This window comes from Phaethon aethereus (assembly GCF_964289735.1).
Source record: "Phaethon aethereus genome assembly, chromosome: 13".
Taxonomy (NCBI): Eukaryota; Metazoa; Chordata; class Aves; order Phaethontiformes; family Phaethontidae; genus Phaethon; species Phaethon aethereus.
The window spans coordinates 8,262,408-8,406,586 of record NC_138589.1 but is presented as its reverse complement, the minus strand read 5'-3'; the positions used below and the strand labels follow the sequence as shown (position 1 = coordinate 8,406,586).

The 144,179-nt window shown below is 37.7% G+C and overlaps 2 protein-coding genes across 2 annotated transcripts; one reads left to right on the top strand and one right to left on the bottom strand.

The window, feature by feature from the left end:
- Positions 1–35,604: 35,604 nt before the first annotated feature.
- Positions 35,605–80,442, top strand: LONP2 (lon peptidase 2, peroxisomal; the record flags this gene model as incomplete). Its single annotated transcript, XM_082005883.1, has 15 exons — positions 35,605–35,837; positions 36,816–37,050; positions 37,852–37,983; positions 39,035–39,157; positions 40,065–40,228; positions 40,954–41,048; positions 43,012–43,270; positions 51,907–52,048; positions 57,980–58,130; positions 58,667–58,793; positions 59,839–59,972; positions 69,224–69,366; positions 76,713–76,920; positions 78,226–78,416; positions 80,221–80,442. The coding sequence occupies 15 exons, from the start codon at positions 35,605–35,607 to the stop codon at positions 80,440–80,442; spliced, it is 2,559 nt and encodes an 852-aa protein (XP_081862009.1).
- Positions 80,443–85,671: 5,229 nt separating this feature from the next.
- SIAH1 (siah E3 ubiquitin protein ligase 1) lies at positions 85,672–86,522 on the bottom strand (the record flags this gene model as incomplete). Its single annotated transcript, XM_082005601.1, has 1 exon — positions 85,672–86,522. The coding sequence occupies exon 1, from the start codon at positions 86,518–86,520 to the stop codon at positions 85,672–85,674; it is 849 nt and encodes a 282-aa protein (XP_081861727.1). The 5' UTR covers positions 86,521–86,522.
- Positions 86,523–144,179: the final 57,657 nt, after the last annotated feature.

Genomic DNA, 144,179 nt, shown 5'->3' with positions numbered 1-144,179 from the left:
CTTACCCCTTTTAAAATATTTTGCACCCTCAGAAACCTATAAGTAGTCCCAATATTTCCTGAGCAGAGTGACAGCAATTTTACCTAGGTTTGGCATAGTACTAGAAAGTTAGGACAGCCTTCTGGCTTGCAGTTTCAAGAAATAACCGCTTTAGGAGTCTAGCTTAAGATACGTTTAAAAGCCTGTTTGAGGGAGTAGCCTTCAGGTTATCTGAGGTCACTAGTCAGTGGAAAACTCTGGCCATACTTGCTATTTCTGTGCCTACTTTCTCATCAGGTCCTCCCTGAAGGGTTCAGCATAGAAAAATGTTACTAATACATTTTTGGTATTCAGAATCTCGTGTCATCTTTCAGTACTTATAATGCATTAGTAACAAAATAATGCAAGATCCTCACCCTTGCAAATCTCTCTTACGTTATTTTGTGTCCTTTCATTAGTGATGTATTATGAATATTGAAGTATGACAACACATACAAGAAAAACAATGAAAATGCTGTAACTGATATTGTCAGAAGAGGGGAGAAGCTTGAAGAATAGCAACATGTCTCATCATGCATATGCCCTTAAAAAAAATCCAAACCGGTTTCTTTTGAGTGCGGTTGAATGTGAGAAAGTATCTTTGAATTTGCTAAGTTCTTATATTGCTGGATGCTCTCTCGTGTGCTACAGCAGTGAATTTTCAGCCACTTCACTTTGCCACTCCTACTAACCTGACCTATTTATGGATCTTTGTTGCTAGCTGTAGGGCTCTGGGTGAACTCTGGGCAGTACTGGCTGACACATACCTCTGGAATCGCACCCTGCACAGATGAAGAGACTTGGCTACATTTGGAAAAATGGTTTAGCCAAAGCATGAATGCAGCCCTTCATACAAAAAGTAGAAAATAATTGACAGCTTGCCATGCTGGATGTGCTTGCTATTTAAGATACTTGGTTCTACAGTTCTCAGCTTCTGATAAGCCTTTTACAAAAGAATCTAGAGAATTGAAGTTTAAGAATAAAATACAAAAGCATAGACTGTAGATTTCCGTAGGTCAAACAAAAAGGATAATTCAAATCACTTAAAATATCTTGAAGGAATAGCACATCAACTAACTTAAAAAGAAAAACCCCAAAATAATAGCTATGATAGCAACTGCAATTAGCAGAAAAGGAAAAACAAGAGCTATTTTGACTAGAATAAGGAAGACTTGAAACTGCTGCAAAAAATTATCAGCATGAAATGGAAGGCTCACACACAATTCATCCATGTTATTAGAGAAAAAGGTTCATTAGCCTGCCAGTGGGAGTTGTATCAAAGAAACTCATTGGATTCTGTGAGATCTGTGGCTAAAGGGAAAGAGCAGAATCAGATGGCAGTCTGATTCCACTCAGCTCTGTGACTTGTACACGAATAACAGTAACTTAAAGCAGATTAGAGGTGCTGTTACAGATTTAGGTTACACAGAATGATATTTTTTACTGAGAGACCTTATCAGAGGGTTTTAGACATTGTAGGAAGATTAATTGATTAAGAGATTTTTATAGGTAATTTTTTGGTAATATGTTTTTATTTTAATTTAATTTTTTGTTACACAGTAGAAAACCTGATGCAAAAGACTGAGATTCATATAATCTGCCTCAGGTACCTATAATGTAGGTGCCTGTTATCCAGGCATCCAGGCCTGTTACCTAAGCTGTCTTTACAGTCAATGGAAATAAGTACATACTTCTAGAGGACTGTTCATCTGACGTGATTCAGGCATTTTTCAGGATGAGGTGAATGTCACTTAGGTTGCTGGTTTTTTCCTTCAACTGTTAAGGAAGTCTAGATAAATATTAAATAGGTATTCTCTACTAACTGTAAACAAGAAGGTAGTTTCTTTACCTTATGAAATAAATTACCATGTAACATAGAAGGAGCCTTTAATGTTGCCTTTGTAAAAAATAAACCCTTTTAATGATGCCTAATATGATCATGGTCACCATGCTGATTCCATAGACTAATAGATAAAAGTATGTTCTAGGGTTATTTGAGATACTTTCCAGCACAACAGTTTTTATTTTGTTATCCAAAATGTTGTAGTTTTCCTTTAAAAAAAAAAAAAACAAACAGAACCATGATCTAAATCTTCACTGATCTTCACTGATACAATGATAGGTACGAGCAGACAAAGATAGCACAGCTGAAATAGAAGGCACCTCTTCGACACTGCTTTTCTCTGTCTCTTTTTTTTTTTTTTTTTTTAATTGGAAAATGGGTCTAAGGAAGACTGATGTTGTATAAAGCAGTTTTAGGACATCTCATGTGTAGTAAATCCTTCTTCTACTTTATGTAGAAAAATCCTTGGATCTATAGGCTTTATACAAGGTGCTCTTGTATTGCACAGATGCCACCATTTTATGAAAAATTTGTAATAATTTTACTGATGCATTAGTTCAGTACTCTGTAAGTTTTTACAGTATTTAGTTTCACCATCTAAAAACTGCATTTTGACCCAAATCATACTCTCTTCGTCTAATACCTCACTTTCCATTTGATATAACTGTTAACTTTCCTTTTTTTACGCTTGCAGAGTTTTGTTTTAGATTTATGAATAGCTTGGAAATACGTAGCATTTTCTACACTAAATGGAGTGAAGTTTTTTTGCAGGCAGTATGGATGATTCTTTTGAGTTTTTAAAGACACGTCTGAGCTCCATCTTACTGTAACCAGATTCAGATGTCTGTGATGTATTTCTTGGTACTATGCATCTTTGTCATGGTTCAGCCCCAGCCAGCAGCTAAGCACCACGCAGCCGCTCGCTCACTCCCCCGCGGTGGGATGGGGGAGAGAATCAGAAGAGTAAAAGTGAGGAAATTCATGGTTTGAGATAAAGACAGTTTAAGTAAAGCAAAAGCCGCACACGCAAGCAAAGAAAAACAAAGAATTCATTCGCCTCTCCCCATGGGCAGGCAGGTGTTCAGCCATCTCCAGGAAAGCAGGGCTCCATCACGCATAATGGTTTCTTGGGAAGACAGACACCATCACTCCGAACGTCCCTCTACCCTTTCCTTCTTCTTCGTCCCAGCTTTATATACGGAGCATGACGTCACATGGTATGGAATATCTTTTTGGCCAGCCTGGAGCAGCTGTCCTGGCTGTGCCCCCTCCCAGCTCTCCCGTGCACCCCCCAGCCTTCTTGCTAGCAGGCCAGCACGAGAAGCTGGACTGTCCTTGACTACTTAGCAACAACTCAAAACATCAGCACCTTATCAACATTTTCTCATCCCACATCCAAAACACAGCCTCCCACTAGCTTCTGTGAAGAAAACTAACTCTACCCTGGCTGAAACCATCTTCCCCTAGAAATAACATATTTAAAGTTCCATGCACCCCCTGTGCATCTGTCAAGTTACATAGAATCACAGAATGGTCTGGGTTGGTAAGGGACCTTTAAAGGTCATCTAGTCCAACACCACCCACCACTCCCAGTGAGCAGGGGCACCTTCAACTAGATCAGGTTGCTCAGAGCCCCGTCCAGCCTGACCTTGAATGTTTCCAGGGATGGGGCATCTACCACCTCTCTGGGCAACCTGTGCCAGGGAGGTTTTCACCCTCACTGTGAAAAGTTTCTTCCTTAGATCTAGTCTAAACCTACCCTCTGTTAGTTTAAAAGAGTTATCCCTGGTCCCATCACAATAGGCCCTGCTAAAAAGTCTGTCCCCATCTTTCTTATAAGCCCCCTTTAAGTACTGGAAGGCTGCAGTGAGGTCTCCCCAGAGCCTTTTCTTCTCCAGGCTGAACAAACCCAACTCTCTCAGCCTGTCCTCACAGGAGAGGGCCTCCATTCTTCTGAGCATTTTTGTGCCTTCCCCTGGCCCTGCTCCAACAGGTCCATGTCTCTCCTGTGCCGAGGGCTCCAGAGCTGGATGCAGTGCTCCGGGGGGCTCTCAGCAGAGCAGAGTAGAGGGGCAGAATCACCTCCCTCGACCTGCTGGCCACGCTGCTTTGGATGCAGTCCAGCATATGATATAAATACTTAAAGAATTTTGCCTAGCTACAACTGTAGGTGTATACTAAAATCCACACTTGTTCAATGCAAAATATGTACAGTTAAGATAGAATTCCCAATTCCTACTTGGATTCTGTGGGAAAAGGGATGAAAATGTTGCAAAGAGCATGAAATATTTCTTAAAACTAGTGGTTTATAGTTCTAATTTTTTTTATTCAACATAGTGACTGTAGTAACAGTAGTGGTTATTGTGAAATAATTGATATTGTGAAATAATTGATAAAGACAAGAAGAGGGATGTGCAATTACTGAGATGGAGTTAAGACGAATAAAAAATGAATCTGCAGTAGGATTTGAAAAGAGCAACAGGGTTATGTGTCATAATTATTTAATGGTCAATATATTGTAAGTATGCTATATTTGAGCTTTATTGCTGGTATACCTCAGATATATCTATAACTATCCTTCTCAGAATCAGAAATTAAATAGAACATTATTGATATACTTGTGCACATACCTCTGAGTCTTGCTCTACCCAGGAACTCAGCCACCAGTTACTGAAGGCTGAAGGAGCCCACTGCCAGCATACAAAAGGAGTACTATGACACATGAAGTGAAACCTAGAAATGGAACATAAGACCACACTGAGAGAGTAGAATTAATATAGCACATTAAATTTATTTAATGTCCTGGGTGGCTTCTCAGCAAAGACGTTATTACTTAATTCTTACCTGTTTTTCATTCTTTTTATGTACAGAACATTTGTTTACAAAATGGGAAGGGAGAGTAGAATTGTCTTTTGATTAGTGATATTAATGTAAATTCTGCCCAAATAAAATTTGAATAAGAATATAAAAACTTGGTTCATATACAGGGGAATATCTAGCTTGACATTTATCAGAAGCATGTCAAAGGGGCAGATACATATTACACAAAATTATTCCTGTGTTTATATGTCTCATGCATCATCTGTGAGTGACTCTTCATTGAATTAATGACTGAGAGAAGATGCTTTATGTGTTTATATGTGCAGAAAGAATCTGAACCTTTTTGAAAAGAACCAGTATTCAAACAGTCAGCAACACACACTGGGCATAAATCCAACAGGGATTCTGAAAATTCATAGTACACATGCAAAAATTTTCAGTGGGTCTCAGTCCTTTTTTTAGAAAGTGATCAACACAATAAAACTTCATTGATAAAGGTATACAAAGCCCAAAAAATTCTAATAATTCTAGATTGCGATTGCTAGTAAACCTATTCTTTTATTTAAATAGACTGCAAATGTCCCCACCATATCTAAGTTCAGCTGCTGATTTCTTATGACAATGCACTTAAATACCAATATGTTCCAGATTTTGATAAGTCTAAAGTTCTAGTGAGATACAAGTGTTAGCTGGTTTTTTTGTTTCTTTCAATTATTTTCTCTACTACAATATTTCTTTTGAAGAGGAAAAAAAAGAAGCAATCTTCGTTTTTAGTTTGTAAATCTTTTGAAGGTTTATTAAGTTTTATTTTTGAAAAATACATTATTTAATGTAGTGCATTTGTTGCATTTCAACAAAGTTAAAGCAGGGATATTTAGCTGAAATAAAGGATAACTCAGTTTGATACTGTGCACCTTAGGAGTTCTCATCCTTTTGTTCAAAACTATTTCTCCCCTTCTTGAACAAGTTAGTTTATAGGAGCTGCAATACAAGTTCCTTTGTACGACTAGGTATGATCATTTTTATGCTAGCATCAGCCAATATTAAGCATGTTTTAGCACAATAACCAGACAGAAGAACCTTTGTGTTAGTTATTTCATAGGAACTTTTTGTCAAATGTACTTATTCATATGTAGAATCCTTGCTTTTGCTAAATGCTGCTGTATGGCAAATACTTCTTCCAGTTTTGTAGCAGTTATTGAATGACTAACAAATTGTGATAAATTATATGTATTTACTAAGAAAGATCAGTAGCTTTTAGGTCTGCATACAAAACTGTATTGACGTTTCATTTTTCCCTTCTCATCCTTGACAAAACAAAATGTCAATAGAAAGAAATGCAAACCCCAAACTTTGTTCCATGAAAAAGTAGTTATAAATCCATCCCCCCGCCCACTGTTTTTTTTCCTGACTTGAACTAGGAGGGTCATAGATTAAAAAGTGATTTGTCATTTGTGAAATGAACTTTAAAACTACAAAGAAAATTATGATGGGATGATATAATGGAGATCTGCAAAGATGAGAGTAAAATGAAGAGGATGGGTAGGAATTAGTGGTCAGTATTTAATGATAACTGGGATGCCTAAGATGAAGCAAAGTGAGCCAAGGGTGATGGTTCTTCATACCATATGCAGTAAACCTGTAGAACTTACTGTGGATGCTTTACATTGTTTCAAAGGCAGACTGGACAAGTTCATGAGGATTGAGGATTACTAAATATTCAGAAACTACAATTAGCTGAGAAATTAGATAACATGGCATTTAAATAGCTAAACTCAGTCCCACTATGTGTGTCATTAATGGAAGTGTTAAAATAATATTGGTCCCAGCTAAAGACTTCTAGGGGATTTTTGCAGTGGGAGAAGTAAAGTAGAAGTATGGTTCTGCCTGTCCATTCAGGGTGTAGGAATTTCAGAGTGGAGGATTGTGTTGGGGGCAAAGGAGGAATCAGGTCAAGCTAGTATACAAATTCAAAAGAAAACAGCTGTTAGTGAAGATAAAAAGCTTAAGCCTTTGCTTAAACTCTGTTGGAATAATCAGTGGGCAGAACCCACACAGGTGATGCAACTAGTAAATATTTGCTGTCATTTAGAGTCCTTATTTTACCTTGTTGATACAAGGTAATTAGTTAGCTTGCTAAAAAGAAAAGTTCTTTTTTATTTGATGATTAATCTTTCAAAAAAGTTGTGCACTTCAACATTTATACATCAGCTAATTGTTTTTTATGGCCACTCCTTTTATTTTCTGAAAGGCACTTGCTCTTAAACAAACGAAAAACACGTTTCCAGTCCTTGAGGCCACGAAGGAAACTCAAAATCAAAAGAAACAAATGTAAAGCCATGCAGGTTGGTCTTTTTTTGAGATGAGACTGACAGAACTCATAAGCTCTGCTCATCTCAGTAGATATTAGTGTGAAGTGAAAAATTACTTTTCAGTGTCAACATTATCTCGTTACTGATCTTCATAGTGGATTTGCCACAAGAAGTATCTCTCTTCCCTTGAAAATGTAATCACTTTGTATTTACCTATTATTCCCTCTTTTCTACCCCCAATGCACCTACAGTAATCTCAGACATACTGCTCGTTTTCTATTTCTAAAAAGAAAGCAGTGTCCCTCTGATGCCTATTTGCATATGTTGTTTGAAGAATTATTACTGTTTTGAAAAAATATATATACACATTTTATACCACAATATTCATAAGTGAAAGAAAAAAACTATTTACCTCCTGCAGTTGATGCATTACCAACAGCATTGTTTTTTCCCCTTAAGGGCCTCTTTTATGCATTGTTCAAAAATATGCTTTCTAGCATGTGCATTAACTGCTGGTAGGGGATCATCCAAGAAATAAATATCTCTGTTGGCATAAATAACGATCATAGAGATGATCCTTTGTTTCTGACCACCGGAAAGGTAGAAACCTCTTTTGTCTATCTAAGAGGAAGAGAGAACTACATCAATTAGAGGACAGACACTGAGACAAAATGCAGTATTATAGAACATAGCTCTGCATTCATAATTACAATTGATCCCTCATTTACATCGATTATAAAAATGTATTCTTAATCAGATGAGGATTTACTTACCTAAATATAGTTTTAGCCTTCCATGGAGCAAAACTATCAAATTACACACAAATTTTGGGAGGCTTGATTCTGTGACTCTGTCTTTTTTGTGTTAGTGTTGCAGTTACTAGTTTTCACACATTCATTGAAGAGCAGTCACCCATCTCCTGATCTTTGATAATTTTGGTAATATTATGGTTATGAGAATGTATTCCTTCACAGCAATAGGCATAACCTGATAGACACGTCTGTGAACCTTAAGAGAATTTGTAGGAAATTTAGACCTCAATTTCATGTCTTTCGTTACTTCAGCTATCGTGTCTTTTAAGTCCAAGAGTCACTGAAATGAAAACTTTAACAGAGCAAGATATATCTCTTCACTGCAGTGAATTCTGAAAAGAGTGTGGCTGTCTAAAGCTACTAAAGGACTATCTTAACAGCAGAAAAAAAAAGGTAGTATGGAATCTTGTGTACAGTAGTAAATTGCATTTAAAATTACTTCAAAGCATTCTAGAAAATGGCTGGTGCTTGGGCAAATGGCTATGTATTTACTAAAATGCTGCATATTGTTCTTGATCTGTTTCAGCTGAATCAATTAGGTTTTCTTTTAGTTTTCAAAATGGGTAAGTCAATCAGTACTTTTCAGAGTTGATCACCAGGTGGTAAAAGTTAAAGGGGCAGAAACAAATTGGGTAGAAAGGTTCTTCATTATTTCAACTGCCCCCAAATTTACAATTTTTCTGCCTACAGTACAGCATTTGGTCCCAAATCTTTCTGAAGAATTTAAGCCTGTCTTTCACAAATCTGAAGTAAGAATTGCAGTTATCAACTGTTTAACCACAATGTGCACCTGAGGAAGTTCATATATAAGCTTCAATAAGTAGTCAAGAGGAGTATAAATTTATAACGCTTCTGTTTAAATACATCCTTCTGACAGCTACTTGTCTAGTCAAGGAAGAGAAAAAGACCTTTCTCAAAACGGGTCAGGTCAGTGAATAACTGATCTATTATAAGCTGAATTTTGGAAGTGGGTCATTCTCGTTCCAAGATTTTTGAAAGAGGAGGATGAAATCTTAAGGGGAACAAAGTGACTGTGTAACAGGGTGCTCTGATTGCATCACTTTTGTGACTGATCACATTAGCATTTGCTCTGATTATTAGGAACAACTATATAATTTTAAATGCATGCTCCTTGAGTAGTTGAATTAACCTAATCAGTTATAGTGTAATTTTCTACTGTAAAATTTTTCATCTGCATTGTGAATCCCTAAATGCAGATCAGGGATTAGTCACTTTAACAAAAAATTATGACTAACTTGAAAATATTTGAGACTGTTCTTAGATGCATGAATAGAAGAAAAAAAAAAAAAAAGACAACACAATTCAGTAGCTATTTCCAAATGGTGAATTAACTGACTTAAACACTGAGTAACATTCACTTCAGTTAACCCCTGCTGAGACACTGGGCCTTGTTAATGGACTATCAATGACTTGGACAGTAACCCCACTGAAATGGCAGAAGGGAATACCATCATTCGCCTGAGTCTGCTAATGAGAGTTTCTTGTTACAAGACACTCAGTGAACATGTCCACATTTCATTGTTTTACTGTCTTGATTTCTTAATCTGATAGGATGTGATGTAATTTTATTGACAAGAGTATAAGGATGGTAAAACTTACAACTCTTTTCATACAGTATTACCTCCAAAAGGCAAAGATACCGAATAGTTTATTATTTGAACTTCTTAGTGGCAAACCCACCAATATAAGGAAAACGTCACAAAGATGATGTGCGCTTGGGAGGAATACACACACAGACGTAAAAGGCATGTTGAATCCCAAGGCCTACTAATGTGGCAAGGTGTCTGACAAGCTAGCATCAGTTATCCCTGAAACACTTTGGTGCAATTGAACGTGTGCTGCTGTGCAGAATTTTTGAGAAACGTAACTGTATAAAAGAAATTCTGTGATACTGAGTGAGTGACTATGTTTAAAGCATTTTTTTCTGGGTAACAGTTCTTAGGTTTAATTGTATTAATAAACTTGCTATAGTAAGATTGTTCTTATAATACAGTTTTGTGTTTTCTTCACTTAAAAAATTATAAGCATTTTAAAATCTAGTCTGTCGTGTTTATTCTCTCTCCCTTTTTCTTAAATGACAGTATAATTGCTTACATTTTAGTATGACTCGTAATACTTCCTTCAGTCGTATCTCCATGAAGAAGAGTTTCCGTACCTGACTCCAGGCTGCATATATTGACTGTATAATTGTATCTGAAAGTAAAGGTTCAGCATTTCTTACTTTTCATCATCTGAATAAAATCTCATGCTTTTTTGTTAATTGTGGAATCTGTGCTCCAGAACGTGCTTTGAACTGTGCAGATATATGACTAAAATTCAGGCTTTCATTTAGCTCTCATGTTTTCTGTCTGTAAAATTGCAACGGTTTCATGCTGTGAGACCTGTGGTATTCTCTTTAGTTCTTATATGATTTTTTTTTTTTTTTAATGGGAAGAAATAAATTGTTGAACTTTCTAGTTTATGTTTTAGACAAGAAACACCGGATCTATTTGAAATTTTGAGCATTTACAAATGAACAAGTTATGGACTTGACATAAGATTTCATCGAGGATATACAATGCACAGGATTTTGTTCTGTAATAGGCCAGTTTGCCTTAACAGGGTACAAATTTCCCAGGTTGATTATTTGCCTGTTCCATCACATTTTTCACAGACACTGTTACCGTTGCTAGTTACCTTAACCCAATATGGGTATGATAGCCCATTCTACAAATTCCGCTTTATTTTGTTACATGCTCAATTTTTATTCCAAGGTGATTCCCTCTCCACTTCTTTGTCATATACATGTACTTAGAAAGTTTAAAATATGAATATTCTGTTCTCTTTGTGTATATACTTGTTCTGCTTTATGAATGAATAACTTAAAAATCAGAAAAGTGTTAACACCATCCTTTCTGAATATTCCCGTTATATATCTTTCATTACTATTCCGCTGAGTATTTGGCACTACACCCCATTTCAGTGTGAGTGTTCACATTCACAAGTGTATACAAATTAATAGAGACTGATCTTGTGGCCAAAATTTTGAGGCATTGTATTTACTCCTTAAGAACCATATATTCAATACTTGCTATCTTTCTATAATTTACGATAAGTCAATTCCGACAAGACTGAGTTGCTCCTTATCTATCGACACTTCAAAATTGATAGTTATTAGGGAAATGGGAGTGAGTTTAGGAAACTGCATGAAAAGTTATTTGGTGCATAAGGGAATAATTTATGAGAAAAGATCAAGTGAGTTAAGTATGCATGCCCTAGTTAAAGAAACACTTATGTCATTTGTAAAGGTATACACATATTTAACATGATACAAATAGCAAGGAGAGTGTGAGTGGAATTATTAAGGGACTGTCAGTCATCTGACTAGAATAAAGAAATGAAGTGGTTTTTTGCAAGTGTCCTCTAATAATCAGAGCAAAATTAATGATAGAAGAATTCGGTCTTTGGGCCAGCACATGTAATGTTTAGCATGCTCAGAGATTTGGATCATGAAATGAAAGTAAGTGTAAAGAATCATGGTAGTTTGCTATCACATTTCTTTATCTATCATGGTTTTTAAGACAGATTTTTTATTTTAAAATGCTTGGAATTACAAGTGTAATTAAAGTGCTTGGAACATTTGAATTTGATGTGAATCAAGTACTAGATAACATATGTTAGGAAAAAGCATGCATTGGGAAAGCATTAGCATAAATGAGTTTGGCACTTGGTGGGGTGGCAGCGGTGTTTGGTTTTTTTACTGTAGGAATAAAGTTGTAGAAAGCCTCCAGAAACTAAATTCAGAGCAACGGAACTGTGAAGAGAAATCAGTAGTACCCAAGTTTCCACATCTGTTACTATTGGCTTTTCACATTGCAGGAGATTCTGTTCCTCTGGGATGGAGCAAAAAAATACTACTCAACATAACTTCTGATATTTTGTTCTCTTTTCCTCGTATTAGGAGGGAGAAGTCAGAAGAAGAACATATAAAGATCCTTCCAGATAAAATGTTTTAGAAACTACAATAATGCATATTGTTTCTTTAAGGTCCTGATATTGGAAAGAAAACCACAATCACAATTGTTTGCTACTTTGAAATCACAATTTTCTATACCTTAGGTGGTTGTTGCAAAAGCTATTTCCCAATAGTGCATTATAGTCAATTTAATGAATGTTAAAAATCTCCTCCTTCATTTGCATACTTATCAGTTCCTGAAATTGCTGCTTGTTAAAATTCAGTTGTTAATTTAGCCATTGTCATCTGTAATCAAGCTGTAAAAATCTAGTTAAAACATTTCGTTAATACTAAAATATCTGACAAAAAATAAACCTAAGCGGACATAATTGAACATAAGTGTTATAAAGTAGAAAAGTTACAAACCATGTGCCACGCTTTTTTAAAAGTGATTTTTTAAATTTCTTTTTATGTTTATTTTTTCAAGTATATATGTTTCCACGTTCCCTACTGAATATTAATTTATTGCTGTAACTTCTGTTACATTTTATTTCTTATTACGGTATTCTGTTGTTCACTAAGAACATTAGTCAAGGCTCCCTTTTTATACTCATCACTCTATGCTAGCAAATGAACATGGGAAAAAAGCTTTTTTAAAAAAAAAAAGCTTGTTTAAAGAAAGAGCTCCATGTTAACTGCTTGGTTAGGAATATGTATATGATGTATTAGATATGTGGAGATATATATGATGTATTAGAGATACATATGCTTTACAAACATACAGAAAAAGTAGAACTTACGGAAGTATGAAGTGATTCTTTGCACATAAAGTTCTTCTATGTGTTCCAGAAATTTCTTAGCATTTTACCCTGCATATTATTTTTAACTGAAGGGACTGTTTAGATAATTGATGTAACTGGATACAATGACTTTTATGACCCAGGTGACTCTGTTGTCCAGAACCTCATGGACATCATCTTTGTTGTTGCCCTAAGAAGGCCTGACATGGGATAAATTGGTTTGACAGACATGTGGGCATTTAATAAATAGCCTGGCAACTAATCATATTCAAATCATACGATACAGCCTGTCTTTTAATACTGTGCGAAGTTTTGAGTCATGGAATAGGATTACTTTGGTTTAGCTGATGCAGTCATTGGACTGCATCCAAAGCAGCGTGGCCAGCGGGTCGAGGGAGGTGATTCTGCCCCTCTACTCTGCTCTGCTGAGAACCCCCCGGAGCACTGCATCCAGCTCTGGAGCCCTCGGCACAGGAGAGACATGGACCTGTTGGAGCAGGGCCAGGGGAAGGCACAAAAATGCTCAGAAGAATGGAGGCCCTCTCCTGTGAGGACAGGCTGAGAGAGTTGGGTTTGTTCAGCCTGGAGAAGAAAAGGCTCTGGGGAGACCTCACTGCAGCCTTCCAGTACTTAAAGGGGGCTTATAAGAAAGATGGGGACAGACTTTTTAGCAGGGCCTATTGTGATGGGACCAGGGATAACTCTTTTAAACTAACAGAGGGTAGGTTTAGACTAGATCTAAGGAAGAAACTTTTCACAGTGAGGGTGAAAACCTCCCTGGCACAGGTTGCCCAGAGAGGTGGTAGATGCCCCATCCCTGGAAACATTCAAGGTCAGGCTGGACGGGGCTCTGAGCAACCTGATCTAGTTGAAGGTGCCCCTGCTCACTGGGAGTGGTGGGTGGTGTTGGACTAGATGACCTTTAAAGGTCCCTTACCAACCCAGACCATTCTGTGATTCTATGTAACTTGACAGATGCACAGGGGGTGCATGGAACTTTAAATATGTTATTTCTAGGGGAAGATGGTTTCAGCCAGGGTAGAGTTAGTTTTCTTCACAGAAGCTAGTGGGAGGCTGTGTTTTGGATGTGGGATGAGAAAATGTTGATAAGGTGCTGATGTTTTGAGTTGTTGCTAAGTAGTCAAGGACAGTCCAGCTTCTCGTGCTGGCCTGCTAGCAAGAAGGCTGGGGGTGCACGGGAGAGCTGGGAGGAGGCACAGCCAGGACAGCTGCCCCATCCCTGGAAACATTCAAGGTCAGGTTGGACGGGGCTCTGACCAACCTGATCTAGTTGAAGATGTCCCTGCTTATTGTGTGTGGGGACCTTAAATGTCCCTTCCACCCCAAACTATTCTATGATCAAGTGGAAGCTTTAGAAATGGTGCAAAGCACATTTAAATGCTTAGGTAAGCAAAAGAATGTTTGATTAACAAAATGTGTTAGTGCCTCCTTTCTTAGTAAAAAATAAAGGAGAGATATTCATATTGAATAACAGAGAAGTTCCATTCTACTGCAAGAAGCTTTATAAAGTATTAATAAATAAAATGTGTTCTTTAAGTGAAAAAATATAAACATGGGAATATAGATTAATATCTTAATTTTTTTTTTTTTTTCTCCTACAAAGAACTTTTGCAGTGATGCAAAGCTGAAGAATTATTTTCCTCTGACCATTGTACCCAAGTTCTGGCCTGCATCTTTTCTTCAAATTATCCACTCCAAAGTGGATGCGAAGAAGTGGGTGTAAGTGAAAATCTGTTGGTTTACTCCTTACACAATTGTCCCTAGTTGCAGTAGCTGAGTATTAAACATTGTTCACTTTTGTATGAAAAGGCCATTTGTTTCTTGGAAAGACATTTTTATTTAGGTGATGTTGTAGGGAGGAATGAAAGGACTGGGAAGGAGAGCAATCATTGAACTCTGGGAAATGCAGGTACTGAAATTTTTTTTCCTGGTTTTGCAGAGGAGGCATGCCATGGCTTTGCCTTTTCTTGCCATTAATCAATGACACTGGCTGATGGTATCAAGCAACTAAGTCATGTTTGATGCACACATTCTCTTTCCACGGCAACACCAGGTAGGTATCTTTATGAATTATGCCTGTATTTTTATGTGGTGTTTTTACCTGGTGGTAAGCTGGTGCTAAGACAGTCGTTCTTCTAAAACTTATAATGTCCACTCATTAGGAGCAAATTTGCTGTTCTTACTTGGTGAAATAGATGCAGACAAAAGCACTAATTTTCAGGTAGAAATACTGAAGTCAAGTTTAGAGAAGGGTTCCTGTGGCCCCGTAAGCAAATAGTTGAATAGGATTTATTCCCAATTTAATTATTATTACTACGCATGCAGAATGTTTGAGAGTAACTTGAATAAAAATGCTAAATGTCTTCTATAAAAGAATCACATGAAAACTTGCGTAAGTACCATAAATATTAAATAAGTTTTATTTTTCATAAATTCAAGTTTTTAGAAGTCATATTTAGTAGACATATTCTCAGTCTCTTATTTTCCAGCTTTTTTGAGTTATATTTCCTTGAAGTTGAGCACTTTTCAAATCAGTATTAACTCATCAAAGAAATGGAATGTAAACCCTATACTTAGTGGCCTACTGCTACTGATTTCTATACCACATAATGCTTGAGTGCCTTTGAAGAGCTGGACATCAGATACTGTAGCAATATGAGAAGGGCTCAGACCTTTTTTAGAATAAAGAAAAGGTACTGCTAGAGTCTTTGTGAACACTGTACTTTAACAATTACTTTTAGTTCCCACTGTTTGGTCACACATAGAATACAGAGATTCCGGATGACTGGAGCTTTCACTGGTCTTCAATTAGACTATTAAAAACTCATATTCTGTGTTGATATAAATCTTCCTTAGATTTGGGCTAAAACACCAGGCTTTCATTCGTGGCTTCCATATCATAAGATAAAAAAATTACTTTTGTAATTTACGATGAGGTGTCACTTTATGGAAAATGTGGAGAAATATATTTGTTTTGCTCAAGGCAATCCCAGGCTCTGCTCTTTACATACAATAAAGGTGGGGAGAATAGTCTTTAAGCCTTTTTAAATTTTTGAAAAGTTCTTCAATGAGTATAGAGCAAAAGTAATGGGGGGAATTATTTTTTTTTTTAATTCAAAAGTTAACAGTCAATTTCATCATGGTGAAGTTATTCCATTGTAGCAACAAAACCTGCTCTTCTCTTGATCATGGCAGCTTTCAACGGCACCGGTTGTGGGTAAAGAAAAGGACACGCAGGAACAGCATGTCCCTGCTCTTGAAGATCAGATCTGTGTACTAACATATGTGCAAACTATAAGATGCAAATGGGGAATGATGCTGTTGAAAAGGAAGGATAAGGAAGAAAGGTCTGCTGCTGTTATTCTTTGTCATCTTCTCCCCATTACAGAAGCAGAGCGTCAAAACAGGTGATGTAGAGACAAAGCATCTGCTTTGCACCATTCAATGTAGGCTTAAGGAAATATTGAGGTTAAGTGAGTTAGAGATTGAACAGTAGGGCCTTTGCATCAATTTAAATACATTGGGGTTTTTAATATCTATTTAGCTGCGGTGGTATGATGTGGTGTAAAGGAGGCAGGCTGAGAGATGTGCCATTTCTTTGTGGAGCACAAGTATTTTGTGCTCATACAGTTGAGGAAATTGGTGTATACGTAATCTTCTGTAGTCTCTGTTCATGCGTGAGGGGAGGTGGGCATACGGATACGAGAAACTTCTGTAGAGCAAATGGGTTTGTATTTAGTGGTTTGAAGTAATGTTAATTGGTGAGATTCTAAGAGCATGAAAATACAGAAGATGAACTCAATTTTCGTGTGAGGTTCACGGTTTCCTATAACAATTCTGCAAATGCACCTGTAAAAAAATAAAGGCAAATGATTAAAAAATGAACAGACACTGGAGGACATGTTGGGAGAACATTTCCTGTTGTGCTGTTCCTTATTCATTGCAGGTGTGATGTATTAATCTCCTGTGTTGTTAGTCTTGCTGTTGCATAAGCAAACCCTGAATTTTAGCTGAGGATAACATTAATCTATACACACAAAAAAACTGATAGTATATTAATATTTGTTCCTAGATCATATAGTTTACCTTTCCAAAACCAGGCTTTATTTAAAATGTTTAAAGTACTATGTGGTAATAAAATATAATAAGAATATTAGTAGAATCATTCATAAAAGTTAAGTAGAATTTACAGGTATTAAAGTATCAAATATAATGCTAACTAAATGTGCTATGATATCCACCAGAAGTCTTGTTGTTTGGAGTTTCCATGCTACTGTACCCAAGGAAGCCTTTTTCAGGCCCAACACTTGCAAGCTGTACTTTCCAAAAGTGTTGAAATCTGTAAACAAATAAGTAAATTTCCCTGATTTAAAAAGTGCAAAATTTGATGGAATTTTTTCCAATCCCAAAAATTTCTAAGACACTTGTGTAGGAAACTGCTCACGTAGTAAAATTAATCATCTTTCACTTTATTTGAAGACCTCTTTAGAAATAAAATACAAAGCAACAACTTATGAAACAAATCTATTATGCAAAATGACTCCTCTACAAAATTATTAAAATAAAGCATTAATTGACAATTTGTTTCATGAGGACAGAGAGTCTTAATTTTTGAGCTAAATGTAGAGCACAGGGGAATAGGATGAAATCATTGGGGTTTTTCACACCCTGGAGTGAAGTCACAGAGTGCTTATGTTAAATTGAAATTAATGTCAGCTGCTAGCACTAGAGACCCAAGTTTCATGGCGTTGTTGGTACCAAACGTAAAACTCATTAATTTCTTTTCACAAAGCTTTGGACTTGATACTATAAAATTCTGAGCATTCTGACCCCACGCCCTGGTTCTGTGAACATGAATTTAAAGTTTTTCATATTTTTTACAGTTTTCTTAAGTACTCATGCCAATCATGAGCAGGACATTTGGATCAGATTCAATTTACACAAAAACCATTTGCAGCTTCTGCTGGTTTTTGCTTAGGACCACACGCTAATTTGGCTGGAGAGACATGAATTTTGAGAAGAATTTTTACAGCCTTTTTCATTTTATTCATAGAGACTAGATCTTCTTGCATAATGTTGAAGGAGGGATGCAGCAAACCTTTTTTATTTTCGTTTTTGTGTTTGCTTCTCTGTTTTTCTGTATAACTCTTACTTGTCCTTATCTTTTGTATGTTAAATATGTTCCTCCCACTTTATTATTTTCTGAGAACCATGTACTAAGTTAAACAATGGGAACAGCACAAAACTTCTTGTGGCTAAGAGCTATGTCTATATCCTTGCATCATTAAGGGTGAAAGCTAAGACTATGTAGCAGATAGGAACAGCTTCGCATCATCCATTGGATTAACAGCCAACCCAAGGGAAAACAGAAGATATTATTATGTATTCACCAAGTTAATTTTATGGTTGTTGTACTGACGTTACAAATGTTAGCTGTAGAAAATTATGTGTTCTGAGGCATATAAAGATCTTTTGACACTTCTAGACAGATATTACTTTGCATTTTTTAGGAGCATGGAAGACAACCTGAATATACCACTTCTTAATTAATGAGAAGGTCACATTCATGGGCTAAGAACGAAGCCTCTCGTTCCAGTGAATGCTGTCTGCTGTGTTTCTGAGCCAAATGAGATTCCCCTTTTTGAAGAGAAGTGGCATTTGCTACACATAACCAGTATCCTCCTCATACAGGGCAAGCACAGAGTATTGGGGCATATGTTCACGTTACCTTTCAACAATGCTGACACGTCATATTCTCTGAGTTTAACTCAGATTAAATTTGGGCTAAATGTTATCTTGACAGTTAAAAAAACAAAACTAAGAAATACACTATTTCATAATAATGTAGCTAATGAAATTTCAGCTGTCCTGTATGTTTCTGCATTTCATTTTTCAGTTACAAACAGATGTGACTCACTTTGCTTTGATGTGGATAGGAATTGTTTTTAAACTGGGTTCATGTTTCTGAAGAACAAAAGCTTTTATTTACTTGTCTGTCTGCCTCATGTAGTGCTGAATTAGTCATTATGCCCATGCCCAATTTCCAGAGTTTCTTATTCCCTTTAGACTTTTCTTTGGAGCAAAAGTTTGGAAAGCTTATCATTAGTTTCAACAATTGTTAAGTAACTATTTAAACCTGATTGCAAACTCCCTTGGGTTTTCCAGTCATGACAGAATGTTACCATTGGAGATAAACATGGGAAGTGTTCCAACTGAATATATACATGTCTGCATATATATGTTACATCTGTGTATCTTTGTGTGCATTGGGGAATTAGAAATCACAGTAATGGGAACGTTTTTAGAGGGCAAATAGATGGTAAGACCAGCTTCAAAGCAACCTTTTACTAGATTGATATTCAGTAACAATACATATTGCCAGTGGTTAGTTCTTAATCGCTATCAATCATTATCAACACATGTTCAAATTGTTACATCTTAACAGTCGTGTAAACTAGATGAGTGTAAAAGAAACCTATGGACCTGATGACTGTGTGGTTAGCACGGATGGCTGTAGTCCTTGATGGTCTTAGTCACAGAAATCAAGGTGATCAGAGTTGAGAGTTCTTCAGCAAGGAAAGCTGGAACTGAAGAAGGCTGTTTTTCATCCCTGCAGTCTTTCCTCTGTCCTTAGTGTTTTATGCTTTTCACAGCATGCTGTCATAATTCTTCTTATTTTGGGGTCCTTGAATTCTGGCTTTTGCCAGGCATGTTTCTTGCATATTCTGCAGGATTATTCTGGTTTTATAAGACACTTTCTGCTTTTTCTGAAGCATAGTTTTGGTTTCCCTGGACATCTTTCCTGTCTGCTCTGCATGCTTTGTCTTTTGTGTAGATTTTACTGCTTGCAGATGTTTTTCTCTACCCTATTGGTGCAGCTGTACCACAAATTTCTGTATGCCTTTTGCAATACGTATATACATACAATATATATATATATATGCTTAGCTGTGTTCCAAAAATGCTTTTTGCTTGGTTTTGTTATTCATATGGTTAAAATGTTACAAAGTCCTTATGTACTCTCAGTGGTTAGGCTGTTTTAATGTACTTAGGTCTAAGACAAAGAAATACTAATTATATCTTAGTCTAGTTCTGCTCTGGGAATGCATCAGGCCTCTACCTTGGCTACAGAAGTCTCTCCATCATCGCTTTTGTTTTCTCCCTACTTAGAATATGCCATTATGACAGCATCACAGTGGTTAAAAATTAGAATAGCATATAGAGGAGTATAAGGGTGTGCTTACCCTTTGCATTTTGATCTTCAGTACAATTACTTTCTTTTTTTAACTGAGCTGTAATATACTACTTATTACCATCACAGTTTTTCCTTGAAAACTTGCCACTTATGGTGTCCAACTGAGAATAGAGGAGCTTAATTTAAGAACTTTAAGAACTTTCAATTTGAGAGAATTTAATCTGTTTGTGTGGTTGACATTTCCAGTGATGTTGTTGACCTTAGTCCAATGTCTCATTGGTCTGATAAAAAAGAAAAAACTTGTGAAAAGTCTGCCTTTTGTTTCTTCCGTCTTTTGTTAACCTTTATACTTTGTTATTTGATGTTTACATTAAAAAAATGCTACACCCTTTTTTGTCTTAGTGCTCAGTTAGAATGTTCATATTTCTGGTCTGTGTTGTCTTTCTGTGTGTTGCTACACCCACATCATGCCCAAAAGCGTCACCTCTGTGTCTGAATTGTGTAGACTTTAATTGGAATCAATGGGATTTTTTCCCAGTAGTGCTTCAGAATTAAGGCCTCAGTCTTTTCATTTGGGTTACATTATCTCATTTATTTATGCGGATTTCTTTGTGTGATTCTTCTGCTTAAGAGCTTTCAAACTGTGCCTAGAGTCAGCTTGTGCCAAAGCTGTATTTTAAACAGCTAAAGTGTGTATGCGTATAGGTATGTGGGTGTGTACACATGTGTATATGTATGCACACAGGTAGTTTGTATTTTTATAGTATATATCTACATGTACACACACATATATTTGCAAACACTGCACAAGTCCAGCTGTTTCCTGCTTGGTTCGTAATGTTTCTCTGTCACTATAATTCTGTTGTATCAAGTGCCATATCTTTTTCCTCTGCAGAGTTTAAGATCACCTGCATATTTGATCAAGGCACAGTACAGCTCTTTCCATTCTTCATAAATATTAATTATGTTAATTAAATATTAAATCAAATAGTAAATTGTAATTAAAATTAAAATATTAAATATTTATTGAAAGAGGTCTAGTGCTGGTGACTCTGAGAACAGATATCCAGAAATTATCTCCTAGTTAATGTTGGGTATAATGTTGTATAATCGTTATGATAATGGTCCAGCAGCCAATTAATGTATTTCAGACTGGTGTATTCATGTTTGTCCTGGTTTTGGCTGGGGTAGAGTTAATTTTCTTCCTGATGGCTGGTATAGTGCTGTGCTTTGGATTTGTATGAAAATAATGTTGATAACACGCTGATATTTTTAGTTGTTGCTAAGCAGTCAAGGACTGTTCAGCTTCTCACGCTGCCCTGCCAGCGAGAGGGCAGGGGTGCACGGGAAGCTGGGAAGGGGACACAGCCAGGACAGCTGACCCCAACTGGCCGATGGGATATTCCATACCATACGATGTCATGATCAGTATTTAAACTGGGGGAGTTGGCTGGGGAGGGCCACTGCTCAGGAACTGGCTGGGCATTGATCAGTGGGTGGTGAGCAATTGCGTCATGTATCACTTATTTTGTATATTCTATTTTTTTTCCCTTTTTCTGTCCTATTAAACTGTCTTTATCTCAACCCACGGATTTTACTTCCCTCTCCCCCTCCCCGATTCTGTCTCCCATCTCACTGGGGCTGGGGGGAGTGAGTGAGTGAAGAGCTATGTGGTGTTTGGCTGCTTTCTGGGTTAAACCACAACGGTGCTTAAGTCACTTTATTCTTGCTCCTTAAAATAGATTTGTTGAGCTATATTGAAACCACTGATAAAACTTTAACAGTAAATTTCCAGTTTGGAGATGATGATTGTAGTACAAGACCTGAGAAATATGCTGATCAAAGTTGACACTCGCTCCCCAGTTCAAAGGCTGCTGACCTTGTAACTTGGTCTTTGAGTAGTTTAGAACATAGTGAAGGAATGCTATACTTTAAACCTAATCATCACTGGGAGGGGAAAAAAGAAGTATTACATGTCTACAGTTTTTGCTAATTATGCTTTCTACTCTTGGAATTCTCACAAAGGAAAAGCCAATTTGAGCTGGACATTTGTCATTTTATTTGACTACTGCATATTATGTTTTTAGCATATCTGAGCTTACAACTCTTACTCTAACCTGTATTCAGTGTTGTAAGAAGGACTAGTGGTCTCTGTTTTCTGCTGAAAAAATCCTGAGGGCATATCACCTGGTCTTGTATGTTCAATTAAATTGCCAGTATCTTGGCAGTTCTGTTGTCTTATTAAATTATCATTAAAGCTAAACTTGTGGAGTGTATTAACATGAATTTAAAATACAATTTCACCAGTTAAAAAAAAAAAGATATATGCTACAGCTAGGTTCTTTGCATTTGCTGCATGTTTTCTGTAACATTATTTTCTGTATCTTCTCTGCAAAAGGTTGATTACTGGGGGAATTTGAGCTGTAAACGAACTGGAGCAGGAGAAATTCCTCTTTCCAAGTTGTTTCCAACTTCCAGCCTCCCACCGTGTCATAACTGTCAATCTGTTTTTTTTCTGTGGGGATTTCTGATTCATCATTTCAGTAAGGAAAAATAGCTGCTAACCAGGAGAAGAGAGAGCATTCAATACTCCACGGATTTTAATGTTCCTCACTTTGATTTCACACTATAGTAAGGTTGCATTAGGAAGACCAGGCTCCAATAGGAAAAGAGTTGCTGTCAGATCTGAGGGAGGTGAGCCTTCCCCTCTACTTGGCCCTGGCGGGAACACATGGAATTGTGTGTCTTAGTTGTGCGCTCACCAGTACAAGACAGACCTGAATATACTGGACTGAGCCTAGCAAATGGGCACAAAGGTTATTAAAGGTTTGGAGCATCTGAAACACAAGGAGAGGTGCTGACATTGTTCAGCCTGGAGAAGAGACAGTTTGGTGGGGATGTTATAAATATGTATTAATACTTTATGGGAAGATAGAAAGGCAGAGCAAGACTCTTCATGGTGATATCATGTGAAAGCAGGAGAGACAGTGGGCAAAACTGAAGTAACAGAGTTTCTGTTTAAGCAGAAGGAAAAAAAGAAAGAAAGAAAAATAATCACTGAGGTTGACCAAATGCTGGAACGAGTTGCATAGAGAAGTCGCGGAGTCTCTGTCCTTTACAAACCCCAAATGGACGTTGCAACCTCCTCTAGATGACCCTGCTCTGAGCTGGAGGTTTGGACTAGGTGGTATCCAGGAATCCCCTTCTAACCTCAACTGTTCTGTAGTTATATGTTTCATACCACGTATGTCATAGGAGTTGGTATTTTTAGTGCAAAATTTACACTAATTTACTAGATGATAACATGGAAAAAGTCAGGTTATTAATGCCTATACTGTTTACTTTTCCTCTGTTTTTGCTGCTTAATTTGGTTTGAACTGTTTATAATTTTCACATATTTAACTGATTTACAAATATTCAAGAAACCTGTCTTGGATTATTCTCACTAAAATGGCATTTGGAAGAAAAGTGTAAAGAACTCTCATAGTTCCTGGAAGCATTAGGAGCGTAGTGTCTGATACAAAATTCTGCCTCTTATCTTTTTCTTCCAAGTTTGAAGTGATAAAGTGTACCTGAAACCTAGAAACCCAGCGTGTCTGAAACCATATCTTAAAAGAAATTGGGAAAGTCTGCTTTTTTTCTGTGTTAGTTTTCATAGGACATGGTTTCATTAGCTTTTACTTCTGGCCACATTTTTGTTCCCAGATGAAGATTCTATTCCACTTGAAATTGTGGAGGCTGAGATAATAATCATCAGCCTAGCACAGCTACCTATTTGAAATAGCTGATCTAACAAAAAATGAGGCTAAAAAGATTTGGAACATGTACATTTCTGTTAATTTTTAAATGGTGCTTTTGTAATTTATCTGCTGTCACCATATTTTGTCAGTTAATTTCCAATAGCCTAATATTTCCTGAAAAGCTAGCTTGTTGTTTCTTCCCTTCTTTTTTTAATGTAGTAGTTAAGAATTAGAAATAATTACCCCTTTAAATTATGTCAAGGTATTTGCTTTTCAACAATTGTACTGTAAATGATTTTAAAACTACTATGGTATTAAATCAGAAGGGAAGATGAAGTACTCATACTGCAAATAATACATGCGCCACCTACTGTTGATGTTTTGATTGATATTAAAACTACATTACATTGTATAGGTTCAACCTTTATTAATCTAGTATAGGTATTGTTTATAAATATTTATGTTGAAACAGATGGGGCTAAAGGAGAATACTCCCTGCATTTGGAGTAAAGCAGTCAGGCTTTCCATCTGTTTCTACGTGGAAACTAACTTTTAAAAAACTAAAATATAAATTGTACACATTTTGTAAAAAAAATAACAGGTAGGTAGTAAAAAGAGATTCTAATTAGTGTCTAAATTAAAAGATAGATGAGCCCATCATTATACATTTTGTTTAGCAACAGACTTGGCTATCAGTACTCAATTAGTTTGCATACAGCTGCAGACCAAGCAAAGGGCTCAGTGACACTGTTCTCATCACAGGGCTACCACTTAGAGGATTACTCCAGAATGTGCAAGTGCACAGCAATTTAATATTCCCTAGATTTAATTAATGGATAAGGACAGAAACATTGCTGTCATTAATACTTGCATGCCAGAATCAAACCTAATGGGCTTTCTGTAATGCAATTGACAGCAAAATATGGTCCTCCCTTCCTAAATAGCATATAAATAAGCACTGAAAAAGCAGCTTCTTTCTTCTCCTGTTCTACATTTCCATAATCTAGGAGAAAATAGCTTATGTGAAAAGGAACCTATGTTACATGTTTTTACTATGTCAACATTGTTTTCCAGAGACGACTAAATACATCAATAGAGATTGTTTACCTCTGTTAGAAGAGGACATAAAAGTAAGGAATGTGAGGAGAATGAAGTGGGGTAAAGTTTCAAGATTTATGCAGAGGTGGGAAATCAAGCTTGCTTTTGCTTCTATTAATTTGTATTCCATTTTGTCACTGTCTCAGGATTGTGTTTTTTCTTCCTATCCTGAAGAATTAATCCCAAAATGAGTGACTGAATTATAAATAGAAGTAATTTTGATAACATGACTTGCTGTCTGGGATGTTATCAGAGAAGCTGCTAACTAAATGGAATACTCTTTACCCAGCACAGTTCTGGTAAGTGTACTGTACCCTGCATGTTTAATCATGAAGCTGAACAGTGCAATGTATGTCCGATTTAAGCAACTGATGCATATCACAGTGACTTGGTTAATCTCATATTTGTAAATCACAGAAAATTCTATTTAATGTATACTTTATAATGTCTAATGATACTCTCTCTTTTTCTACATGTCCTTATTTACATCAGTTTTTTGCAAGACTCCCAGGAACATTTGAACACTGATAAGCATTTTTAATTTTTATAATAGATACTGAAAAAAAGTTTGTGCACACAGAAGTTTTACAAAGAGGCAATACATAAAAATAAATGTGCCTGTATCTGCCATGTTTTGTATATTCTCTGTCATAATATTCTACCAGAGGGCCAACTGGATAAAAATGTAAAAATGTAGATGCTGTTGTGCTTAGCTAATACAATCATTTCTATGAAAAACAAGGTGGCTTTAATTTATGTACATTAGAGAAATCAGCATGAAGTAGCAGTGTTGTTGCCATATATGTGTGATATATTTCTGCAATGGAGATTTCAGAATTTCAGCCAATGAGGTCAGTGGCTACCTGACTTGAATTTAGACAACCATATTAGAGAGGAAATTGGTTCTAGTATATAATTTCCTGAAACATCCTCAGGGAGTGCACAGTTATGATTACTTAATGGCTTTAAATCAATGCAGCTGGAACAATATTTGTAATATTTGGCAGCTTAAAAATATTTTAAAATATGAAATTATGGATTACATTTTGGCTAACGACTCCATTCAGTTTGCATTGTGATGAAAACCAGTAATGAAGAGCTGCATGTTTATGTATCACAGGTTCTGCCAAATGGCAGTGGGCAGATACAATAACAAAGAACGACCAGTGTGAAAAGGATTATTTCGCTAATTTGGAGATAGGTAACTGCTTCTATTCAACTTTATTTTTTAAGGGTTTTGCCTCTGGAAAATTGAATAATGTAGATAAAATTTGGTTGAATAACTGAAAGCAGCATAGGTCATGCTTCATGTAGGGAATCATTATCCTGCAGATTTGAAAAGAATTAGGTAGGGAAACATTCTTGAGTTGATTGACCTACAGTCTGTAGTTAATACGCTATCAAACTGTTGAAAACAGAGGTGACTAAATCCAGACCAGGCAGTCTATTCAGAGATCTTGTCTGAATGGGTGTGATAGAAAGTACATTATGTTGCAGAATGAAGAGAAGCAAATACAGAGGGAGAAGAAGCAAAAATACAATGTGTGCCCAGGAGAAAAGGGAAGTAAATCATCACGGCAAAACACGAGGAAGAACTGAACAAGTCTTCAATAAGGATTGCTAAACTTCTTCCTTGGAAGTTGTAAGTGTTCAGCAGTACCTCTGCAACCAAATGATTAGGGTAAAAGAAAATCCAGGCAATTAATGTGAATGGAGTAATATTTGAATAAAAATACTGCAAGAGAGGCTTAAGGAGAAATAATAAGTAAAGTTGAAGGAGATTTTTTTACTGAAATAAGGTTGCAAGTCAAGAAAATACTATATTAGCAGTTTATCCCAGTGAATCTCATGTAAACACCAAGTTAAATTACTTTAGTATTGATGCAACCCCTGTGACACCACACTGAATTAGTTAATAAAATGGACGGTGTACAAATAATAGCAATCTAAACTGTTTTTGTTATGTGACTTGAATTTGAAAATGTGATTAGATTGTGAGCTTGGAAGCATCAGTAAAACAAGAACAGGCTAGCAGAACGTATAAAGTTAAGGCTGCCTTACTCTTGTGCTCCTACCATGAAGAGCCAAACCAAGTTGACTGTCAGTAGCACAGAGGTTGTGCATTACTTCCCTGCTTCCTGTGAAATACAAAATGTCCCCTAGCGCATCAATAATCCCAGATTGTTAAAATGGTGCTTTGTGATTATAACTATTAGATAATAATAATGTTACAATTAGGAGAGCTGTAATCTCATTTTTTTCCTCATGTTCTTTAAAAGGATCATGATTCCAAGGTTTACAGGATCTCTAGGAGCCTACCCCACAACCAATGGAGCCTGCTTTAGATTTATCATTAAATGAGACTAGAGAAATGGAGCATTAATGGTTGCTTTTTATTCTAGCATCTAGCTTTAATCACAGTCTTTTTACTCACTTTGTTGGTATCATCAAAATTAGAAGTTGCACATCTCTTTTTTTTTTTTTTTTTGTATTAAAACATTTTAACTGATTTTTAGTGTGAATGTTACATCAGTTAAAAGAGAACATTTCTGTTCTCATTATAACCATGTAAAAAAATAATATTCAGGCTTCAGAATTGCCGAGTACCCCCAGTCTGAGACAGTGGAATAAGCAAGTGCTTAGAAAACAACAACAGAATCTGACAGTCTGTAGGAGGTGCAACACAAGGCGCTTCTGTTTTATATCTGTTCTTTCTCCTGTAATACTGTCTTTTCAACCTTGACTTAATACTCTGTCTTTCTGCTTATTTCTCCTGATGCTCATTTCCCTTATCGCCTGCCACTTACCATTCTTTCTGCTTTTTTGCTGTGGATTATACTGTCCTCTTGCTCTCCAGCAGCTGAGTCAACTGCCACTTCCAAGTTGCAAGGAACTTGCGATGGTGTTCCCTTCTGTCCTGTTAAAGAAGCACTATCCCAATTACTAGAAGCAAAAGCCAGAAAGAGCTTGACTTTTTTATGCTGAAAAAGCAAATTAGCTGCATGACACAGCCAAACACCCTCTTTTGTGGTAGGACACATCAATTTGGGAAGATACAGTTCCTCAATCTATGCAGAACTCCTCCAGTGACAACACATGCAAAAATACAGAAAGACAACTTTGTTAGTAGCGTCCTTTATCAATAGCATGAGATTGATTTCTTGTATCTTATAAGAGAAGGTAGCAAACCTAACCTGAGAGCATGTGTTTTAGCTGTTGTTCTGGTAGCCAGGGAGATGTTTAGGTCTTCTTCCACAGTAGTTGCTAAGAAGCAAAGGCAAAAGTCACATTCATCCCAGAATTGAATTGAAATTTTGTCTACATAATAATTTTGAAGACAGGCCTGAGGACTCTGTCCCACAGACTGTGTGGACTTTATTTAGGGTCAAACCCCAGAACTACTCCAGAATATTAGTATACCATTTTTAGGTTCCAGTCAGCAAATTTCATTTGAACTATGGAAAAGCAAATTTCCTCCTTCTGGCAAGAGGAACATAAAAATGTGATTCTGCAGCTCCTTCAAACAGTTGCTTCGTTAAAACATGGACTACAAATATGATTGAGTTTGACTCAGGAGAGTATTTACTTCAATAAGCTGTGGCAGTAACTCCATTATTTTCCATGTGTTTTTCTTCTTTGGTGGCTATGTTCTTGGTTTCAGGAGAAAATTTACTCCTCTTGGTTACAAGCCAAATTTTTTCCCCTTTATGGGGTTAAAAAAAAAAAGGGCAAACCTTACAAAACCGTACCAAAGATATATGAGCCTCAAACCTGGCCCATTCAGCTCTTGCATTCAGGTGAATGAATTTTTTTACATATTTTTATCTCTTACTAGCAGTTCCCATTAAAAGGCTGATTTGGCAGTATGCAGATTAAAAAGAGGAAAAAAAAAAAATCATATTCCAGGTAGTGTGACATTGTGTGCAGCAAAACTGAGTTTGAGTGAGATTCTCTTTCAATTCCTTACAGCTTTATCCTCATCTGAATGTTAATCAGCACAGCTCTACTGATGGCATTTCTTTACTTTCCCATGGATATTTCCTGTCCTTCGGAAGTTCCTCTGAATCCGTGTTATTTTTGTGGTGTGCATCTGGTGTGAAAATCCTGTCTGGCTAGGCAAGCAAGAACTGAATCTGAACTCTCTCTGCCCCATGCTATTCTAGGTGAAGTTTCAAATTTTAATTTATTTTTCTGTGTACCTCCCCCCCACCCCTTTTCTTGGAGCTTGCTCAGACTTTTGACTATAAATTCAGTTTTCTTGTGAGGTCTGTTAGCAGTTACTCCTAAAATGCATTTTACGATTGCCATGAAAGAATCCTACACACAGCTTTAGAAATTTCTGAAAGGTCTCGCACTCTTTTAGTCAGTAATGTGCTGCCAGCAGTTCTTGGCATGTGTTCCATGTGCTGCACTTGCATAACCAACTGGTAGCTTTTTAATCAAGCTGGATGTGAAAAAACAGAGATTCTTTTGTGTGAAGAAAGAATGATTGAACATATGTAATACAAAGCCTATGGTAAAAAACAGATTTTAAAATTTCTACTGCAACCTCAAAGTGAGTAGAAAAAGTAGGCATTAAAATAAATGAACTTTAAAATGACGTTCAGTTATATTACGATATTCTTTGAATAGCTTTGCATAAACTTTCTTCCTAGTTATGGTATTTTAAAGGTTTTTTTGAGATGTTTGTGCTGCATGCCAAGATGGTAGGAAGCAGCAGAGTACCTTGTGGAAAAGGAAATACTATTGAGGAAAATAATCTAATGAACAGACAATTTATGTAGTCCGTCTTGTGCACAAGGGATTGACCATGCCTCCATATAATCTCTCACCTCAGAAGACTGTAAAGTGTATATTTTTTCATCCGATGTATTTCAAAATATTGACAAGTCAGTCCTTTATATTACACACCAGTCTAGCATATTCTTTGTTGTATGTCTCATGTTAACCGATGTATAGAAGTATACCTTGAATCAATTCAAAGCATCTTTTCATAGCATCTTTAAGCATAAGTGCTTTGTTGGCTTTGGAACCAGATGATGTGTTTGTTAAGAGAGGCTGCTCTTACATTTTCATACAGTAGAGAAAGAATTTGAAAAGAAAATGGGCAAACTTCTTTTTCTCTTTCATTTACAGAGACTGGAGAGAAACAGTTCCTAAAGAACACCATTGCATCAAACGATCTGTAAGTATAAAATAGAACCCATATGAGAAAGGAAAAGTCTGATGCCAGATTGAGTGTCTTGTCTTATAAAATAGCTGCAGAAGGTGGAGTGAGGACTTGAAACAGTGAGAGGGCAGATGAAAAGTGTATGCACATCTTAAGAGAATTGAGTTTAGAGAGGCAGATGAAACATTAATAGGCTAGGAGTTTATATTGCATGGAAGCTTAAGAGAATGTGCTTGGTGTAGAATAGTGTTTTTAATATTCAGAATACTCCACTGTGTAGGCACTATGAAGCTGTACCATTCTACAACTCAGTTTTGCGAACTGGTTCAAATGGGTGCTGGGATTAACCTCTGTAGAACTTTTTATAGATTTGAAACTTGTACTACAATCCCCCAAGAAAGAAGTGTTTCTTCAGTATATGTAGTTTGGCAGTTGCAAAAATTACTTGACCCTCTTTTACAATTTAAAAAAAAAACAACAGGATCACTTCAGTCTGCCCTCAGATCGTGAGCCTCCAGGAAAGGCTAATTCCATGTAAATAAAGCCTTCATTTTTTTTTTATGTAGCCAGAGTCAAAGCATTTGTGTTGGAGGAACTTCAAGGTCATAAAACTATGATCTGGAATAGAAAAACTAAAAAAAATTATTAGTAATAAATGACTTGTAGTAAGTAAAAATAAATCTATCAGATTGGGATTGATGAGAGCTAGTTAAGTATCAACTCTAAAACCTGTAGCACATCAAAGATGCACAGTCTTGGTTAAAGCAATCAAAATGCAAAACAGTTTAAAATTCCTGTGAATCTGTAGGAATAATATTTGCTATAATTGTCTCTTCTGTCTTTGTATTAAATTACTTTCACTTTAAGGTAATGATAATATTATTTCCAAACAATAATAGTGGGTGCAAAATAATAGGAATGTACTGCAAATGAAAATAGGTGCAGCAAGTATATGATCTGTTTCGACTGAAATTTTTCAGTACTTTACAATGCAGATTTCCAAAATTATAAAGTAGATTAATAAGAAGAAAGAAGCTATCAGTTTTTTTTTGAAGGAAAACTAGTTATGTTATCTGTCAGATCTTCACAACTCTCATGTCATAATAAATTTTGAAGCTCTTCTACAACACTTAACAGTGTTGAAGAGGCATTACACTGCTATGAATATAGGCAGGAGCAGTGGTCAGACAGCAGAGGGAGATCCTGTTGACTCTCTTACTGGGAAAAAGTAGGGAGAACTGAGCCCTTATTGGTTCTATTTCACATCAACCAGCTACTGAATTAGCCTGCTTGGCACTGCGGTCAAGCTGCCCTCTCATGTGCTGTTTACTGCTTGGCTGTTTGGTATCAAACAACCTAGATAAGGACTGAGAGAGGAATCCAGGAGTACTTGGTAGGAGGGCATAAGCATCTAGCATTTAGTATGCCTATTAAAACTTAAAGAATGATGGTCCTGGAGAAGAGAAGCTGAATTTTGATACCACTTTTTCAAGTTTGAATTTTCCTTTTGGATTTTCTGCGCACTATATTTATTTCAAAATATTCAGTATTTCAGTTTAAATATGTTTTCATTTACAGTACAAATCATGACTATATGGTGTAAAATGTAAAATATCATGCAAGTTTCAAGTAGTTAACTTAATCTATTAAAATGTTTTTTTCCATTGGCCATAAATCTTGAGGCAAATGCTTTTATATACAGTTGTGCTGTCATTTGTTTCTGTAATTAGTTTAAAGGTTAGGTCGAGTTAGGTTCATTTAGATAATCATTTTATGCCATTCCCAGCTACAGCATTAATGTGAACTAAAATGTCTTCATTTGTATGAAAGTCAGACTAGTGTTTTTAAAAGTTAACAGCAAGAATTGTGAGAGGCTAAAATTTCTATTTATCTATCATCTTGTTCTTCAGTACAAAAATCACTATGGTGTCGATTCCTAAGGCCTACAGTTGGGAACACTATATAGAAAGAGGTGTATATATGATGCAAGGGAAATTATTAGATGTATTTAAAGTAGAGAATTCTGGATGAAGAATCCTGAGCTTTTCTTCATGGTTGTTCTGATACACTGTATGCTTGGGCTATAGTTCTTCAGCAACACATATTAATCTCAGGTCTTCATTGTGAGGTACCTTGGTCTTGTTTTTGGGAGATACTGAATTCTTTCATATTTGTGTAAATGGAAGAAATAGAGCAGAGGTGGGGTGAGAGGAAAAAGTTATGAGAGTTTTAAGAGTATAAAATACACACATCTGTGAACTGCATTTTTTTGAGTAAATCTGTCTTGCAGAAGATCATTATTGCAAAATGATTAGCATGATCTTGTCAACAAGCTCAGGAAGACCATTGCTATCCTTTCAGTCCTTGAAGGACATGAAATGAATGGGACTACTTGTTCGCTTGTGAGGGAGGTGGTTTTGTACCTTGCTGCACTGGGATCTGAAACAGTGCCCATCTGTTTTAGTCAATGAAAATACTATGAGGTCCAGTTGTTGTGTCAGTCCAGCTTCAGAGAGTGGAAGCAGGAGACTCTGCTGGGCACAGATTTACTAGGTGGGAATCATAGGTGCACTATACCATCTGGTATAGTGTTCACTGCCTCTTACCATGCTGCACTGATACCCATCTCAGCATTTGTGCTGTGTCCATACCAAAGTATTAGTATTTCAGCTGTGTGAAGTGGTGCTTGTGGTGGGTTGGCCTTGGCTGGATGGCGGGTGCAACCAAACTGCTCTATCACTCCCCTCCTCAGCAGGATGGCGGGGGAGAGAAAATAAGATGGAAAAAACATGTGGGTCAAGATAAAGGCAGTTCAATAAAAGCAAAAACTGCGCATGGAAGCAAAGGAAAACAAAAGAGTTATTTTCTACTTCCCAGCAGCAGGTGGTGTCCAGCCACTTCCCAACAAGCAGGGCTTCAGTACCTTTAGCAGTTGCTCTGGAAGACAGACGTTGTAGTAACAAATGTCCCCCACACTGCCTCCTTTCTCTCAGCTTTTATTGCTGAGCTGAGCTCATATGGTATGGAATATCCCTTTGGCCAGTTTGGGTGAGCTCTCCTGGCCATGTCCCCTCCCAAGATCTTGCCCACCCGCAACCTACTGGTGAGGGGGGAATGTTGGAGAGACAGCCTTGATGCTGTGCGAGCGCTGCCCAGCCGTAGCCAACGCACTGGTGCGTTACCAACACCCTTCTAGCTACCAGTACACAGCACAGCACTGTGAGGGCTGCTATGGGGAAAATTACCTCCATCTCAGCCAGATCCAATACAGTACCCAGGACTACAAGCTTCAGGCTTGATTTTATAGGAAGGGAATGTTAAATGGAAACACAAACAGGGTATTACCCCCTTTATATGACATTTCCAAGACCAGTACTGCAATAATAGTTATAGGCTACGCACACAGTAGCAGGTAACAGAGAAGCTCAAAGTTAAGCTGTGACTTGATCATGGGGTATTGGTCATGTTCACAGGGGAACAATTTTTATCATAGTAGGCAACTCTGTAACCCATTAGATACAACAGAAGCCAGTCTCTGGGAACTGAGATTACAAGCAAGGTGCAACTTTTAACATGTAATCAAGTATTGAAAAACATACCCATAGAGGCGGTAGATTCTCGGTTACAAGTCAGTCTTTAAATCAAGGCTGAATGCCTTTTAGAGATACAGTGTAACTCAGATATTAGGGACTTGATGGAGTTCCTGGTGAGAGTCAGAGGGTGCCAGACCACGTGGCAATTGTCCCTTCTGATCTTAAATCCTCTGAGTTGGAGGCACGGAATTCTCTTAATACTTAATGCTACATCTTTCTCCATGTATCAAGAAATGTTCAGCTAGTGCAGAAAAAAAGTTCTGAAAGGCTGTTGCTCAAATGTGATCTGGTTGTATTTAAGCAAAAAACAATTTGGGGGATCAAATACTATCTAGACATTGTGATCAGGATGTGAGCCTATTGTATTGCACACTTAGTACAGGCAGTAAAATATAGCCCTGGGTATTATGAGTTGTTCAGTAGAAACTGAAAGGAATTTTAAAGCAATCATTGAGATTTTTTGATACAGCTCCAGAATGAATAAGAAACTATTTGTAATGACCACAGGGACTAGTCATCTCTGAGGGAGGGAAAAAATGGTAGCCTGGAGAATAAACATGATGAGATTGGTAGATTCTTTTTGATGAAAAGACTCAGACTGAGAAAATTCATCAGTAAATGTGATAAGCAAACGTTTAACCTTTAGGTTTGGTTTGTATTCACGTTCCATGCTAATACAGTTAGAGACGCTTAAACATTTGTGAGTGTTGAACACATGTTTACAGAGTAATTATATTTAACATCAAGAAGTTCACAAAACACTTTCCATATTCCTGCATTATGTGCCCTTTTGTATTAATGTTTTCTAAATGTCATGTTGAACAGTATATTAAATTCCAGCTTCTTTCTAAGGTATGTGAGGTAGCTGCTTTAGAAGATATTTTTCTCAGCTGTAATAACTTCTTGCATTTAAATATATTGTTAGGATTTCCATATATCCCGTTACCTTGCATTTTCCAGTAAGCCAACAGATTAAGGTATTAATAAACTGCATGATTAAGCAGGTTTTTCACTGTAGCTATACTTGTGCATTTCAAATTGTTGGTTTGTTGCTGCTGACATTTCCCCTCTGTACAGGATTACCTTTGTTCAAAATGTGTCGTGCAAGTCAGTGATTAACAAGGGATTGGCTAATGTAGTTCATTACATTATGCAATTTTGATATTGCACTTCTTTTGCCAGGTGGGGAGAAAGGAAAGCTTCTACAACCCACTTGTTCATCTGAACTCCTCCTAGGGTCTGCCATTTCACCTGGGCAGGCTTTTGCAGGACCGGGCAAAGGAATGCTACTGGTCCCAGTGATCTGTGACTTGGCTGATACCTCCAGGGCTGCTGAAAGTAACTATATTGCAGTCAGGTTCCTACAGCATGTGCGAGGCCCCAGGGTCCGTCTCCCCAGGTAGATTGCCTGGCTTGGGCCGGGGCAGCAGCAGTGGGTGCTCTGCTTTTCCCTGCTCCCCCGCCCTTGGGGCAGGCTCAGACCTTGGGCCCCCGCCCTGCAGACGAGGCGTTGTATCCCGCGTTTCCTCCCTTCGCTGTAAGGCTGCCCGGAGCGCTTTGAAGAGCACCTGCACCAGCCTGTGCTTGCAGAAACGGGGTCCTGAACCCTTTGGCCATGAGCACAGCTGCAGGAGAGCAGAATTTTGTAAAAACAAACAAAAAATGGGTTTCACTTAGTAACCCTCCCATGTAACAGCCGACAGCGCTGTTAACACGCTCCTTCTCGGGTGTGGGCCTGCAGCCTTTGCTGGGGCGGTGAAGGCCGGCTCCCGGTGCCGGCCTGACCTCTGCTGGTTGAGGCAGCCGTGGCGGCAGTCGGGGGAACCGGGGCCCAGCGCGCGCCTCGGGCCGCGACCCGCAGCGGGCGTTTGTCTTTTAAAAGAGACAAACAAACAAACAAAAAACCCGAAAAACCAAACAGAAGAGTGAAAGATTAAAAGTAGGCTCGCAGTTACTTTTCTGTCCGAGGCTCGGACCCTGAGAGCCACGCAGGCGGAGGCCCCCCGCAAGGCGGGGGCGGGGGCCGGTCACCCTCGGCGAAGGCCAGGCCGGGGCCGCGCGCCCTCGGAGGCCTGTCCCCTCCCGCCCCGCGGCCCGGCAAGAGGCAAGTGCGGGCCGCGACGCGAACTGTCCCTTGCGGGCGCCCGTAGCGGGGCGGAGCCGAGCGCCGGGGCTGCCCGGTCGCGCCGGTGAGTGGGAGGCGCGCGGGGGAGGGGAGCAGACGGCCATGGCGGCGGGCAGCGCTATCCAGATCCCCAGCCGCCTGCCGCTGCTGCTCACCCATGAGGGCGTCCTGCTGCCCGGCTCGACCATGCGGACGAGCGTGGACTCGCCGCGCAACATGCAGCTCGTGCGCAGCCGGCTCCTGAAGGGCACTTCGCTGAGAAGCACCATCATCGGCGTCATCCCCAACACCAGCGACCCCACCTCCGACTGCGACGACCTGCCCTCCCTGCACAGGTGCCGCCTGGTCCGGCTCTCCCGCGCGGCCCTGGCGCGCGGAGCCTGCCCCTGCCTGCCCGGCCGGGAGGGGGCCGCCCCGAGCCCGGCTCGCCATGTTGTCCCCTCCGCGGGCGCGCTGGGCTGGCGGGGGCGGGCCTGCCCGCGGGGCGAGTGGTCTCTGCTCCGCCGCGTGTGGGAAGCGCTTCTCTCTTCGGAGAAACTTTTCTTGCTGCACCAGACGAGCGTGCTTTGGGCGGGGGTGTGTGTCATGGTGTCGGGGGCTGTCCGACCGACATCTGGAAGAAAAGTTTGAAAGAGGAGACCAAGGTGGAAGAGGAAAATACGATCAAAGAATTCAGGCCAGGAGTATTAAGGCTGTCGCAGTTGTTAACGATAACATTTTTCGCCTAATAAGTCGCATGGATAGTGACCTAGTTCACATAAAATGGAAGGGGCTTGTATTTCTGTGGGATAAAGCATGAGTAAAACTACATGCTGTCGCCCTTACTCTCAAAACTTTATCACATCAGTGAACTTAGTAAGATTTGGCCAGAAAAGAACTTCTGTTTTAAACCTGCTTAAACAGGTACATGTGATGTAAAATGTTTGCTCAGAAGGAGGCTGATAATTTCACAGAGGAACTGCAAATTACAAACACTTAATTTTCCAATGTGTATAATGTAAACAGAAATGTCAGTGTTCCTGTCCACAGCAAGGTCCGTTAAATTATTTATGAGAAAATTGCATGTGTTTCTAAGTCGGATGACTGTATTATATTATCTAAGTTTTTCAGTTAGCTTACTCATTTTCAGTTTTTAGGGTTTGATTTTGTAGTCTGTGTTACCAAGGAAATTGTATAATTTGGTTGCCTTTCATGATAAGGAACTATGACCTAGAGGGTTCTTGCAACCTGTAGCTCTATTGCTTCTTGATAAGGGGCCCACAAAACGTTCGGTGGACGGTGGCAAATAATACAAAGATTTGATCTGTTTTTAGGATTGGCACTGCTGCCTTGGCAGTTCAGGTGGTTGGTAGCAACTGGCCCAAGCCACATTATACGCTGCTGGTTACGGGCCTCTGCCGATTCCAGATCCTGCAGCTGCTGAAGGAGAAGCCGTATCCTGTTGCTGAAGTTGAACAGTTAGATCGACTTGAGCAGTTTACTAATCAGCATAAATCTGAGGAGGAACTTGGAGAGTTGTCAGAACAATTCTACAAGTATGCAGTGCAGGTAAATTGTTTTAATCCTATGTATCATTTATCAATGTATTTATGTGTATATCTGGGGGTTTTTTGTTTGTTTCCTATCTGTCCTTCTCTTTCTATAGTTCTGACGTTTTTCAGTGACTAGCAGAGTTTCAGTAGTTCTACTACAAAAAAATACTTTTGTTAAAGCTTAAGGTTTCTGTCGAGTTCTAGGGTGTATACAGCTCATTGCAGGATGAGTCTTGTACGTTAGTGCTATGATAAGTTGGTATGATTTCATACATAATAATATTATAAATACACTCTAGTAAAAGGAATACTTTTGATCTTTTTTTTCCTGGGAAATTATTTATATATATAAAAAAAAATGTATACAATGTATTTTTTTGTGGGGGTGGTTTGGTGTTTTTTTTTATTATTAAAGGGAATAAACCCCTCTAGAGCCTTAATTATAAACAGATGTCCCCAGGTATAATGAATTTGAGCCTAAAGGATGTATTGGAAAAAAAGTCACCATAGTGTCAAGATAACTAGGAAAGTTTTTAATCAGGGTGTGTGGGGGAAATAAGAGATGTAGGCATTGAAAAAAGTGCTGTAAACGATATTTTTGAACTTCTTGAAAGCAGAAAGCTCAAAGTCTTGATTGCCCTGCGCTGAGTTAGTGCCTCTTCTGTGAACTGTTTCTTTCTTTCAGTAGCTGTTTGGCAAAGTATTTAGACACATTTCATGCTAAAAGATGCAATCCTTTTTTGGTCAGATACTCACTTAAATAATTTAAAAAGAAATACAGCAACCATTAATATTGTTTGTTGTGTGTTCCTTACAGTTGGTTGAGATGCTGGATATGTCTGTTCCTGCAGTCGCAAAACTGAGACGTCTTTTGGACAATCTTCCTAGAGAAGCTTTGCCAGATATACTGACTTCTATCATCCGTACATCCAACCAAGAGAAGCTTCAGGTATTACGTTCTTAAACTTTTTTCAGGGGAGTTAGATGTCTGCTGTTTTTTTACAGTTAATCACTTTTAGGTAACTTTGAAATTGCTTACACTTTAACACTGTACAATGATAATGTTGTGCCAGAAGATATTTGAGTTACAACTGAGCATGAATACTTGTAAAAAGTTTTTATGCTATTGTTCAAAGTGTTTATGTATCTATATGTCAGAACTCACCTGATAGGTAAATGCATCTAGTTAGCATTGGAAACCATTCATTTTATTAGACAATAAGAAATACAGCATGGTAAGATGATAAATCATCCTTCAAATCGTGTTGAAATCTTGCTTACTTATCACAGTTGGCAGATCATTATACGTCTCTTAATACTTAAAAGCTTAGAAATCTTTTCTTCTAAATCTTTTTAAAAACACCTTGAAATGTGGGGTTTTTTAAACACTGAGACACAGATTAAATTTGCATCATATGTCAAAATAACTTTATGCAAAATTGGTGCATATAATGTGATGCTTACTAGTCTGATCTCTATATTTGCTTGCTATGTTCAGAAATTTTGTTGTTCCTTTTCTTTTGTCACTGCCAGTACTGTATGTTCAACCTTCAAAAAAAAAAAACCAACCCAATGGATAAGGTGATTTTTTTTCCCTGGGTTAACCAAGGAGATCTTGCTATAACTTTCTTAGAGGTAATTGAAATACAGAATTATATTGAATTGAATTGAAATTGAATTGGTAATTGAAATACAGAATGCTGATAGATGTTTGCCACAGAAAATGTGACTGAAATAATAAGACACTTTAAAACCAGACAGGTTAAAAGACTTTTTTTCTATTTTGGAGTGCTTTGCAGTTTTGGCATCCAGACCCTTGAGGCTAGGTTTTTGTGTGCTGTATTCTCATTGCTTTTGTTGCTACCTTCTTTCCTAAACCATCTATTCTATAACTGTAGTCAAAAGATAGTAACAGTACCCTCCATGTTCCCCTCCCCAGCACTAATAATCCATCAGCGTGAACTTGTAACTTATAACTCTTTATATCTCCTTGCTCTTAGATTTTAGATGCTGTGAGCCTGGAAGAACGGTTCAAGATGACTATACCATTGCTTGTTAGACAGATTGAAGGCCTGAAGCTGCTTCAGAAAACAAGAAAGCCCAAACAGGATGATGATAAAAGGGTATGGACCTTTAAACGTGGGATACTTAGACATCCTAAATAGTATAAAGATGCACTTTTAAACACGCTAATGAACATGCATGATTTTAATCTGTGCGAAGTTTAATCTATAGCCATAACATTTCATGGTCAGTCTGGAGCTGCAGAGAATACCCAGCTGGCAACTTCAGCTGTTTAGATACCTAAAAAAGAAAGTATTCATTTAAAACTGCTAAGCTTTTTTTTTTTTTTTTTTTTTTTTTAAATAATCTGAGCACTTTCAGACATTGAATAAAAGTTCAGGTTCCTTTAAGAGTCATTTGATGCCCGGTTTACTTGCATGGTATGCACACACTGAGTTTTAGCCTGTGCAGTGACAAGGTGTACCTTTCACTAGTAGCATTGAAGGTGGATGATAGCCTTTGAAATACACCTTGTGTGTTGTAAAAAGTAGTTTTCTAAACTAGGGCCGCTTAGACTTTTGCTGCATCTAACTATACTTATGCGGTTTAGTAAACAGGAAGTAACTGAGAAGGTACAAGGAATGAAAAAAGGTAAGAGAGAAGGCTTATCTGTTTTGTAAGCATTAGCCTTATTCTGCTTAATATGGCGGGCTGCGATGCCCAAAAAATCACAAATAACTCTTTTCAGTTTTGTTCTTGTCCTCTGTTGTCTGCTGTTTAAGGGTAGATGATAAACGCACTTAGGAAATACATACAGTAAAATAAGAACCGTAACTTTTTAAAGTAGTACAAGTAATACTTTATGAAGTTATTTATTGGAGTAAAATCTTCTGAATTTTTCTGTGAAGGATACTCTCCCAGCACTTGCATGTTTTTCTCATGGTTTCCATTCAAAGCCAAAGTACACACCTTATTTAAAAAACAAAACTTGGATACTATTCTCTGTCTCTGTTTTTCATTTTGTAGGTTGTAGCTATTCGTCCTAATAGAAGAATGAATCATATTCCAAGCACTACAGAAGATGAAGAGGAAGAAGAAGATCATGATGATGTTGTCATGCTGGAAAAAAAGATTAGAACATCCAGTATGTCAGAACAAGCTCTTAAAGTTTGTCTTAAGGAAATAAAGAGGTAGGAGACTTTCAAGTGGTGTTTTTTTTCTCTCTTATTTTATTTTTTTAAGCAAATCTTGTATTAGCCTTTTCTTACTGATTCTTTTATGTTTCTGTTGGTTGTGTTTTGGAAATGATTTTTAAAAATTTAGTAGAGTGCTGTTTTTTGCTTATAAATTTCATCATTTCATCTTTTTGGAACATCACAAGTTATGACAAAGAAATACGGAGTCTTCTAGATATGGTTTATACAGTAATATAGCATTAAACTATAATCTTTAAGCCTCTATGTTATGAAGATCTCAAAAAAAACCCCAAAACAACAAAACAAAAAAAGCCCCTAACATTGCAGTTGTTAATAATTAATGAATAAACTGACTGAGTTTTGAGTCTTTTTTCCTGTGTTTTTCTTTGGTGAGGGGATAACTGTGCTATCCATGTTGATACGATGGTTAACCTCTTCTTCACTGAGGACACTTACATAGTGGTGCATGCATTGGGAACCAACTCCTTTTTCATTTCTCTTTGTAACCTGTAAATAACTTATTATGCAAAGACAGTCTGCTAATTGATGGAGTAGTGGCTTGCTTTTTCAGTATTATGGTTGTCAGAGAGTAAGAGGGTATGATGATGACCTCAAGTTTGTTAAATATCTCTCTTGTGGTACAGAAGAGTCTTACTTTGCTACTTTGCTTACTTTCTAATTCCTCGTTAGCCTTATGAATTCTGTGCATGTATTTCCAGATTAAAGAAGATGCCTCAGTCAATGCCAGAATATGCTTTGACAAGAAATTACTTGGAACTGATGGTAGAATTGCCATGGAACAAGAGTACAAAAGGTGAACCCTTCTATTATTGATTGTCTCTTGCACAGACATTTTGGGACAAGTAGCCATTGTGTAAACGCTGTGTACTTAGTTCTGTCTTACAAATGTTTGTCTCGTTGTCTGATCACAAAAATGTCATTCATATATTGCTGAAGTCTTACAGTCTGTCTGGCTTAAAGTAGTATCTGTATACTGAATAGCTTGTGTAGCTCAGTTGTACGCCTAAGAATGTGAACTTAAAAAGTGTTAGGAATATCTACACAGAAAAGTGAAGATGTTATTACTTACAATCTGTGCTAGCACGTATCTAAAGTAATGAAGAAAAGAGCAGTTAATTACTTTTATGTGTCAGACAAAAAAGCATTTGTATATTTCTGTAGCATTAATCTTCCTGAAAAAGGTTCTGGTATATCTTAAGTTAATCAAGTTTGGTAAGGAAAAAAAAAAGATAAAAAATTCTAATAATTACAACTTCAGGTACAATAGAAAAGCTGAGTATCATGTCAGCTTTGTACCACAGTTTTCAAAGTTGCGAGCAGAGAGTGATACTGTTAATATTGGAACAGGATACAAAAATAGAGAGCAAGGAAAGAGTAGAAAATCAAATACGACTTTTTCTACTGACCAACACAAGTAGATTAAGTGGGCATAATGACTTTCCGGAAGGTGGAGAAAAGCTTTCTGGAAGCTGGAGAAAAGGATTTTAATTCCTTCTAGCAGCTACTGAAGAATGAGGCTTTTGAATGGCATTTTAAACTATCTGATTTTCAAAATAAATCTAACATACCACACCAACAGAAACACTTGTCTGTCTATCTTTTGCCTTTTTTGTATGCGTCATGATGAATTTTGTCCGTTTTGGACTACAGCCTTTACGAATCTTCTTGTACATATTTTCTTTAATCATTAAATTCCAAAAAGATCTGCCAAAAAGATCTTTACAGATCTCTACAGTATTATTCCAAGAATCACAAAATGGGTAAAGTATTTGTTGACATTCATGTCCTAGCAGAATGGTTCTTTGTTGAAAGCTGCTCCTTAATCTGGCAGAATTATGCCATGTCACATGTAGTTTGAAGTTTTTACTTTAAATGAAGTTTCAAAGTTTGTATTCACATTCATGTGAGTGATGCTTCGGACTCCATAGCTGCAGTGAGTAAACATATAGATGAATATAAAAATAGAAAATCCAGTAGAGCATTAAGATCATTAGTGAATTTTTTGTTCAGTGGTTCATTACAAAGATTTATAGGGTTGTTGAGAATTCAGTAAGTTGTCTGTATGTGAAATGCACACATGCTGATATGAAGGGTCTGCATCTGGAATGCACAGAAGTTGAAGGGGGTGTGTGCGTGCAGTGTTGATAGACTTCACTGCTTCCTCTGTACTCTCTTTACATTGTGGAGCAAAGACAGCTGCGTTGTGTCAGAAATTCCTGCTTTCTATAAAGAATTAGTTCATGTCCATTGGTAAGGCCTACCATTTACCTCAAATTGTGGCAATTGCAAAACCCAAATTCCAGTCCTAATATCACATGGGTGTTTTTTATAGACTCGTATCATAAGCAGATGATGAAGACATAGGGATGAATGTATCTTTGGAGAAGACTTTAAAGAATCAGACTTAACGCCTGTGAGAAAGCAAATGCTGAATAATTTGCATATCATTGAATTGCTGTTCTAAAATAGATACTAAGTTCATTTGAACCAGATTTCAACCTGTGACGCAGTGTAAAGGTGTGGTTTTTTAAAATTTCATCATCAGTACTATGATCTGTGTCTTATGTTTAATTTCCTTATTAAAAGAGAATTATAATACCTCTGTTTTAGGAAGACATTGTCTGAAATATGTGTCGGGGGACTGCATTGATGAACATGTTTGAGAATGTGTTTGTTTCTATTGTATTGTAGAATTAATTGTTTCTATTTTTAAAGGTAAACGTGCTGATATCATTTCTGTTGTCAATGATTGACAGATCGCCTTGAAATTCGTGCAGCTCGAATTCTTTTGGATAATGATCATTATGCCATGGAGAAGTTGAAGAAGAGAGTTTTGGAGTACTTAGCTGTCCGACAGCTTAAAAACAACCTTAAGGGACCCATTCTTTGTTTTGTGGGGCCCCCAGGAGTTGGTAAAACTAGTGTTGGGAGATCAATTGCAAAGACTTTGGGTCGAGAATTCCACAGAATTGCTTTAGGAGGAGTCTGTGATCAGTCTGATATTCGAGGCCACAGGTAAGTACTTTCTTCTTTCCTAATGGCAATTTTTTCTTTTGTTTGTTACAGGATGCATTGATTATTGTTTAGCTAATACAGAGAAATTTTGCTTATTTCAAACAATGGTAGTTATTAATTGATTTTTCTTGGTAGTCAGTGGTATTATTCAGGACAGAATTTTAGTAGCGGGAATGGATGTTTAGTGTTGAGGTGCAGCCTTTATTCTTTCCTTCTGCAGCTGCCCTTTATTACAGAATCACAGAATCACTAGGTTGGAAAGAACCTTCAAGATCATCAAGTCCAACCATTAATCCAGTGCCACCGTGTTCCCTAAACCATGTCCTGAAGTGCCACATCCACACGTTTTTTGAACACAAAAAACGTCACAGTGGAGCACGGAATTTCATCTTAAGTCATTTTGGCACTTTGAAGTAAAATTCAGTAGAAAGTTTCATGCAACTTCTACTTTTTAAGAGGGATGCAATGATTTAGTTATACAAAATAGCCTATAAATAGTGATGCATTACTTTATAACCATGTTTGTTGCTAAAACAGGAGGGAAATCTGAGAGTGATGCTTAAAATTTGCTAGGGATAGCAACTGAGTTACTTAATATCTCAAACTTGTTAGTGTACTATTTTCCTATTTCAAAAGGAATTTTATACAAGGACACTTAAGCTGGAAGTTCTCAAAGAAGATTTTTTGGGTGACTTTCCTTAAGGACTTTTTTTTGATCTTGCATCTCTTCATGTATTTACTACTTAGTCTTGAAACTTTGTCTATATTAGTCAATTCCTTGTAACTGGAAGCTTAATGAATGGGTAATGTAGATAAGTAACTGCCAAACATCAGTGCAGCATTTTTGTTTCCATTAAACATATTTCATGCTTATTGCATGCAGTGCAGGAAATTTGGAATAATGAATATGGTAGTGTTATGAGGATCTGTAAAACCATGTGGATTTTTTTTATAGTTACATTATTGAATAAAATTTTTCCTTACAACAGTAGGTAGATTATTGTGAATTAAAAGTTATCGGTTATTTCTTTGATGCCATGTAGCAATTAATTTTGCCCAATGGCTATGCTGCTACTTTCAATCATCAGAGTACACCATCATTCTTGTTTCAGTTCTGTAATATTTTTGTTTTGAAAAAAGGCTTAAAAAGGACCTTGGTATTAGTATCACTTCTCCTGTGTAATTTTAATGAAAACTTACAAGAAATGCTCTGATAAAAGTTCGTTTTGTGGTATCAGACTTCAGACTTGTGACTGTGTAAGCTAGTTGCATATGTGAATAGATTAGAATGGTGGAAGCTCACAGTCCCAACTGGAAGGAATGTGGGAGACTCACTGGGAAATCTTGTGCTGAACATACGTATAAACTTCTATACATCTGGAATAGAATGTATTTCTGGGAATCTAGAGTATAATATACTATTGGTCACTTGTTAGACCAGAACATAAGAGATGAAAATGCAACAGAACAGTGATTTTGTACTTGACAATTTGAAAATTCAGAGTTGTTCCGTAAACCTTTAGTTCAGCACCCTTGATAAAACGAGCAACACGCATTTATTCCTGTACACATTCTGTGACAAGTTTGCAGGAGTTCCGTTTTCCAGAGTGTTTGGCACTTAGCTAGAGTTTGTAGCTTGAAAGAAGCTTTTCTCCTAATGTAGGTTTGGTCAACATACCCAGTAACCACTGGGGGTTTGTGTGCGTGCGTGTGTGTGATGGTTTTGTGGACCTTTGTAATAGCTGGCCTTTTTACCCATGTGTTTACACACTAATGGAAAAAGCAGCGAAACTCTGTCCTCCTCCTTCACTGTGTATTATTCCTGTAATACCTAAACTGTATTGTTAATCACTGTTTAATAAGTAAGAATTCTGATGTTTCAGATTACTTATGGTATGGATCCTAAAAACAATTTTAAATGTGATTCAACAACATGTTGCTATTTGAACTGAAACCACTAGAGGCTGTTAAATACTAAGCATTATAGACATGAGTAACTTTTCCAGGACTCAAGCTTTTGTAACAGGGAAACCACATCCATGAAATCGACATTATGAATAAAAGTAAAACTGTCATCAACTCTTACTCAATTGCCAGTAATTACTTACTGGTGTTTTTTGGTTTTTTTGTTTTGTTTTGGTTTTGTTTTTTGTTTGGGGGGGGGGTGCTGTTTGGCTTTCTATCTTGTGCTTAGACCTAATAAAGAATAAAGACAGCTATAGTCATGTGATACTGAGGCTTTTAAAGTTCAGGTGTTTGTGGCTGTCACTGTAGTGTTTTTGAGGGTATTAAATTATTCATGCATGCTAGAAGCTAACCATTATAAATTTCATATTAAAAATTTACTTGAAATTAGCTGATGGGAAGTATTTGATAAGACAGTTTATTTTTCAACAGAAAAGGCAAATACTATCTAGAATTAGTGAAAGTGTCATGTGGTTACTTTTCCACAAACAAGTGTATAGTTTAAAACCAAACTTTAGATAAGTTAGTACAAGGAATCCCTTGTGACTGACTGCTTTTGCAAGTTCTTTGTAGGTAAAATAAAAATCAACTGTTGCATGCTGCCTTTCTTAATTCTGCTTCATTTTTTTTTCTGCTTCTCAGAATAAGATTTAATCAAATCAAACTACAGCTTTTCTGTAGACCTCTCTCTGTAATGTCCTTGTGCTTGAATAAACCCAAGTTAAGTCAATCCGTATTGTGCATCTGGTGGCAGTCAGAGAGAGATGTTACAGAGGTGATCTTAAAGTGGAGGAGACATAGGCTGCTGTTCTCTGAGTTCTGCTGTTTAAGTAGGCTGATTTTTCTAATATTACATGTTAGGAGCCATTTTTTTTGTCCTAAAAGCTCCTTATTAGGCTTTAAGGCTTAAGTTAAGGATTCCATTATCGTTGCAGAAGAATGATACTGTATGTACCTAGTAATGTACTAAACATTTTAGAAAAGGTACTAAATGTACTAGAACTTTAAAAAGGAAACTGTAGTTCAGTTTCACTTGTAAGCAAATATTGCCTGAAATAGCATTCACTTTGGCTGCTTATTACTGTTGTAAGTGAAAGATGCAGACTAATAGATTCAGTAAGCACAGTAAAATATATTGGATGGTAGCAGGGTGGGGTGTGGTGTTTCAGTCAGTGTGCTGTTCCGTGGGATGTGTAACTAGGGCAATCGGAAACGCCCAGTTTTTGCCATTTCAGTGTGGATCACGTACCTGCAGCTGGGGTTTGTGAATCCTTTTCTGAGTGGATGAAGAGTAGCAACTACTGTTCTGCATTACCAAAATGAAATTAATATCTTGGTACAAAAACAGAACCGCTTTATCAGTCATCCTCCAGCTGTTGTTTGCGTTTACCACTCATCTATACCATATGTTAAAGTCTGCTGGTTTACATTTGTTGTTAACTTGTATTAAAAAAACCTACCAAAAAAAAAAAAAAACACCAAACCAACCACCCTGAACTCTTTTCCGGGAAGCTCACTGCATTTAAGATCTCCTCAGTACTGGTATTTTGTTTTATAGAGGAGCTATATGATCTTCGCTGTTGCATGTGTGTTGTGATTTTCTATTTTTAAAAAGGAAAGATGTAATTGCGCCATTTATTTATAGTGGTGCTGGTGAGATCACTGTGAAGCTCTGTTTTCTCTCACCTCTTTGTGAAGCACTCTTTCTTATATTACCATTGCTTTTCAATTTATAGATGTTTGGATAGTTTACTTCTGGCGTAGGCCTGTGCTGAAGACTTGTTCAGGTGTATCTGTGTGAGAAAAGGTGTGATTCCTCACCAGTACAGCTATGCTAGCAGAAGTTCACAGCACAGGCCTTGTTGCACTAGAAAAAAACGAACCTCAAACAGAGGTTTGTGAGAGGAATAGCTTTGTTATACAAGTATAAAGCAGAGATACATTTGTAAAGCTCTTTAGTAGACCCAACCTCTGTCCTCGCAAAAAAATAAACTGTGGCCTTGTGCAAGTGAGTTTAGAAATAGTTTCTTTGGTGGCATTAACTTTGTTGTCTACTCCTACCTCTGCAGTTTGAAAACCATTGTAGTTGAAAACAATTTAAAACTTTTTGTCTTTAGAAATCTATGAAGAAAGTGGGTCATGTTTTTATCAACAATAGTAGTACTGCTTCAAGGGTTCCAATTCATGCACATTTCCAGTTTACACTGGGAGAACTGACAAGGTTAGATTTCCCAGCTGTCTGTCTTGCATTTTCTAGAATACATAGCTCCTAATGACATGCTGTACAACTCTAGTGTTTTTTTAAAGGTACCTTTTCACTGATCTAAAGATAAGTAAAAAGATTACTAAATTACAGACTTTCTGTGGCATGAGATATTAAAGGTTTTTTAAGATGTTACCATGCAGGTGAGATAGCCAGGAAAGTTGATCTGTACTTTCCTGTTTTGAATGGAAAGCAGTTGACTCTAGGTTTAATGCATGGAGAGAAACAGTGCGTCAAAACATGAGCAAAGCCATATTATATCATCAGAAATGCTAATGTAGAATATAATTTTTCCTCCTTTTAACCCTAGCTGAAATAATGAAAATAAATAACATCACATTCAGTGGCTACTGTTCACAAACAGCAGTATTCAAGTTTCATGAGTTACAAGGCAAAGGTTAATGTCCAGACATCTGGACATTTACCTAAATGGCCATATCTGCTTGTAATTTCAATATATTGTAGTGGTTTTATATGAAAATATCTGCAGGATCTGTCTTACCGAGGACTCTTGTGTTGAGATGTTCCATAATAACCATTTAGAAATGAAAATGGGCTACATATGTTTGTATTTTCAAGGTAAAATACTATGTTACTGTTCTTTGTCATCCTACATATGACATTTGTATTGGCATTCTTTACTTACCTTAGAGATCCTGAGTCTTTGATTAATAGTACAATAAAATAGGTATTGGCACATCTCTAATAAATGAAGATGTATCACAGATTTAGGCTGTTACGCATGGGAAGAGCTGATACCCAGGTATTTGTTACCTTAAAATTTATAGTCTGAGATTTTATTTTGTGATACCTGATCAAATTACGTAAATAAATCTAAGCATATTTTTATTTGAAATTTAGTGCATAAATTAAACATTTATATTGGACTGTATTGGATCTGGCTGAGATGGAGGTAATTTTCCCCATAGCAGCCCTCACAGTGCTGTGCTGTGTACTGGTAGCTAGAAGGGTGTTGGTAACGCACCAGTGTGTTGGCTACGGCTGGGCAGCGCTCGCACAGCATCAAGGCTGTCTCTCCAACATTCCCCCCTCACCAGTAAGCTGGGGGTGGGCAAAATCTTGGGAGGGGACATGGCCAGGAGAGCTGACCCAAACTGGCCAAAGGGATATTCCATACCATATGAGCTCAGCTCAGCAATAAAAGCTGAGAGAAAGGAGGCAGTGTGGGGGACATTTGTTACTACAACGTCTGTCTTCCAGAGCAACTGCTAAAGGTACTGAAGCCCTGCTTGTTGGGAAGTGGCTGGACATCACCTGTTGATGGACAGTAGACACTAGCCCTTCTGTTTTCTTTTGTTTCCACGTGTGGCTTTTACTTTTATTGAACTGCCTTTATCTTGACCCACATGTTTCTTCCATCTTATTTTCTGCCCCCCCATCCTGCTGAGGAGGGGAATGATAGAGCAGTTTGGTGGACACCTGGCATCCAGCCAAGGTCAACCTACCACATGGAGTTAGTTTTTTAGATTTACCATGTCTAGAGATGATTGAAAATACAAAGGAGAAGCTGACAGTATGAGAGAAGAAGAGCAAGAATAGTCAATTGTTAGGTAGTGAAAGGAAGAGCAGAATGTTTCTAGCCACTGTGCACTTTTCTCATCAGTTAACCCAAACACTGTGGAGACTTGAGTATTTTGTGGAACAGTCCATATTTCCAGCAAGAGTTCCTTTAAATTTGACCTTTGAATTTCTTGAATAACTCTTGGGTTGTATAGGGAACCATTTGATCATTTTTGTAACATTGGATCCATTTCATTTGGACTGTGGTTTCTATTCAAGTTTTTTACATGGTAGCTCATGACCCAGGGCTTACTGTGGACAAGGTACATTAAAAAAAAAAAAAAATCAAATTAATGATCTTCTGTCACTGTTAGAATGTTTTTCTTATCGCTTGCTTTAGAAGCCACTTAATTTTTATACTCTTAAAATTGTATTTCTTGAAGGTATTGATTTCACTTGTCGTAAGTTGCCTTGAGTACCTTTTGCTTTTTTTCTGCTTTTTCTTCACTGCAGATCTTGATACGTTGTGCTTCAGCCTACCTAGTGTATGGTTTATTTTAAAATGTTAAGAAGCTTGATTGTGTACAACACAAGTCTTACTGAAAGGTGCTGTATCTGTGAGAATCTTCCACAAGTGTCAATATGTCACTAAATACCTGAATGTACTTGAATCTAAAATGACTGTGGCTTGAAGTCTATTTTCAGGGTTGTTTGAGGGGAAAAAAATCTATTAATAACAACAGTGTCTCAAGAAAGGAAAATATCTTCCTGTTGGTTTTTGTTGTGGTTTTTTTTTTTAAGTGCTTCTATTTGGAAAAACTCAGAAAAAAGTTTTTAAGGGGGTGTGTGTGCATGGGTATAAACAAACAAATCTATTGTTCAGAAAACCTTTTGGTGCCTAACACTTATTTTCCAATTGCCATAAAAACCTGTGTTGTTGCAATTGTATGGTGAAAGGAGAGAAAGAGTGATTATTCAGTGCTTTCCCTTGACTAGAGAAACCGAGTTTACCTTCATTTAGTTTATAAACCAAAGTGGTTTCTTAAAACTAGATGGAACATAGATATCTCATAATTTTATAGAATATAAAAAGATCAATAAAACTTTGTGTATATAAAAACACAAATATGCGTTAAAGAAGTGTAATGTCTTTAAGCATGTACTTGAGAATAATGTACCAAGCAAGAAAGAAGAATGTGTAATGCTTACCAAGTTATCCTATTACTGGCATAAATAGAATATTAAAAACAGTCAGGCTGCATTTTTTCTGAAGCATATAAAATTATTTACTAGTGCCATAAAAGCACCTTTTGTTAAAAAAAGAACAAACCAAAACAAACCAACACCCCCCAACAACAACAAACAAACAAAACCCAAAACCACAAACAAAAAAAAAACCCAAAACCAAAAAAACCCAACAACAAAACCCCAGCGAAACCAAACCCCCTCAATTGCTACAATGACTAATTTGGTTGCACTGGTAAATGATTCACTTCTGTAAACCTCAGTTCTGCTTCAGTCTTGTAATTTTCTGATTGCATTTTATAGGATCCTGTTGTTCTTTTGGTAAGGTTGACTGTGTGCAGATGGAGAATGAAGTGGCATGCTAGTATAATAGCTCCCCCATGCAGATTCTTGATCTGTAATAAGTTTTCTATAATGCAGTCCTCAGTGGAGAGGAATCCACTCGCTCACCGCAGCGTAAAACTCCACACAAAAGCACTGAGGTGGTAATCTATTGCATGCTGGCTGCTCCAGTCATTAGCAGCTGTCTCATGAAGGTGATAATGGGCAAACTGAAATTCTGTTGCATCTCTGGCTATTTAAAAGATCTTAAAAACTTTAATTTTTGCCACGATCTAGAATTAAATATAGTAACTGCAATTTGTTCCCTCGGTGGTTAAATATTACATGGAACTAACGCCATTGCTGTGTGGTTTGAGTTGGGGGTTTTTATATTTAAAGTCTTCTCTAGTATCTTTTCAAATTAGTATTTTTGGTTTTGTCTTTGTAAATGTCATCCTGTTTATTTTGGACTATGTTAAAACAGATCATCTGGCAAAGCAGGCCTGTTCTGCGTAACTGTTTTGTGAGGGTCATGAGATAGGTACTGTAATTCAGCACTTCATGTATCACTTTCTTCCTGAGTGACCAGCATTTCATACTCTTAATTATAACATTTTGTTTAGTTATGGCACAAGCAGAAAAGGCTATGGCAAATGCAGCAAATAAGGGATATATATGCATGTAAAATGTAGTTGCTCTGTGCATTGTGAAAAAAGTTTTTACCACCTTTGCTGAATAAATTCAGACTCATAACGTTTTTTGTTCCATTGCATTGTTCTAGTTTTTTATTTCATGTTGAAATGACATAGTAAATACAATTATTTTTTGTGAGTATTAATTAAAGCATGCTGTATATACAGGAGACATCAACAGTTCAGCATATTTGGAATTTTGCCCTAATTTTTAACATGCTATGTGAGCTCTGTTGAGATGACAAAACCCCAGTATTATCATTAATAAAATGTTAGTATTAATGAGGTTCCCAAATCTGCTTCTGCTTGTTCATATAGTACAAGGATGCTTGTACTGAATCATGTAAAATGCCTGCAAGCTATAAAGTTTGGATATACTGTAATGCATATATTTCCAGACCAACTAGTGCGCCATGGAACTGCAATTTTCATCTGCTGATATAATGTCTTATATTAGTTCAGATGCATATTCCATACTTTTATCAACTAGTTCCAAAAAGTTTTGCAAAAAAGCAAGAATTTTTAAAATGCTGCTTATTCTTATATTTTCTGTTGAGTTTTATTTTTGATGTTTCTACTCCTTACATGTGTTTGTCCCCTTTTTCCCCATGTACACTTATGTCTCACAGGCGCACCTATGTTGGCAGTATGCCTGGCAGAATAATCAATGGACTGAAGACTGTTGGGGTTAACAATCCAGTATTCCTGTTAGATGAGGTTGATAAACTGGGGAAGAGCTTGCAGGGGGATCCTGCAGCAGCCTTGCTTGAGGTAAGAGATGTTAAATTACAAGCCTTTTTTCATTTGTAATTGAAAAGAATTAAAATACTGGACTCAGGAAGACTCAGTGGATGAAAGATAGCATGTCAGTGTCAGCTTTTTTATTCAAATACCACCTCCTACGTTTTGACATTGTTGGATTTCGGTCAATTACTCGTGCACAATGTAAATGGTGTTATATAGTATACTAAGTAAGGTATCTTTAATCTCAGTGATCTGTACTGAAACGCAAGGATGTATTTTGTCTAAGTATTTTATGGGCCGTTCAAGCCTTAAACATTACTTATTTGGGGGACTTTAATACGTTGATTTTTAATGACCAAATGCTGTTAGCTGTAAGAAAGAACTGTAGAGCAGCCAGATGGTAGCTGGGCTTTTTCAAGTTTTCCTTTTCTTTCTAGGAACAATTTTAATCTATTTTTGAAGCTTTTGATGGTACAAGCTTATAATGGAGCTAAGCATTTTACCTAGGATGTAATATGTAGTAGTTTTGTGTTCTTTTAGCAGCATTTCTTTAATTAGTGTTGTAATTAACTTTCTGAACTTCAGTTTTCATTTAGGTCACAGATTCCCACCCCTTGACTGATTATGATGTGGTGTTTGCTTTCCATGAGAGTCAGCTATTAAGTGGTTTTTTTCTGAAATTCTGGGACTTAGACCAAGATATAGATTAATGTAATTTTGAAGTACATGGTGTAGCTATTTTATCAAAAACAGTTTAAAGTTGACTTGCTTAAAGACACAAGTAAAATCTAGGAGACACAAGTAAGGACTTCGGTGAACAAGATACTGTTAGAGTATTTTGTAAATCCATCAACTGTTGAGATTTTATTGATTAGATTAGTTATTGGGATTTCAGGAGGCTAAAACTTGAGTGATGATGAAGAAGATTAACTGAGACCTATACCTTGCAGGCTTCATGTATTGGAGTCTGTAACAGAGAGCAGTAATGGGCTGCCAGAACTTTCTTTCTGCCTTCTTTTTCCCTGGAATATGGTACATGATGATATCCTGGTACAATTCCTTCTTCCACTGACTTGCATATTCAGCGGTTTTATTCTAGCAGTTTGCTAGAGAGAGGAAGGAGCGTCTCTTCAGGTATGGAGAAGAGACAGAGAGCATTTCCATTCCTCAGCGTTTTAGTGCAGAAGGCTGCGTATATCTTCCTGTCCTAGCACTGCTAATGAGGAAAGGTGGGAATGAGGAAGGTAATGGCACAGCAAGGCTGGACTATGCTGAAACACTCGAGTCTGTCCAGAGCAGATGTAGCACTAGTGCACTTAAGGGTTTTGGTATTGTGTAGGTTTAGAATTTCCTTCTGCTGCTCTGTTTTCATATTGTCTACCGCTCTGTTGTGTTTGCTCTGGCTGTAGAGGCTACCATCCTACCACTATTTCAGATGAACTGCTTCTGTGATTGTTCTTTACCTGTTCAGTCAAAAGGAATTGTGTTAGTAAAAGATAGTTATCCAAATTTTTTGAACTAGCCTGGCCCACATTCATTGAGATGATTTAGGGCATAATTCTAGAAGCATCTCAGTTGTCACAGCTTAAGGTGTGGTAACTTCTGTAGCTGGGCAGTTGTGGGTGGGCTTGAAAGTAAGAGTTTCTGGTAATATTTGCCTACAGGGTCATTCTAATGACTCTTTTTGACTGACGGTGCTCAATACAGTGATTTGAATATGAAAAATGCTACTTAAATTAAGGTGTCATGAGCTCATCTGTATGCTGTATGACTTTCTGCAAATGAAATGTCAATTGACATTCTACAAATGTAATTATTTTCTTCCTGCTAGGTAGTGTAAAATTACTGTTTTGACAAGGCCAACTAGTTCTCTGAAAATGAAGCGTATGAACAGGTTATGGCTTGAGAGCTCTGTTTTGATCTCTGCATGTTAACATGAACTAGCAATAATTTAAATGTACTACAAAATGCCATGGCTTCCCTTTTTTAGCTTTTAAAAATGACAGTTATGGTCCTTTACCTGTGTATTTCTCAAGTGTGTGGTACACGTTTCCAGGGTGCATGAAGAAGCCTCTAAGTGCAAGGAAAACAAACTGGGGAGTGTAGCAAATATTCAAGTGCATTTTCTTTGTAGTTTTCACTTGTGGGATTTTATTTACCTTTGCTGTTAACAGTAATGATCTCTGATTCTGAGTTTGCTGGTACTTATTCTGTCATTTCTCCTTTAGATATTAAACTAAGCTGGCCTAAATTTAGTCAATGCCTGGATAAAAAACACCTGAAAATCAAATTTTGTTAGCTAGCTGACTGTTGCTTACTAGGCAGTCAAAATCAGTAAAGGAGCAATGATTTGGAATTTCTTGGAAAGAGAATAACTTTTTTTGGAAGTGTTCCAGTCATGAATCCAGATCTGTACATTAATATTGTTACTTTTATTCAGCCTTTGCTGTTTCTTTTAATTTCTTCTTCATTCCCTGTCTTGCAGCAGAGAATTAGCATTTCTGTTCTTCTGTCATGTCAAGTGTGTGAGGGCAAATGAAATTAATTTATTTTTTAATTATTTGTGTTTCAATTTTTGATACTTTGCTGCTTTGGGATGCTTCTTGTTTCCATATTTTAAAACCGCATTCTCAGTGATACTCAATTCAGCTCCTGCCATGGATTATTCCAACTGAGGCTCATCGGGTTAGCTTCCAGCTGTCTGCTTGGGCTGCATTCTTTATGTAAGTCATTGCTAATTGACCATTAGTTGCATCTGGAGAAGTAATTGCTCTATTAACCATGTCTGGGCTGCTCCTGTGTGACATCTGTATATCCCTCTACTGCTGTCTAAACATCCTGAAGCAGGTGCTTTACCTCTTCTAATGGAGAACTCATGCCTGGACATAACAGCTTAATTTTCATCTGCTTTTTGTGGTTTACATTGTTGGAAAGTCCATCTGGAGTGAGCAAAGGTGGCTATTACACAGGAGAACAAACAATAGTAAATGGTCACCTAACCAGCACATTTGTTTTTCAGACTGCTGCTTCTTGTTTGGTAAGTGCCGTCATTAAGTATAAAAGGCACATCCTTTTTTCCTTAATGTATAGGTGTGTAATTCTCACTGTCTACAATGGGATATATTCAAGAAGAAAATTGCCATACCCTGTAAGCTTGGAAGCAAAGCTTGATGTTTTATAATTGCCGGATATGTGTTTAGTTCTAGTGATTCTGCAGAGTTGTTGCGTAAGCAATACAGAATGTCTTCCTATTTCCAGTTACTGTTCATCAACAAGGGAATGTTTTAGTCTAAATTTAGATGACCTCTGTTTAAAACAGAAGAAAACAGAAATGGATCCAAGTGCCTGATAGTGAGTATTTGTGTTCAGGGAAATTAGACCAGGAGCATTGCCAGGCAATTAAATGTTAATGGAACTTATTCTGGATTTTGTGGTAATAAAAAGCTGTTACAGAGAAGCCTTTGTATGTACGTGAGCTGTCAGCCATAAATTAACCAAGGTGTTTTGTTCAGTGAATGTTCTTTTTGTACTTAATATTTTTGTATTAGTTGAATATCTTTGACAACTTTCGAACTTGAACTTTAGCACAGATACCTAGCTGAAGAACAGTTCAATTTGCTTTGGAAAATCTGGTTTAAATGCATAGGTGTGATATTGTTTTATGTCTTATTCTAAGAAATGGTTACCATGACAAAGAATTACTAGTCCAGAGAAACTCTAACCCTTGTAGAAAATCTCAGATAATTCACCTTTTTAAGTATAATCCAAGTTGGTCTTCATTAGTTTCCTTTACCTTTATTGGAGAGTACTGTTTGTGCATGAGTACAGCATCGATATTTTGTATACCTTTGTAAATTATATTATAATCACTAGCTTAGCACTTAGTAGGATTCATGAGAATTTCCAGTTCATAAATGTTATTAAAAAAACAACTTGGTCTGTCAGAGTACATGGTTTTTCAACATCTTTGGAAGTAGTTGCAAATGCTTCAGCAAACAGACTGGAATTTTGTGGAAATACTGTGTTCTCAGTGTAAAAAAGAAAAAAAGGCTAAGTTGAATTAGTATTTACTGTTTGAATTACTTTTGAAAAATTGGCAAGAGCAGACTTTGAATGGGAGACTAATATTTGGTATAGATTTCTTTCTTTGAAGACAGTTTGTAGATGCTGTGCTTTGATACGCTGCTTATTGCTGTGTCCCCCTGCATTTTAGGACTAGATTGTAGGACTAGTTGAGGTAAGAGGCATCTGTAACTCTGAATGAATTATGCATCGGTGTACTTGACTAGTCAGGATATTTCAAGGCCCTTGCCTTCATCAGTAAAAAAGGGAGTAAATGATAGCAGCTGGCTGCTGAAGAGGGTAAGAAAAGAGGCTTTTGAATAGCTTATAGCCAATCAACGATAACATTCACTGAGTTCCAACCTGAGCTTTAGAATTTGGGCATATGCTTCAGTATGATTTAAGATTTCACTATTAAGGGGAACATATAACTTGTATTTTATTACAGTTGCAATACATTTTCAAATATTAGTCTTAAATCTGTGCAGTACTTAAAAATAAAATGAGAAATTGTTCTATTTTTTAAAAAGTTCTGCTGTATTTCTGGCATTCTTTAAAAAAACTATTTTGCTAGTTTGTTGTAATCATAAAACATTTCTGTTCTACAGTTTTTTAACTTTTAAAAGACTGAACAGAATTTAAGAGTAGTGAAAATTCAGAATTTTTTCTTTCATAACCAGCTAAGAAGTGCTCAAACCTTGTTTTTTAGATTTATGAACACTGTTCTTGGCTATAATTCAAGTTGCTTAGACAAGGGGTGCTTTCATTTAGGTGTAGGCAGATAAATTATTTTGACAGCAGTGTGCTATTTCTCAAGAGATCCATAGGTCTCATTATTTGTAATGTGAGAACTATTTATGTCGGTGTAGTATTGATAATTCATCGTTTGGGAAGGAAACGTGTAGCAGTACTTTAAGGCTGGGGTGGAACGAAGGTGGTTCATAGGTGATGATATGGAAGCGAAGTGTAGATTGCTATATACAATGAACTTCCAATTTTTAGCGATGTTAAAAAACCTACTGGACAGCATCTTAGTACACTTGTGATCCACATATGTAGAATATTTCTCACCTCATGCAGAAAAACAGCCTATTCAAGTAACAGCTTAGATGTATGCCAGTGTTGGATAAGTAAATTTTTCAGGTTGGTCAGACTGTGTGTTATTCTTCAGTGCTTGTTTAATTTTGTCTCCATTTTTTTAATCACAAAATTGGGTGAAAAAAGAAAGGTGCAAAGATTGTGTTAGGAAAGCCAGAGCTCAGCTAGAGTCATGACTTGCATGGGATGTCATGGGCAATAAAAAGAGCTTCTACTACTACATTAGTAGCAAAAGACTGGACAAAGCTGAATGAGTGGGGCAGGTGATTTAGGGACAGCAGATAAGGCTGAGATAATCTATGTTCTTCCCTTTGGTCTTCACAGTGAAATCTCTCAGGTTAGTGTGGTTAGAGAAAGAAGAGCTACCAGCAGCAGATAAGGGTTGGAGTCAGGCATTACTTGAGAGAATTCCATACAAGGCCATGGGACCACATGGGCTGCTTTTCCAAGGGTGCCGAAAGTCCTTGAAAGGCTGCTCTCTATCATCTGTGAAAGGTCTTGGAGATAGTTTACAGGAGGTACTTGATGATTGGAGAAATGCTGCAGCCATCTTTAGAAAAGGGTAAAAAGAACTAATAGGGAAATTACTTTTTTTTTTTTTTTTGTGGTGTGGAATGTAATTACAGAGTAATCAGAGCGAGGCAGGATATTGAGGGTCAGGCTTTAGCAATATTCATAAAATATTTTATGAATGTAAAGTCACATTTGACAGACCCAAATGGAATATAGTAAAATTGTGCATACTTTATTTACTCCTAATTGAGCAACTGCATCAATTTTGTGTTCACTCTTATTAAGGTCTTGGATCCAGAACAAAATCACAGTTTCACCGATCACTACTTAAATGTAGCATTTGATCTGTCCCAAGTCCTTTTTATAGCTACAGCCAATACCACAGCTACTATCCCACCTGCTCTGCTGGACAGAATGGAAATTATTCAAGTTCCAGGTAACACTACAGTGTTTTCATTGAAGTGGCTATTGCAAGTCCTTAAACAATGTGGGGGTGTTTTTCCTGAAATGAAAAGCAGTTCCTTAAGGTAAGCCTGCCAGGAATCTAGACTGAATGGCCAGAACTGTTAAAAGAGACTAGTTGGGATGCCTCTATTATGGTCTCTAGCATGAGAATGAAATTCAGCATTTTACTTAGGAAAATTCAGTTCCAGATGTATGGAAATACATTGATACATTCTGTAATGATATTTTCACGAATTGATGTGTTTGTATTCTAACTGGCTGTTGGCTGATGCATCTTTTTAAGATTCCAGTGAAGAAAGGGATCTTTGAAACACTAAAATTCTATTATTCTTGTTCACGTGACGTTATGAATAACCACATGAATAAAGTATCATACCAACAGCCTTTTAAATTACAGCTGAGTATTTTTGTTAAAGTCAATCAGTTAAAATTATAAATGGTAAGAAATTTGATTATATTGTAGTGTATAAGCAAAAAGATAGTAAACATAGGCTTTTTCTTTTGAAGGATACACACAAGAAGAAAAAATTGAAATTGCACATAGACACTTGATTCCTAAACAGCTTGAACAACATGGCCTGACTCCACAGCAAATACAGATTCCACAAGTAACCACTTTGGACATAATTACCAGGTAAATCTGTTATTAATCGCTTTAAGTTTAAATAACTTCTTTTTCTGGTAACTGGTAAATCATTTATAAAGTGATAACACAAAACATTTCTTAAGATCTATTGTCCTTAATAGCTCCAGAAGTTCAGCAGTTGGTAATTTATGGAATTGCTCTTTCCTGAGCTCTGTCTGGCTCTGCTGTGTAAACCAAATCATCCTTCCTTTTCCAGAGAATTACTTGAACTGGTTCTCAGAGTGTGGCTCTCAATCAGTTGTGTTGACACAATTGGCAAGGCACTATGAATAAATAGAAACACCTGAAGCTAGTATTGATGCAGTGTGTGAAGCCATGGTCTTGGCAGCAGACAACCTTTATTTTAAAGAATGAAGCTTTATTTCTGTCATTTTCATAGAAAAAATGGGAATTAACATTCTGTTTCATATGACTTGATGGGCCACGTGTCTAAACATTGGAATTAGGTTGAAAAAAATCAAAATGTAGGTTTTTAAATAGCTTGTATTAATTAGAACTAGTTTTTTATTGGACGTGGGAGCAAAGATATTGATCAGAACTTCTTTTGGACTTGAAACTAACTCAGTTCTAGTGGAAAATGTGTATCAATATTCAATGAACTGCAGTATTTTATGACCAGGAACAGCATTTTGGCATTTAGTGAGCGTTATTGTCTGGCATTTCTTTTTAATTCATAAACTAAAAGAAAATACTCTTTCATAGTCAGTGCCTCAACTTTCAGTGAATGGTATTTTGAGTTTTAAAATAGTCCTTTCTTTTCATTTTATGCATTTCACTACTGTTTGACACCAGGTGTTGTCATGCTGTCTTCTCACTCAGTAGTTTGTCTTTCTTTACAGTATTATCAGCAAACTACAATTATTTTTGTGAAAGCACATGACATTTTTTTCCTGTTTATTAGAGCAGCCTGAGGTCTCCCTGCCTTTCACATCTCATTTTATTTGGATGTATTTTTAAAAAGAAAGTGTGTTTACATTCAAAAGAAATCTCTTACGAAGAATATCCACCAGTAAAACAATTATCTCTACACTAGATACACTAGAGAGGCAGGAGTCCGCTCTCTGGATCGGAAGCTGGGAGCTATTTGCAGAGCAGTGGCAGTGAAAGTGGCAGAAGGACAGCACAAAGAAACAAAGCCAGATCGTGCTGAAGTGGGTGAAGGAGAAGGTGTGTATCTTTTGCATGTTTTATTAAAAAGGAAACTTCTGACGTAGTCGCTACAAAGCTAATCTATCAACATTTTCTCCTTTCTTCTGCTTCTTTAATGGCTCTGTTTTTAAAGCTTTGCAAATAGAGTGACGTTCTTATTTTCCGTGGTTCAAGTAGTGCTGAATTATGGCTTGGGACATAAGTAGAGTAATTTCAGCCTGCCAGTTGGTAATTGAGGAGTACTGTGGATCTGTTTCATATCATAGGTATGCAGTTATGATTTGTGGATGTTTTTATGTCTTCTTAAGCTTTTTTATGCATGTTTTCACTTTTTTTTCTTTAATAAAGGACTAAGCATGGCTTTATTTGTTGTATTTAAAGAGGTTCTTTAACTGTGCTGTGCATGCTCTACCAGCTCAGAACTCAATCCGGTTATTTTGTTGTACTCTAAAATAAATGCGTTTGAAATTTAGGAAGGTTTAGGGGCTGTTTTTGTGTGCCTTTAAGACTGTGCTTATTCTAAGTCTTTTGCAGCTTTGGTAACTTGTCAGCTTCAGTAAGACTGTTGTTGTTTCCCATATATACAGACAATAGTGATTTATCATTCCCGGTCATCCAACAGACTGAATGAAAACTAAACATAAAATTCTCAAACAGCAAAAATACTTAGGTAGCTGCTTCACCAGTAAAGGTAGACCTCTTTCTAGTCTTGAAATAGAAGGGGGGAAGCAAGAAGTCAGGCCTATAATCCAGTTCATGTGCAACATGCGACTGCTGATGGCTCCTTTTTTCGTCCCCAAATTAATGTTCTCTTTAATACAAATGGAGTTGAACATTCATACTCTTTAATACAAATGGAGCTGAACATCCATACTCTATTTGGTGACACATACCATGAGAGCATATACGGTTGTGCTTTTATTCCAGCCAGTTGCTGATGGAGGATCTGATTGTACACAGCAATTTTCTGCTGATGGTTTCAGAGTAGTTGTTGCAGCCCTAGATGTCTGCAGGAGCCCATAGTTCAAGGTAGATGATAAATGTGAACAGACAGAATCTGAACCTGAAGTTGAACTTCTAAAACATGGATAGTCCTTAGTCTCAAAAAAAATCTAGCAAGCAGGATGTCAGGTGTTTTGTTTGTTTGTTTTTAAAAGACTGCAATGAGTCCAGTTGATGCTTTATGACAAGAAATACTGCCAGTCTGTCAGAGAGCAACTGTGTGCTAGAGGACACCAGAAAGCAAACACTGCAGAGTGGCTGCTTACTTTTGCTGCAGAATACTCACAAACTTAAAATACTAAACAGACCCCTGTTGCTTTGATGTTGTGAAAGATTCCACAACTAAGCCAATGTGGAAAAAACCTCTAAGTTTTAACATCTGTTGAACTAGAATAGTTCTGGACTGGTTTAGAGGACAAATAAGGACACTCATTATCTGTTCCTCTTAAAATAAGGCAGCTTAGAAGTCCGAATGGTGCCCCCACCCTTTCAGAGAGTAAAACCTGGGGGAGGAAATATAACCGATATTTTTACAAACAGTGATATTAATTAGAAGAGTATATGAAGAAGAGCTTTACCCCTAGTAAAAACTTCTGTAATATATCTCTGGAAATTGACAATCTTTCAGCTTTACCTTGCCTTTTTTCCCTAACTCAGTATTTCCCTTATGAAAATTAAATCTTCTTTTACCTTGCTGAGTTTTCCAAGATTATCATAATGTCTGTGGAAACTGTAATATCAGAAGATTGAATTTAGTCTACAAATCAGTTTTTTCTTAGTTGGATTCAGCTCAGTTTTGTCTGAATGTTTGGCTTAAAGAAAGTGAACTCTCACAGTAGCAGTGGTTGTGCATGCATGAATAACTGTGCAGTTTATATTGTCTCACCTACATTGAAAGGAAGAGCTTTTAAGACATCTATATTAATTCTTTCCACTTACATTGTGTGCATCTTGTCTACCTTCTCTACTTTGTGCGGGGTTTTTTTGAAGTCAAACACTGACTTTGTCAATACTTCTGTGATGCCTGAACTTGCTCTTCAACCAGAACACTGAACCTGTGGGCTGTGGTGGCCAGGCTTACTAGCATCAAGCAGTATCAGGTGTCTTTGCTACTGTTGCTTTTTTGATAATAATTTTGACGAATCGTATTTTTTAAGTGTTCCTTTGCACTGAAGGGTAGCTGTGTCTAAAACGTGTTTAAAAGGTCTAATGCAATTGCTGAATAAAAAAAAGTGTCATTCTGCTCTTCAAGCCCTTCTGATAAAATAAACAAAAAGCAGGTTCAGACCACAACTCCTGACACTGTAAGAAGAAACATTTTACTATAAAGCAAGGAACAAAAAGGAACTGTATTAGATGTTTCAATCCAGTGAGACAGGTATTTACAATGTTTAAATTAGGACTGTACTTGCAACTTAGGTATTTACACTGTTAAAATTAAACACTGTTAGAATAAGTACTGGACCAAAGTGAAAATAGCAAGCCTTTAAGTGCTTCAAAAGAGGGCAAAATGCTAGTATTTTTTGTTGACACCCAATTTGGAGTAGGCCCAGAAGAAAAGAACTGTGAAGACTTGCCTTTGTGCTTCTGGAATTGAAAGTGTCCATAAGAAAAAGCTTTATTAATAAAAGGGAGTCCAAGGGACAGGTGGCTCTATAGTTAAACTAGTATTACGAAGACATGTATAGAATGGTGCAGTCTGCAAAATGTGTTTCATGTTGTACTAATAACGTGCTTCTATCCTGCTGTATTTTTAACAGAATGTGTCACTTGTTGCGAGTGTATGAGAGTAGGACTCTTTTTAAAAGTATTTTTGTTTAGTTTTCATTCAGTCTGTTGGAAGCAACCAAGTATTTAAAACAAAACTTGGAAACAACCCCAAATACTTGCAAGTTCATGTAAATAATGGGATTTGTAGCCTAAATTTATTTCTTTGGAATTTTTTCTTTCCTGTTGATGAGTGGACATTTGTGCAGTTGTGCATAGTGATGATGAATTTTTATTTTATATAATGAATGACTCAGAATAGTTAATCAAGTTTTTGTATCTTAATAGTTTCATTTAGAATTATTTCTTGATTTTTTTTTTTTTCTTTATCTGTATAAAAAGACCTATAATTCAGTTTTGCTTTATGCGTTTGTCAGTTACTGATGTGGAATCGAGACTCTACAGTTAGTGCATTCGTATGTCCTGAGTTGTGAAAATGAGAGAGCAAGCTACAGGCTTGCCTTGTAGACTGTAACTTGCTAAAGCATGTTTTGTGTATGATTTGTAGCATATCAGAAAGTAACATGATGCCTATTGCGTTTATTCAGCTGAGTGTCTTCTAGCTTGTGGCTTTGTAATAAAATTTGAAAGATATTAGGTGGTAGAACCACAAAATTTCCATCACTATATTGATTAAAACAGATTATTCACTCAAAGTGGAGCATCTGTTTTCAGGCTTTGTACACATCAGGCTTTTGACACTCTTTGATAGTAGGCTCTAAAAATGGAGGATACCTACCATAGCAGAACTGATGCTAGGAGGTATGCAGTCAAGCCATGTTTAGCTCTTTCCAAAAATGCGTGACTGAAGTGCACTGGCAGTTTTGTATTGCCTTCCCCGCTCCTTGAACTCCTGAGCTTTATGATGAAGTTGGCAAGTGGCGGAGTGTTACTTTGCATCAGTCATTGAATTTGTACAGTGAACTTCAGCGAAAGCAAATGGAATCATTTTTCAGACCTCTCCGGGGAGTCATCCTTGTGTACAGTAACACTATCTGATATTTTACTGAAACACTATCTAAGATTTATGAGACACTCATCTAGTCTTTGACACTGGAAGAAATTCTAGGAGTCACAAAAGTATGTGAAACTCTCCTTCCTATTTTAGTGCAACTGCCTTGGGAATACAATGCGGCAACTGTGCACTAAGGTATCATATCATGATACAGCAGTTGAAACCAAGAGTGAAAAATGATTTGTCTAATTCAGACTTGAAAGGAGGTTTAGCAAAGGTAATATTTAATAACTAAAAGTGATTAAATGAGGATTCTATGTATGTTGGAACCAAGGCTTTGAAAATACTTAAGTATTTCCATAACCCAGTAATACAATACAGTTTGTTCTACTCCTTGTGAATGAAACAACACTTGGGTTTGTTTAAATGCAAGTTTGACTGAAGTGGTCAATGTGAACTGAAATGTGTTGTCTTTACGCCCCTTCCCTCAGGTTGGGCATAATGCATTTTATTCACAAAACATTATTATGCATGACTGTGGGGGCCTTTGCATGTTTTTCATATGTATGTAAGTATGTAAGGGCCTTAATACAGCTGGGCTAACATCACTGCTCTTGCAAAAAGTCACATGTTCTATGCCTAGCCAAAATGTGGCATTTCCAGTGGCATGGGATCTCCCAGTGCAGCACTGGGAAATGAGTTTATGAAATCTGATCGGTGTAAAGTGCCACAGTGGTATGACTGTAGGCACTGAAGTTTGAGCCCAGCTGTGCCGGCGTTAGTATAGTTACCAGCTCTGCAGACTGTATTATGTGGTTCTTTCTAAAAATTGCTTGGAATGTCTTTTCTGTTTCAGGCCAAAAGGGCGTAAATGTTATGAAAAGTTGGATTTATATACAAAACCTTTTTTTTTTTTTTTTTACCATGTTAACTTATCTAGATATTCCTGCTTGAAAACCTCAAATTCAAGTGCTTTAAGTACATGTTGTTATTCTAGATCAGGATTGATGGAATGTAATTATTTTGTGAAAAGAGAAATGTTCTGATCCTGGGAGAGGAAATACACATTTAATAGCATTAAATTTAAGTATACAAGTAAGTGTTAGTAGGATTGGGGTCCTATAAAGGAGTTCCTTTCCAAAAGAAAATCCTTTTGGAAGTAACACTGCCTGAGTATGTAGTGCGTAAGTTTTAAGTTGAACAATGGAAAGTTGCTTCTAAGATGTGGTTTCATGTCTGGCTTTGAATGTGGACTGTTGTCAACAGGAGCAATCCCATCCTTTCCTACCTAAATGTAGTTTTATGGAGTTTGTTAGTTAGTTTGGAGGAGCTAAAAGAATTCTGGATCTGTCTGTCATGTGCTGAAGCATCTGCTAGTAAATCAGCTGAGAGAAAAGAACATGCTCTTTTCCTTTTCATTGACAACAAACTTGAAACCTTTTCTTTCATGCTTGTGTTCTTTCTTGTAGCTCTTCATAGCCATTCAGCAAATCAGAATATTTTACGTTAAAAGCTGTTTTAAAAAATTTTAGTTTTCTATTATATTCTACTATCTTGTCCAGTAAGTATGGCTGGAAATCTTTGAGTTTAAGACTTATGTATTAGTAGTAGTTAATTTAAATACATTTTATGGGGAGCTGTGAACTTGCTACATGTTGAGGAAGTTTTAGGCTCTTCTATTCACTCACTTCCATTATATCACTGGAAGAAAGCAGCAGTCTTAAATTCTTAAATCCTTGTCTTTGTGCCATGGAGTTTCAAAAAATCTGTAAAAAGATTAAATCCTGAATTACATGTAGTAGTTCATTGTCAGTATGTTTTCTTAGGAGTCCATTTTCTTAAAAATCCAGTATTTACATGCAAGATTTTGTTTTCTTTTGGGAACTTGCAAAGGCAGATTCCTGCAGAACATTGTCGTGATCTTTGCTGAGTAGCTGCAGATTCTGCTTTGAAACTTTTACAAACATCATCTTTTTTGTTGTTGGTTGGTTGGTGTTTTGAATTTTTTTGTTTGCTTTTTTGGGTGGGTTTTTTGTTTGTTTTTGGGTGTAGTGGTGGGGTTTTTTTCTTTTTTTCCAATTTTTGAATGTTAAAACAACTCAACACCATGCTGCTTTTTTTTTTTATTGTAATAGTAGATCAGAAGGTGGTTCCTCCAGTACAGTGTGGAGCTCTGTTAAGGGCACTACTTTGATGTTTTAGCTTATTTCTCCAACTTAACTCAAAATGTAAGATGATTAAGCTGTTGGCCGAACCAAAAGTTCTGTTTCTGGAAATTTGAATTTAACTGTCTTGTTTTAGATCATTTAACTTGTACTGTGGTTTATGGCTATTCCTCTGGGATAGGTAGGGAACGTGTATTTGTAATGACTAATGGAAATCTTAATTAGTTGCATCTTTATAGATTCTTCATAGTCAGCACTTCTGCAAAGGTGACGAAAGAAGATGGTTTTTACTTCAAAGAAGAAGTTAGTGCTTGTAATTATATTTTGGGACATCGCTGTATGCTTTTATAGAAAATTAGATAATGTCAGAATTTAGGTTAATATTTTTAGAAAAATATGGAGTTTGTTATTGTTAAAGATTATAAAATGGGGTCTACTAATTAGATTATATAAACTCAAAGAAACAGTTTCTGATTCTTTTAATAGGGCAGGTGGCCTCAAAAATTACCTACTGATTTGTTTATGAGAAGTCAGTCTCCTTCAGCTGTATACATAGAACTAGGTGAAATAAGAGCAAGCAGAAATGGGAAATTGTGGGTTTAGGTGGTAAAATCTTGGTATAGAACAAAAGCAGTTGTTTTTTTAAACTCAGTTTTATTTTAAAATATGAATTTTCATATCAAATTGCGCAGGTTCTGAAGATCTGTAGCATTGAAATTGCAGTCTGAGTTGCAAGAATAGCATGCAGGGTTGCGTTTCCTAGGCTTGCTAATATTTATGTATTTGAATTTTATTATGTACAGAAATAGTAGTTCAACAAAAATATGAAGACATGCTGGAACACCAGGAGGGCCATCTGACTTAAGGCAGTGTTTACAGTAAAGGAATGGGATTTATGCATGGAGCAATGAATTGTACAATGGAAAGATTAGTGGCTGTTGGATAATAAGTATTAGATTTGAGTCCTGAATGAAAGCTGAGTTGGTGTTATTATGGTAATAGTGATGTAGAATGTTTTCCTTGATACTGTATGAAGTCATTAGTGAGAATTGCCACTGCCAACAAAATTAACTGTAAAAAGGCCTTTATATATCGGGATTAATTAAAAGGATAGTTTCAATCTTGTGAAAGGCAAGTTTCTGTCTTCATCCATTACTTCTGCAGCACAGAACATCTCTTAATGTTATATTAAATAAAGTAGACATTGATTTGTGTTTTTCTATAATTGTTTAAATTCCTGGGTCTACAATTATTGTGCATGCATTAATATGCAAAGGAAGACAGTTGCTTCATTGAAAGTAAAAAAGAATTCAAAGAAAGGAAGCAACAGCGGGTAATTTCCCAAAATTTGGTGCAGAAGTCTTGAAGTTTAATATACATTCCTGCATAATAGACTATCACTTTAAATGTATCTTATGCTCTTGTATTTGGGGTGGGAATAAGTATCTTCACTATATGTGTACAATGCTTATCTTAATGGCAGCCTCAGGGCAGGGAGGCACTGCCATAAAACTGCCATAGAACCTTAGAAACATCTGGATTGTTCAAGTATTTTTCATTGCTCTGATGCATTGCATCCGATAGTGATGTTTCACTAAAATATTGCTTTGGGCTCTCGAGAAAATGGTACAGAGCCTTTTGCATCCGGATCAAATTCTGTGGAGAAAATGACTCCCTGCTTACGTTCTCCTTCTGTGTACAGTTGCTTGAGCAAATGTGCAGTGTAGGCCTGGTACCAATGATGTTTAAGTTCTTGAGCTTATTTATGCAAATAACCAGCTGTTTAGTCTGGTTTAAAACAGTTTTGAGGCTTTGATATTTGTATGGTCCCCATTACAGTTCACTCTTGTATAGAACACACATTTGTAGAGAAAACAGAAATTCTAAGGAAATTCTGCTAAGGAAACAATTGTATAGGTAAGAAATACAATCATACTATAAATGGAGGAAGGAAAGAGCACACTGTTGAATCCATAACTATTGCTTTAATTATGTGGTCCGTTCTTGATGATGCATTCAGAACTGACAGGCTAACTGGGTTTTACAGCCCTTCCTGAAGAGTATATGACACCTGTAGGAATTTCTGAAAATGCCTAATAATTTGAGGAATTTTTTGCTGCTAGTGGTTATTGGTCAAGACACCTTAGAAATATCTCATCCAACAAAGAAAAGAGCAGAGCCCTGTGCAAGTATAGTATTTCAAGACGAAAGCCATAGGTGAAGCTGTTATACTGAAATTGCTTGAGGTTTTTCCACTAAGGACTGTGTATGCTGTATGCTGAACTGGCTGTTGAACAAACAAGGGACAACAATTTTGTGAATTAAGTGACCTGATGTAGTGAAAAGTGTCCCTGCCAATGGTGGCAGGGTAGGACTAGGTGATGTTTAAAGGTCCCTTCCAACCCAAACCATTCTATGATTTGGTGATTGAGTAAAGCCATAATAGATAGTCCTAAGAGATAAAAATCAAAGTAAAAAGTGTAATGTCAGAATATGTGTTGCATAGGCTGCAATAAAGGTGGGCTGTGCTGTATTGGGTCAGTGGTTCCATCTGACAGCCTGGAAGGAGGTGGCACACCAGTGCTGGGTGAGTTAGGCTTCTTCCAGTAGAGCTGGTTTCCATGTGATCTGCATGTAGCAGCTTCTCCTGCACCCGGTCAGCTGGTGTTAAGGGTATGTGTGTGAGGACTGGGGTGTGGAGAGAGGAAGGCAGGGTTACAGAGCCGTAAGCTACGTTGTCTTTGTTGGATATGGTGAAATTAGATGTTCTTGAACGTAATGCGGGCTAGCTGTAAGTAATGCAGCCATGTGGCAAAGCAATGTGTGTAAATCTGGTCAAAATGCTCCTACTTTGACGGAACTTAATTATTCCTGTCAGAAGTTAAGCATTTAAATCCTTGCAGAAAGAGACCGCAGAGAACACGGTTGTAAACCTACATAAAAAGAACAGTAGTTACTGAACTTGCAGTGTTTCCACATTGAGCTCCATATTCTATGCTACGCTACATTAAACGTGATCATCTCCTACAAACACTGTTTTTCTGCACAAATCTGAGGAAAACAGTGCAAAGTCCTAAATGAACTTAATGTGTTTTGCTATTTGACCTAGTTTAAAATGCATTTAAGCGTCTTACATCTCTGTCGGTGCTCTAGATTTAATACTATGTTTGCTGAAGTTACAACATGTTTAGGCTTAATAATTAAATTTGATGCCCCATTATCTTTAATTTGACAAGATTTTTGTGAAGGATGGTTTAAGTACACTTTCATGAGCTTTCTGAGCATTTCTCTGAATATTTTATTTTTGTCTGTCATGATTTTTTTAATTCCTGTGTCGAGAAAGAGTGATACAAATCCTAAATTAGATTTTCGTCTCTTAGATTGCAAAGAGCATGTCACAGAAGACGCAAAAACAGAATCCATCAGTGACACAGCTGACCTGGCTCTGCCACCTGAAATGCCGATTTTAATTGATTTCCATGCTTTAAAAGATATCCTGGGGCCACCCATGTATGAAATGGAGGTAACATCTTCATTTGTTTCTGCTTGACTGCTGTTTCTGTCTGGTTTGACTAGTTGTCTATTTTATTGCTAGTGACTGAGTTTATATAATATAAACTTTTTAAAAAATCTATTAGTAGTAGGACTGGCTGTGGGTTTTTGTGTTCCACCAAGCGTTTTTTCACTGAAAGAAGTTGTGTTGTTTTGTTTTAATTCGGGGTACATAAATAACATAATGGCATGACATTCTGTTAGCAAAGATGCCTGCAGCAGTGCTTAAGAATGTGGTGGTGTTTTTTCAGTGTATAACAACTTTGCTTTTGTTTGAGGGATATTTGGTGATCTTGGAAAAGAAGCCAAAAGTAGAACCCAGGAATCTTGCCTCTGAGGCAGCTGTGTTAAGGACAGTCCCACATAGCTCCTTAAAGCCAGTCAGCATTTCTGACTATTAAAACCACTTCAGTTTGCACCAGAAGTTCTCAGACATCCTTTAGAATAACGTGACTCTTCGCTATTAAAATTGTTTCATGATCAGTCAGTCACCTCCAGATTCCCAGTACCAGCTCTGTTCCTCAGTAGGCATATTGCAGATTTTTTTGTCTCCCCATCTGTATTTTGCTACATTCTATGAAAATGACATCAATTACACTAGTTTGTTAGTTTGAGATTCTCTTTTCACCATTTACATTGCAGTTATTCTCTGCTTTACTTCAGGTGCAGGTAGCATATAAAACACTATGACAGGAAACCAGTTGCTGATGGAATGCTAAATTTTTCTGTCTTTATCCTGGAGAAAAGATCAGTAAACCAGTAAGTTATGGAGAAAATAGAAAGCAAGGGAAAACTTCCAGAAGAGACAAAATTCAAACTTTTAAGAACTCTCCTGTGATAATTCCTCTCTCCTAGGTGAGAGAATCAGAGTCCAATGAGATTTGGAGGATAAAAAGGGGACAAGATATGCAGGGGAAGCAGGAGAAAATGGAACGATTGTTAAGGAATGAGTCAGTTTTTAGAGCTGAACTAAGGTTTTTGGCTATGAAGATTTTATCAGGGAAGAGATTCTTAATGAAGAGATAGAAATGAGGAAACAAGTTGAAAGAAGACAGTACTGTTGGTTGTGTTAGAGGATGATGATGGTAGCAGTGGAAGCTGGGGGAATGGGAGGCATGGAAGATCAGGTGATCAAAAGACCAGTACCTTATGACTCTTGGCTGAGTCCTTTCACATTGGTCATTTGTGTTCTGATTTATTTCTTTCAACTTTCAGAAATTGGAAGAGACTGCTATTTTTAGGCAAAGGACTTCACTGTAAGCAGCTTTGTTCTTTCTTTTCACCCCTCAGAAGCTGCTATGCCCAATAATGAAATCACACAAGACAGTTTAAGGCCATTTTAATTAAGAAGGTAGTGTGGATATACTTTAGCTTGATTTGGAATGACTGTAGTCATCAGACCATTTGTAATACTCCTGTGGAAATTTTTACTTTTTGGGTTTTTTTCAGAGAAATAACATTCTATCTGAATTACCATTTTGAAGTATGTGATATACTTCAGACATCTGGTCTTTGCAGCTAAAGCGCTGCAGGATCATTTGGCTTTTTAGTGCTTGAATTGCAGATGCACATAAAGCCATTGTAGTAAATTGAACTTAACATTCAAGCCAGTACTCTGATTTCTACAAATGCTGTTTATTAGTTTCATATTGTTGCTAAAAAATAAATTGAATTTGTAAATTTGTACAAAAGTTACGGTCATTGGCAGCTGTACTCCCAGTTCCCGGTCAAGAGTAGAATTAATTCAAATAAATATGAACTTACCGCTTTTTAAAAATTAGATTGTAGGCCAAGAAATATGCTAATATATGACTTCCCTTAGACGTTCTGCCTGGTTTTGAACTTTCTATGGAGTTGATTATTCATTTAAATTTGGTAGTGTGGCTGTGTTGCCAAATAATTTCTGCTATTTTGTCCTTCTTCTACAGGAGTAAGTAGTGCAAGTAAAATTTTTTAAATGTGGTTCTTAATTCCAAATATACAAACACATGAGTGCTGGGTTGGATTTTTGTGCATGAACGATTGCCATGAATATGCATATAAACATTTTGTGGATCTGCTGGCCTGTATAAGCTGAAATAAGACTGACAGCTTTTGTATCAAAGGTTTTTTAAATGTTCCCATATTTAGCAGGCAAATTAAGTAGTGCATAAATAGAACTAGAGATGAATCCAGACAGCATCAATTCCCTGAGCAGCTCAGGATTTATTTTCATGCACTTTTTGCTGTATTTATTAATTGGTAAATATTTTTCAGTGCACACTTGATGATATTTGTCAATGTAAATTGCTCAGATAGACACATAACTCCCGTTTTAATGAATTTTCTCAATTAACCTATTATCCCTTTGAATTTTCTCAAGTGCCCCCAAGATTCTTTTAGATTAAGATTACAGTTCCTGTTTCAGTGACAGGCGTTCCAGATTGGCTACTGGAATTTTTTCTGGTTTTGTAGTCTGCACTGTGTCTCTCTCCTTTCTGTATCTAGCCTTTAAAGCTTCACCGTTGACCTGCATTTTGCCATTTATAATTAGTTGAAATAAAGATACAGTGGAGGCAGCTACCATGTCAGTACCTGGGTGACACTGAGCAAATAAAACTGAAAACATGACATGACTTAATTGATCTGTTGTCCTTCAGGGAATACCTTAAAATAAGCGATTCATCTTTCACCTTTTCAGTGTGTTGCTTGTAGATTTTCTGCAGAGGTCTCCCAGAAGAAAAGCATGACAGAATACTCAGCTCATACTTGTAGATTAATTCATTTATCACAAATAAATAATCTTATGTGTCACCCTACAGAACAAATGTTGGAATTAATCACATAGTAAGGCTCTGGAAGAACAATCTTGACAGTAAAGTGTAAAAGATTTAATGAAATGTTTCAGCACAGCATGCTTTTGGGGCAAAGGGTTTATAATATATCCAGAGTGCTTATAATGAAGTATTTGTCTTTTGACTTGGATTTTAGCTTTCTACCCTGCTTTCTACCCTCCTTTCTAGGTTTCTACCTTTAATTCTGCTCAGTTAACAAAATGTTATTGGCACCACAGGAAGGCCCGTTGGAATTAGTCTGCATTCTTACAATGTGAGTGAAGTTGAAGTGACAGGAGCTCTAGGTTAGTGAAATTACTTATTCTAGGAAATTGAAGTGCAAATGTCAAAAAAGAATAGCTCTGTTTCATGGGACATACACAGGTCTAATTAAGGAACAAGTTGGGTTATCTTTTATAAGCAAAACCTGTACAAAGCACAGGTTTAGATAAGCATTTTTATCTAAGACATATCAGTCTTCTGGTGATATTTCTGAGTAATCCTCCTCCCTTGAAGGGGAGCCGTGGCTACATATTTTGCCTGCAGTGGTTTGCTAGGGAATGAATCGAAGAGTAGACCAGAAAAAAGGTTTGTAGTTGGGTTGGGAGAACCTCTGGAAGGATAACAAAGATGCTAAAGGCCAGCAAGTAACTTAGGACTGGTTCTCATCTTCCCATTATGAATCAGTGACTTAATGGCTTTTTGTCAATTATGCTGACTTAGAAAGGAACTCCCAGAACTGCAGACTTCCAGATGATACTCTTTTCCTTTATCTTGGAATAACCTTAAATATTTAAAAATAAATGGCCATGCTAAATGTTAAGACTTTAATTCTGCAGTGTCTAGGCAGATAAAATGTATCTGTCAATTCGTTCATGTACTCAGATTACAGCTAAATGATAGCTGAGTTGGTCTCATCTACAAAAAATTCCAAAAAACAAGACTGTTTATCTAGGTCAGTGACCTCTTCTTCCGTCATCTGACAGGCATGACCAGTCACCAGCTGATTCTAATGGTCATTTTTAATTGAAGTTGCTTAAAAAGTATAAGTAAGGATTTTTTTCTAATTTAAACTGCTCTGACTTTTTGTGAGAAGAAATTAGAGGTGCCAGGAGTGATTGAGTCTTGCGGGGCTCACTTCATAGGTACGTTTAATGTAATGTAACGTACTTTCCTCTAAGTATTGTGTGGTTGTGTGGGGTTATGTGTGTGTTTACGGATTTTCAAGGGTCTGTTCTGAAGAAGCTTAGTTATCAAAGCTGCCAGGGCCTTTTCTATACATATGCCTGTCACCACGCGTCAGCTAACATTCAGGTGAGGAGGCTGCAGTAGCTTTTACAGTCTCTAGTAGTACAGTGAGAGAAGTTGCGTTAGTGCAAAGAATGATGGTTGAAAGGTGTTTATTAACATTTATGACACACCTAGGTTCTCTTACCAGATCTCAACTTACTTGTGAAAGTAGGAGGAGGTACCTACCTAGTCTGAGGAGAGAGGAAGGAGTTTGTACTGAGGTGAGATAAATGATGAGTCCTTAGAACCATTTGGTTTTGATTTTTAGTCATGTTTGCTGTTTTCTGCCCCTGAGCTCTCAAACCATGGAATTAGTCTGTAAACTGTTTTGAATTGATAAACAGAGCCAGTGCTAACATCCAGTCCAAAGAAAAGGAAAACAAAAATCCCCAAACCAACAAACCTTGTTGATGTCTCTCCCTTGGGATGGGAGAGGGTATGGACAGTTCCTTTTGTTCATCATACCTGAAGTGTTTGAAGCCATGACAGGCTGACAAAATACATGATTGTCTCAAGTGTAAAGGAGAATGCTTCAATGTTGTGGGATTTCAGTCTAACTGGGATGAATTGATTTTGTTAACTTTAGTTACTAAGCAATTACTAAGCTAATCAGAGTAAGTCACTGTAACTAATAAAATACAGGGAATGGATATAGAAACTTACGGTAACAAAAACGAAAATGCTTGATGAGGTATTCTGATACCATAAAAGTGAAAATGCTCTATTATGTACAATTTTCTTACATGCCAGAAAAAGAAACAGCCATTCTAGCTAAATTATGCTAATAAAAGCAAATGGCATGATATCGTTCAAAATATGTAGATAACTGAGAGCCACAAGAGAACCAAGGAGAGGGCGGCTGTGTGGCTTCCTCTGCTTTACTGTGAGACAAGTGTAGTTACTAACTGACCTGGCTGTCAGCTAGATTCAGGAGTGTAACCCCAGTCCCGCTGGCCTCTGCCGCTTGTCTCTCCCGACAGCTGGAGTCTTGTTTGTGCCAGGAGCTCCAGAGTTGTGCTAACTTCCCTCAAAACAAGGAACAGTGACCCTGAGCGAGGGCCACATTTCAAACCTTAGTCATCAAACTTAGAAGACGACAGCACATGATAGCTCGGTGTAGCACAAAGCGTATAATACAAAATCAAAGTTATCGGCAGGTATGTTTAATTTCATTTTGTAGGACTTCAAATGATTTTTTTTTTTTTTTTTTCTTCACCGATTCTCTTACATGACAGGAACAACTTGCTTATGCATCTGAGTTGCCTGCAGCTACAAGTAGCACAACTCTGTGTTTGTAAATGAGCTTATTTTTTTAAAATGTGCGTGTCTCTTTGGCCAGTAACCAGTGGTACCAGCTGTAGACTGAACAGTTGTTCACTCTTATTGCATAAAGGAAGCCGTTTTCTATTTGTGAAACAGGAAAGAGAAACCGAGCATTAAGAATTTTATGGTCTTGATTTTGATTCTGGTTTTATGATGGGGATGGATTTCAGCCTAATACTGAAATTTTAACGTTAGGCTCCTGTTTAGAGAGAGAGTTCTTGTTCTGATAAGCTCATGGAAAGCTATATTGTTCTGCGTAGGTAATCTGCTGCTGCTGTTCCACTTACAAAACCTTGGGCCCACATAAAACTCGGGGACTTGCAGCAGCATTTCTAGTGGGCTTATGGAGAGGCATTTTAGTAAGGGACTAGAATACTTAATACCTTACTATCTTTGGAGCTCACAAATGGAAGTATTTCTAACACAGCCAGCTCACAGCAGGGTCGTACAAGTATTTCTGCCTCCAGACCGGTAGGTACATGGCTGTACAGGCTTCTGTACAGGCTTCTCTGCTCTTGCAGCTGGGCTGATGGTTAAAAGCAAGTCAGCTCTGTGTATACGGAGCTTTGCCTTTTCCGTGTCTGTACAAAGTCTGATTAGTTTACTTCTCTGCTGCCTCTTGGAAGGAAGCAAAATGAAAGCATAAAGATTACGGTAAGTCGTGCAGTGCCGAATGAGTTGATTACTAGAGGAAGAAACCTGGTCTATTGCTCTGGATTTGCAAGTACTATAAAATGGAATCTTACATGTGCTTAGAAGGGACAAAAGTAGTTTGAGAAATTTTAATGTAACTAGAAATGCAGATTTCAGAATTGGAGTTCTGGTTCTGTTGTGAGGCTCGTTTTCTATAAAAGAAATGAAACATTTCTTTAATTTAATCTACACAGTTTAATGAAGAATTCATCCATTTCAGGAATGAATCAAATTAACTTTCAATTCTGCATTTCAGTAAGAGACAAAAATTATTTTAAAATGGGCCTATCACTTTATTCTACAAAGCAGTATTTGTCTTTTGCTCTAGTCACTGCCTGACAGTAAAAATTCATCCAGTTTCTTTAACTCCTTGAAGCTCAGGAAAACGAAAGGACTTTCTGTATATTCTAAAATAATCTCTCAAAGGGAAAAAAAATCAAAACCTGGAACTTTCATGGAAAACATCCTGCCTCTTCTTCCTTCTCCTAACACAGGAGACTGGGATTCAGAGACCCCCAGTACTCTCATCACTAACTGGGCATAGGCAGGCTTTTAGATAAGTGGATCATGTGTGGGGTAGAGCTTGCTTAAATACTTGTAATTACTAATGGAGTCAGTCGGATTTCCTGTCCTCTTTCATATCTAGTCTGCTAGCAGACTTGTGCTTTCATTATTTGAAATTATTTCTAAATGTTTGCAACAAACAAAATCGGTGTGTTGTCTGACAGTAGTTCATGAAACCACCTCTAAAAAGACTTTTAGGCAACATTCAGGAGCAAAACTGGCTTTTTCATGTAAGAAACAGAGTCAGGGCAAATATACCTCTAGCAGATGGATTAAGTCATGTGAGCATTCAGTCAGGACTGACTAAATAATTGAAATCCTTTGAAGTGAAGAGAAAGGTTCTCATTGAACTTTTGGGGGTGGGGAACGTTTCAAGAATGTTGAACCTAGATGTTCACCATTGCCTTAAGCTAAGCAGCCACATGCAGCTCCTGTTCTGTAATTAATGTTTACATATAAGGCAGAATTAACTGCTGTGTAAAAAAATAAAAAAGTAAATAAAAATATCAGTCACTGGGGTTTAACTTCTGTGTTTGAATCAGTACAGTTGCTTTGAAGGCAGCTATCAAATTGTTTTTGCAATAGTTTTGTTAGGACTGTTTCCTAAACTGTTTCCTGTGTTATTTTCCTTCAGGTGTCTGAACGCTTAAGTCAGCCAGGAGTAGCCATAGGCTTGGCTTGGACTCCCTTAGGGGGAGAAATCATGTTTGTAGAAGCCAGTCGCATGGATGGAGATGGCCAGCTTACTTTGACTGGTCAGCTCGGAGACGTTATGAAGGAGTCGGCGCATCTTGCTATTAGCTGGTTGCGCAGCAATGCAAAGAGATACCAGCTAACCAATGGTAGGTTGGGAAAGAATGACAAGGCATAGCTGTATCGCATCATAGAGATGGTATGCGTCCTTTGGCCTCTTACTGCAGGGATTGCACATAAAGGAAGCATTAATATTGCATGGAAATTAAATGTCCTAAAACTTGATACTTTTCAATAATTCAGCAGATTGTAGCATTGCTGAGTAACGGTGGAAGTTACTCGTACACGTTGTGGATGAGTGTTGCCTTAACAGAGGAGGGGTTTTCCAGCAATAGGTGCTACACTGAAGATGAAATCAGCTCTAGAGTTCCTTTTTTTGTAGTGCTTTTCCTGATTTCTGCCAAGCTGAGGTGTTAGCAGCATCGCTGCAGGTCAGTCGAGGCAAAACATGAATTGTCACTGCGGATTCTTCCAGCCTGGCCCGTCCCTCCCTGCAACAACCCGGGTGGCTGTGGACAGCCTCTGTGCCAAGGTGCCTCTCCTTACTTGTGGCAGACACTGCCTTGTACTCATTTTCACATTCAGGCTTTCCAGCAGTATTTTCAGGATGTGGCCATAGATACGCACGTCTGTAGCTTTCCTCTAAAATTAAGACATAGTTTCTGTTAAAAGTAGGTTGTTGTAGTCTTAAGTTTTAATATTTTGAGAATTAGTTGGGTTTGTATGGCAGTTGCTGAACTGCACTGCAACAAGTCTTCAGCCAAGAAACTTTTAACTCTTGTTTTTTGTTTGATCCTCCCAAGAGTTCTAGAAATGCACTTCCTAGTGTGATCATATGCTGGATAGTCAAATAATTGTCCAGTACCTGTCATTATTTATGGAAGTTTAGATAGATAGTTTAAATTGAATCAATGTATGAAATGCTGCTGGCATTAACTGTATACATGTTCACCTCTGGTTTACACTGTTACGTTATGTAAATGAGAGAATTACTTTATAATGCTTGTTAATACCAACTTTTTGTGGAGTGCAGGTTTTGTGGTACGTTCTCTGCAAATTGATATTTATGGTTTGGGACATTAAAAAAACCCTAAAAATTCTAGGTAGGAATTCCTTGGTTTCTACATTAATCACTGCTCTGAATTTCCACACACGTGCAAATGCTGAGCTTATTGGTTAACTTGTTACGGTTTTGCATAGGAATCTGGATGGCAGAAGGCTTGTTGGGTTTTCTTTTTGTTTTCCTAGGGCCTCTGCAATATCATGTTGTTTTTTCAGCCTACTGTTAAAAATAGTGCTAAGACTTTTAGTTCTCTGGTGGGCTTTTAGAATAAAGACCAGGAACAAAATGGGTTTAGATTTTTCACATTCAAACCATTCTTTTTTCCCTTAAGCTTCTGGAAGTTTTGATCTCCTTGACAACACTGACATCCATCTGCACTTCCCAGCTGGAGCTGTCACAAAAGATGGACCATCTGCTGGTGTTACCATAGTAACCTGTCTTGCTTCACTCTTCAGTGGGCGGCTGGTGTGCTCAGATGTAGCCATGACAGGAGAAATTACACTAAGAGGCCTTGTTCTTCCAGTAAGCATCGTTTGAGAAAAGAGCTAAGTTGTATTAATGCTCCCTATTCTGGATTCAAAGTGTTTCTAGCCATTTGCAAAAGCAAATCCTTGCTGGATCTTTCCTGAGCAGCAATCCAGTCTCTCCTGGTGCAGTTGTGCAGGGCCGACGGAAGCCAGCTGCTGCAGCCCTGTACCACGCCTCTGCCTGCTTTGCATTTAATGGAAAAGCTGGCCTTGATGCTGTTTTCAGGGAAAGCACATTAAAATGTCTAGTTAGAAAGGAACCCTCAACATCTTAAAATTCAAGATGGTTCCAAAATATGTATTGCAATTTCTAAACACGCTTCCTCAAACTATTACTACAGAAGTATCTCCAGTTTCTTTGAAAAATTGCTTAAAGCTCTTACAGTAATTGCGTATCGGTTACTCTTGAAACCATCTCTATAGATGTATTTTTAGCTTTTTCTCAAATGTTGTTCCTCGTATATAGTTCAGCTGAATGGTGTTCCCATAAAGCTTTTTCAAAGCATGAAGGCAAAGGAAAGTTTTCAGACAACTACACTTCTAGGGATCAAATGGGGCCTGCTCTAACTGATTAAGCAGCTGTGGGAGTTATCTTTTCGTACCAAATGATGGACAAAGGAAGGATGAAGCTGCAAAATAGCATTTTGTTTCCTGCAGTAGAGAGTAAAGCAGAGATAACATGGTAAGGTAGCAGAGTAGTCTGATCTCTGAAGCAGCATTCTGGTGACTGCCTGTTGTTCAAGGCTCTAGTGAAAAACAAACCCTTCATCAACCCTGGGCTGGTGCCAGTTTGCTTAGCTTTCCAGATAACTTGCCTTTATTGCCCCAGTAACCAAATTTTGCCTATTGATTAAGGTGGGTGCAAAAAGTAGGTCTCTGTAAATACTATACCAGGTTTACCTTCTTTCTGAGTGTTGTCTAGACTTATTAACTTAATTCATATTAATGATTATTATTATTATTAACTTAATTCATATGAGTATGCCCTTAACGGCATCGAAGCAAGCAATGGGCCAAGTGTGTAGTAGCGTTGTCCAGACCAGGCGGATCCCCGTGAAGACTTACGGTTCACTACTGCCTAGTTCTGCAGCAGCCTAAACTTCGCCCTTCGTGCAGTAACACAAGGCTCTCCTTGCCTCTAAGGCATCATAAGATTAAAAGTTTCTTCAGTAAGGTGGACTTTAAATAGGATTATAAAAGAGGTCAAGGGGAAGAAGCTATAGGTGTGACGAAAAGAAAAAGTAATTTACAATCCCTCTTTACAAACTCAACATTACCAACTCAAACAGGTGGCTTCTTGCAGCGATGCCTGTTTTTCTAGCACAGTGCCATTGTTGCTGCTTTTCCGTGCATTTTTGGTTGTACAACTCCAGCTATTTATCATGTGGCATTGCATCCTTAAGACTATTTTCCCCCTAAATTTAGTACTGCCATTATCTGGAAAATCTTCCCATCTATTGTAGGTGCAGGATTTCAGCACACCATATAAAAAACCCCAGTTAAGGCCATCTTTCTGAAAAGCAATGACTTTTTGCTCTTGATATTTGTACCTGCATCCCTGTATTAATTTTTTTGGCCTCTTGTTACTGTTACAGAAAGGGTACTGTAGCATATTAACATATTTCCTTCATTAAGCATATAATGAGTTAAAACTACCACATTTTTAATTGCTTCTCTAATAGAAAGGGGGAGGGAGAACCTTTCCTTAAATTTTAACTCCTGGTGCGGTTTGTTACTATACTTACTTTATTAGGTTAGTGCCATGGATTTTTTTAATATAAATTTCTTCTCCTTACTAGGTTGGTGGAATTAAAGACAAAGTCCTGGCAGCACACCGAGCTGGACTGAAGAGAATTATCATTCCTCGAAGAAATGAAAAAGATCTTGAAGAAATTGCAGTGAACGTACGGCAAGATTTGACTTTTGTTATGGCAAGCTGTCTAGATGAAGTTCTGAATGCAGCTTTTGATGGAGGATTTGCAGTTAAGCCCAGAGTTGAGCGTTTGAATAGTAAACTTTAAGCAGACAGGCCGAGATTACTTCTGCACCAAATTTCATGGAGATCAGTAATTACCAGCTCTATGTGTATCAAGCATAACTATGAGCTAAACTCGATTGTTTAAATGTGGGTGTAAATGCAATCAAAATAAAATACTACTTCAGCAGTTAACAACCTGAAACTGCATTTTTACAGCCAGTTGCTGCTTTTTACTGTCATCAGCAAAAGATCTTGAAAAAAATACTCATTTCCTTAAGCTTATCTGGCATATATATGTATTACATCTTTAAAGAGGACATGCCCACAAATGGGAATAATAGGCAATTCTGTGAGCTACATTCAGAGAACACAAAGTGCAGCAAACGCAGCACAGCACGAGAGGCTAGCAGAGGGGAGTAAAAAGAGAAAAGCAAGCTGATTTAGTGCAAGAGTTTACTTATTTGGGAAATAACATTCAATATGCTAAGGAGCAGTAGCATCACAGGAAAAATACGTTTTTTTAAATCTAAAAAATACACTTAAGGGATTTGAACAGAAGCAATACCATCTAAATTAGGTCTGTGGCAAGGTCAATTCAGGCATTTTTCAAACCTAAACACAGGAAGCAACTCAAGAATTGAGATGCACTAATCCTTGTGTAGGAAGGGAGGTGAGGCACTGAGGTTCACCTATCCAGCTGTACTTACAGCACCAAAGCAGGCGGAGCATACGTGAAGACTTTATGAAAAAGCCCAGTAACATTTTGGGAGGGACAGAGTACGTGTCCTTCATTCTTACCTGATGCAAATCAACTTCATTCAGGGATGCCTACATTCGGAGTTTAGCCTATAAAAATTAAACCCATTTAAATAAGACAGAAAATACTCTTACCATTAAATTGCATTAGGTACTGCACACCGTGGATCATTTAACATTTAAGAAAGTCTGTCAGTATCCCATCTCAGTTGATAGCTGTGTCTCTTAGCTTGCCTTGAATGTTAGCAAAGACAGAAGTTTAAACTTACATAATATAAGATCCTTGAGTTTTTCATTGTTTTATGCTAAGGTGAACAACAAGAGAAAAGCCAGTATGTAACATTCTCCTCTTCCTCACTAATTCTGAAACAAACTCAAGTGCGCTGATGAAATGCAAATACTATCAGTGACAAAAGCCTATTATAGAAGCAGCCTGTAAATCAAAAGTAATAGTTTGGTTTGCTTTCATTTCCATAAATAGAAAGCTGATTTACCTGGAACATAATGGCACCGATAGCAATAAATTTCTGCACCTGATTTACAAAAGATTTTACAACTTTCACAGAATAAAATGGTAAAAATAAAAGGCCCTTTTGTGTCACTATCTTAAGAATTCTACTCTCAGTCATTCACTAACCAAGTTCCAAGGGTAAGAGGCAACAGACATAGAGTCTCAGAATACTTTCTGCCTTACTTGAACATAAAACATGCAAAGAAACTAGAGAAAAACACCAGAAAGGCACAATAACTAATGTGCTGCTTTGCCTTTAATCAAAACCAGTAGGGGGGAAAAAAAAAATTCCTACCAAACTTAATGCAGATCAGATAACAATCCTGTGCTACTTTGCACTAGTGAGCAGACAGACATGCACAGAATTCCAGTGCAGTCTGTTTATACATGTAGAAAACACTTTTTTTTTTTTTTGAAAGATAGTAAGTACTGTAAAAAAAAAAGTTTCCACAGTGATTTCACTACAGAAGCACAGGGAGCTGCTCGCAAGAAAAGTTAAGCAATGACTTTCTGCCTGCCACACCACTCCAATTCATAAGTCTTGGCCACATGGGCTTTATCTGAAAGGTGAGGGGTTTAATATCTGAATATCTTATTAATAGGCATTTACTTACAGCTTTTCATGTTCCTCCCTGCAGAGCTGACTTGGTTATGTTACTTTGTCAAGATTTTTAAAATAAAACTTACACATTACCTATTCTATCAGATAGTATAGACACATTAGTGCCTTTTCTTTTGCTTTCACTAAATGCTGTCAAGAAGAGTAACAATCTGTGCAGCAGCAAGCCAGAACAGTAAAGACCATTTGAAGTCATTTCAATACACTAGGGATTATTCTGCTTTGCAACTGACAGTTAAATGGACCCGATATTAAATGCGTCCCTCAGAATACACTAGAAGAGAACTAAGCTTATCAAAAGCAAAAAAAAAAAGCAGCGGTAGCCTCTGTCCACACTATAAATTCCTACAGACAAGAACTACCCCACTAGCACAATTCATGCCTTAACCACACTAGCTTTGAAAAGAACCTGGGTAATACAACAGTACAGGCAGCAACACAGAACAGCTTACCAGCTTTAATTTTAAAGCACTACAGCAAACAAGAACTAGCAAGAAATGTCAAAACAGAACCCAAATATTAACATCCACATTTGTCAAACATTTTCCTTTTAAGGCCTTTTTTTTTTTTAAAGGGCAATGAAAAACCATGGAAGTAGTGCTAGCAGAGAAATGCAAGATCTACTGCATTTCATCTGTTGAAGACAAATTTGAATACTCTTTCCCAATCCAGCAAAGTAAGAGAGTACTTTCTAAAACAAACAGCTAATGTTAAGACAATGCCAGGCTTTAATACACCATTTATTTTAGATAAGGTAGTAAACTGTACAGATTTCTAGTATGTTTTGTTTTTTCATATATAACAGAGTGTAGTTGACTTACCAGATCCTCAAGCTCTTTAGAGGAGATCCACTCAGTTAGGCTTCTAATACTTTTGAGGATCTGGGCCAAAGTATAATTCATTTAAATCATCCCATCCGATGATGGATAGCAAATGTTTTATACAATTTTTAACACCAAGTGGAGTAATACTAGTTTACATTACAGTAAGTCAGCATCCAGTAGTTATGCTATAGCATTTGTCATCTGTAAAACATAAAAAACTGTCTGACCATACCAGTCAGCTTTTAAAGCTCATTACAAGTGCCATTTTTAAAGTCCCCTTCAAAAGTATAGTCTTGATCTTCAGCCCATTCTAGCTTAAGCCACCACAACGAGGGTTTGAGTCACAGTTCTTCTGGGGACACAAATTGAACCATTGCGAGTACAGGCAGCAGCAGAGAAGAGTCTTAGGCAACTTGTGCGCTCACGCAGCCCTGCTACTCTCAGATGGTACGTATCAGACTGCGGAGCGTTCTTACAGGTTCTTAGCTAGATGTTCTTAACACAACTAGAGAGCTGAAAATGAGACAACCTTGGCAGGCAAAGCGCAGTCCCAGCCAGCCAGTCACAAGTGAGATGGCAAGTCAGTGTATACCCCTCAAAAAATTTTAAGTATTTAGCCAAGTTTCTGTCACTAGACCAGAGGGCAAACCTGAGGTAAATGTAGACAAGCTTAATTAGGTGAGAATAATAACTGAATTTAGAAGACTAGAAACAATCAGCTGTATATGCATAAGGAAAAAAATGCTAGACTGCAGGATCTTTTGAGACATCTATGTACTGTCACAAGGTACCAGCACATCTTTTAAATGAAATCTGTGCACGGTTTGAACAGCCTAAATATCCAATTTTAGGAAGTAAACCTTTTACTTTCACTACACAAAGCCAGCTATTTCTGGAGTATTTTATTAATCCAACCTGATGGGTTTTGTGTTCCTTACCTGTAGAACTACTTACCTCGTCATGCATCAAAATAGTAAGAACAAGAGTGTCTTAATGGATCAACTTCCATAAGAAAGACAGCGCACAGTAAATAAACTGTATTTTAATGTGTTACAAAAGTAGTTAATAGCCAGACTACCTCTCCAAACAGAAGCCCACTACTACTAGGTTTGACAAAGATTTCTTTCAAATAGCTCGAGATGAAACAGCTTTTCACCTTACTCTTTTTTTCTGTCTCTATGTCTATGTTTTGTAACACAAATACCATATACATTCATGGTTAAACTTTTCACATATAGGCAGTATGCATAAAGCCCAATATCCTTCAAAAGCCTTTATGGCTGCTGAAGCACACCTGTAAGAGATTATTTGCATTGTAATGTGTACCTTGTCACTAAAATGATATACAAAAATCAGTTCAAGACAGTTACTTTAGTAACAACCAAAAGACATGAAGACAAGAAACTGAGCAAGAGTATCATATGTGTCAAACTTTGAGCTAAAGCAAAAAGCAAAAGTTGTTTTGTTTGTTTGCTTTTTTTTAATTTGCCAGGTATTCTTTTAATGACAAATATAAAAAGACCAAAAACATCCCATTCTGACTGCCCCTTTTTTTTTTTTTTTTTTTAAACAAATGGTCTGGTTTTATAATTACAAATACTGCATAAGACAATACCTTCTTTGTACTGCAAAACCAACAAATACAAGTATGCAATCAAGTTTCTAAGCATCTCTAAATTTGAAACGTGGATTATTGTTTTTTTAATTTGGAAAATTCTTAATAATTATTCATTTTTGTTAGAAGATAACTCAAAGTACAACAACATCTAGACCTGTTTTTAAAGGAGCTTTCTTTCCTGATACATCTTTGAACATAACTGCTCCTTTCAAATTCAGTACATTCACAAAATAGCTCAATTAAGAACAGTATCACCAATGAATTGACTACTGGAAAGAGACAAAATTTACCAAACATACAGAAAGATAAGTTTTACCATAGCAGTTATGCATATATCAAAAGATGACACCTGTAATTAATTTTAAAAAGATACAAAAAAGAGAAAAAACCTGAATTACAGAAAAGAAAGTCATATTTATTTAATGAAAAACTAGAAGTTAATAAAAATTAGCAAATACACAAAAAATATACACAAACAGCAGCAATACTATGTAGTGACTTACAAAGGGTGGGTGGGGAGAGGAGGGGAAGCAGCGGCCAGAGACCAGACCGCTCAACATGGCTTGTCAGTCAAAGGGGGGAGGAAAAAAACACAAACAAAACCACGAAACAGTATCCTTTTCAACAGTACAATCAATCTACAAACAAGTTCTTAGAATTATTTTACAACATTTCCTGTAGAACCAATTCTTAATACAAAAGATGCCCATTTTGGGTGTATATATATTTTCAGTGGTTTACTGTTGACTTATTTTAAATATATTAGTGTTACTACATGCAACTGCTTCCTGTAATTTAACAGCCTTTCCTTTTATTTACCTTCATATATGCCTACCCTCCATCTACCAAATAATTTGTCTGACAGTCAAAGATGGTTACCCTAGTTTCTGCTAAATTAAATGCAACGGTTTTAAACACTGGCCTGAAGAGGTTTGATTGCCATTTCAACACATGGATATAGTTACATTGATGCCTAAATTGCCATTTTCTGCAAAGAGCTGTGCAATGCTGGTGTCAAAGACTAGACAGTCACTATTCATAATGGCTGTGGCAATTCCCTCGTGAATAGATCGAGGAGTTGCTTCCCAAGTCAATCGCCGCCTATGACCATTTAACTCAAGTCGATAAGCAAAGTTTTCTGCTTGCTTGCGTGTTCCTATCAGCTGTACAATTGCAAAGAACTGCTGGTGACCATCATATTTTTCCTGTTTCTCCAACACTAACATGAAATGAAAGCCAAAACAAGACTGCATCATAACCCAGTCAACAGCACCAGGAAGATTAATGTCTGTAGCAAGGAACACTATATCTTCTCCCTGAAGTGTTGTAATTGACTTGTGTTGATGCATCAGATGTGGCATTACAGCATCCAGGGAACCTTGCCATTTACATGAAGCACCAGGACACGGACAGGAATAAGGCCTAAACTCACACAGCTCCTCATGGTCTGCTTTTTCTGTGTGTGGCAAAGTTATCTCACATCCGGAAGAGGCATATTTACATGGGAATAGTACAGAATTGGCAACTTTCTCCATAGCCAGGTTACGAATGGAGCCCAGGGGGCCTCGGCAAGTTGGACAGCACGTAAGTTTGGGGCGACAGTTGCTACAAACAAGATGGCCACTCTGACACTGAAGAATTGGTGGCAGCACATAGTCAAAACACACAGGACACTCAAAGAGACTAGCCAAGTCATTATTGGAAGCTGTAGTGCCAGTCAGCGCAGGCACCCGCTGTGATGGCGTGCACTTTGAAGTACCTGTAGGTAGTGCTGTAGCAGTCTGACGGCTCATTTCTGTAACGGAAGGGAGAAAAAAAGAGTAAGTGTCTGAACACATTTTATTTTCCTCTGCATACAGTAGTTCTTCGTTTACAAAGAAGCTTCAAAAGCAAATACATACAAATGAAAGCAAGAAAAACCCACATGTAATGCAAACTGTGGATACGTTACATGTAGAATATCAATTGTGCTGCATACAATACATGCAAATTTAACAAGTGAAGAAGTTCTGCTAATTATTCTGAAGTAGAATTTGCCTAATGGAAGCTGCAAAAGAGATGAGTAAATACATGCTAAAAATGTAACTGAAATACTCAAAGAAGTTTGTTGCTGGTTGGGGGGGGGTTTAATATTGCATTTACGGAATACTCCACCCACATCACTTGCGTGTAACAACTAGGAGCACTATGGAACAATTCTAAGGCCGAATTTTAAGTTGCTGGGTATTTAGCTAATTACGTTCTAATGAAAAAAAGGAACTTCTGGTATGGCCATCTCAGTAATCATGTTTACTATATTATTATTTTTTCTAATCGAAAAACAGTAGCAAGGAAAAACATAACTAAGATCACTACAACTGCATTTTTCTCAGGACAGGATAGTGAATCTTCATTTTCATTACTCTGATACTAAGTCCTATCGCTTGTAAGGTGCATGCGTTGTACTTCAGCTTCCTGAACTAAACCATTTGTGAAGATACCAGAAAATAAAATCAAAGCAATTATTTTAGCATATTTCACAAATGAGACAAAAGATTCAGAAGATTACACTTGAGAATTACATTTAACATATAAGCAAACACTTTCAGTAACCTGAAAAGGCACTGTTGATGAAGTTTTACATTCGGTGGAGCATACACTGAAGTTCTATTCTTTCAAATGTCCCCAGGCAAAAGTTAACAGCTGTCTGACCAAACAGATCGCGCAAGCATTCAACAGATGTGGTAAAAGTACCGTATTTCTTAACATGTTTTGGATGCTACACTTTGTCCTGCACTCCCTAACTCTCCTCCTTCTTGTGCAAAAAAAAAAAAAGAGTTACTAGTACTACCAGAAAAAATAAACCTTACCTTCATAGGTTAAGGAAAGTTAAGCAACATGCTATCCAAAATCGGCTTCCGTTACACACTAAAACTCTGAACCACCTTAAGCGCTTCTCTGCAAGTACACCAGCTCTGTATCTGTCACGTATGTATAAAGCCCTCAAAATACACCTCATCGTTAATCTCCTTGCTATTTGACATGGGAATATTAGGCAATAGGCAAGCTTCCCATATTTAGCATCATTTCACCCACAAACTTACTCATACTTGGACTGTATACCTCAAAGCAGCACACTGTGCATGCTTTTGCAAGACACGCACTGTTCAGGGCACGAAGTGAAGGAACCAAGAGATTCCAACATGCAAAGTAACTTATCCCTTGACATTCAAGCAGTATTCACAGACGGGCAATTTCAAGTTCTTTTACAGAAGCACTTCTCCCCGGTCCAGAGCTAGAAAAACACAGGTGTCTAAGGTCTGGTATTCAGTCACTGATTTTATGAGTCTCACATGCCCAATAACAGCACCATCTCACGCCTCCAAAGTCTCTTCCTTCATCTTGGGCTTGTTGGACTAGAAATATCCAGTTCCGATACTCAGAAAAAAACCAAACACAACCATACAGTGGTTTTCAATGCTGAGCCTTAACTGATACTGTAGAGATAGAACAGGGATGTTTGTATCTTTTGGCCTTGTTTTCCCCACTGTAAGGCATTCCAGCTTAGATGAAAAATTGAAGATATCTGTGACAAATTAAATACATGTTCTGGGGAAGTGATGGCACACCAGCTTATTGCAAGGGGACTCAAATGAGAAGGCCTCTAAGTTGTACTAAGCAGTACAACTAAGTACTGCTGCTATTTTTCCCCAACACCCATAAGTGGGAGGCTCATGATGGCACACTGCAGTTCTACACTCTAGAAAAAATTATACACCGAGAATAATTGTACATGGGAGAACATTCTGATCACATTATTCACTTGGAAAGAGTTCAGAAACCGCATGCATATTCATATGTAGCATTCTAAATGTGTTTCTCGTGAAATACTGTAAACACACACATTTCAGAAAAGTTTGCGTGTGCTTCATCTTACCTGAACCTCCACGTCCTGATCCAGGGATCCCCAGTAACCCACAGATAACACTGGTGAAAACCACTGCGTTAGACCAGTTCCCTAGGCAGTCTGACAAGCTAGGTGAGCTCTGGTTTCTTTAATTACACCTCTCCGAGCCCATTCAACAGTTAAACTAAGCAACCAACAAACTTTGCAGAAGACCTTATGCACGGATGTACTTCCCACTTAGGCTTTCTAACCTACGGAAGTACTACAGAAAAGAACCGTACAGCGCTCTTTCATCACCATGTCTGTACGTGACCAGCCTTCACACTGACCTTCCACAACCGAGGACCACCCAAATGAGCAGGAATCAGTGAACCAGACCACCGAGATTAGCACGCAAGGAATAAACTGGATAAAGCTATAAAGCTGTAATTTACCAAGCCTAAGCCTGCGCAAAGCCTATATTTTCACCCCTCTTGTAAACATAAAGATGACTACTACCTCATGACAGAAAAGTCAGAGTTCTTTTTTTTATAGCTATCTTAAAAACTACAAGTTAATCACAAGTGTTAACAGTGTAATACATTTAACCCACCAAACTATCAAAACCAGACAATTACAAACCAAGTAATAACAACTACAGGACTAGAAATAAAGTTTAAAAATATTTTTAGATACAAAAACCTTACTTCGGGTAAAAAATCCTACATGAAATACTTGTTATTATGTTACCTTTGTTCCCACACACCGGAAATAAGTCTCTAAGCAACAGTGACAAACTAAGGCATGCTCAGTGTCACCTTTAAAAGCACTGGTTCCTACAACACAAATTATTCAAAAGATGGTACAAATTTGAAAAAGTTTAACCAACAGAAAGATCGAAAAGGGAAAAATGCATTTTAAGATTTCCTCGTTCTAGATCAAAAAAGACCTCTGTCCTTGATAACATCAGAACGGACCGACCTGTTGACGAAACTACTCTCAACACCGTTCTGGGGAAGGGCGAGATGCACGCGCTACCGAGATCTCCCGAGGGACACGACTTCACAGCTGCTACGAAAGCAGCTCAATACCGCGCAGGACGCAATTTAAAGATCACTACCTTTCCCCTTGCGGGTTTTAGTTCCCGGGAAGCACGCACACAAGACTGCCTTCCACAGATGCAGAAAGCTGGAGGCAGATCTCCCCGTCATAGGGAGCGCGGCTGCTCATCGCGTTTCGCGCGGAAGAGCTGGGCGCGGGCCGGCTGAGGGGCGCGGGCCGGCTGAGGGGCGCGGGCCGGCTGAGGGGCGCGGGCCGGCTGAGGGGCGCGGGCCGGCTGAGGGGCGCGGGCCGGCTGAGGGGCGCGGGCCGCTCCTGCCGCCGGCGAGCTCCCCCGCGAAGCCCAGCGGCGCCCCGCGCCGCGTTGCCGTTACCGCCTCGGGCCCGATCCCCCCCATTTACGGCCGCGCGCACCCCGCATCCACCGCCCCAAAATGGTTGCCCAAACTTCCCCCGCCGCGCCGGCTCCTCCCCGCCGGCGCTGCCCCGCGCCCGGCCGCCGGCCAGCGGCTGAGGCAGCGCGGCCCGGCCGAGCCATTGGCTGCCCCGGGCGGGGCCCCGCTCCCGGCCCGGCCCAAGCACCGCCCCGCCGCTGCCCGGGGGCCGCGGGGGCGCGCAGGGGAGGGCGCGGCGGCCCCGCTCGGGCGGCGCCCGGCGGCCACACGCATTCGAGGACCCCGCCCCGCACGCGGAACCGCGGGGAGGGGAGAGGACACCGACCCCTTCCGCCGGACGGCGCCCGCCTCCCCAAGCCGGGCGTTCCGGCCTCCAACCTCCGCACCGCCGCCTCTCGCGCGCTCTCCTACGGAAGCTGCACCTGCGCGCATCCCTCTCCCCCAGCCAGGCGCGCGGAGCGACAGCAGCGTGCGCTGGGCGCGTGCCACCACCACTTCTGCTTCAGCCGCGTGCAGACCGACGGACCCGACCACCTCGCCCGAACAACGGCTTCTGGACGCGACGGAGCGCTCCCGAACTCTTCTAACACCTGAACGTCACCTCCTCTTCCTGCCACCTCCAGGCTGCTGCTCAAACTGGCATGTTCCACTGTGTAGGACCCATTCAGCGGGAACCTTCCCCATTCGTACAAAGACTATTCAATTAAGCAAAAGCATAATAATCTCAAGGAAAAGTGAAGACCAAGAGCTTTGGAACGATGTGGCATGTTTGAATATCCACATGGACTATTAGAAAAAGAAGACCAGTTTAAGGATAAAGGATTTGGAAACCAAGTCAACATGCTTGCATGATGCACATGCTGGGCCCAGAAAAGCTTAGGCATTATGGAAGACGGATGCAATGATGCTAAGATCATGGAAGTAAAAGTTTCAGTGCAGGCAACAGAAGAACATGTGGCAATGAATTGTTTTGGTTGTATAAAAAGTAAGGCTACAGTAAAGAAAACTATCTTTAAAAATGCTTTCCTACTGTCTGAAATTCAAGTCCTGTTCAAGGAAGACTATAGAAGCTTGCATCAGCGCTGTAACACCTAATTACTACCAACAAAAACTACTAACACAAGGTATGCTTCAGATTTACCCCCAAATGAGCAATATGCAACATCCCCACCAGTTAAGAGTGAAAAAACTTTCCAAGCAAAACAGAAAAGCTGAAGAAAACCAGCACAGAAACGGCTTTGAACAAACCAAGAGCATGTTCTGAAGAGTCGGAAAGGCGCCCTAGGCTTTCTCTCCTGCAGCAAAGCAGCTGTCCCCAAAGCAAAACCACGCGCCCTTCAACAGGTTAGCTAATGCTGTGTGCCCTTTGCTATGCTGTGATATAATGCACAATGTCTGGAGAGAAAGCCTTTGAAACCCCAGACGGGTAAAAGGAATCACAGTGAGAACAGGAAGACACAATCACTTTGCTGTTTAAAAAGCGCAGCTGAGGTGCAGACTCAAGGTAGGCAGTTTCAAGAGAAGTTCAGGAAGATGATGTACCTCACGTGCCACGGAATTAACAACAGTACATAGGAGTAGATGTATACCCTTTCTGCTTCTCATCTTTCAAAGCTGTTAGCTTCAGACACCATTCTAGAAATCACATCTCCAGCACTTCACTGAAATTTGGGGCACCTTTGACAAATTCAAGCTAACACCATCCACTTCTCCAAAATCTTCACTCATATCAAGTAGGTTAGACTTGAGTTTAACATTTTAATTTCCTTGTGAGAGGGTAACTGAATATTAGTTTTGGAGAAAAGCCCACAAAACTTCTGTATAGTCATCTTAATGGCTGGAAGGGGGGAAAAAAAAAAATCTTATTATATATAATGCTGAAGAGCGATTCAAAGATAGGAAAAAAAATGCCTTATCTCAAATGCCTATATGTGATGCAATAAAACCTTTTTTCAATCACGTTTCAGAACTAATTGAATTCAGACACTTGCATTCAAAATGCATTCTTAACACATTACAGCCATCAACAAAGTAATACAAAATCTTTCAACTTCTTCAACTGTACAATCACATTTGAAAATGAGACTTTTTAAACAATACCCTGTTACAGGCCACTGGAAACGAGAACATTTCATGACAGTGTTCAGTTGTGAAAAACACCGAGAGGTTACTTTTTTCAAGATGTGATATAAGCCAAAGAATGTCAAAACCCAAAAGCTAAATGAACTGTTGAAAATGCTGATTAAACAGGTGTAAATAAGAACTTCAAAGAAGATACAGAAAGATTAGCCAGTATCATCAGGTATTTGTACTTTTCAATATAGATAACTTCTGTAAAATATTATGAGCAATAAATTTTAAAGATTAAAGAGTCAACAATATTTCTTTGGCGGCAGAAGGAAAGCTCCATGAATGCAACAGAAAACAGAAGCATGTGTATGTTTAGAAACAAGAATGGTGTGTATGTGTGTGTACACATACACAAGCATGCACAAAGTACATAATCTCCTGCCCAAGAAACTGCAAGTGTTACTGATACAGATGTCCTAAGTGAATATTATCTTGAGAATGAAGGTAATTAAAAAGCACACTTTGTTCCAATTAAGAAGGGGCACCAATGTATTTTAAGTAGGGAACCTTCTTGCGATTTTTAAAGTGGCATTAGGTTAATTTTTTACTATAAAATTGTTACAATACTATATTTTTGTACCATACCTGCTCAATTATGAAAATTCTTAAAGTGCTGAAGACAACATCTATAGCACTATGGAAAAGCCAGCTTTTCAACTACATGTTCTTACTATCTCTGAAAACAATTTGCCATGGAATCCACCTTTCCTCTGTCCCCTCTTACACTCATAATCCTCAATGTACAGGAAAACAGAAGGAAAAAAGGTTTTAGCAGGCTCTAGTGAAAATATGGTATGTTGCCCTCACCACCACCAAAACCACACTCCTGCAATCAATCACATATAATATTAAGTGTATTATGCACAAGTGTCTTGGAGAATAGCTTGTGAACTTTTTTAATTAATATTTTTAATTTCTATTTTAATTTTATAAGTCGTTGTAGTGCCCAAGGTTTTTCCATTTTGAAGTCTATCAATTTATCTCTCTCAGCTCTTGAGAGATGTTAGGTCACAAAGGCCTGGCATGGTTAATACCAAATGCACACCTGCTCCTGCAAACCTGACACCACTAGTCACAGAAATGTACATCCCTGCTTATACACAGCCTCTGTACCTCCTGGCCTACTTCAAAAATTTTTGGAAGATAGTTTATGACATAAATTATTAATCCACTACATAACACAATTTAGTCTCTATACACTCTGGTTTTGATTCATGAATTATGAATTTTTTCAACCCTTCCAGACACTGTTTTCTTTAGTGCCCTTAACTATATGCTGTTTGTTCTTTCAGACACCTCAGGGCTTCTCTTTTCCTGCATAATAACCAAAAGCCAGAGCAATGCAATATAACAAAATGTTATAAAACAAGACAAAAATTTTTTACAAAATTGAGGCAAGTCTCAGGATGATTCCCTTTTCCCAAATGCCACCTGTACGGTTAATCTCCTCTTCATAAAAAATTACAATTTCCACTACCTTGCAGTGACCCAGCCTGCCTGAAATTGCAGATAGTTTTTTTTTTCTTGCATCTCAAGACACTCCCTACCAATCCCTCTTTCCAATCATCAGGAAAGGAAATCCCCATGGATTTATATAATTATTGAATCAGTCATCCTCTTCGTGGCTACATCTGCAGTGAACCACCAGACCTTAATGCTCAACGTTTCTGATGCTGTCATGTATGTTCTCTTGTACACAATATGATCACTGATTCAGTCACTGCTAGTGGGCAATTCAGATCTTCTCCAAATTCAACACATACTGTGTGGCAGGTGCAGATACAAACAGCACTGTGTAAACACAAACAGTATTATTACACCCATCAAATTGTAGTGACCTGTTTCTAGTCCAATACAAAAACTTGAGCCTTGGCTAACACTGTTTGACTTCTGCTTCATCACTATCATTAACTATTTCTCCTGCCTATCTATGCCAGAATATTAAACATCAACGCAGGAGGTGGTTTTTTCCCTAGTTATCCAAGATTTTCTTTCCAACAACTTTATAATGTAAAATTAAAAAGGAACAGTGTCCTATAGAAGATATACAACTACAGAAGATACAAAACATAAAAATCATATTAGCAAGCAACTACTTCCTTGACTATAGCATTAATTTTTAAACACAACAAAGAACTTCACTGATTTGAAGAAGTGAATAACCCGTACTCTAGCCAACCAGAATTTTACATGTTCTAGAGAATCGAGATCCAAGTTAACATGGAATATCGGAGACTACAGTGCTATGATACTCCAGTCTTGCAAAGACAGACAAGCTGAGGAACAAAGTTCAGAGAAAAAAATTACTAACTGATAAACTCCAAAGTTTCATTCTAGAATGAAAACTAGAAATGTCTGATCAATAGAAAAAAACTGATTTCAGATCATTCATTCTGTACTATATAATCAGTGAACGTAACAGCTTTCACATGTCTTACAATTATACATAGCATTAAATAAGAAAACAGGGTTTTTTGTAAATTCACACCATCAACAAATTATAGAGCAAAATAGGATGTTTGTCATTTTAAGCTTGGAAGGAAAGGAAGCAGGACAGAACACAAAAACTAAGGGAACTATAAAGGAAATCCCTGAAAATTCAAGCTATACTTAAAAACAATTTATCAAATTTTTCAGGATATGGTTTAGTGGGCTTGGTGGTGTTGGGTTGATGGTTGGACTTGATGATCTTAAAGGCCTTTTCCAACCTTAATGATTCTGTGATTCTGTGAAATGCCGCCACTAGAAAAAGAAAATGCAGCAATACATTAAATAAACTGGTATAACCAGCAGTAGTAAAATAGCAAAAATTGTGGATATTTGGTAATCTGTTGTAATAAAAGAAAGTTAAGCTGCAATCTAGCTAGTGAAACAACCTCTCCATTAATATATAGTTAAACAAAAATACAGAGAAAAAGAATCATTCTTTAAATACAACTCAAAACCAAACACTTGCACTAAAAAGATCATGGACCACTTCCAAATTGGACTTTACCATATTTTTCCTTTTTAAAAACAAGCAAATAACTTATCTCACTGACACTGCCTAATCCCACCTACTACAGCAGTGTGAAGATGGTGATGCAGAAATACTGCTCAAAGCTGTATGCTGCACACCCAGTGGTGCTCTGTGACAAAAGCCTTCTCTTTTCTCTGTTCACTAGCTTGGTATCCTCAGTGCCAGCCAGAGCCTTCCCTGACATCGACACCTGAACCTCTCACTTGCCCATACACAGAACCTATAGCATGATAAACTATGGTATGAACTCAAAACGGCAGCTGTCCCACACTAGCCTTTCAGATACCAAACTGAATGTGCCTTTCTGCAGTCTGCCATAGTTTAAGCACAGAGTAAAGCTGAGTTAAAGCAGAAGTACAGGTTTCAAAATAAAGATGACAGAAAGCACAGAATCTAACAAAACGAAGAAAAACTTCATAAGAAAATACAGACAACTCTATGCAAACAATAAATAACAGGGAAAACAGGTTTAGATATTACTAAAAAATAAATTTAACTTCCTTTCACTGTGCACAGAACACACTGAACTGAGCTGCATCAGGATCATCTTCCAACAATCATTCAGCCCAGTAATTTCTATAAGCACAAGTAGACAGTTACCTCTTAAAAAGTTCCAGACATAGCATGTTGCACTAAAAAGTAAAGTTGGCATGCAAAAGGATCAGCTACAAAATGAATTTAATAGCAGCACAAAAAAAAAAAAAAGTTCTTTTTCATGCTTAACATATACTAGCATTTAGAAGTGTCTGAAGCAGGAAGCAATTAATTCTGTTCTACAAGACAACATAGATGGGCTCTGTATACACTCTCTTAGTTTATTTTAAAAAAAAAAAAAAAAGGGAAAAATTCCAAACCCTTCTGTAAACGTTAACAGCAAATCCTACTGAGTGTGACAATTTGGGTGCCGTGTTTCTTTCCTCAGTCTGACTTTGCAAAAACTGTATTCTTCAATGCATACTGTAATTGCCACGCAATGTTGCATCACCATTCCTGTGCCTGTGGCAGACACAGGGAAGAGGGTGTGGTATGGAAGTGCTACCTTAATTCAATAGAGCTAAACTAAAAGACATACCTGTACTTTGATGCATCTTCACATACAAAGTCTTTCCGTGATAACTATTCCAATTCAAATTCAAGGCCTATTTGATGCTCAGTATTTTTCCTGCATAACTAAATAGTTCTAGGAAGCAGACTATCAAAATAACCAGACCTGATCAAGAAGGACCTGGCCTATAAAAGAGACTGATCATGACACAGAAAGCCGCTCTGTAAGAGCAGTCAGGACACATTTACGTACATTGACTATCTTTATAGCGATCTCCCCACCTTGTGCATTGCTTAGGTTCATACATATTTCCAGCTTAAATAATAATTTATTCTTGTGATTCTTAATTTGTTCTGTATTCCTATATGCAGTCCTGATGACAGTGGAGCCCTGTGAAGAATGGCAATCTGACCTGTGAAGGGCAAAAACATAGGGTAGGGCTTGGAGAACTGAGATACTGCCCCAAGGCATGTATGTTGAATGTAAAATCTATAAATAAGAAGTACATCCAGCATCACAGAGCACAGAGTGGTGACACTGGAAGGCTAACTTCTAACTCATCAGAAATTTTTCAGAACTTCTAGTAGTAACCTACACAGAATCTCTAGTAATTTTGAGGGAGAGTTTTAACAAGTTGTTTTTAAATCCAGACATTTGATCTTCAGAAGGAAGAACATTTAAAAGATACTATCTTTATCTGACATTTTTCATTTTATCACACATGCACAACATTTTAAATGTAAAGGATCAAGTTTACCTTTTTAAAAGAGACATTTCTACATTGTGGAAGTATTTTCCTACTATGAATACCAAATTCAAAAGGAAAGCTATGGAAACCTAAGATGGGACATAGGCTTTTGTATTTTGTCAATATACTGCAGGTAGAAAATAAAGAGCACTGAAATTATTTACATTGTAACAAATATAAGATCTTAGTAAAAGAAGTGCAAAAAAATGCAGTGGCATTTTCACACCTCTGATGGTTCCAAACTTTTCAGTACTTCATTTCTTTAAATTCCCATCTTCTATACGCCTTACGTTTCCATCATCCATTCTTTGAAGTATGTGCACCTCCATTAAAGCCCACAGGGTTTACTTAAGTGACTTAGTTTTCCCTGCTCAGCAGTTCTGAATCAACAGTTTCTGTAGTATTGTTGCACAAGGATTCAACTGCCACCATTAAAAAACTTTTTTTTTTAAATTGTTATTACAATGTTACTCAAATTCTCAAATTTGGCTACTGACAAGCCTATCATGGTCACGCTCCTCCACAGAGCAACAGCTCTACTGCTTTTCATGAAAACGTCAGTTTTAGAATGTGGCTTTATCTCACAAATAAGAGCACTCTTCCAGCGAGTATTATCAACCTGAGGCACAGCAAACAGAAATGGGTTGAACTGCTGACTCCATAGAACACCATGTTACATTAAAAGATTGAGCATTCCTTGAAAACTTTAAAAAAAAAAAAAAGTAGTAGTACTAGAGCAGTAGTCTGTGGCACAGGAGAGCTGGGTTTAGTTCCTGCTTGGTCACAAGTTTCTGAGTCACCACAGGCAAGTACTTCTCTGCCTTTTACAGGTTTTAAAATGCCATAAGTAGCTGAGAATCTGACATTGGGAATGAATTAACTTGATAAGGATACTGAATTAACTCTGTAGCCCTATTCAAATCTACTTAAGGTTAGTAATAACTAAATGTTAGTAGTAACTAAATTATAACTAAACTATACACTGAAAGACACCATGTTAAATTATTTAACATCTCAGTTTTCACAGTCAGCAGTAGTCAAACTGTTTACTTTCCAACGCCTGCTCACATATGGATAACTGCCCTCTATTCATTCCAATGTTTTGTACATCAAAGAGACAAATTAGGGAGACATAAGCAACACCCTTCTCACTAATTCTATTGTATCTAATCTGAAGGCCTCCTTCTAAGCCATCAACTCCACACTGATGTTTTGTGGAAAGCAAATAAAGTAACCTTTCTATAGAAGGATCCTCTAAATTACCAAAAAAAATTCCCTCAACTTTCTTTGTGAAGATCCAACTACCCAGCTTTTGAATCAACTGATTCAAGTTCAGCAGAAAAAGAGCTCTCAGGCAAGAGAATTTCTTTTATTGCCATTAAATTCTGATCAGATGTATATCAAATGCTAAGTAAAACGCACTTGCTATTTCACTTATTTGTATTGCTTGGAAAATGCTTCATGGCATACAAAATTAAAATTCAACCATAATCACTCTGAAGTCAGGCCTGAGTCTGTATCAGAAAATAAAACACAAGATATTATAAACGGTTTGGAAATTACAGGAGTAGAAGTATCTTTCTGCTACTTCATGCTCTCTTTATCAGCACTTTCTAAATTCAACACCTATTACTATATCCTTCACTGCAAAATACTGTCTCCTCTTCTGTTAAGTAGTTAAATCAAAACTCGAATCTACATTGCAGGGCTGGATCACAAACATCAAATCCTAACAATGACTCACTATCTAGAGCCTAACCGTACACTTCAGTACTTTTTAGCCTTTTTCTTTTACAGGACTGTTACAAGAATGTACTAGGTTGGAAGATCAAGCATTCAAAATTAGGAAATAATAAATTTAAAGTTTCAGAGTCAACCCTAATTCTGCTTCTTCTCATGCATATTAAGAAACAGCCTTCATGAAATAATCTTTTTTCCCCACACTCAACTCCTTTAGTAGATGAGCACCTGTACAACCATAGAAGAATTATGATTGCACAAGGAACAACAACTTTTCCTTAAACAGAACACCTGATTTTAAAACAGGGCTGTTTAGGGCAGCTGGTTTTAATACGCATAAAAGTGCTCTTAAAATTACTGCTTTACAGGTGCTGTTTTAGAAAAACGTCTGTCAACTTGTACTATGGAATGCATAGTTTTTATTTGTAAAATGTCCTTTCTAATGATTATACTTGACCTAGCACAAAGCCAGACTAAAACTTTATAGTACACCATCAACATCTGCCAGCCAAATTATTCCCCAGTCACACCTGTGCAACCAGTCTTCAAATTACATCCTTAATATACTTGCGTAATCACACAGATATCAGCCATGTAGAGAAGAACCCTACAACAAATTAACTCTCAACTGCATTGACACCTTCATGCACAAAGGTGAAAAAACTCCTGTGACTGAAAGTGATTTTGTGACTGTAATGGTAATATATATATATACACATATTAGAAAAACATATATATGTGCATATATATTGTTTCAAAATGAACAGTCATTCAGAAATCAAAAGATTAGTTGAGCAGAGCATTTTCACAGCTTTTACAAGATGACAAGTGCACATGCACATAAGGAGGAGGAAAGGAATAAGACTTAAGGCTCATATATAGGCAAAAGTGAACAAGTTTATGTAAATTTAAAAACTAGCTTTAGTTAAACAGAAGTTTGTCTTGTACATCTTAGAGTGGGCTTATACATGTGTCAACACAAAAATGCACATCGAAGCATGTTTCAAACATGATTTGTGAAATAACATTACGTAATTTAAGAAGATTCAAGAATCTGACCATATGACTGTAGAAAGTTCTGAGTCCTGTACCTGGGTCCAAAAAAATGGCAGGACGTAGTGAGGTTTTAAAAAAAAAAAAAAAAAGTCAAAGTCCATTTTCACAGATCTGAGGATAGGATGAAGGTCTTGGTTCTAAGCTGATATACTGAGTTATAGTCATTATCTTTCAAAGAGAAAGTAGTAACTTTACATGTTTTAAAGGTTCTTAAATATTTTAATAGCACTCTTAAGAACTGCTCAGTTACAATATTTCTTAAGAACTTTCAGATACCATTACAAACGACTAAAGAAAATGGTTCACCTATAGCACAAAGAGCAATCCACACACACAGTATGTCACAGTGCAATTCCACCATTTCCACAAGAACAAAAGCAAGGTGCCACCAAAAGCAATGGCTGTGCTGCCTTCCTTTACTCATTAGATTTCTTTCTCTTTAAGGTATATTACCTTCAGCAAGATCAGTCTTGCACGACTACATGAGTGCTGACACTGGCACACCAGGAATACACTAAAAACCAGAAAGCAAGACCATTCTTTCTTATCTGTAAGCCTGCACTTAACACTGATCCCAAGTGCACCCACAAAGCCCAAGGATGACATCTCCTGCAGCAGCACTGGCTCTTAATGTTACCATGCAGCAAGCTACTCTAGGAAGTGAACGAGGTTATAGTTACTCATTCCTCACCAACCGAACCTGGGACTAAAACTGGCCTATTTCACAGTCACATCGGTGAAAGCAACACTGCAAGTTATCACTGGCAGCCTGAACAGAATCTGTCTTTAGCTACTGCAGAACCATACCCTGGATGTCCTACAGCTTGTTCAGTGCTACATCTTCTATTATTTCTTCTTTCTTAACACAGATGTGTTAAAAGCAACTAACCACATATTTTAGAAATAATGCTAATTGACTTGTAGAAAAATCATAAGACAAACTAACTTTTAAACCCCACTTCAAGCTAGTACCTACATCGCATTTCAGCATAAAGCAACATGTACTAAGATCTAGAAAACAGAACTTAGAAGACTTGTATTTCAGGTGTCATCCCCTTGCAAAATATAGAAGACATAGAACCTTCCCCCACAAAAGATCTGTAATACAGAGTAAACAGAAACAAAATAAGCCTTTTAATATACTAATACACCTACATTACTAAGCTAGACACCGGCTCTAGCAATTTTTATGTAAAGGAATTTATTTTCAAGCTTTCCCTCCTCTAATTTAGCACTGAACTGTTTCAAAATACTCCTACTCCAGTTAAAACCTTTTCAACCTTTTGACAGTTTGTACATTAGCAAAATTTAACACACAATTTTCCTTCATCTATAGTTTTCCTTTGACATATCTCATCTGAACACATATTTGAAAATAACTTTTCAAGTGTGGCATTCTAAATACTCCTCCTTGAGAGCGTTCAAAAACACAAATACTGAAAAGCCACTGCGGTCTTTCAGCAAAGGCTACATGAATTTTTGCTCCTTTTAATATTATGTGCAAGAACTGTAGGAAAGAACTTTAAACTATTAACTTAAAGGCTTCGTGACACACAAACCAAAGTTCAAAGAACTGCTGTTTCATTTTAAAGGAGCTGATGACTAACTCTTTAAGCAGCAGAAGTTATCACTACACAATCCTTGTTTTGATTCATGTCTCAGCAAAGTCATCAATTGTTACAAGAAAAGATACATGCCTGTTTCTAGATAAGGCAAACAAAAAAGGAAATGGTCAACAACAACTGTCTGTAGATTAATTTGTTGCTCTTTTTAAATCAATTTTCCTGTAGGAATATATCCACAGTATTTTTTTAAAATGTATTTCCAGGCACAAAAGGACAAATAAATACAGTCTTCACCATTCAAATAATATTTTACTTCCCCAGTGAAAACACAGCCAACCTCAGCTTCTGTATTCAGCTTCTACAAAGAGAAGTCAAAATCAGAAGTGCACCATTTGGTTAACTGTAATTATCTAGCACTTTATCTGATTAAAGCACTGTGGAATTAGTAACCAAATCTCTCATTATTCCTGAGATAACACAAAGAATCACCATTTTATAGATTAACCCGAACAGGCATATATTTTAAAAGGTTGTCCTGGGCATTACAGAAACATAGTATGTTGTCTGGATTAGGACTAGAATATATATACATACATGAAGTGTAGCATAAAACCTAAGGGTATTAATGGGGCATTAATGCTGGGTTTTATCTTCTTTTTTACCTAGTACAGTTAGCAGCTAAACATGCTATAGCATGGTATAAAACAACCCCAAGTCACTGACTTTGGAAGATTTTTGTTACATGCAATTAAATACTAACAGGAAAAATTCAGATAAACCTGCAGTACCACTTCATGGTAACAACACAGTATTTACATGTATCTCTCCATTTCTAGTCCATGATGTGATACTGTACACAGAAAACATACATCAAAATTGCATTTTGTGACATTGACATTTAAGGCATGAACAGTACATATACTTTGAAAAAAAACAGTAAATTGCCTACAATGAATTTTCTTATTAATGAAACAAAACGTTTTATTAAGATAACAACATGTCTTAACCCGACCTGTATTTCTGTTAGAGTCAAAAGGGATATCTCTTACTGTTCCTTTTTAATCACAACTAGTTTTCACCTTTCTTAAATGCTGATTTTCCTTCAAAAACCAAAACAACAAAAAAGAAAAAAATCCAGTAGAAATTACCTCCTGTATCTACAACATTCATGATAATTAAGACTGTGAACTTCAGAGAAGAGATACTAAGCTTTAGGCCCTAAGTGATGGTTGAGGTGAACTAGAGCTTGCCAGTGTCCTTACTCCATTGCTAATGTTCTCTGCAGCAGTTAGCACTTAACAGCACCAACTAGGGATTCAGGTAGCTACAGTCAGCAGCTGGAAACACAATTTTCACTTCAGCTTTCTGCAGACTGGGTACATGTATCACAACTGCAGAACTGAGTTCCTTATGTGTGTCCAGAATTTCAGATACCATTGATTTAGCTCGACTGTTCTGGTTCAGCTTAGCTCCTGAAAATGAGACAACTTTAAAGCCAAACACACACTGATAATCTATTTGGCAAAATTCAGCCCAACTTTTAAAGCTGACAGTTACAAGACTACAAACACTATTACAAGCAGAAAAATAAAGCAAAGCTATTCTAACTTAAAATTAAGAACATCATGTTTCTCATAGGAGTTGCATGTATAGTCTTCCAGAATGTTTTATGTAAAGACCAGAGTTCATAAAACTGTCCTACTTGATTTCTTTCAGTTTTCAGACAAAAGAGAGTTGCTTCTTACATGAACATGCTCATGCTCCCCCCTCTACCACATTAGAGGCAGGTGTCTGACATCTGAGCAGTACCTCCTTCTCAATTCACACTAAGCAGACAGCAGCAACTACACTCAAATCTAAGTACAGAAAGTACTTGCGTTATTTAAAATATTTACTTTCCTTAGTTCACACGTACTTAGCTGGAGCCGCTGAATTTCTGAGCTAACTCCTCTAGTACAGTCTAATTAGACTACAGCATTAAAACCTTACCAAAAGAAATGACAGATTAATGGACAACATACTTTGCCATGACATGCACTTTCAGGACTGTCAGGACTTTCAGGACAAAAATGCTCATCGTTTCATCAGTTCAGAATCCTTGGTTTACAACAGATTCCTAAAACTATATCACTGAATGGATGACTCTCATCCTTGTGCTCTCCTGTATCATTTCTCAATGCTGTGAAAAGTGCTAAAGCTATTTAAAAACATCAGTTTCCATAGAAGTTAAAGCAATTATAATTTCTAGCACTTAATTTTTACATCAAGGTTACAGCGTAGAACAAATTATAAAGTAGAACTAATCGATTTATTATTTAGCTATATTCCCCAAAGTTACTTTCTGCAGCAGATGACTGGTCCAGAGATCCAAGTTTTATCCTAAAAGCCTACCTGTATTCCATTACCTTAAATCTTCTTGAAAACTGGCTTGAACAACTCAAGGTTGAGAAGAGTCCCTTCCATTTTCTGCCCCCCGCTGGAACGCACCATGCTGGCCTCAGAGTTTAGAAGGGACATAAACAGACAACTGAAACTACGTCCCGCATGTGGAATATCTCATGTCCTTCATGACCTAGTCCAAGTAGCTATGAGCTTCCTAAGATCCCCTCATCTGTCATGTTAAACAAATTAAGTCACTTTATCTATTTATTTAGCATATGAGTAAACTGCTTATTACAGAGGAAAGGTAGTATTCACCCAGACTAGTTGAAATAGAGACTGAAGATAGAACGTGGGAGAAATACTGTATGTTTACAGTTGCAAATGAAACGTGAGCTTATGATAGAAGTGCCACCAGTTCACCACCAGAAAAGAAACTTGTTCTTCTCCTGAAGAAAAACTTGTGATGCTTTGCCTTTCACTACAAGCGCTATTGTTTCCTGTCTTTTTAAAACTGTGGAGAAAGGGAAAGAACGAAGGTCTCCAGCCTTTTAATTTCCCAGGAGAACCCGTGGGATGAGCAAGAATCTCCCACACTCTTTGCTCTCACCAGATCAGAGAAGGGGGAGACGGAAGCCTTCCCAGGGAGTGTCACAGAGGGGCACCCAGCGGCCCACTTACTCCGGCAACCTGTTTCCCGCGGCGGCTGGGCCCGCCGGGACGCACGCAGAGCCGGGCGCCGCTGGGGGCCCGGACGGGCAGGCCGCCCCCACCGTCGCGGCCCAGCCGACCTTCGCCGCGGCGGCAGCCGGCGCCAGGCCCCGCTCCGCTCCCACCAGCACAAAGCGCACCGCGCGGCGAGGCCGAGCCCACAAAGGGGCTGCCCCGCGGCCGAGGCGACGCAGGCCCGCGCGCGGTGGGCCCTCCGCAGCAGCCGGGCCGGGCCGCCGCCTCAGCCTGGCGCACAATAGGCCGGCAGCGGGGCTCGGAGCCGCCCGCCGCCGCTTCCCTCCTCCCCTCGGGACCCGCAGGCCCGGCCGGGGAGAAGGGCCCGTCGCGCCTCACTCCCTCGGGCGAGGCTGCCCCAGACCCCGTCACGGGAGGCGGCGCGGGGCCCGGCCACCAGCAGGAAACCGGACGCCCGAGCTGCGCTTAGGCCGCGGCAGGGCCTTGTCCCGACCCCCGCCACGGCCGCCGCGCCGGCCCCCCGCCGCCGCGCCGGGGCCTTCCGTGGGCGGCAGTCCCGCGCAGAGGCCGGACGGGGGGAGGGCCCCGCCGGGCGAGCCGCTCTCGCCCCTCCGAGGTCGCTCGGCCTCCCTCTGCAGCACGCTCACCTGTGGGCGCTGGGCTGGGCGGCACCCCGCTCACACGGCCTGGCTCCCCCGATCGCGCGGGCTGCGGGGCGACTGGCTGCGCCGCTCTCGCCGAGACGCTCGGTGCCCGGCCCGACCGCCCGAACCGACCGCGCGCTCCCTGCCTCTCGCTGCCGGCCGAGCAGACACCGCCACGGGGGCGCGCCAGCTGCGGCGGAGCTCTTCTGCCTGCCAGGCGCGCTCCCGACGCGGGCGGGAGGCAGTGCGCGGGCGGCAGCGCCCCCGCGCACGCGCACCCGGCAGCGGCGCGCGGGCCGGCCTGCCCCGCTGCCGGCGCGGCGAGGGCCGGCGGCGCTGGGGAACAACAAAGGCCGCCCCGCGGGGAACCCGCCCAGCCGGCGTCCGGCTGCCAGCGGCCTTCAGGCCTCTCCGTGCAAAGGCCCCTCCGTGCTTTCACCCGTTGCCCGGGCAGAGGCGGCGTCTTACCTGTGCCACCGCCGCGCCCCTCCAGGGTCACCCGGTTCCCCCGACAGCGAGCGAGTCCGGAGCGGCGCCGCGCCCGGGGGCAGGGAGAAGGCCCCAGGCCCGGCCCTCGCCCTTCCGAGCCTGGTGGGTCGTGGCGACGGCCCCTTCCAGGTCAGCAAGAGCACTCCTGCGTGGAAACCAGCTTTTTGGCACACGAGCATTTGCGGGGTGAAGGCCTCAAAGGCCCAACTGAGGTCTGTCGCCAGGGCTATTAATTCTGTTTCTAAAAAATGAGAGAGCCCTCGAAAGTGGCCTTTCTTACAGAGGCCGGTAACTTCCAGGACAGGAGCGTTTGGGTGATTTTAAGGGACTGCTAACAGCAAACCCCTCCTCCAATCTCTTCCTCTTCAAAGACTCTGCATAATTCAGGCTAGGCCCCAGTCCAGCAATGCCCTAAATACATACGTAACTTTCAGCACATAAACTGGATGAAACTAATGTAATTACTAGTGTGCTTACATATGCTTTGTTGGATTAGGATCCTGTTCATCTACTGAAGCTATTCAGAGGTTTGCCAGAGGAGAGCTGCTGTTTATTTTCAGTAAAATATTTTAAAATATGTATTTGCTATCTTATTTCAATTCTTGAATGACTGAAGCATTTTCTTGGCTAGTTTAATTGGTTATCCAGATGGTTCTCAATATCCTCCTCATTCCTTTTGATGACCAGAAAGCACTTCTTTTTGTATAACATTCTTATGTTGAATTTGCCAAGTCTGCGCTTATTCAGAGATTTTTAGGATTAGTTTTAAGGCAGCTTCTCAAAAAACCATCACTGTAGTCATGCAGTACAGTATATACCAAACCCACTATTTAAGAATCATCCCAAGTATAGATAAAATCAATTATTTATTGTCAAAGGATGACAACTATAAGAGTATAACTTCTTTGCACATAACTTTTACCTGCACACCTTGTAGGTATGCAATGGCTATTGAGCCTTTGCCCTTAAGTATTCCTGAGAAGTGATACACATGGCAGTGATTGCCAACCCATAGTTGGGTTGACTTCTGGAATACTTAAGGAAATATATTATGATCAAGTAAAGTATTATTTTTGTCCTGGATAGGAAGGACACAGTCCTGAAGCAACATGTTATCAGTATTAGAGGTTTTTTTCCACCTTGGATTTTAGTACAGAGTAAGGTCAGTCATTTCATGTATTTTTAAACATATGGAAGTCTATTCAGTAGTGGAAACTTCAAAAAAGGTAGTTTCCTACAGACAACAAGGAAAAAAGCTTCTCTAACAGTAGCAGTTAGTATTTTGAGATATGAGAACCAGAATGCTTATCAGTTCCAGTAGTCTGTGTGGTTTCTTACAAAGTAGCTCTGTAGTTAAGGCTTTGATCCTGCAAACACACATTAACTTTTTGCTAAAAAAGGCAAATTGACAGAGTTTTACAGTCCTATATCAGCTCAATGCATTCTATAATTGGTCAGTATTACTAAGCATTTGCCTTCCACTGAATAGAAACTAGTTCGCTGAGCAGTGAAAGTAATTAAGCATAGTTTCTAATGGACTCCTCTCCTCCCTCTCTCTCCCCTCACCACAGGAACCTCCCTCTCCACTTCCATGTTCCTGCTAATCTCACCTCTGAAATGCCTCCAGCTTGCCCGCATGCCTTAACCCTTTGTAGCACTCCAGCATGCTCATGCCTATAACGGGCAGCTGCCCCAGAGGGAGCACCCAATGCAGCAGCTTCCCATCTGTGTGCACGCACCCACTGCTCACCACCCAGTTCACATCTTCGAGGTCTCCAGCTGGCAGACCAAAGAGTTCACATTTCCCTCCTTCCCTCAATAGGAACACCTATATCAGTTTTCCTCCACTATCCATCATTACACTTTTCAAGAAAGTTACAGGAACCTCAGTGTCTTTGAGAGTTATTCCTCCCTCAAACTGGGGTGAAATTAGCCCACAGGTTCAAAAGTTAGTAGAGAGGACTGACCAAAATAAACCCCATAGCAAGATCACACAACTTTGTTACTGTAGGGAATGAGGGTTAAAAAGTCTCAAAGACACATTAAGAAGTCATCTAATCCATCTTCCTGCTCCAAGGTAGAATCAGCTATGCCTTCATTATTCCTGACAGATGTTTGCCTAAACAGCTCATAAAAATCCTCCTGCAATAGAAATTTTTAAACCATCCTCTGAAACCTATTCTAGTGTTTATCTGTCCTTACCGTTACATTATTTCTCCCCATGATATATAACCTAAATCTCCCATTATAATTTTAGCCCATCTTGAAACACTTCCGTGAATACAAAAATATTTTTCCCTTTTCTGTTTTCTGAAGACTTTAATCTTCAGTGAATTACATCAGTTCCTTTCCACCTATAGGTTATCACCGCAAGGTCTCTGATCATTCTTGTCTTTTCTCTCTGTATACTCTGCAACTGCTCCTTTTATTCTTTTTTGACTATAGTTCTGGGAATTGGACACAGCACTCCAACTGATGGCCTTTTAAATGCTGAGTCATAAAGGCTAACTCTATGGGGATGCCATTAAATTAGCAGTGTCTGTCAATATATAATAATTGCAAACTGAAGTTAGTATTTTTAACATCAAGTTTTACCAATTATTAATTTATTGACATTACTTTTGCATGCATATTTTAGTAGAAGTACCTACTGTCACTATGGAAGTGTGTAATACCACTGCAGTTGATAAAGTTATGTATGTATGTAGGCCTGTAATTCAATGGGATTACTGTGTTTCCTTACTAGACAATGTCTGTAAGTCTTCAGTTTCTTATTAAGATGTAAAATACTTTTTTCTCCTCCAAACTTCAGACAGTATTCTCATTCTTAGAAGTACTATTATTTCATATTCATTTTGTAAAAGGGATAAACTAGTTCACAATATTTATATGAGTTGCTGTAATATTTTACAAAATTCATATATATCATAGTATACATGAAATTTTAAGTGAAAAGTCATTAGTGATATTTTATGTTTCTGTAAAACACATTCTTTCTTTCAAGAATGAAGATAGTATTAGCAACACATGGCAGCATTCTGTTGAGGTGTAGAAATATGATTACCAATGGATAAACTGGATACTCAAATTTTGTGGCTGGCGCTGGTTTCTTGGGTAGAAACACTGCTTCTGATCATTCAAAGTAACACTCGATCCTGGTAGGTAAGTGCCCATGTCGTAAGCAAAGCACCCAAACATAAACTCATTTCTACCCTTCTCTGTAGCAAAAATACACACGCTTAAGTGAATTTTCTACCTAGAGCATTTTAAAGTCTCTAAAAGTAATGAAGAATTAATTTTTACTCAGTTTTGAGTATTCTATTCTAACTACTTTTTTGTATCGAAATGAGAACATTAAGCCCTTGAGAAAATTGAGTACATAGTGTCCAACAAAACACACTTACTTTGAGACTTGTGTAAACAAAGTACCTGAAGGTAACATAGTACACTAATTACAAATTAGTGATTAAACAAATTACAAGAGGACATCTAAAGATAATCATTCCTCACAGTACTAGATACAGTATGACTTTACAAGAAAAAGGCTATTCTTCATATGCAAAATGATACATTTATTTACAAAAATACAAATAAAAATATTTTTAACTTTTTTTTTTTTCAGCCAGTGAATATCTTCCCTATACATATTAGCACTTTGGATGCATTACTAACGATTTTTACCAAAAAATCACAGGAAGGAAGATGACAAACTTCCAAAGTATGTCTCAAACTTCCAGGAGGGCTCTTAAAGACAGTAATATTGATTAAGATGGAAAATCAGTTGCTGATCTCTTAATCCTGCAGTAGGATGAGTTTGGGTTTTTTTAATTTATATTCTTCACTGCCTAGGCTGTTAAACATCTCCATTCCCAAACAGTTTATTTAGGGACTTTCTGACAGCAAGAAAGAGGAAGAATAACACAACTACATAAAGCAGTTCATTAAAAATGGTCTTACTTTTTCAGGTAAACATCAATAACTGGTTCATATGTTTGGACCACTCATTTTGTGTAGTAACAAAATTCTGAGCTAACAAGAACTCCACCAGAAAGCGATTTTGGGATACACTGAAGGCCTTCTTATATAAACTGTCGAACTAAACCTAGTAAGATAGTAATGAGATTTTCTGAAATATATGTGATATCCCACTCTTAACCTGCAAAGCCTCATACATATACAGGATTGCTGACTCCAGTAATTTTATTGATAAATACTTTACTTGAAAAAAGGCTTGGGGATTTTTTCCTGCAATGCTACCTCTAACATCTGCAACATAGAAGCAATTCCCACAAATTTTGTTTCTACTAAAAAAAGTGAACAGAAAAAAACTTGAAGAGTAAAAGCTAAAGCTTCAGAAAGCAAAAAAAAAGAGAATCCCAAACTTAGTATTTAAAATAATAAATATTTCATTATGAAGCTAATGTTATGTTAGACTGGTTGGATTTGATGGGCCTGATGTACCAGTTGAGTTCATTGGATATACTCATAGAAACTATATATTATAGTCTGTTATTAATTACAGTGCAGCTATGTACTAAGTCTTCAAACACTTAAAAAGACATACTGAAAAAAATATCAGGCTGATATTCTGTATTTAATAATTATCATAATTGACTGATTTAATTATCTCAGTTATTTTACAAAGAAACATTTTCCAGTTTTGTTTTAATTTCATGCATTTGATTTATTTACCACTGATATCCTTTTTTGGGATTTATAAGAGGCTGAAATTGAAAGAAGAGGCAGAAGACAGGTTTTATACCAAAATTAGGAAGACAGAAGGATTTTTAGTTTAACAGTGGACACAGTGTTGGGGAGACGAACAAAAAGAATCTTTTTAAAGTGAAAAAGATACTAAATCATTTTTTTAAAGTTATCTGGGTGGGAAAAGGTGCCTTTGTTATCCTTTAAAGCACATAAACATGTTAAAGTATATTACAGAAAAAATTTCAGAACTGGAGATTTTAGGCAATACCAAATCTACTAACTCTTCAGAAACACTATAAATTTAATATAAGACTTGCCTTCTTCCCCACCTTCATCCCTCCTGGTAACAGCCAGTATCTTGAAATTTTGTAGATATCCTAGCATACAGGAATCATTGGATTAGATTGCACATATTTTTTCTTAGGTAGCAATTACTTATAGAGTACATTTTAATAATCTATCAACTAATTGTAGGCTATCTAGCAAATCTGATAGGTCATGGATCAGAAATATTTGTGATCAGCATATTTCTAGACAATTATTACCTTGCAGTTTTAGGAGGGAAGCAAGTAGCTGTCTGCCAATGTGGGTGAAGTAATTAATCTAAATTCTGTTTTAGAACAAGCTTTCAAGACAGAAGCAACAGAAAGAACCAACACAAGCACTGTCCTCCTGAGGATCAGTATAAATCCAAGGAGAGGCTTAAGACCGTCAAGTTATTTTACAAGAATCCATAACTAGTCATTAGACAATTCCAGTCAGCCCTGACCTGTTTTAGATTCCAACTAACTAAATTTAAAAGCCTTTAAAACCAATTAAAATCTCCTGAATCATCCAGTTCTTACTATGTAAACATGCAGTCTTCATTTAACTCTTTCTGAGTCAAAAATAAGATGTGTAATTACATAACATTTAAAATGGTATAACATTGGAAAAATTCTGTGGACATGTAGCACATGATACTATCCAGAAATAAATTAATAATTATTTGGCAATTCAGTAAGTCAATTACAAGATGAAAACCTGATTTAAAACCAGTGTGAAACATACATAATAACTTCATCAGTTTTGAAATTTGCATGTCTGTAAGGTTGAACGAGGTAAGGCAGCAATTTTGAGGGTTTTCTTTTAGCAAGGTTTTGGGGAGGTTATGCCTGCATGGAATAAATTAGTCTTACACCATGCCCTGAAGAACAATATAACTGGACAACGATAGGTGATTATAAACAATATCAAGTAACAAGTCATCCATTAAACAGGTGGGTTTTTTCTTTTTTTTTCCTGAAGTCAGAAACTATTACCAGATCTGAATTAGTTTGACAGATAATATGTATGCACAAATAATCAGGTGCCAACTAAAGCCTAAACATTATGTAAGAAGTTCTGAACCAAACGCAACACATCTTTAGTTTAATGCGGAAACAAACAGCAAACAGTGTATACGTAAACACCTCTAGCTGGCACAAGTAAGTTAATTCTCCAAGAGGTACACAAACACAGTCCCATACCAAGCACATCATAGGTCATTCCTATCTAAATTCTTACCGTTTGCTTCATTATATTGTTACTCATGGTTCAGGCAAACAGCCAACAGTTTGAGCCTTCCTAAAATGTTTCAGTCAGGAGGCGACCCAAATAGGATTTAGGTATGTCTTTGGCATAAGCCTACTTATTTATGAAATAGTTGCCTTGGACATATTAGAGGGAAAAGGAAAGTGGCATCACTTTGCTTGCTTATAAATCCCTTTTTCACTTTTGTGAAATACCTCTGACAGAGGCTCGTGGCTGCTCTTCAAGTTTTCTGATGAGAAAACACACACACTAATCCCCATTTCTATACTTGCAACCAATCTCCTGAGGCACATGATTAACACCTTGCTCAGATCCTGCCACGTCTACCAGTTCCTACTGTTCTAGCTCTCTCAGTACACATGAATGTTTCATTGTTCCTCTGTTCAGCCTTTACTTATTGACTGTACTCAGGCCCATGACTGAGCACAGTCGCAAACATTTGCCAGAACAAGAGGATTTTGAGAACACCTCCAAGGAAAATGGTCATGCTTCCACCCCTTTTTTCCCCCCTCTCTTCTTCCTCCATCCATACAAACAGGGACAAAAAGTCTCCTGGTTTTCATTTTCTGCATGAATCAGTAAGAATGAGCGCACGACCATGGGAAAGCTTGCACAAAGAAGCAAGGTTTGCATTCAGCTTTAAATGAAGAGTGATTGGGGAGTTTTGATTTTAACTCGTTAGTAATTTTTCAGCAGAGTTCTGGTGGTCACCAAGGCATAAATGCAGCAAGATCATACAGTACAGTAAGGGTCCATTTTATTCACATTCCTATTTATGTTTAAACTGCATTTAAAAATCATCTTTGTCAACAAAGTCATGTCACCAGAAATAAATCAGCAAATCATGTACTGGCTAAATACTAAACCTTATATTAGGTTCTGGAAACAGTACAAAGTAAGGATATTTATTATCAGGTATCCTTTGTCATTCAACAATCCTGTTAATTTTACTGGGAGTTAGTCTTAGCAGGCACCAGAGAGTGTAATAAGGATTATAAAATTGGAGGGGGCACCTCACTGAAGAAGCTGTCGGCCACAAAGAAATCTGATTATGTGCATTATCCCTGACGCTTCTGATTTACCAGAGAAGAGGGGAAATTACAAAAGACAACATTCTGTTTTTCACACCTGAGTACAGAGAAAGCTTGAAACATTATAATGTTCTTTGATACGAATGCCCATTTCATACTGCACATGGCTTTTTTCCTTCCTACTGTAATATCATTTACCATTGTAGCACCTCTTGTTTCCAGTCCTCCCCCGAGACTGTTGGTGCTGCATATGAAAGCTTTTCAGTCACAGGCTTCTTTTTATTCAGTGAGGGCATTATAACAGTGTTATCCCTCGTCTCAAGAGAAAAAAGTAGTTTTAAAACACAGCCTGGTTTGCAATAGAATAATTCAAAGAATGTAATATGACAAGAATAGGTTGGCCATCCCAACTAGCATGGTGACACTGACCATCAATAATGTCACCATAATTTTCCCTCCTAAAGATGTTGGGGTTTAATTCCTGTTATTCTATGTTGGGTTTTTTTTGGGGGGGGGGTGGTTGGGGTTTTTCCATTTCTTTCAGTTGTGTGGAGAGGACAGCCCCCTAGCTAAGGTGAAAGACTCTTTTTTTTTTTTTTAATTACTAGACTTGATTCATTAAAGATTAAGCACATACACCAAAGTAAGCCCAAAATTAAATATAAAATGTCTTAGGTAGTTATAAATAAATCCATACTTGTTTTGCTTATTTTGTGCATTTGCTTAAAATGAAAAGCTCTTGGGAAGATCACACATCTAGAGAGCTGCCTGAGAGAAAATTTATAGCTTGTCAGCTGCTTAAAGATATCATCTTCCAAAGTATTTTTGGGTGACATGGTAACAACATTCAATAAGACGTTAAACAGAAATCCTTTGCAAGCTGTGCCTGTGTTCACTGTGATACTGCTAAAAAGTTTATTTCTCTCTAAATGAAAAAAAGCAAGCACATCATCTGAACATCTGCACAGCAAAATACACATCCTTCTTCATAATTATGGAGCAAATCCTGCCCTGACTGGCCCAGCGGGGATAAGGAAAAGCATTGCATAATGCATCCATTACCACAGGGAACCTGTAAGCTTGGACTGGATTCCAACAGGCACACCCCAGGGAGGCACTTCAAGACATGATAAAATACTATAGCCCTGTCTGCCTGCATAGACTTATATACGATATTAGGGAAACCTACAATATCACCCTCTTCTTATTTTAAATAATATGCAATTGAAGGTATATCATATCAAGCAGAGGGCTGCCACATTCTCAATCTTGCTATTTCTTAATATATTATTGTAACACATGCTTCCTTAAAAATCTATGAAAAGAGCAGTAATGGAAAAAAACCCTAGTTTGTTCAGAAGAACATAAGGTCTAGAACATGGGAATTTCTTGCTGCAGAACTATTCTTCTTGTTAGGCATCCTACACTTTTAGAAAGTTTGGAAGGGTGGTAGGGAAAGCTACTGCCATAGTAATAAAATCATCTCTGTATGTACCCTAAACTACATTACTTGGGGACCAATTTCAAATAAATTGACTCCAATAGTTTCAACAAACATGTCTGTCCCTTTATTCATCACATTGCAGATAATAATTTTCACAATCAATAAATTTCATCCACAAGCTTCCAATAAGTGGTCCTTAGAAGTGTACAACAATGGGAAGCCCTGGAATGTGACCTATCCTGGTAACTAACCAAAGCAGAATCTTCCCCAGCTGCACATCAAAGCAGCTGTAAAACTGCTTTTACCAAGGAATTAGAGTTAATTCAGAAAATCCAACTAATTTACGGTACCAAAATTCTCCTCCATTTCCAATTTCATTTTGACAATTTAGCTTTGTTTTACAATGACTGCTCTCCCTTGAAAAGTTTTATTCTGTTATTCAGGTTAAATTTTTTGAATTGGGCAGTGTTTTTCAGGGTTGCATATCTTTCTTTTTCTCCATAGTTAGGAAGTCCATTAAGAAATTACTTCAAGCCATATCCGCTTAAACTTTTTTCCTCCTTTTTTTAACTGCTTTTTATCATAAGCTCCAAATTTTACTGTCACCTTCCTGATTGCTGTCTAACAATTAGACATTGAAAAGTAAAAGGGTATCTGGAGTTTCTGTCAAGGAGAAAGTACCCCCGGGAATGAAAAACAACCCATGGCTGCTGCATCTACTGAATTCTAACGGAAATTAATTTAATCTAGTTAGAGGGTAGACATTGGGGCTTATTAGTGCCAGAGGTCTTCTGAAGCATGTACATACTTATCGTAAATCCTCACAAACTATTTTAAATTTCATTTATCTAGTTTTGTAACTTTGTTATAACATGGCACTTAATGAAACCATAACAAAATCCTTTTACTATGCAAAACTTTTTTCAACATTTTATATAGTACAAACTGACAGCCAATATAAGTAAGAACTGGGTGTTAAGGGGACACCGGTTTATGTCAGTACTACTAAATGCATGGTCTCAGCACCCTAAACGTGCATGTGTCAAACCTGTAACCATATTTAAAATACTATCCCCAAAACCTGCTTACTCCGAAGAGGATGGTGAAAAGATTGTATCCTAGAAAGGAGATAAATCTCTACAGATTATCAACACAAATTAAGCAGGGAGATTATAAATTGCAACCTGTGGTACTGATGGAGGAAAAAAAACAAGCAAAAAGGGAATCTTGCCCTTAAAATTCTTGGTCCAGGTGAGGCACTTTTCTAAGCCATTCCCAGTTTGTCATATTTTTACCTTGAGTTTTGAGCTGCAGTTGCAATGACACCAAGATAGAAATACTGCGATCTGATTTAAGCATATTAAAACACTATAGCTAATTTCAGCCATTAGGCTAAGAAATGCTGGTTTCTCTGCCTTTCAGATAAACTGCTGTATGCAATTTTTTTTTTTTTTTTTTGTATATCAGCAGAGATTATGTTAGACCAAGTGCTATAACTGCGTACTACTACCCATACAGACAAGTTACAAGGCTAATGGAAAAATATAATTTACTGTTTTGGAGATCTGACAGATGTTATTTCCTACAGCAAAAGGATTATATTATCTACAATATAAACTATGAGTAATGTATGCATTATACTGTATTAGTAATCTACCAAGATTCATCTAGACAAGCATAATCTGGGAATACTCTTTCTAATACGTCTCCTTTTGTACATAGTTAATACAATCAGTCCCAATCTTCCATTTTCTAGGATAACCTGAATTCAGACAGTTAATAAGAAAAGCAAAATAGGACCAGAAGTCCTGTGTTTCTATACCCCAGAGCAGATTCTGTGTGTCCTGGGGGAAGACGGAATAGTCACTGCACTTCCCCAATTGCAACTTTTCCTTGTCTTCATGCATGCATAAAAAGATGACCGATATGTTTGATTCACTACCCTTGCAGTAGCTACAAGAGGACTAGGAAAAATCCAACTCTTTGTGACTGTAATTCGTGGAGTAACTCTCCTGAACAACCAGGACGTTAGAATGCTTCTCATCCTTCTGATGTCACACCTGAGACAACATACAGGGAAAGGCAGGGAAGTTACCTACAAGCAAGGCCCCTGGCTAAGGCATACATACACAGCCCACATGCAGTCGACTCAGTTTCTGTGACGGAAGACTGAGTTTAATTCTTTCATCTCTACAAACTGCAACTGACCACCTCTTCAGGTAGAAGCCACTAAAGTACATTAGGTAAAAACATGTCAACTGGATTTTCAGAGATCTCTGTTTGATCATAGATCCCTTTACATTGCCTTAATAGTATCAAGTCCAGTTTCACACCAGGCTAAGTTACATAGGTAATGTTTCTTTTATTAAATGCACCCATGCCTATAAATCCTAATCATAAGCCAGGGCTTCAGTGTGCCAGCTGTTCAATGAACATAAAATTAGAAGAACAATTCCTTCTGCACAGAGACTTTTGTATAAAACAGGAGAGAAAAAAGAGAATATAGACAAAAGAAAGTGGCAAGACAATAAAAGCTAGCAATATAGGAAGTACTTACAGTATGCTGACATCCTGATATTTATTCTCTGATTTGTAGGCGTGCCAAAAGGGGCAGGGGGGGAGGAGAGCAAAAGTTTACTGGGATTTGAATTTTGCAGGTGTGCAAAACCCTCTTCTGAAGCATGAGGAGCAGCATAGAAAAATGTGAATATTTTAATTGATTAACTAAAAAGGCATGGATCCTGCTGTGTTGAGGGTATTGGAAGAAGGATTTAACCATTCAGTACCATTCAGAGGTGATGAACAGTAACAGAGAGGCTGTGAATGGATCTAAGAAGGAGGATGGTTTGTTTGCTTGATGCAGTATGCAAACCAGAAGCATATGACCCTAGAAAGGGATCATATTCCCAAAGTTGCTGTCTAAAAAAAAAATATTGTAGCAAGACAGACATCAGCAGAGAGAAGTACCAGAATGTGTTCATTTACTATGAAGCACTGATACAGAATCTTAGATATACAGTGCTTTCCCCCCGACCCCCACCTCCGGCTGACACACTGTATTTGTTGAGTAGTAGTGAATTATGGTACTGAGAATCAATCCTCACAATGTGGTTTTGGAAAGCATTTCACATTTGTTGGCTACATGTTTAAACAGAAGAACCCCCTGGTATCACCACTGGCTTGCACATAGATTCACTTATACACACTCCATTTTTCATGAGGTGCCCAAATCAGCCATATAACATTACTTAGAGAGAAGTCTTACTGCTTTTGCTCTACTGTTTTTTAGTAAGACACTGCTGCTGTTTCCTCTGGGTCCTACCGTTTCCTCTTTGTTACTTTATATCCTGAGGCACAGAGGAGCATCTGCTGCCTTTCATTGTATTCCTCTGCTGGCTGTAAGGAATAATTTTCATGCTTGTTGTGTATAAGACCTTCATTAGGAGAGATCCATTTTAGCCAGAAGACCTCTCTCTGGTTTGGGAAAAGATTAGGTTATTTCTTCTGTTATATCTCTGGCCTCATGAAGAAACTGTGTTAGGCCTTCCCCATTTACTGAAAGTCTAGCCTGAGTTTCATCTTCCAAAGAAGCAGATCTTCATATACTTATGCTTCTGTATAAACAGAGTTACATATATAAATTTACACAGGACTGATTCCAGCTTACAAAAGGTCTTGGGATTCCCACAATATTAGAATTGTGTGAATGGCAGGAAATATTCATACCCAATTCATGCTGTGGGAGTACAGCCCTTTACTGTCTATGCAGCTGACACACAGGAAGATTTGGGGGCCGAGCATGAATAGCTGAGCTATAGCCAAATGGATCTCCCAGACTAACCAATACATTGCATTTAAAATTAATATTTAAGTCCCTCTGATGATGGGCCAGTGATCTGTATGGATACTCTGCAACCTACTATCAGAGTATAGATACTCTGCATCCTACTTCCAGTTTCACAGAAAGAATGGAAACTGCTGTCGTAATTCTTCTGTACATATCTGCCAACATTCTGAGCTATAATTCATGGAAAAATCTCCCGCAAGTTTCAACAGTTGGTAGAAAAGGGCTGAAAGTGTTAACCTATTTTACAGTTTTCGTCAGTAGTTTTGGGCATTAATTCTGTTTGATCTCCATCAACACAGATGCAATTTGCCATGCATGAGGTCTTCAGGGAGCTCCCCCGGTACTTGTTGATAGTCTTCAGGAAAAATTCCATTTTGTTATATTCTTTTACTGAAACATGGGCAAGAGAACTGGTTTAAACCTTTTCCATTTTCAGCAAATTTCTAACAAAGCTTGTGTTAGAATTTCCATAGTTTTAGTGATTTGAGGCTAACAGGCAGACTAATTGCTCAAGTCTTTGAATCTCTCAACTGGAAAGAGACTGCTACCTGTAATTTATTAAACGTGCACATATCCTTAACTCTTTACAGGAATTATGTAAAGGATAAGAAGGGGAAAAATATATCTTCAAGCCATACATTTAAGTGGCTATGAATTAACTCCCTCAGTTAATGCATAATCCATCATATTTTGCTTCTCTTACCCTCTACATATTACTGAAAGGTCTGACTAGATGCAAGGGAAACAAGGAGAACTTGTGAAGAAATAGAAAGGACCACTGACACATATATGTGTGTACGCACAGCAGGAAATCAAAATCATTGTCAACATCCAGGTTTTCACTTTACCCTGCTAACATTTACACAGGAATTTTGCAGGCAAGTTCCAATTTGGAGAATAGCGTATAAGAGTCTACACAGTAAGAAGGGACTTTCTAAGCTAGAGTGAGACATTGTACAGGATACACCATATATATTCTCTCTGTATATTCTCTAAGACCTCTGTACAAGGTGGTGCAAATCTGCATTATGTTCATAATTTGAGAAACAGAGAGCAGTGGTAGCATCTGCACCTCTTGCCTACACCATAATTTAAATCAGAAAGTAATAATCTTTTTTAAAAAACAATTGAAGAACTTACAAATTATTAAATAATAAGATTTTGGACTTCATATAACCTGAATGTGGTCTCCTCTCCAATTACCACAATCTAGTTTCATCCACAGTAAGAGCTGAAATAATTTCATTACTAGAGAGGTAAAATATACTGCACATCTGTAAATTAATAATGAGGGATGGAGGGAGTGTTTTCATATAGCTCACACAGGAAGATGAGATTATGATAAATGTAATCACTTCCCACTCTATTCAATAGTGTTCTCCAGTTTAACAGACCCAGAGTTTTCTGGCTACATTGTGCTTACAGCCCCTACAAATGTTACAGCTCACGATACAAATTAGTAACTTTTTGGGTAACAATTCAGTGCTGTTCCTAAGACAGGTTTGTCATACTAACGAATTCCTCCCACCCATGACGGCCAGAACATAAATCTTCAAATGTAAGTCAGAGTTTGACCGTACAGGAACAAAAGGCATACCTTCTTAAGCTTTCAAGGGAATGTGGAAGCAGTATCCATCAAAACACAGACTTTGTGAGCATTATATTACTTGCTATCACCTTAGTTTAACTCTCTGTATTGATTTGTTGTAATCATCATCTTTCTCTCTCTCTCCCTCTGTCATCAGTAAGGTTCCGAGTGAACATGCTTCCATCCTGTAATTAACATATCACTCTATAGCGGAAATTTATGGGGTTACCAATGTTTGTACTACAATTTACAATGCAAGAAAATGCCTACAAGCGAATTTTATCTGCCCATCTGTCATCAAAATCTCTGAATCACATCTCATAATTCTGATCTCCCCCCCCCAAATACAACTTGTATTTCTTCTGTATTTTTCTTGCATTCTTTTTACAAGGGGGAAGGGGTGTCAGGGGTTCAAAATTTAAGCCAGGACAGATTCAAGTATGCCACATAAGAACACCTAATCTCTCAGCATCATACAAAGCAGAAATATTCAGCTGTGTTATGATCCAGATAACCTTTACCATTATTTCCCACAGAAAGTATGAGTGTTTGTTTAAACTAAATATAACCATATCAAATGCATAATTCTTCATTTTATATATGTCAGACTGAAGAATATTTAAAGCTTTTTTTATTGTTATTATTAGGATAAGAGGTATTTTCCTTTTAATATGTATTTCATGTACTTTGACATGATCTGGGAAACTAACCAGAATAAAAGAACTAAACAGATTATTTACACAGTGATACGCTGCCAACAAGTGCTGGCTATGAAGGCCAGAAGTCAAGTTCCAATCTTCTGAGTCAAATCCACAGTAGAAAACAATGTTACCACTTCACATTTTCTAGAAACATTGTCTGTCTTTTTTGCTACCCATTTGTCAGCGCTCCCGTCAAGCTTCTGCCGTGCCCTAATGAACTGTCAGCTACCTCAGATTATTCACTATTATGAATGTAAAATTTTGCACTATTTGGCTAAATATTTCTGAAGCCTCATTAGCAAAGGTTACATCATTAGTGAAGACTTAGTCCTGGCGAGGCTTGGTATGTTAGAAAGAAAAGCCAAGCTGTTATTCCACGTAGTAATTTTTCAAGTTATATTAGCGTGAATCAGGATTTAAGAAGAGCAATGACATTTAGAAATCTGCATATTAAATTAGTATTAAATGCTTTCTAGCAAGTATGAAAACAGCCTAATTTAAAAGTTAGTGATGAGAGAGAATATGTTAACATAAAATGCTTAAGAAGATATACTCAATATATTCTGCTCATATCGTCAACTGCAGACAGCTGTATAATGTGATACACACAGGATAAAAATAAGAAAGAACTATGAAAATGCCTGCTATCTTTAACACACTACGGTTCTACAATCCACTGCACACAAAGCTTAAAGCCTACAGTTTACTTAGATTTATTTCTCAGAGATTCTAGGAGCTTCCAAGAGGACCCCCAGATGCTGTCAGAACACCTTTAATTTATCTTGAAATGCATAAGCCAACTGTGCTCCAATTGCTGCTAAATGTTTTCCACCATTCTTCCCCTGCTGGCATTACACTCCCTTCGCAGAACCTGAGTTTAGCATGCTGCAGCCATTAAACTTATCTTGACCCATGCAAGGGGCCAGAAGAACTGAATACACAGCCTATTTTAATTTCTTCATAGTCATCTTGTGAAAAAGGTCAGTACGCAGAGTATGGGTGGGTCAAAGCCCATTGACACAGGCAGCAACATTACGTAGGTGCACCGGGATGGAAGTTTGCACAGGAAGTTGCAACTCCAGTATGTGTGTCAGAGAAAGGTCGCGTAGCAGAAGTCCCTGCCAATGGTTTGGTTGATCCTAAGAAATAAACTGATCAAAAGATGGTGGAACCATACCTACTTTCTTCCTCCACTTTGCTTTGAAGAGCAACATAGTGCACTAACAAAGATAATCTGGGCATTGGGATCATTCTTATGTGAGCACGGCCACACACCCCAGGCTGCATCCTGCTTTAAGGTAAATTTTGTCTCAAGTCACAGCAAAAGCTCTGACCATCCCACTTACTGTCTTGTCTGAATAGATCCTACACTATACATTTTACCTTCAGAACCTTAACATTTTTATTTCAGCCATATCCTTTCTCCTCGGTATATATTCCAGGAATACCAGTAAAGTTTGCTTAAAAGAAGGGTTATATGATGCCTAGTAAGTGGTATGTAACATTGCATACAGTTATATACTATGATTAGCCTCTGTAGCATATGCTTTCTAAAGCACATATACATAAGTTTGACAAGGTATCTATAATTAATCTTTGTATCCTAGTATGTGCAAGAAATAAAAATATCAAAAATGAAGTCTCCCAAAACATGCTTTTTCAGTGATTGATAGATCTCCCTTTATTCTTCATTTTTCAGAAGAGCAGAGTATGCCCACCCCTCTCTAGCATATGCATTTATTAATATTTCCTCTTGAACTCCCGTCCTCCAGAGGGAGTTTCCCCAAAGGTAGGCCTTCCAAATAGTGTTCCATGTCAACTTGTGACCCTGAAGCAAACTAGCTGACATGCTAGTATCTTCCAAGGGTGACATATCTATTCCCCTGATATATGAGCACCTTGAACTTAATGTTATGTAGTCCAAATTGCAGGGATGGCTAGATCATGATGCAATTCTGCTGATTTAGTAGGATTACATAGAGGTGTATTTGGTTTGTGGAACTCAGCAATGTTTTCATCCCTATTTTGAAAGTGTACTGGAGACAGACAAACCCCCCCCCCCCGCCCCGACTGCCTGATTAGCTCCATTTCTCTTTTCCCCACTGCTAGTATTCTGACAGATATTAGTTTTAAAAAATGAAAAACTGCAGCATGCCATGTAGATACTATTCCTTCAAAGGCAGGCATTCTGCTCTGTTTCCTGCACTCTCATTTTTAATACTGTCACCATCTTCTAAATACCTGCTATACCTTGAAATTATGACCCTTTCCTCTTATTTCTACCCTGCTATTGACTTCCTAACTTACGTAAATAAGGACAGAGTATAATTGCAGTACAGACATTAGAATCTAACCTTTTATATAGAGAGAGTGCTTATGGATAATAACAATATAATAAAATAATCTCCTGAGGAATTCAGTAGCACCCTTGCAGTCCCACCAAGGTCAGTGAACACGTAGGAAAACAGCATTTGTCCCATCATAAGAATGCCCCCACTATGCATAAACAAACTTCTTCAAAGAGGTACTCAGTTTTCTTCAAATAAACTTTAAAAATAAAAAAAACCACCACCACAAAACCAAAAAAACAGTGACATTTAGGCTCCCAATTGCTTAGTTTCTATTTCCAGGTTTAATATCCTGTGTTAGTAAAACAGTTTTGAAAATGTTATCCCAATCTAATAAAAAATAAAGAAAAATAATTTTTGAGTTGAAAATTCCCCTCTTCAAATGTAGCACCAATACTATTACAATACTACTTCCCCACCCCCACCCCCATTTTTAGATACATGGCAGTTTTGTGTATGTTTTTGTGGATGATCCTTAGAAGTTCATTGAACATTTTATACTTCCAGTTTCCAGTAAACACATTGTTGCAGGATTTGCAGATTCTCCAGAAGGCTTGCAGGTGCTGTCCAAAACTTTGCCTACTACTGAGTGGCAAAAAAGGTGAAGAAAACTATTATACTAGAGAAGAGTTAAAAGGGATAATTTATAGGAAGAAAGAGCCATTAATCTTTCCTTTCTGAAAGCAATAGCTACAATGGTATAGACTCTTGCAATACTTCTTCCTTCTAGAGCGAGTTGTAAACATACTGAGAACTGCAGTCAATGGGGAAGGACTACCATTATCCCAGCTTCGTTTCTCACAGCAGTAGCGGGGGGTATCTGGTTTTGACTGGACAGTGGATAGAACTAGGAGCACAGGGATCAGAACGTAGAATTTTATTTCCTTTGTATTCACTTTCATTTTTTGAATTAAGTCTCTGCTGCAGCAACAGCAGTTAAAAACACTGTTAAGATTAAATTTAGGAAAAATGTGTTATATTTGTGAGAGATTTTCATTGGGTAATATGAAACAGAAGAAAGTAGGAATTTATGTGTGAGACACACATTCCTATCATCAGTGGTGAAAACCTCAAATCTCAAATTCCTCTGCTGAATTCAAAACACTGCCATTGATGACCCCACTGTTCCTGACCATGGACCAAAAGTCACACACAAATAGGGTTTTAACATGCTCTGCTGGCCAGGTCAAACCCTTTGCAAAAGCATTATGGTATTAGCCTGTCTTTTGTTCCTGTATTATTTGTCCAGTTTCTATTAATGCTGCGTGAGTACAGAGAAGAAGGGAGAGGACAAGGAAGTGTGATCCATAGCTGGTACATCCGGAGTCCCCCATTGTCACAGAAACTGTAAAAATAATTAAGCTTTTTATACAAAAAATACTGCTGTATTCTTGTGGCAAAACCAGCATCAAATGCAGTAGCTTTTCTCAGTCACAGAAACACAGAACAACTTAGGTCCAGCCCCCTGCTCAAAACAGGTGCAAGTAGATCTGGTAGAACAGGGCTTTGTCTTGTCCAGTTCTCCAAGGACGAAGATCCCATAACTTCTCTGGGCATCTGTTGCAGTTTTTGATCACCCTCACCATGAATACATTTCTCTTCAGATGTAATTATAATTTTCTGTGTTCCAGGTTGCATCCATTGTCTCTCATCCTATAGCTGTACACCCCCTGGGGAAAGTCACCCTCTGTCTTTTCTATACCATCCCATTAAATAGATGTAGAGAGCCATAAGGTTTCCCCTTCTTCAGGTTCAAATAACACAGTTCTCTCAGCCTCTCCTTGCATGTCATGTACTTCAAGTGCCTGGTTGTCTTAGTGGCATTTTGCTGAATTAACTCTAATATGGTACTGGAGAGCCATTAAAATGTTTCTAGCTCTCATGTACCAGACAGATGCATCTCAGTTAAAAGACTGTGAAATGTTTGAAATTCTTTCAAAAGTAGCAGTAGAATATTTTACAAGTGGATCATAAACTGTCATACCTTTGCATTTTATCTCTTCCACCTTGCACAAAGCTTTTACACACTACAATATACATGATTTAATATGTATCAATACAAGAAGCTGTCAAACTTCTGTTTTCTGAAGTTTTTTTCTGCTGGAATTAGGAACTGGAAAGTAGGACACATCCTGCGTAATCTTTACCTTCACTCACAGTAAAAAGACATATTAACAAGGACATCAGGACTTTGAAAGTGTCATGGTTTTGCTGTCCTAGATTTAAAAAGGAAATAGCAATGCAGTGTCTGCTACATTGAGAGTGACTCCTGGGAGCCAGAGGGAAAGCAGATGAAAAGCAACTTTTTTTGTGTGTGTGTGTGTTAAAATGGCAGTACAGGTTTCTAAATTTAAACTTCCAAATAGAGAGATCTTGCAAAGATCTTAAAACGATACCTATCCCACTTTAAAAAAAATAAATCATTTTTTCTAAAAGTGCTATTCAAATATAGAAAAATAACAGCACAGGCATTATGTCACCACAAAAATACCTAAAAGGATAATCAAGGATTCTGCGCTTCAAAAAGAAAGGTGGTGCAAACACCAGCATTCTCTTGGTTAATACTGACAAAAGCCAAATGAAACAAACTTCCTCTTGCTCACACTGTAACTCACAAAGCATGGTTCCAATGGGGTGTGTGCAAATGGAGGGTGCAGAGGCAAAGCAACGATCTCACGTGGGCTAGTGTGCTGGAGCAAACACTGCTTCCTTCTAAGAAAACACTGCATAGAACCCTGCATAAAACCGCACCTGTCTAATACTACCAGAATGCCTCACATTTTCTCCAGTTCGTTTCCTGAAGCACTCAGAGGATCTCCATAGCTCCAACAGACAGCCAGGTCACATACAATAAATAAATCAGAAGCCTGCTAAAATGTGCACTCAGCCAAAAATATACCTTTCAGTTTTGCTTTTTTCTTTTAGCCAGTGGACACCTGGAGGCAAAATTGGCATTGAAGATCCCTAAATCCCATATTAAATTGCTAAGTTACTCAGATACATTAGCCTGCACTGTAGGCACAAAATCTTCGACCTCATTTAAGCTACTGCAAAAACAGAGACACAAAGATGGCAGTGAAAAACATATTTAAAATTAGACACTGAGATATTCAGACAGCATGTGCTAAATGCTGTTTTATTCACTCTCAGGGAGGGAGTGCTGGAATCAGGAAGTTCCATAAAAACTGAAAATTACAGTGGCTTGTGTATTGAGAAGGAAGTGAGAACTAATCCAGCTAGCTCCTCAGTCGCTAGACTGAGGAGCGATAGGCAACAAAATTCTTTATGTTTGTTTCATATGATTTTCAAAAGCGTTAAACCCCAAATGGGTAAGATTTTCAGCCTCTGGCAGATAGCTAAGGCTACTAGTTAGCAGTGACAAGAGTTAGAGACCTCTTGCAAACTCCTTGCATAAAAAGCTACAGCTTGCATGGAAGCATCTGACCTTTTTTGAAAGTCATACCAGTGTAAACAGAAGTGTTGTCTTTCCATAACAAGTACTTGCATAACTAGGGCAATCCCCTGAACAGATGAATTCAAGTACCTTCACAAAATACAGGGAAGCAAGACTATAGCTGGAAATGACCTGACTTGTAAAGAATCTCTGTCTATTTATTCTGCTTTCGTTTATACTTAAGGAAATAATCAGAAAAGTTGTCACTTCCACTGTTATGTGTACTGGTTCAAGAATATCAACCAGCTCTCCCAATTTTCTTTCTCACCAAAAGAGGATTTATTTTTTTTTAATGTGGTGTTGCCAGTCTTAGCCTGTCACATTCAAATCTCACTTACTGTAGCAGTTGCTCATTTTCTTCAGCTCATATTTGGTCTTTTTTTACTCTCATTTTCTACCCTTAACTTTTGGGAAATAAGTTAGTGACATGTTTAGTATTTTAGATTTTTGCTATGCATGCTGATTGATACAACTGGTGGAGCTCTTATATTTTATAATCATGGGAAAACTACTGAAAAAAGGGCTTTCATCAAGATACCGGGGGGGGGGAAGCAATCTCTGCAATTCAGTAAGAGAAAAAAATTACAACCTATGCATAAAACTTGAAAAGAAACTACTTTTATCTCTGAAATATTGCCAGTGCCAATATTATTAATAGTTTTCTGAAGGACAATGTGAAACCTGAAACTCCATAATGACTCAACTGGTAAAAACAACCAAAATGAGACCACAGAAAAGAGGTTTTTTGGGGTTTTTTTGTTTGGTTTTATTGGAGTTTTCTTGTTTTGGTGTTCATGTTGGTGTTTTGTTTTGGTTTTAAGAGCTATTAATAGAGAAGTAATGCACTGTTTTGAACTGTCTTGTTCTTTTTTTTTTTTTAACAATATCTGAGAGGCGCACAGGTATCAGCCTTCTTGACACAATATTGTTAAAATGGATCTGTGGTCTTGCCCAGCTCACCACACCACTTTGGAACTTTAGTCCATTATACACCTGAACAACCTGAGAAAGCTTAGAAATAAAAGTACTGAAATGATTCAAAGGAGTCATAGGAGGAAATGGGCAGGGAAGAATCTGCTCCCTTTCAAGACAACGTTTAGGAAGAGACAAACTAAAAACAGCACAATCTCAATCATTTAGATATCAAGACAAAGGATCAACTACATTTGAAACAAGTGATTTATTATGGTTTATATAGTCCATGTATGCACCCACATCCCCCTACAGGGATCTGGATACCAATGTCACATGGACCTTCACCTACTACAAATGGGGAAGGAGTCCAAGAACAACCTTTCCACTGGCCTTTGATGGCTATGTTTCCTATCAAGCCACGGAAAACTGCAGAGGGACACTCAAAAAGTGAATGTATTTTTGTGCTTCAAAAATATGAACTGATTATTTCTGTAAAACAAAATCTCAAAGAAAACCCCTCATAAGATCCATGGCAAGCAATAGTCACACAGCTGATGCACACAGAATGGATCCCATATCCATGTTCTACACACCCATATTGCTATACCATAAAATTTTTAAAGATACTGTAAAAAAAACCTAATATGGAGCCTTTTGTATTAATATTTACTCTTTGATTTCTGAGCATTATTATTTTTATATTTTCCTCTTTCTGTCCAGTTAGTAAACATTGCTACAGTTTCCCTCAACACTGGAAATTTTTAAGTGAAAGCAAGATAGCACATCTGAGCAAATATATCAGAAGTTGGCCCAATTCACCAGCTGGCTCTGAAGAATCCTTCTGGCCTTCTGAGATAGTTAGGGTGTAGGGTCTTAGGATCGCACCTACAGCATTTAATATTTAGAATGATTTTGAAACATATACTGCTTCAAATTATTTTTTAAAATGTATGTAGATATAAAAGGGAACATAAAGGATATCTGTTCCCTTATGAATGGGCAGCCAGAGTAGAAGTGAAATATCTTAGATCATCACGATGGCAATGGACATTTATGTTTTGGCAATTGATTCATGCCCCAATAATGAAGTCCCAAAAACTACAGGAAGTAGGGCAGAGCATGCAGGATTTGTGCCCAATCTGCTGTGTCTAAGCCTAAGCAGCTGCATAATACTAACTCCATACCTTGTGAGGATATAACAGTGCTTAATTAAGCCTCAGGTAACACTTTCCACAAGCAGAAAACTTTACAAAATTAAGCTTTATAACCTGTAAGATATTGGCATATGATAATTTTACAAATTAAAATGCAATTTTTAAATTTCCTCGATACAAAGGACTACAAAATTGCAAGGAATCAGGATAGAAAATTGATCTTAGAGGTTTATGCTCAAAGCCAGAGAAGCTTAATACGGGCTGGAGTACATACATTCAGCTAGACCTCTCCCCACCTCCTTACTCCACAAAAGGCTTTTATTATATACGGGAACAGCTTCCCATGTCATTTATAAATTGCAAAATGAACACGACTTGACCATGCAACTTAAATTCAATCAAGAAGGCCCATCACTTTGAAGCTACATTACAGTGGTAAGAAATCAAATTTGTTCACTAACTAATCAACAATATTGATGTCCTTCATGGTTACTAATGCTCATAGGCAAAAACATAAATATTATGATCAAGGGATATTTTCTTCATGGATTCACGAGAGTGTTGCTGTTTCATGTAGTATTCAGTACCTCAGAGGAAGATGCTTGGTACTGCTCCAATTTGGTCATAAAGGTCCAAATTAATTTACTCTTGGAGGAAATAAATCAGAAGTTTGTGAAAGGCTAGCAAAGCAGCTTGTCATATTTCTTTTATGAGAAGGACAAACCACAAAAATCAATTTAGAGTGAAAACTTCCACTACCCAGGATTAGAAATTATTTTATTGTTATATCTTTGCAAAGTGATTCCTGAAATGTTTTTGTGCACCTCTATTACAAATCCTATGATTATTACATTGCGGCAGCATTCTGCATGTGAATTTGAATTCAATTTTCTATTTTTTCTTAAGATACTTAGTATTAAAGGGCACTTACTGGGTCTCAGTTAGTTGGATTGATGGTAAATTTTATCTTAGAAGAGTAATGCAAATGAAGTATTCAAACCTCCAGACACCTATTGCAGTGCATTGGAGAGAGGCCAGTTTTTACTCACAATATTCTTTGACTAAATTGAATCCAGATGTTTACATGGAATAAAATATTAACAAATGTCTCCCAAGGGCAGCCAATCATTATTGAGTGCTTTAATAACCTAAACCAAAAATTCTTTAAGGTGACAACTAGCCTTTAGCCAGAAAGATACTTTTTTTATTTTACTTTATATTTTTGATAATGCAGGGTATATTATCCTAATTTAATTCCAGCTTGTCATCAACAAAATACTTACCTGGGATAATTCTGAAAAAGCTGTACAACAAACCATTTGTGAAAGCAGTAATAACTTAGTTCTAGACATATGGTTCCAATTTTGTTTTGGTTTTTTTTTCCACTATAAAAATAAGTTGCTTCTTGTAGTTTTATTTTTGTAACACAAATCATATCTTTGACAGAGAGATCTAGACATAAAAGAAAAGCTGTATTTACATTTTAAATCTGCTTTAATAGCCCACCATTTTGTCTCTATAACAATATAATAATATTTAACAGCGTTCCTGTTCTTGAAGATTAAATTCAGAGAGGCTATTTTTTAACAGGAACTTCCTTGAAAGACATTACATCTTTACTTTTCTTGGGAAAATTACTTGATATAGTCTAAACAAACATATAGTTTATTTGTGTCTGCAGCTTGTGCATATACAAATCTAAATTCTAGATTTCATAGAAGTCAGTGTGAAGTCGACCTGTGAGGACTCAATAGCATGTCAGGAAACTAATATGCATTTTCAATACGTTCAAGCATACAGCAAGGTAGTGTGAGATTCTAATTTACATTTCAACCTCCTTCTTAAGTAGTTTGGCCTAATTTGCTTTATTAGGAACTTGCAATATGCAAGAAGTAAAGTTATGGTCCATTTTAGTACTAAAAAGTATTTTAAGAATTAAAAATGTATACTAAATTTTCTTATTTTTTTTAATTTATTTTTTTTCCCCTTTCTTAAATGTGCTTACCAACTTGTATCCCCCTGGTCCAAATACAAGCCATCTTCCTGCCCTTGAAGATTAAGGATGCCCACTCCCTTCTTGTGCAGAAGTGTCTTATCCTGAAGTGCTCACTAAGTGTTTAGTCAGGAGAACTCCTTCATTACTAAGACTCTCCAGACACAAATTTCTTTCTTCCTCAAAACTACTTTCTGACAAAGCTTGTCCCCCTTCCCTGTTCCAGCTGTTGCAACCATTTTGCATGCAAGGAATCTCTAGCCTCCTGATTTACCAGATATATTTACCACATCAGAGTGGTAAAATGTGGCTGTATGATGAGTAGAAACATGTCCCACAGACTTCAAGAGGAATTATTTTTGTCATCAGGAAAACTGTTTACATTACATGTCTGTTAAAATGCAATATGTGGATAGAAAAGCTGAAATTCTACATAAGGCGTAGACATTTCTAGAGCATCTTTATACATAAATGCTGTGAGGAATTGCTACTAAGTTCAAAGAATGCTCAACAACATTAGATAAACTGGAGAGTTTAACCATTCTATTTTATACTTTCCTAAAACAAGAAATGGAAATATGTGGGACATGTTAAAAGCTTTCAGTGCTTTTGTCATGTGAAGAGACATTGGAACATGCAAAAATGCGTTCACTAAGACTCTTAAGTATTATTCACAGAGAAATACTTGTGGGACTTACCCACTACTCATGCAAAGACCAAGCCAACACAAACACAGATGGTGAAGCCCTTTTCAGACCCTATCTGGTGTCAAAGGCAGGAGAAGGTATCTAATTTTGCAACCTAAAAGTACACAAGGAATCCAGATTCCTCGATCTGCTCTGCAACAACAGTTCAGCACACTAAAACAGACAGCAATTCAAGAAGTAGACTTTCTGGTCTTGCTTTTTGGTTTGCTACTGAGGACTTTTCAGAAGTGTACCAGGGCAACAGGCTGACAAGCATGCTTGCCTATAGATACACACATGGCTACTACCTTCTCTTCTCCTGTACTTGAATTTCATATCCATTACTGAAATGAGATACCAAGCATGTCAATAAAAAAAAAAAAAAGTCCAGCGTTATACTGACTTATGGAAGAGATGTCACAGAGTAGATGCTTCCCTCCTCTACATAGATGGGGTAGTGTCACTGAAAATATTCAATATTTATATCATTTGGAGAACAGGATTTAGGCCTACATTTTATTTTGAAGACAGGCTCTTGATACTTACTAGCTGACAGGAAAGCAGTAGCTTCCAGGAATGTACTCAGACACTACAGAGATAACTGCAGTACACAAATCCATAAAAATGTGATTACAGTTCACTCCTTCCAGGCCCCCCTCCTCCCTTGAGGATACTAGCCTATTCGTTTAAGAGGGTTATGAACTCAGGTTCCCAATGTATTTCCCTGGGAGCTTCTAGTTCTTTTAGACTTAATGCGAAACTGTAGTCAGAAACAGATAGTACCACTCCTTTTAGACTGCAGCTATTCCCTCCTTCCCTATTATCAAATCCTGTTTCAAATACCATATCTTTAAAAAAAAAAAAAAAATCCTGATACTTTATTTAATTATCAGGCTAATTTTTTTCTTTATAGTTTCACATTGCAATGCAATCAAAAGATGCTTAGAGCATGAGGCGTCCATTGCCAAGCCTTGGTGTTTAATGAATCTTCATTCATCTTTAGTTCCAGAAAACTATTTATAGCATCTTTGAAATGTTTCACGTTGGAACTTTTGGGCTGCAAGTTGCAAAGGGGTAGGACACTGACTACGTTTATGATCTGCAAGTGCTACAAAATAAAAGTAACAGGACAGTATCATAAACATACCTGCACTTTCACATATGAAAAATTTCTACAGCTAATGAGAACTGAACACATATAATAAGAAGGGGAAAGCAGGCAATTTCTGACTTTGCTAGTTATGCACTCATATCTATATGAAAGACAAAAAGTGGTTGAAATTAAAATATTCACCAATGATCTGACATCTGTGCTTTTCTAAGTCACATTATAGAACACTTATATCTTCTGTTGATTCTGGATCTGTCTATATTTATGCAGGTGCCTTGGTAGGAAAAAGAACTTAATCTTTTTAGGCTGAAATATCTTATCCTCACCGTTAATTCATGGTACCTTTAATCTTGAGGGAGCCAAGTAAAGAGACCTCATGATTTAGCTTTCTGGTATAGGCAAGCACTTGCAATGCTCAAACAAAACAAGCACAACAAATGGTCAAGTCATTTTAAATTAATCTATAAGGAACAGGCAGTAAACAAAACCCTAACCACTTCAGAGTGGTTCTTGGTACCTCTCAAAAAAAAAAAAAAAAAAAAAAAGGAATCAAAAGTTTTCTCTCTTCATACCTTTCTTCTCTCCCTAGCTTCTTTTTATTTCTCTTTTAGGATCTTCACAATCCTTTCTTCCCCTTTTGGGCTCTGTGGCTACTTATATACAAGTAAATAAGGTTAGCCAGAACCTAGTCTCTGACCCTGAGGACAAGTGGTACACAGCCTAGCCTACATCTGGGAGGGCTGAACTCCCATCTTTTCACAGACACGCAGCCCCCCTCAAGTCCAGCCCTGCCCTGTGGTGCCCCCCAGGCATGCCTTTACACTGCCTGGGGAGTGCTCGCCGGCAGGCCACAACTGCCTCGGGGAGCATGCTAACAATAAAACAGCATGGATGACCAAGGGCCAGTATGTGAATCTATGCCCTCGTCCAGCTTAGTTTGCTAGTACAAACTAGAACATAACTCTTTTTATGTCCCCCTCTAGCCTATCTTTTCTTTTCCATATTTTAGGAACTTTGTAGTCAGACCAGACATCCTGTGCCTGCAGTGGAATTTTACTTCTGTGAAATGCCTGGGAAAAGTCGTAACACCACTCGAAAAGCAACAATTTGTAGCCTCCTAGTTAGATTGTATTTGAAAACATGCTTGTAGCTGTAAACTTCTACATTCATTTTAGCTGGAGCTCTTTTAGGGTTATTGTTTTGCCTAGTGGTGAGCATATTTCACATCTGTCACTAAGGAAAAAATATCTGGAAATCAGGCCATCTAGCAGTGTTTTCACTACTACACAGAAACAGAAAGCAAAGAAGTTAACAAAAAAAAAAGATGGCAGATTTGAGCATATACTTTCACACAAATTAAATACAAAATGCTGATACCACCAATACATCAGCATTACCGCTCAGAAGGACCCTTAGCCTTAGATGAAAATTAAGAATATCAAATTGGTTCAGCTGTAAAACTCAAACTTTTGATTTCCAGTTTTTGCAGACTGGTTTGCAGTCTTTGCTGGGCCAGATCCTGAAACAACTGAGCAGCTTAGGACCTGCCAGCATACCTGCTTGTGCTTTCACCTACAATTACAGTGTCTGAATACTTCCTATATACAAATCAGTAAAGTCCAAAGGGTATTTCATAAAATCATTGTCATGTCTCTTTCTTGTGAAATCAAATGTTAAAAAATGATAAAATGCTTTTTGTCAAAATAATTATTTGGTGCTGCCTGGGTTTTCTTGGGCTGAAGCTGGTATCCAGATTATATATGTAATTCCAACAGTAAGAAGACTTTTTTCTGTGACGAAGATTCTGTAGAAGTTCTCAAAGATGTTCAGTGCCTGGGTTTAATCTGGAAGCATGTTTCTAAGGCAGAACCATTTCAATGAAAAAACTTTATCCAGGACTTTGAGATCTACATTGTCCCACAGGACTGCAGCTGTTGTCTTACCATTTCAGAGACTCAAATTCCATCTTCAGGTAGCTGTGGTTTGATTAACTACTGTGTTTTGTCACAAAATTAATGAAAAAAACCTTGGAAGACTATACATTATGTAAATTTAATTCGTGTAACAGCAGCATTATTTAGGCAAACATTACCACTGGAGAAATCCATATTTCACTAAGTGTGACTGCCACAATATACGACGTTCTGAACTTTGTTTAGAAACAATCTGAACAGCCCCACCAGTTATGTAAGACAAGAGTTACGAGATGTGATAATGAACAACTCAAGCACAGGACTGATTACAGGAGACAGATCTAGAGAATATGTTTAGTGTGTACAGTCCTCTTGAGAAGGAACTTATGCTGGTAAATAGGAACCACACAAGAGGCAAACTTCCTGTTTGTAATAGTATAGCTTACACAAGGGAGGAATCAATGTCACAAGCCGTTTGAACTTAAAATAATAAAGTATGTTTATTGTCAGAAGAGGCAACAAAAAGTTCAGATGCAAATACCTCTACACAGTGCTTCACAGCCTAAACAAGGAATGTTGCTTTAAGGTCGGTACAAGTCTTTAAGCAAATCACTGGAACATGTCTTCAAAGTTATCCCAGATGGTCCTTCTTGGCTTGACACCACAGTAGCTGCCTCAACGACAGGAGCGATAAAACTCAGTCATTGTGTTAAGATAACTAGGCAGCTAGGGGACTATATCACCATTTGGAAATTCCCTGGAGAATTTCAGTGAGCCAGTTAAATGTCAGATAATATCAGTGTCTAAAAAAGATCAGCACACCCTCTTGCAGATGTGCTGGGATGGGTGTAGAGGCTTCCTGGGAGACATAGGAAATAGAAGTCCTCCCAGAAGTCCAAACAAATGAGTAAGAGGTGGTTACAGAAAAAGCCTTCTTTTGAGAATATGCATCTTTATTAGTGGTCCTTTATAAATAAAGCCTCATAACCAGAAACAAAGACTCATTCAGTACGAGAAGAGCTCAGGAAATGCACTCTAGAACTACTACATTCGGAGACAAAGCAAAAATCCTCCTAAACTTTGGCCAATAAATAACACCTTATTTACCTAAAAAAGCACTTGAAATGCATATTAAAAAGTTCCTTAGCATTAATTTTTAATTTCTGTGACCTCTGACTTTCCTCAGATCCTCCTCTTCTGCCTGTTACCATTTCTCATTTGCATTAATTTGGTGTTAACTCATAAGCTCCTCTAAGGCATGTTCTGTTCCTATCACACGCTACTTAGCTCCCAGTAGGATGCTATGGATAAATTCTGGCATACTCTAGAAACACACCAGGGTCTCACCACATAGTGATCACATGAGTATTCCCTAGTGATGAACAGACTGGTAATAAATATCAACTTTATCCAACCATCTGGTAAGGATTTTAGAACCAAATTCAAGTGAACATTGGCCCTTTACAAAATTCCATAGGGACAGAATTATGCAATTCTTATGTATCATTCAAATGAGCTAGCGATTACTCAAATGAGTACTGTTTAAAGAAAACAGTGTAAATGCATATTGAGGGAGAACTAATATCGAGATTATATGGTAGAAGGAAAAACTCCATAACTTCCATCTTTCAAAACAAAAATGTTTAGAAATAGCAGAATTATCATCTTGTATTTGCTACCACCTCATCATTTAATATGTTTTAAATTGCAAAACTTAAAAAGTTAGACTGAAGCTACTTCATTGTTAAAACAAAAACTGAATTTGCCCAAGTGAAAGTTTTAAGATTTAATCGATAAAGAACTGTCTTTATGTATGAAAAATGTTATTCTGTGAAGCACAATTTATTTGGTAGCATAAGGGAAAAAAATTCCCGGTAAATTAAATACATCTTGGGAAATTCTTTCAAAGGCTCCCTAACTGAACTTGCTTAGGTTTACAAGTAGTTTTTTTAAATACCATGTAAGCATTTGAAAGCCAATAGGACAAGGTGTCTCTAAGTTTTACTTCTTAAGAATTAGCAACAAATACCTATTGAAAAGACAGTTTGTTTCAGATTTAGAAGTTTGGTGGTTTTTTTTTTTTAAATGGTACTCTCACAAAAGCACACCAAAACTAAACTTGGTTTCTTGTTCAACCACTTTCAAAAAGTCTGCAAAACCAACATAAGAAAAGGTTCTAAGTATCAGAGAAGGTGTTTTTAATCCCTTTAATGAGGTAGCAGTAATTGCCTTTAGGGTTCTTTTCAAATCAGCAATGTGCTAACACGCTTGCTGCTCTGCCCGGTAGCTGTGAAGCATACCCTTCCTTCTCCCAGGGCCTTAATTACTGCTTTCTCCAGGGGCCACCACGAACCATTCTGATTTTCTTTAGAGATTGTTGTGGAGTGGGATCCTCTTCTACAGACAGTGCCACGTGGAACTTAAAGCTGTCAATGAGCACTTGAAAAGGTGCAAGACAGTAACTACTGCTACTCACAAAAGCTTAAACAATCACCCATAAATTCAGCAACATTCTCGTATATCCAAAACTAAACTATTAATAACTATTCAGAAAACACAAATATATTCAGAGCCTGTAAGTCTGTGCTAGAAGTGTGAATTCCCTGATGTCTTCTAAGGCCTGGCTCCACAAGCACAGAATTAGACAGACAGTAGGTCAATTTTGGATGTGTCAACTCTTGCTGCAGCTTTCTCTCACACAAAACTAGGCCATCGACTTGCTCTGCATGAGAATATTTTAAATAAGCTCATTCCTGTGAAATTTATGCTAGCTACTTCTGTTAAGTCCTAAACATTTCTAAACACTAAGAAGTGCATACCAAATCTTATTTCAAAATAAAGCAAATAATTTTAAATACCTACACTGACAATGTTATGGGTAGTGCTAACTAGATCTGAACTTTCCTAGAACCCAGAGATCTCTGAAATCAATTTTGGCAGTTGTCTCAGAAATGAGAATATTTGCATGAACGGCAGCTTTGGAGCTAACACTGCAATATATGAGCTAGAGAAACTACTTTTACCATGTCCAGCTTTGCAACCCTACGTACTGACCTTTCCAGGAAAGAAATAATATAGAAAGTATAAAACCATACTGAACTAGCCAAGAATTGCACAGAAATGTATTCAGAAACTCACAGTTTTTGTAATCTCTGACAACCAAGTACTCTGGAAGTTACTTGACCAGATTAAAAACCTGAAATACTTACGCAGTCTAGCCCTGTCAGGGAGTTTTATCCTTTCTTGTGCTAGGAATGTGACTTTAAACAAAACTAGATAACTCAGTTATGCTCCCACACATCATTTAAAAATAAACTTATAATTGACCTTTTATAAATTCATTTTCAAAACTGTTCTGTTGACCTGTATGTATTCTTAATCCCTCAAATAATACAATGCTCAGATTATAACCATTTACACAATTATTCATAATTAGCAGGGCTATCTGTGTACTAGTTATCTAGGACTTTCTGTTGATTACATGTACGCTACAAAGCGGATCTCAAAAATAGAAGCTTCCATTTAATCTCCTCTGCATAACACAGAAATATTTGGCACTTGTTCATAATACATTAGCTTCTAAGTAACACAATAATAGAGCTAGCTGTGTGACTCAGGGCTATTTCTGAAGCTGCTAATTTGATTTTTTTTCCAATAAACAGAAAACTTTCCCCATTATATATACCATTATGTGGCTTTTCTGCTTGCAATGAATTATCCCAGATTGCTACGTAAGTAGATCATCTGCTAAAACAAATTTTGTTTGTTTCAAATAACCTTCATTCAAAGCATCCACTACATACAATGATGAATGTAAAGTAAGGATATAATGACTTTTTAATAAACATACCTTTTACTTTTGACTGATTTATATGATAGCAATATATCTTAGGTATCAAAAGAAGAGGTGTGTATGCTCAGGGGGCTACTCTAATACAAATCTATAGCACAGACAGCACATGGTAGCTGGGCAGCTGAATGCTCAGGGACACATTGATGGAAGCTCATTGTGGGGGTGTAGTTGTTCTGGATTAACATTACTCTTATAGATATATTTACTCGGTCTACCTGAAGACTTTTCCCCCCATATCTAAGGAAAAAAAAAAAATCCAAACTTTGCAATCATCAATATTACAGTGTCCATAAAAAAAATTGCATGTTAGTACAGCATATAAATATTCTTTTATCAATTATGTGCTTCTAGTTTAAGTCACAACTTTAAGATAACACTAGAGCTGTACACATTTTGTCCCATCCTGGACTGTTCCTGAGCTCACTGGAACAGTTTCAAGGAGAGATGGGGGAAATTTTTTTCATTTTATGCTTAAAGAGCTAGTCAAACAGAGCTGAGTGCTTTTAAAAGGGTAAAAGTGAGAGTTCTCTTGTCCAGAGAGTACATGGAAACTTATTTGGTAATTCAAAATTTCAGATTTAGGTTTTGGTTTCATTATTAGTCATTGCAGACTCTTTCAAACCATGAAAGACTGAATTTAAAATTGAATTCACATAACTTTCGTTACAACTGTTTTGACTGTAAGAACTGGACTAGCAATCATACACAATTTAGTGAATGTGTCGCTATACTACAGACTTGACCCCTACAATTCTTTCAGTTAAAAACTCAGAAATTAATTTTGCCAGTGAGGATGCAACTTTACCTCCCATTCCCGCCCCCAAACTGCCAAAGATCAAATAACCCTAGAGTTAGTTAGAGTTCATTAAATAACATAGATTGCATAAACAGAATGTTTGATTGGGTTCCAATTTCTCATAGATGAAACACTAGAGCTGCTTAGTGGAGATTAGCTCAATTGTGTGCAATGATACGTATTTTGCCTTTTAGGTAACCACAAGTCAAAGATGTGCCATTTCTGATAAAAGATTTAACTGTTAATAACCTCTAAACCTACCTCCTGATTTATATTCAGCTGATCTTAAGAATGCATTTGCATTTCAATAATAAAACCCAAATTAATCTGAGAATTTATTTCAATTTGATCATTCCACATCTCAGATTTTGTTTGCTACAACCAAACCATTAGTTTTTCAAAATATGAATCTGAACAATTCCTGCCAGAGGTTTAATGTTATTTTTGTCAACCCCTTAGGGAGTTGAAAGAAGTTGATTCAGAAAGACGGTCATTTTCTCGTTATTCAAATCCAAATTGAACATAATCACTTAGTGAATCTGAGACACATAAATTATTATGATACTGTGTTTAATCCGATAATCATCTTGGGTGTCAGAGAATCCACTAGAAAAAAAAAAAATGTAGTCCCTCTGATTACCACCCCAAGATTTGGGCACAGTCCAGATACTGGGAAAGGATTAAAAAAGTGATCCATATCTTGTGTAACAAAACAGCAGAGATGATGGTGACAATGCTAATGGCATCAGAGAAGCAGTGGAGAAAGTAAGACTTGAGAAAAAATTTTCCTATGGTGAGCACTTTCCGGTAGAAGTCTTTCCTTGTTAATATTGCTGGCACAGAGCCAATTCCTGAAGACAGTGGGTTAACAATACAGAAATATATGATGACTCATATTTGTGCAACACTTTGAAGCTTTCAGTACTGCTGTCCATACTGCTCCTTTTGTGAGAAGAGGACTTTAGCAATCACATTTAGAATTCTTAGTAATTTTCTCCAACAACTGAAAGAAGTAATATTTAAATAAATACATTTGTTTCACCTTTCATATCTGCTTTCATGAATGGAAAGTAAGTAATGACTGCTATAGACATCATAATAGCAGATTCCATGGGATGTCACATAACTCATTCTGGTTTCTGCTTTCTGAAATAGTAGTGTCACCTCTTCATCACCAACGTTAATCTTAGAAAGACCAATCACCTGCAATTACAGCTGACAACTATGGGAGATGCATATGTAACTTTAGCTCTTTCCAAGTCACCAGCTCCTGACTGATGAGTACCCAGAGAACCCCTAAATCCGTAACAAGCTGGCAACATTTTTCTTCCTGTGAGTGAAGATTCAGTGAGCCAGTTCAGGGGCAGGAGGGGAAAGAATATTAGATTGCCTAATTCCAATTTCCAAGGAGACTTCATCTACATGTTTTTCCTACAGTTCTGTCTTTTGTTCTATCAGTTGCAAGATAAAAGAATAATATAAATATTTATGCCACCTTTTGTTGCATGAGTCTTCATATTGACCCTAAGGACCCTAAATATAAATTTGCATAGACAGGCCACAGAGCAATGTAGGACCTGGATTGCAACACAAATACCACCCATTGGCTGCCCTAGAATTTTTGACCAAGCTAACAGAGAGATGCATACATTTCTGTAAGGACAGAAACATGCAGAGGGTAATCAAGCATCTGGAGATGGGTAGCGTATATTATGAAGGGAGTTGAAGAATAATAGATGGAAGTTTCTTGTTAAAGCAAGAAGAATGCGTGCCCCTAGGCTGCAATAAAGAACAAGACATCCCAATTCCCATTGTCCTTAAGTAACCACTGCAGCCATCTCCACAGACAACATCTTTGTGGCATTAATATCATGCTATTATTCAGGTCTTCCTCTCCCAAGTACACCGACTAAATCTTCTAGTTGCAAGTTTGGTCACCTATGCTTTCACATATAGGTCATAAACTTTCAGAAACCAGATTATTTGTGTTCAAGGCCTTCAAGAAAGCCTTAATTGACACAGTTAAATTTCTTCAGTGTTGTATCAACACGTATTCTGCTAATAAGAGACAAAGCTGCCTTCGTGGTATGAAAAAAAAAACAACCAATTTTATGAATGATTCATTATTTGAAAGAAAAGAGGTGCCCCATATACAGAAAGATCAGGTCAAGAATCTCTCGTACAAGATTTTAAGAGTTAGGGTACCATTATTTCAGTAATTGTGTAGAAATCTGGAAGCAGTTTTTGTTATAGAAAATGCCTTATGAAAAAGGTCCTTTCAGGCTGGGAAGGGAGTGCTGCATTATAAACCATGTTATGCAAGCTTGCTGCTCCAGAAGCCAAAACCCTGCCCCATCAATTGCATAACCAGCTCCAAGGGAGATCTGAGCCCTGCTCCTTTATGAAGGAGCCCTGATGGAAATCCAGCAAGTTACCAGCCTTCCCCAGGCAATAAACAAGGCATTTACTGTCACTTGGTATTTACTGGAGCCAATTGTGCACAATTTGATTTTTTCCCCCTTCTCATTTCACAGTGTAAACAAAGAAACAACTTACAAAAAAATGACACTAGGCAGACTGTCTCCTGTTGACACCGTTCTGATCTGAGAATCATATTGCCTCTTTGAAATGCTGAACAAGCCTGTAGGCTGCTGGTACAATTCTGAAAGGAAGTGGGAGAGGCAAAAGCAAAACAAGATGCTCTGCAATGGAATGCACTAAAGAAAACCAAATATTTCAACCAATATTTAAATTTCTCAAGTGTGGGACAAGACCTACTGTTGTCATCCTTAACAACTGAAACCACTACAAAAACCATAGGGCTGATTTATGGAGATGTTAAAATGTCAGATCAAGTGACACCTTAACCATTCAGTTACCATGTTTTTGCTGTACTACTCTTTCTACATTGTAGCTCTCAGTCCTGTTACAGGGCTTGCAAAACTGTTTTGCCAGGTTTGTACAGGTAAAAAGGCCAGAGAGAAATATAGCTGAAAATAACAACACAACTTTCATTTCCCATGTACACCTGCACCAAGTCTTGATCAGTATTAATATTATTCTTCATCTGCTGTTAGTGATGCATTACTAGAGCCTTCTGCATGCATATTGTTCTCATCTTTACTGGTCTATAAACTGATTTGACATGCAGGATGCTACACCATTACAGTAAAAGGCAAAAGGAGAAAAGAAAGATACAATGTCCATCTGAGTCTTGATAGCCCATTGGGCAAGTCTGGTCAAAGGATGACATTTTTCCATGGCCAAAACCACATGAAGGTTTCCTAAGAATATTGTAGTTAATAAGCACTTCCTACCCACCCAGGCCCCTCCTTATTTCTTCTTCCCTTGTCCTTCCAATCTCATTCAGCTTGGAAAGGATGACTAGAGATTTCACTCAGACACCAGGCTGGAATTAAGAATGGCAAATGTTGGAACAGACAGATAAAATTTTTTTATAGTTATACACATAGTTCTGTTCTACCCTTGATTTTAAAAACTGAGTTGTTATGGCTGGTGTTACATTTTTCTAACTACCATATTTGTTGATTACTGGTTAGGGTAAAGAATTTTTGTAGAACAGCATGTAAACTTACATAGCTTTCCGTACAGCAGCAGTTTTTCAAACAGTATCTCCTGTAAAAAATTATTGTTATTTATGAAATATATTTTTTGTTAATCATTTTCCTACAAAGCATTCAGCAGAACTGAAAGACCTGAATAAGACCTAAGTTACATTTCCTTCACAGATTTACAGAGATTGAAGTATAGCAAAAATAATATCCATGACGAAAGCAGCTGCACAGTCACCCAAAAGAAACTTAGTCACTATTCTTACACCATTATGTGTCACATTTGACTTGAAAAAATTATCCACCATACTAGAAATCAAGCCTGATATTTCTAAGTCTCTATAAGCAATCTACTGTAAAAAGCAAAGCAGTGTTGAGTTTGTAATATAGAACCCAGCAATTACAGAGCTGTGCACTAACAAGAAGCACTTGAAGAAAGGCCTTTTGAGGTTTCAGTTTCTAGGATTCATTAGATATGATTCATAAAATTAAAACTGATGAAGTTCACAGTCAGCACAAATCCCCTTCTCTCCCTTGAATCAGATTGCACAACACAAGAGATTCATCAACATATTCTAGATAGCTTTAAGATACATTCAATTTTCCTGGCCGTGGCTCAATATAGACTTTATTCTAAACAACTAGAGAACCAAATGCAAAGATAAAAATTGTAATATTAGATAGATTAACAGGAGCATTTCTCCACACGATACCCAAGGCACAAGCTACCTACAAGAACTATCAAATGTCATTATTGAGCATCTACATGCAAACCAGCTCCGAGCAGGTAACTTATTTCATTATTAATTTTCCTATTAAATTAATAATCATTAATCAAAGCCTGATGATCTTACCATAGGCATACAGAGGATTCCCTTTGCTTTGCTCTTTTAATAAGATGACTACTTTACTCCAATTTCTCTTCAATTGCTTAAAAATTCAGCTGCTTTGCTTTGAAATGTTAAAATCCCCCTGAAAGGCCATTTTGGCCATATATGTTCCTGTAGCATCCTAAAAGTCACTTTAAACACTGACAAAGTTAAGTAATGCATGATTGATTGAACAGAGCTCAGCAAACAAAGGCCTTTTCAGCCATCACTTTAGCCCTCACATTGTTTTCTAATTAGTTACTGTGTTTGAATCTATGCCAAACAACACACCCTTAGTTAAGCATCCGTTAAAACTTCGGTCAGTAAATTAATCAAGTTGTGCAATCCCTTTTGACTCTGTCAAGCCAAATAAATACTGCCTTGACGCTGTGGACACAGTTTGAGTAACCAAAGTAGAATGTGTATATAAACCTGAACTGTTTTCAATTAAAAAAGAATTTTGGCAGAAGGGTAGTGTTCTGAAAGCATTTATTTTCCATTGAAATCAATGGGAAGGAGTCAATTAGGCAGTTCTGAAAATTCCACTAGGTGTATATCTGAATATTCAGTTACCAAAAACATCATTATAGCCAGAATTTTCAGTGAACTATAGTAGCCTGGATAAGTTGCTTATTTACAATTCATAGTGGTAGCTAATTACTTTACAAAAAGAAATGCATCTTCTGAAGCAAAGGATATCCAAATGTATTCTTTGTATAATTTTAAATAAATCAATACAGATTACACCATACCGTAACATACAAATTATTCACTTTTTTTTTTTTTTTTTTTTAAACACAAAGTATTATATTCCCAGACAAGAAAAAGACATTAGGGCAGATATCTACAGATACATAACAATCCGGCTACATCATAAATAAGCAACCTGTGGACCTTATTTTTAATCTGCAATATAATTCTTAACCTAATTGTCTCCACAAACTCAATTACATAGGCCAAGTTTAGTTACCATCTAGGTACTTTCAGTGAAACAAAAGAACTTAGAGCTGCATCTATTTACAGAGAGGATTTGCTCAACGGTTATAGTCTGTGTCGACTTCCCAAGATGTCTTATTT